Source organism: Gigantopelta aegis, chromosome 12, assembly GCF_016097555.1.
Source record: "Gigantopelta aegis isolate Gae_Host chromosome 12, Gae_host_genome, whole genome shotgun sequence".
NCBI lineage: Eukaryota > Metazoa > Mollusca > Gastropoda > Neomphalida > Peltospiridae > Gigantopelta > Gigantopelta aegis.
In genome coordinates, this window is record NC_054710.1 from 27,358,437 (window position 1) to 27,481,891 (window position 123,455).

Below are 123,455 nucleotides of genomic sequence, written 5' to 3' on the forward strand. Positions count from 1 at the left end.
CCCGCTGTCGCCACTTCATGGGCTACTCTTTTTCTATTAGCAGCAAGGGATCTTTTATATGCACCATCCCATAGACAGGATAGTATATACCACGGTCTTTGATGTACCAGTCGTGGTGCACTGGCTGGAGCGAGAAATTGCCCAATGGGCCCACCGATGGGGATCGATCCCAAACCGACCGCGCATCAAGCGAGCGCTGTACCATTGGGCTACGTCTCAGCCTCTTACAGTCAGAGTACTCGGGCTAGTTGTTATCCAGATTCGGGCATTTTCGTTTAATTAGGACAAAAGCCAGCCTGGTCCCCAAACCCCATCCCTTTACAAAAATGGGAACCCGTACGCCTATGCTCAGAATTTCCCGGCAGATGTGTCCCAAGGCAAGGAGTTCCGAAACATTGTTAACATGTAACTTAAATATTGCTGTGGTGTTTGTTAACATGCGTGATAACGGCACCGCGTTGCATACATCAAATGTTTACGCGGAAGAGAAATTGGGGGAAATTAAAGAAGCAGAAGTTGTTGGCATCATCCTCCGTAGTAACCTGATGTAAGAGAGGTATAACCACTGACACATATATCTGTCGTGTTTTATAACCCGTCCCCTTCGTTAGGTGGCAGGGAAGCGCTCGCGGGTCTGATTACACGCTGGGGAAACAGAGGAAAAAAACAGAAATAAAGAAAACTCGGCAAGGTGCATGAGACTATGCACGTGTCGGTGTTGAAGCCATGACATGCAAATGTCATAGCCTGTATGCCAGTCAGTTGTAGCTAATTCAAGGAAAGAAATATAAATTTTGAGTGGCGATAAAGCAGGAGTGGTTACGTCTGTCCATTTTCAGGATCTATATATATATATATATATAATTTCTGTATATAATATCTATAAAACATTTTTTTAAATAAAAATGTTAATGTAATTTTATTTCATTTCATTTTCCTTTTTTTTTATTTTTTTTTTTTTTTCTTTTTTTTTTTTTTTTTTTTTTTTTTTTTTTTTTTTTTTTTTTTCTTTTTTTAGTTCATTTCATTTTGTTTTGTTTTTAGGGGTGGGGTGAAGGTGGGACAGGTCTGCACTGATGTAAAATGGTTTCTTCTTTATTGCAAAGCTGCAGATCTATATGCGCTTCCTCTGTTTGTCCGTCCGTCAGCATGTACGTGCGTGCGTGTGAGCGTGCGTGCGTGCATACATACATACACACGCACACATAGCTACCTACCGAGATAAGTACATATTTATATACGAACGTACGTACGCACGCATACATACACACATGCATGCATACATAGATAAACAGATAGACAGAAAAAAAATGAAGACCGAGAAACAAGAGAAATATGAACTAAACTATTCGTACTTGTTTGAGTTTTGTTTGGGGTTTTTAATTTTTTTGCCCTCGCTTATCAAAACCAATGACATAGCTAAAAGCGCTGAAGAACACAAACGTTACATATTCTTGGCGAGAATTCCATTGAAGTTTATTTTTAGATAAGCAGAACGGTTTAAAAGCGAAGTTAATCTAAAAACAGGTTTTCGATTAGATAAACGCAGATAGACTTACACAGGAATGTCGAATAGAAGTCGTGTATTATTATTTAACAAACTTCCATATATCTCATTTTTCCTTTCTAAGTCTCTGTCTCTCTGTCTGTCTCTGTCTCTGTCTCCGTCTCTCTAAGTCTCTGTCTCTCTCTGTCTCTCTCTATGTCTGTGTCTCTGACTGTCTGTCTCTCTCTCTGTCTGTCTGTCTCTCTCTCTCTCTCTCTCTCTCTCTCTCTCTCTCTCTCTCTCTCTCTCTCTCTCTCTCTCTCTCTCTCTCTCTAACCATGAATACAAAATATTATTTCATTTTTTGTGTTTGTTTTTTTTTATTTAAAAGGAGGCCGTTCTAAGCGTCCCTGGGGAAACTCTAGACATGCTGCTGATATGTAAGTTCATCAGAGTCTGAGAGAAAACTTGATAACGTTCAGCACTGGCAGTTTAAACCATTTTTACTTTCAGAATGACACAAGCAAAACTAGAATATATGTCTGGTGCAAATTAGCCACGATAATAGACCGGCAGAAAAGTGCTAGGTTTTGTTTTGTTTTGTTTTTGTTGGGATATTAAGTTTTTTAATTGTTGTTTTTATTTAAGGACATATCCCAGAACATATTTCGGGCGGATGACATTCTGTCACCTTTGGGCATTTTGGAATATATTGTTTTAAACCAAGCCCCTGACCCCAATTATTATTTGTTAAACATCAGATAATCTTTTAGCTATTTCATTTCTCTAGCGAAGAATACATGATTCCAGTCATTTGTTTCAGTTCAAATATTATATAACTATTGGAATATTGCTTTGAGTTTAATGATTATCTTTTTTCCAGCCAGTGCACCACGACTGGTATATCAAAGGCCGTGGTATGTGTTATCCTGTCTGTGGGATAGCGCATATAAAAGATCCCTTGCTACTAGTGGAAAAAAATATAGCGGGTTTCCTCTAAGACTATATGTCAAAATTACCAAATGTTTGACATCCAATAGCGGATGATTAATAAATCAATGTGCTCTAGTGGTGTCGTTGAACAAAACAAACTTTTGTGTTTTTATGATCATCGTCTGCTTCGAGCTGTATAATGTTAATCATTACAGCAAAAATTGTGATTTTCTTTCTCTTTTTTTTCTTTTTTGTTCGGCTATGTCCACGAACAAATTACTTAAAATTTGAAAGTAAATATATATAACAAATTATTAATCATCAACGCATCATTATCACATATTGAAAGAAATATTTTATTTAACGACGCACTCAACACATTTTATTTACGGTTATATGGCGTCAGACATATGGTTAAGGACCACACAGATTTTCAGAGGAAACCCGCTGTCGCCACTACATGGGCTACTCTTTCCGTTTAGCAGCAAGGGATCTTTTATTTGCGCTTCCCACAGGCAGGATAGCACAAACCATGGCCTTTGTTGAACCAGTTATGGATCACTGGTCGGTGTAAGTGGGTTACACCTACCCATTGAGCTTTGCGGAGCACTCACTCAGGGTTTGTATTCGGTATTTGGATTAAAAATCCCTTACCTCGACTAGGATCCGAACCCAGTACCTACCAGCCTGTAGACCGATGGCCTAACCACGACGCCACCGAGGCCGTCCTGAAGAGGGATGGTGAAGCAAATTAATATTTAAACAATCTTTTCAAGAGCTTTAGCAACAAGTGGATTATACTACTTAAAGATAAGTACGGTAAAATTGTTAGTGAGTTACCCGAAGCCACTTAAAGTCGGGGCCGGACGTAGCTCAGTGGTACAGCGCTCGCCTGATGCGCGATCGATCTTGGATCGATTCCCGTTCGTGGGCCCATTGGGCTATTTCTCGTTCCGGCCAGTGCACCACAACTGGTGTAACAAAGGCCGTGGTATGTACTATCCTGTCTGTGGGATGGTGCATATAAAAGAACCCTTGCTGCTAATCGAAAAGTGTAGTCCATGAAGTGGCGACAGCGGGTTTCCTCTCTCAATATCTGTGTGTGGTTCTTAACCATATGTCCGCCGCCATATAACCGTAAATAAAATGTGTTGAGTGCGTCGTTAAATAAAACATTTCCTTCTTTCCACTTAAAGTCAAAGAATCGATCCTACTCACCAATACGTTGAAACTTTGCTGGTGCAATTCTGTATCAGCATAAATGTTTTAAGGCACAGTTGATATGCATTTCACATTGTAAATCCAATAACACACATGCCAAAACAAGAACTGTTGTTGAACATCATAACAATAATAATATTATTTACTGCAGTTTACCTTTTAGCCTTTGATCATTCACAAAATATAAATATGAAACAAAATATAATGATATATGAACATAAAAACATAGATTAGTATACTATTCATAAACTATATGTACTAATAATTTTGTTTAAATAGACATCTAAAATATAATCGCCCACAAAATAATCACACAGATAAATACTGGGCTATAGCTCGTTCCAGCAAGTGCATCACGACTGATGCATCAAAGCCTATGGTATATGCTGTCTTGTCTGAGGGAATCTGTATATAAAAGGTCCATGTAGCGTGTTTCCTCTAAGACATTGGGTCAAACATTATCAAATGTCCAACATCCAATAGCTGATGATTAATAAATCGAAGCGCTCTAGTGATGTCGTTAGACAAACCAAACTTTAAATTTTTGCTATCTGTGGGAGCCGGTACCGGCATGCGATCCTAGTACCTTCACGCTTTAAGACTAATGAAATAGCCACTGAAGATAAATACGCTACCACCCACCCAACCCCAACCCACATACATAGGGGTACGGGATCCATTTTTTTGTAGGGGGCAGACTGGTTTTTGCCCGAATTAAACGAAAATGCCCGAATCTGGATATCCTATTAAAGGGACAGTCCTGAGTTTGCTGCACTTTTTAAGATGTTATCGCCTAACAAAGACATTTTAACGATTGTAATTACATATCAAATATATTTTTCTGCATAACATATTAGTGACTGTATATTAAACGTGTTTCTGATCGTTCTAATATTTGTACTAGGTTAAATTTCATTTTATTTCCAAAAATATAATTGTTTCGCACGTACGAAATAATTTGAAGACAAAATCCAATTTGTGCTTCTTACAAATATTAAGACGACCAGAAACACATTGAATATATAGACACTGATATTCTAAACCAGAAAATATATTTAATATGTAAGTTTAATCGTAGAAATATTTTATTAGTCGGAAACATCTTACAATGCAGCAAACTCAGGAATGTCCCTTTAACATTATAGCCAAACAGCTATATAGGGTTGCAAACAAATCACTACGCATTTTTGCATGGATTATAATTAATTTTGCGGGTAGACTGATGGAAATGCATGGTAAAAAGGTCTCAGGTTGGTACATATTGCCCGAAAATTTCTATCGTTTTTGCCCGAATTTGAAGATTTGCACCAGCAGGTCTCATACGAGTATGCACACACACCGTGCGCCTATGATTGGGGACTGTTGTTCCCATTGGCATCACTCCAACCAGGAATACCTCCCAAGAGTTCTTCAGACAATGTCATGATGTGTTTTGTCCCCTTGCCACATTTTTACTAATGAGCTGTCTCATACAGTAGGCTGGTAATATATTACTTACAGTTATAACACGGAAAGGAAGGCAGTGTGTCTTTAACGACATCCCTGTCGGTGGGCTATTTGTCGTTCCAGCCAATGCACCACGACTGGCATATCAAAAGCCGTGGTATGTGCCATCCTGTCTGTAGGATTCTGCATATATCGGTCTAGGATCGATCGTCATCGGTGAGCCCAATTGGGCTATTTCTCGTTCTAGCCATTACGCCCGAGTGGTATATCAAAAGCCGTGGTATGTGCCATCCTGTCTGTAGGATTCTGCATATATCGGTCTAGGATCGATCGTCATCGGTGAGCCCAATTGGGCTATTTCTCGTTCTAGCCAATACGCCCGAGTGGTATATCAAAAGCCGTGGTATGTGCCATCCTGTCTGTAGGATTCTGCATATATCGGTCTAGGATCGATCGTCATCGGTGGACCCAATGGGCTATATACTAGTAGCTTGTTCCCGTCAGTGAACCATGACTGGTATATCAAAGACTGTGGTATGTTTTATCTTGTATGTTGGATGGGGCATATATAAAAAAAATCCCATGGTACAAATGTCTGACATCCAATAGCGCATGATAAATAAATCAGTGTGCTCTAGTGGTGTCGTTAAACAAAACAAAACATTAACGGCATGTGGGGCAAGTTTAGTCCGTCGTTTATTGCTAACGTTTGCGTTAATGGCCAATAGTAGAGGCAAAATAATACATCCAATTTACGGGGACAAAGGTTTGAGGGTGGGTTTTTTATATCTTCAAAGCATGCTGAATAAAAGTAGCGTGGGTGATCCTCTCAAAAGTGTGGGCTAACTCCGCCAGGTGGCGAAATCCAAGATGGACACCAAAATGATCAAGACATATTTTTAGCTTCTGCTTGTCGTATGAAGATGATTTCGATGTCTTAATATATGAGTTGGGGGTCACAGAATTCAACTGTACACACTAGAACAGTGTTAGATAACATATGAAATTATTTCACACGATAATCTAAAGTAATTGTCAAAATTCATAATTTGCTTTCTTTTTCACAAAACTCATCTAGGAGAATCACACAGACAGTTGCTGTATTATTCTTATTTGCTTTCAAACTGATTTGGATACAAAGAAAAGAAACCTGTTTTAATGATAATGTATGTCCATTATGGTATGTCCTTCTCAGACTCCAGATCAGTTGTTAATCGAACAAGTTGTAGGTCCTACTCGTCTACCTTGCTTGACATTGATACCGGAAGGAAGAAAATGGTTTATTTAACGATGCACTCAACACATTTTATTTACGGTTATATGGCGTCAGACATATAGTTAAGGACCACACAGATATTGAGAGAATGAACACGCTGTCGGCACTTCATGGGCTACTCTTTTCGATTAGCAGCAAGGGATCTTTTATATGCACTATCCAATAGACAGGATAGCACTAACCACGGCCTTTGATGTACCAGTCGTGGTGCACTGGCTGGAACGAGAAATAGCCCAATGAGGCCGTTGATACCGTGTTTTGATATGAGACTACCTAATGTCTTGGTTAAAATAGGTTTTGTGTTCTTGCACTTTCAGCAGGTGCCATTCACGATCAAGTACAAAAAGGTGGCCATGGGACATATGGTTTGTAATAATTGAACAGCAGTAGTGAGAGTCTTGAGCTGGTGTTGACTTCCTCTCCATTATTCTCTATAGTTTTTAACTATGTTTTAACTAGACAGGTAAATTAAAACAAAATAATCTTTTAAAAAAAGGGTTTAGTTTCACTACCCGCTATAATGTCGATTTTATATTATTCAATCAAAGTTAGCGGGATGAAAATATTAACTCCTACTGCTTTGCCCACCAGTTAGACATAAGACATTAAATGCATATTGTCACAGACTACTGACCTATTTAATGGTCTAACAAAGTATTACCTCAACAAAAATAATTCGATTTGTCCCTAAATGTACTTTATTCAACCATCTTCATAACCACCATACTCCATTTATTAATGAGATTTTGTAAAAATAATTGAATTATGGCAATGGTCCATAATTCAAAAACTAAACTGCCGAGAAGTGATGACATGAATTTCACTCCATCATGGTTCAGTTAAGGTGATGCGATAGCTAGATTTGGTTTCCAAAAATTAATGTAATTTTTATTTTTTTTGTTTCCAAATATTAATGGGTTTTTTTGTGTTTTTATAAAGAAATAAGATCCTTAAATCCGTGACAGTATGCCTTTAACTACTGACTATACCAAGCCAGTTTCATACTCAGTCTGTATATAGAGATTAAAAGCAACACTGAACTAAGCTGTGTGCCAAAAGAGATTATTTCACCTTTTTCAATAGTCAATGTTCCTTTACGTCGAGAAGCATTTTGTATAACCGGCTTTTAGTGTTTACATATTAACTACTGAGAAAGAAAGAAAGCATTCAACACATTTTATTTACGGTTATATGGCGTCAGACATATGGTTAAGGCTGGGTTTTTTGCCCGATTTAAACGAAAATGCACGAATCTGGATAACAACATTTATTCATATTAGCATTGCTACCAAATAGCTATATAGGGTTGCAAACGAATCATTACGCATTTTTACATGGATTACAGCTAATTTTGAGTGTAGTATGATAGAAATACATGATAATAAGGCCTTAGGTCAGCACATTTTGCCATAATATCTCTGTCATTTTTGCCCGAATTTGAGGTTTTGCTCCAGCACTAGGGGTCAATAGCCCCCCCCCCCCCCCACCCACGCCCCTGTCTCGTACGCTTATGGTTATGGTCTAGTTGAATCTCAATGTCAATAAGAAAAAATATTAATTTTATACATCTATTCCCAACAACATTGTCTAGTATAACTGATGTTGTTATTATTAATGATAGAGACACGGATGTTGTTATTTTCATATGTGGCACACAATGTAGACGTTGATCCTGGGATAACAAGAAAACGGTAAAAACAAACGTTTACCGTAAGGATGGTTACCAGATTGATATACCTCTGAATATATCACTGGATATGATGTAGTCTTTAAGAGGTTAATAACACCTGAGGATCTCCACAGGTTTTGAAACAATTTTCATCACTCTTCATGTTAAAATGACGACAGACTCAAGTATATAGTATATAGAGTGATAAGGCCCATACATGTCTAGCTGAAGCCTGGCTTTGCAAGTGAGCAGTGAGGAAAAGAAAGGCAGCAATTGGCATTCATCTAAACCAGGACACTTATAACACCAAGGTTGAATTGGCAAGCCATCAAGTGTACTTTCTGCTCAGTTATGTCACACTAGATACCCCACCTTCCTCAGTTGATGGTGGCTGGTACCTCAATACTACAAGTAAACAAAGCCTCTGCTTCCGAATATTATAGGTACTTCGACCTCAAATTAATTTGATCAATATTTCTGTAAGATACTTACAATTCAACTCATCAAACATTATTCAATCCACATCCGTGTGCTCATTCAGACGTGTCTGTTTACGGAAGCTCTCGTAGGTGTCTGGCGCCTGTATTGGCATATACTCTAGTCCCATTGTGGGCCAGACCTACCACAAATTGTAACAAAATTTATTTCTTCACAGTGCATTTTGCAGAGGTCTCTAGAACAGCATATTAAAAATGCACCCGAATACACCTTGGGGAAATATGACTAATTTACATAAATTCAGTATGGCTGCCACATTTCCCGAAGACAACCTTTTAGGCCATATAGGAAGTACTATTTAAGGTATTTTAGTAATTTTAAAGTTTAAAATGTATTTCGTGAGCACGTGGAACCCTTTAAAAGACCTACAACGTTACATGGGCACGTTTTTAATTTGCATAAATCCAATATGGCTGTCCAAATCTAATGAAATCGTTTATTTTACATGTCCATATACAACATCCAATGAGAACATTTTATTTGGGATTAAGGTCAATATTAGGCTTTGGAGGCAATACCTCTCACAAAATGTTTAGCATTGATCATTACTGTGGTCACAAATATTTGACCAATTCACATCTAATGAAGGTCATTGACCAATAACTAACCAGAGAGACTTAGCCATTTTATCATATTTTCAATGCATTGCATCTGTCTGTGTATAATAAATATGCTACCAAACTCTTAGCATAAGATTTGTAATCTTCTTCTGCTTCTTCTTCTGCGTTCAGTTTCTTTATGCTCCTTGAATTCAAATCGTGAGTTTTATCGCCTCCATGAACTCCACAGTCAGCAGCAGCTCGTCTCTTTTGCCCCAAAGTTTTTCTCTGATTGTTCTGGGTTGCGGCCAGATGTTTTCTCTGATACTGTCATATGTTGGACAGGTAAGCAAAGTATATTTATCCTCTGTGGGTTACCTAAAGAGCAATCCGATTAAAATTATCTCTACTGGTCTCACCAGTAGATCTAACAGTATTGCGTGAACTCCCATGTCTAGGTGACATTTCATCTATAAATAACAATTTAAATATCGACCAATTACACTTCGCCTTTTACAACGTTATTCGGGAGCATACAAATTCTAAAAATATCCGTCGAGACTATTTATACAATAGGCGAACTTGTTGGTCTATTTCAACATTGAAAAAACAGGGGGGAAAGTGCAGTAATAAACTCTGGATTGTATACTAGCATAAACAGATTTTATGGCTATAAAATCACGGGGTTTTTTTTCGTCTTGAAACGAATTTTATATAAATTTTATATTGAAATTAGTTTCCGGCATACTTCGTAATTCACCCGAATCATTTCGTATACCCTCGGCATAATCCCGAATGTTTTCAAATTCTTTTCAAATCACTGGCATGATTTTGCAAGTAAGGTTTTGATTGGTCGAATGAAAGGTCAGCTGGACATGAGCTCCAACGGGCTGCTGTTAGGTCCACGTGTAATAGTGGAGCTAATTTTAATTAGATTGCCTAAAGAGAATCATACTTTCTTGATCAACAGCTAACATACTGGTTTACACACCCCACGTTCTCCACATGCAGGAGATATCTGCCTTGCGACAGGACCATCTCATCATTGTGCAGCCTGTCGTCTTGCATGAGCATCTGAAGACTTCAAACAAGGACTATGGTGCTATATGTCTGTCAGTACTGGAATGAGGTTTTTCCAACCCCAGTCAGAGGGTACCAGTCCTCGTCCTCTCCACGTCTGCATGTGGTGGTAGACTCTGAAGCTGTGGTACCAAGTTGCTGCAGATGTTTGAGGCAATGTCTGACGCTGAACACTGGAAGTGCTGGAACCAACTTTCTAGTACAATTATTGCAGCTTCAAATTGGACCAAGGGGTGTCCGTTTTGGCTTCCACTATTCAGACTAACCAGTGCAGTTTCCCCAGCTGTAGCAGACTCCAGCAGTAGCAGACTCCTATATGTAGCCAGTCTGTCGCTGAACACTTCTGCCTGGAAATGTCTCCAGCTGTAGCAGACTCCTATTTATAGCCAGTATGTCGCTGAACACTTCTGTCTGGACATGGACAAAGAGGATGGGTTTTTTTTTACGGTCATTTGTACCTAGCATTTGCATTGTGGGCTTTGCGTTCCAGCATCGAGTAGCTTATATGTCCTTGCTTTGGCTTCAAGCCTGAAGTAAACTTCCTGGCGAATTAACAAGTCAGTGTTATTACCCACAAACACGGTCTTGGAAGTCGAAGCACGCTGATCTGTTGTCAAGTAAAGCAGGAGAGTAGCCTGACAGTTCATACTGAAATATTTTAGGTAGCTGTTCATTCCTCATGCCTGCTTAATCTAGTCGATCTATGGGATTTGAGAGCCTAACCCACCATAGATTGTTCAGCCACAGATATTTTGCCTCCAACATGTGGTACCACAACATGTGGTACCACAAGCCGCAAGTGGAAATATTTTCGTCGGAAAGATGCGAGGAGTTCCGATGTTGTAATTTCTGCACTTATCGTGAAAGAGTTCCAAAATTCAACACTTTTAATTGACGACAGGTCTTGGATGATACAAAAGTGAGGTTTGGTATTTCAAATACATGTACGTTTCATTAATAACCTATATTTAGAGAAACAAAAATAAAATAAGGATATTAAATCCGTGACTGAGTGCCTTTAAACTGAGTGACCACTTCGGGAACCAGGCAAAATAGTTTGCGTTTAGTGAAAAACGGATGGCTGTTACTATTTAATAGAAAAATGAAGCAGGTTTCCTCTCTAAGACTATATGACAATATTACCAAACATTAATTTTGATTCAATAGCCGATGATTAATAAATCAATGTGCTCTAGTGGTGTCATTAAACAAAACAAACTTTTGCTCTTTGACTACTTGGGCTACAAAACGTTTGTTTTGTTTAACGACACCACTAGAGCACATTGATTTATTAATCATCGGCTATTAGGTATCAAACATAATATGGTCATTTTGACAGTCTTAAAGATGAAGTCCGCTACATGTTTCCATTAGGAAGGAAGGAATGAAATGTTTTATTTAACGACGCACTCAACACATTTTAATTACGGTTATATGCCGTCGGACCACACCGATATAGAGAGAGGAAACCCGCTGTCGCCACTTTATGGGCTACTCTTTTCGATTAGCAGCAAGGGATTTTTTATATGCACCATCCCACAGACAAGATAGCACATACCACGACATTTGATAAACCAGTCGTAGTGCATTGGCTAGAACGAGAAATAGCACAATGGGCCCACCGACGGGGATCGATCCTAGACCGACTGCGCATCAGGCGAGCGCTTTACCACTGAGCTACGTACCGCCCTACTTGGGCTACAACCCCCCCCCCCCCCCCCCGTAGACTACACAAAATTCGAACACACGTATGTGTGTACTTTAGGTGAGTCCCCCCCCCCTCTCTCTCTCTCTCTCTCTCTCTTTCTCTCTCAATCTTTATCTTTTTCGACATGTGGCAAGATGATTCAAACCGCAAAACATTTCTCCTCTAATTACTGAAGCCCCGAAAATAGCGCGATTCCAAATATAACTCGCCTGTCCCGCGCGCGCCATGCACCCACAGTGCAGCGAAATCTACAAGAATTCTGACGCATTCGTTGCCACGGAGACGGTTTGTAGGAAATACCTGTGCGATGAAAACAAAAGCAGCTCGAACATTGGTCTTTATATTTATCGTGTGTGTGTGTGTGTTTATCACTGGGAGGACGAAGACGTTTCTCGCATGAATCATGGCAGATTCCTGGGACCAGTCATTTCGTAATGACGGCGAAGAAAGGAAAGTAGTAATGCGAAAATATATTAGCAGTATAGTTTGGGGGGAGAGGGGTGGACATTCAGTAATTACAAAACGCCTTACAAAGTGACTTAACTAACAGGGAGGGCGGGACGTAGCCCAGTGGTAGAGCGCTCGCCTGATGCGCGGTTGGTCTAGGATCGATCCCCGTCGATGGGGGCGGGACGTAGCCCAGTGGTAGAGCGCTCGCCTGATGCGCGGTTGGTCTAGGATCGATCCCCGTCGATGGGGGCGGGACGTAGCCCAGTGGTAAAGCGCTCGCCTGATGCGCGGTTGGTCTAGGATCAATCCCCGTCGGTGGGCCCATTGGACTATTTCTCGTTCTCGCCAGTGCACCACGACTGGTATATCAAAGGCCGTGGTATGTGCTATCCTGTCTGTGGGATAGTGCATATAAAATATCTCTTGCTACTAATGGACAAGTGTAGCGGGTTTCCTCTCAAGACTATATGTCAGAATTGCCAAATGTTTGACATCCAATGGCCGATGATCAATAAGATCAATGTGCTCTAGTAGTGTCGTTATACAAAACAGACTTGTTTTAACTAACGGGGATGCAGTCGCATGTATTGCGTGTATTGTTTTTTCCATATATTTTATGGGAGAGTATGAAACTTCGCTCACCACAGTCTAGACCCTCCTCCCTACACCCCGCGTAAATTCCTGAGAACGCTCCTGGGGTGGGGGTGTGGATGGGAAATTAAAAAAAAAAATCAAAGGTACAGAAATGAATTGCCGCATTGAGCCGCTAAAATCTGGTCTGGGTGGGGGAGGGGTGGACGTAATCTAGCACAGTCGGTAGAGCGCTTGCCTGAGATACTTGCGTCGTAGGATCAAACCACGTCAGTGGAGCCAATTCTTTAACTGGGTATTTCGCATTCCAAACAGTGCCCCAAGACTGGTATATCAAAGGATGTGGTATGTGCTGACCTGTCTGTAGGAACGTGCATACAAAGGATCCCTTGATGCTAGTGGAAAATGTATTGGGTTTTCCATAAGCGTACGGGACGGGAGTTCAGTGGAGTCAACTTCTCTCCTCCCCTCCCCCCTCCCCCCCAATCCTGGAGCAAATCTTCGCATTCGGGCACAGACGGTGAATACGTTCAAGCAAAATGAACTGCTCTAAAAACCGTTCACGGTGTATTTCCATCATTCTACTCAAAATATTAGTTGTAATCCACGTCAAAATGGTCATGATTCGTTTGAAGCCTAATATAGGTGTTTGCTAGTAATCCAGATATGATGGATGGATAGATGAATGATTAACGACATCCCATCACAGAAAAAAAAAACCCACATCGGCTATTGGATGTCAAAGTAAATTGTTTGATGATCAACAGTTACATCAATGTAAAATTATAAAATTATTAATAAAAATATTGTAGACATCAATGGAAGAGTCACATCAATTTTGTGAACGGCTCAATAATGAAGCATATTAACATTAAATACCAAAAAATAAATATTCAAAAAACAAATGTTCGCCGACTGAAGGTAGCCTTGGTTTATCCTAGTAGCACATGTAGCACGTGCCACGTGTACCCGCGCTTCAGGGCCTTCGCAGTGATGTGTACATTTATTAGCCCCGGTTTATTCTTGTAGCACACGTAGCACGTGCTACCACCCCGCGTTTCAGATGGCCCCACAGTGATGTGTACGTTTATTAGCCCCGGTTTATCCTTGTAGCACACGTAGCACGTGCTACCTTCCCGCGTTTCAGGTAGCCCCTCAGTGATGTGTACATTTATTAGCCCCGGTTTATCCCAGTAGTACATGTAGCACATGCTACCGTCCCAGCGTTTCAGGGGGCCCCGCGGTGATGTGTACATTTATTTTCCACGAGGGGGTTGCAAAATATATATATCCTGGGAAGCGGAACCCGCTGTTATTTGTGCTACAGGCCCCGGAATCTGATTAAAATTAGCTCTACTGGCTCTACCAGTAGATCTAACAGCATTGCGTGGAATGCCATGTCCAGGTGACATTTCATCTATAAATAACAATTTCAATATCGACCAATTACACTTCGCCTTTTATAGCGTTATTCGGGAGCTTACAAATTCTTTAAATATCGGGCGAGACTATTTATGCAATAGGCGAACTTGTTGGTCTATTTCAACATTGAAAAAAACAGGGGGGGGGGGAGGGGGAATGCAGTAATAAACTCTGGAAACTCTGGATTGTATACTAGTATAAACAGATTATATGGCTATACCATCACGATATTTTGTTCGTCTTGGAACGAATTTTATATAAAATTTTATATTGCAATTAGCTTCCGGCATACTTTGTAATTCACCCGAATCATTTCGCATACCCTCGACATAATCCCGAATGTTTTCAAATTCTTTTCAAATCACTGGCATGGTAAGGTTTTGATTGGTCGAATGAAAGGTCAGCTGGACATGAGCTTCAACGGGCTGCTGTTAGATCCACATGTAATAATGGAGCTAATTTTAATTAGATTGCAGGCCCCGCGGATCCTTAAACCGGCCCTGTTAATACTACACGGACGAGTGAATGGCTAATAGCCTACCTCTTACCAGTAATAATGATGCGCGGTCGGTTTGGGATCGATCCCCGTCGGTGGGCCCATTGGGCTATTTCTTGTTCCAGCCAGTGCACCACGACTGGTGTATCAAAGGCCGTGGTATGTGCTATCATGTCTGTGGGATGGTGCATATAAAAATTCCCTTGCTACTAATCGAAAAGAGTAGCCCATGAAGTGGCGACAGTGAGTTTCCTCTCTCGATGTATGTGTGGTCCTTAACCATATGTCCAACGCCGTAAAACCGTAAATAAAATGTGTTGTGCGTCGTTAAATAAAACATTTCTTTCCTTACCAGTAATAATGGGAAACAGAGGCCTTCTGAAAGTTGAAACTTTTGAAACTTTATTTCGGTACACTCAGAACTTAAAACGACAGCATATGAGGAATTAGTGTACAATAGTTATTTACAGCGACAAGATGACAACATGAGATCTTCGTAGAATATATACAAACATAATTCAAAATAGCTATACATGTATACACATTTTATACAGGTGTAATAAAGTGACACACAGTAAGATCAGGTTTGTATTGTTTAACGACACCACTAGAGCACATTGATTAATTGACCATCGGCTATTGGGTGTCAATCATTTTTCAAATCTGACAGTCTTCAACCCACTGCGTTATTTTTCCACTAGCAGCAAATGATCTTTAATATGCAGTTTCCCACAGACAGGACAGTACATACCACATATTTTCATATATAAGTCGTAGGACTATGGTTGTCACGGGGAAAATAGCAACTATGGTTCCACCGAAGTGATTCGATCATATGACCCAAGGATCTCAGACGAGTGTTCTACCCACTGAGCAAGATCCCATCTCCCGCAGCACACCTTTCAAAATCTAAAACAAAGAAAAAACAGTTAAGATTTGTTCTGTTTCACTACACCACTAGAGCACATTGATTTATTAATCATCGGCTATTGGATGTCAAACATTTGGTAATTCTGATATATAGTCTTAAGCTAGCGATTATTTTAGAAATCATTTATTTCAATTGCCGCATCCTAACCGCACGCGTGCGACGCGACATAATTATTCGTCGCACTGTAGGCCTATCATTGATTTCAATTGCCATATCCTAAAGCTGTATCCTAACCGGCCGAGAGCGACGCGAGTGATGCGAGCGATTATTTTAGAAATCATTAATTTCAATTGCAGTATCCTAACCGGACGCGTGCGACTTATTTATCTGTCGCGTCGCACGCGTGCGGTTAGGATGCAGCAATTGAAATCAATGATTTCTAAAAATAATCGCTCGCGTCGCTCGCGGCCGGTTAGGATACAGCTTTAGAGAGGAAACCTGCTACATTTTTCCATTAGTAGCAATGGTAATGGATCTTTTACATGCACTATGTCACAGACAGCATATCACATAGCACAGAATTTAATATACCAGTCGTGGTGCCCTAGCTGGAAAGCGAACTAACCCAGTGAAATGAGGTACACCACACGGTATTGCGTTACGGAAAAACACGGAAAAACACTTAAGCTCATCACGAAGTAAAACGGAATTTAACGACCCGTGCTACAAGTCGGAGAAGTGTGCCAAACTTCGCTAATGTATTATTATTTCCACGTGTGAACAAGCGCCTCATAATTAGGTTGATAAAGAAGATAACTAAGAGACGAAATGGGGAGGTGGGGGGGGGGGGGGGGGGATGTCAGTGGCGGATCCAGAAAATCCATTTTGGAGGACCCCAATGACATGAGGCGGAATGCGGAAGGGAACTTTGGGGGAGGTTTTGAGGGGGATGAAAATTATTATATAATAAAATTATAACTGTCGCAAAATATCCCTACCCCCCCCCCCCCCCCACCCCCCAGATCCGCCTCTGGTACTAAAGAGTGAACCAGTACTAGTTGGTGGAAATGTGTTTCGTCATGAGTGCCAAGCGGTAACCTGAACCTTAAGTTATTTGTAGTCTTGCCACAAATTCGTAAAACATCACAGCGAAAGAAAAAAGTCTTCTGGTTTATTTAAGCTGTAATTTCAAACCACTTAACGTTACCGTTAAAGTAGATGATTCCTAAGTTTGCTGCAATGTTTAAAATGTTATCGACTAACAGAGACTTTTTCTGCATGAATTATAAGTGGCTATAAACGTGTTTCTGATCGTTCTAATATTTGCACTAGGTTAAATTCATTTTGTTTCCTAAAATATTGGGGGGGGGGGGGGGGGGGGGGGGGGGGGGGGAATTCGTACGTATGGAATTATTTGAAGACAAAATCCAGTTTGGGCTTCTTACAGATATTAAGACGACCAGAAACACATTGAATATACAGACACTGATAAACAAGAAAATATATTTAATATGTAAGTTTAATCGTAGAAATATTTTATTAGTCAGAAACATCTTACAATGTAGAAAACTCAGGAATATCCCTTTAAACCACAATGGTCAATTAATCATTAGTTATTGGAAGACAAAGGTAAGCCATTGATATTGCAGTCGTGGTGTCCTGGTTGGAACGGGAAAACCCAATCAGAAACTAGATCCTCAGTTGACCGCTCCACCAACTGATCTAGATCCCGACTACTCAAAGGTTCAATATTTCTTGTTTAACGACACCACTAGAGCACATTGATTAATTAATAATCGGCCATTGGATGTCAAACATTTGGCAATTCTGACACATCATCTTTAGAGTAAACCTGTGACATTTTTTTCCCATTCGTAACAAGGAATCTTTTGTAATTACTTTCACTCAGACAGGACAGCACATGACATAGCCTTTGATATTGCAGTCGTGGCGTACTGGTTGGAACGGGAACAACTTGATACATGCAAGCACCTAAGTCGACCGCTCTACTGACTGAGCTAGATCCCGCCCACTTAAAGTTAAAGATAAAGGGTTTTTTGTTGTTGTTTAACGACACCACTAGAGCACACTGACTAGTTGGTCATCTGTCAAGCATTTAGTAATTCTGACACGTAGTCTTCAGAGGAAACCTGCTACATATTTCCATTAGCAAGTAGCAAGGGATCTTTTGTATGCATTTTCGTTCGGACAGGACAGCACATACCACGACCTTTGATATAGCAGTCGTGGTCTACTGGTTTGGCACGGAGAAAACCATTCCAGAGACTGCAAGCACTGCAGGCAAGCGCTCTACCACCTGAGCTAGATACCGCCCACTTAACTCAAAGTTAATGGGGTTTTGTGTTTAACGACACCACTAGAGGTAGTACTAAACCAAATAACTTCCGTCTGGGTCAAAGTTCGAGGTGCACCCAACATTTGATGGAGAAGTGAACATCACAAGTCCTGTGATTGGTGATAAATATGTGTTTGTGAAAGAAAAAAATAAATAGTTTCATCTTGGGCAAAAATGTATGCAATTTTATTTCATCTAGTATCACTGAATTAAGTAGCCGTGTGCTGGAAACATGTATTGGGTACCTGTAACATAAAGTACTCGAATTTTGTGCGCAACTAGGGTAGTCATAAACGCTACCCGTTATCTCAGAAATGAGCAGCTTGACCCCAATTTTTGTCTGATTCACTTTAAAGGGTGAGGGGTGGTAGTATTTATATCCGTGGCGTTTATGTCGATTGATACGCTGCATACCTTTTAGCCACATATGTTACTATTGTCGTCTATGAGATTTGATTTGGTGGTATACACCCTAGAGGACACTGAGTAGTTAATCATCTGTCAAACATTTCGTAATTCTGACACATCATTTTCAGAGTAAACCTGTTACATTTCATTCCTTTCTACTTATTCTTGTGCTTATATCAAATTAAGGTTCAAGCACGCTGTCCTGGGCACATACCTCAGCTATCTGGACTGTTTGTCCAGGACAGTGGGTTAGCTGGTTAGTGAGAGAGAAGAGGGTGTTGTGGCCTTACACCTTGCCACTGAGTCGTTAAGGTAGTACTCCACCAAACAGCATCTTGGCTGGGTCAAAGTTCGAAGTGACCGGAACTTTTAATGGAGGAGTTAAAGCCGTGGGTCCTGCCATTGGTGATAAATGTGACAGTGGTTGCTTGCATCAAGTACAGTTTTATGTAGGTAATAAATGCATGCAATTTTATTTGATGCAGTACCAGTGTGTCAGGTACACTAAGTGTGCCTGAAACATACACGGGGTGCCAGTAAAACTAAGCACTACCATTTTGTGCGGAATTGACGGGGCTTGTAACAACATCCATTTATCTCGAAAATGAGCCATGAAATGTGCCATTTAACTCAGTCACTACTTTGGGTGAGGTGTTGTAGTATTCATATCTATGGTTCATATTTTAACACTGTCACCAATGGAATTTTAATTGGTATAGTCCAACCTTAAGAACTCGCTCTGGGTTGGAGCCGGTACCGAGCTGCGAACCCTGTACCTACCAGCCACTGCGCCACCGAGGCCAGTGGAAACATGTTACATATTTCTATTAGTAAGCAGCAAGGGATCTTTCATACGCTCTTTCCCTCTGACATGACGTGATCCGCAGGCCGCTTCTATCACCAACAACTACCTGATTATTTATTATCTGCCCTCTTGACGCGGGAATGTGATGTATATAAACATGACATTTAAACAACAGACTTCTGGTTTCCAAATGTTTCCTTCCTTATTCCTCGTCGGCTGCGATAATGCCAAGGTGACTGGAACGTCCACACCTTTCCCGCTACATACTACACAGGTGCTGTTTCTGATGCGCACTAACTTGTCTAGCGTAGTAATTTGCTGGTGCGCAGTACTACTACCTCCGCCTGCTACCGATCACGGTCGGACTGCAGGTGCTCCTGACAGTGCAAGCGCCCCCCCCCCCCCCCTTCACCTTCCCCACCCCTTTCCTGTCCTGGACGGAGGAACCGGCTGAGGCCGACACCTGCGCCCAGGACAGGCGTGCGCTACAACAGCTTGCTCTGAATATGCACGTTAAACTCTCTGACCTGATCAGTACTGCAAACATTTCTTATGGTCATCCTCGGCGATGTAGTGGATAAACCATCGGACGCAAGGCTGGTAGCTACGGGTTCGCACCCTGGCACCTGCTTCCAAGCAGATCGACATTTTACGACTCGGGGGCGGGACGTAGCCCAGTGGTAAAGCGCTCGCTCGATGCGCGGTCGGTCTGGGATCGATTTCCATCGGTGGGCCCATTGAGCTATTTCTCGTTCCAGCCAGTGCACCACGACTGGTATATCAAATGCCGTGGTATGTACTACCCTGTCTGTGGTATGGTGCGTATAAAAGATCCCTTGCTGCTAATTGAAAAGAGTAGCCCATGAAGTGGCGACAGCGGGTTTCCTCTCTCAATATCTGTGTGGTCCATAACCATATGTCTAACGCCATACAACCGTAAATATATATATATATATATATATATATATATATATATATATATATATATATTTATTTATTTATAACACAATCCATGATACCGACTTAATTGCTGAACCGCCCTTAAATAATAATCAACCGTGGTGCCAGACCTTCGCGAACAGTTATTTATGAAGAGCCTGCGAACTGCTTGCCAGGACTTAGTTTTAATTATAGGTACTCTTAAGTGCATTCTGGGATATCTAATTTCAGTTTTCTGTAATGGTATGTAACATTGATATACATGTTTGTGTTAAGCCGTCGACCTTAACCGTTAAACGTTGGTAGGTATTGGGTTCGCACCCCAGTAACGGCATCTACCCAGAGCACGTTTTATCTACTCATCGGGGCTGGGTGTGTAGAAATTTATTCGTGGAGGGGGGGGGGGGGGGGGGGGGGGGGGGGGGGTATAGACTATTACGAACAACGTTTATGAGAGGAGGTGTCATACTCCCCCGGAAAATATATGGGGAGAAAAATGTACCCTGAACCCCTCCCCTTCATCCGCGCCTGCAATACCCGTTTCTATATCACTAATCTCTAACAGACAGCCCAGGTAGCTGAGGTGTGTGCCCAGGACAGCGTGCTTGAACATTAATTGACGTACGCTTGAAAATTAATATATATATATATATATGTATATATATATATATATATATATGCGTAGTATTTATTTGTTTGCTTGTTGGTCTATTTATTTCACTCTTTCTTTCATTCTTTCTTCCTTCCTATATTCTTTTAATTAATATTATTTTTAAAGGGATATTCCTGAGTTTGTTGCAATTTTAAAGATTGTAATTACATATCAAATATACTCAAAAGAATTTAAGGGTCAAAAATTTATAACCAAATAAGTTTCAGAGTGTATTAGATTGATGATGTAAACTACACCAAAAATTTAATTTAGTGTTCCATATTTACAAAAAACCACAAATAAACGTCACTGTATACAAGAAAGTCACATGACATGCTGTCAAAGTTGAAGGTTGTCAAACATGGATTTTACACATTAGAACATTCGTTTAATAGTGTGTGAATCCACCCCTGGCGCGAATACACTCGACACATCGTTGCCTCATGCTGTTGATCAGACGTCTGGAGAACTCTTGGGGAATGGCCTGCCACTCTGCCATAACAAGTTGACCCAGATCATGAAGGTTGGCCGGAGGGACATGGTTATCCCGAACTCTCCTGCCTAATTTGTCCCAGGCGTGTTCTATTGGGGCCAAGTCAGGCGAATATGCTGGCCAATCCATCCTGGCGATACCTTGTTGTCAGAAAGTCCGTTACCACCCTGGCGCGGTGGGGTCTGGCATTGTCATCCTGCAGAACTGCCCCGCCGCCAATCTGCTGAAGGCCTGGGAGAACCAACGGCCGGATAATCTCATTCAGATAGCGGATTCCATTCAGATTGCCATCCACCACATAGAGGGGGCTCCTGTGGTGGATAGAGATGCCGCCCCACAACATGACGCTGCCACCACCGAACCGGTGACGTTGTCTAACGTTAACGTCAGCGAAGCGCTCCCCAGGACGTCTGTAGACACGAACCCGACCGTCGTTGAACTGGAGACTAAACCTGGACTCATCAGTGAACATCACTCGACCCCACTGAACACGTTGCCACCGCAGATGAAGCGTGCACCAGTGACGTCTGGCCGTTCTGTGACGTGGTAGGAGTGGTGGTCGAACAGCCTGGCGACGGCAGCGTAGATTATTGGCTCTCAGACGATTGCGTATGGCTTGATCAGACACTCGAGTTCCAGTCGCAGTCCGCATATTGTCACGTAATCGGCGTGCAGTGGTTGTGCGTTGACGTAGAGCCATATTGGTGATGTAGCGGTCCTCTCTATCTGTAGTGCTTCGGGGTCTTCCCGAACGTGGACGATTTCGAACAGAATTCGTTGCTTGGTACCGTTGCCACAGTCGGCCAACGACACTCTGACTGACACAAAGTCTCAGAGCAACATTTCTTTGCGTATTGTCATCCTGAAGCCAAGCAATAGCCCTTCCTCGTCGTACCATTGTCGAATTTGGAGTGTGCACCGTACACGAACGCAAGCTCCAATTATACGGAAATTCAGCATTGGGAACATGGAATACACGTGCAAAGCGTGCAAATGAAGCGCTTTGTGAAAAAGCAAGTTATGGGCACTTAGCAGACCTTTCGCTTTCGCCCTAATTTACGTGCAAATGTAAGCATGTTTTCGCCATTAGAACTAGTCGACAGTGTCAATGACAGTGGATTTTAATTCATTTATGGGTTGCTTAGACCCACTTTCGTCAAAATGGAACAATACCATGCGTGACATTATGGTCTAGCTAATATAATTGACATTCAGAAAATAATGTCGAAAATATCGTCTGACCCTTAAATTCTTTTGAGTAGTATATATTTTTCTGCATAAAATATTAGTGGCTGTATATTAAACGTATTTCTGATCGTTTTAATGTTTGTACTAGGTTAAACTCAAGTTTATTTCCTACATTTTGAAGACAAAATCCAGTTTGGACAGATATTAAGACGACCAGAAACACATTAATATACAGACACTGATATTCTAAATAAGAAACTATATTTAATATGCAAGTTTAATCGTAGAAATATTTTATTAGTCGTAAACATCTTACAATGCCGCAAACTCAGGAATGTCCCTTTAATGGTCTTTGTGGACATTTTGCTACCCGGAGCGAGTTCTTGAGGTCTTAATGGGTAGGTGCAAGGCTACTACACCTTCTTCTGTCATTAACCAACTAACAACTAACCCACTGTCCTGAACAGACAGCCCAGATAACTGAGGTGTGTGCCCAGGACAGCGTGCTGAACCCTTAATTGGATATATAAGCATGAAAAAAAAAGTTGAAATGAAATGTGGGGCCCGGAATGGGACATGTATTGCTTTAGCAACTCTCAGAATGCACGAGCGTGCGTGCATGCGCGCGCGTGTATGTGTTATGCTGAATATACTAGTACACGCATACACCACACACAAACATACACACACTGTAACACACACGACAATTTATGTAGTGTCAATATGGTTATATGTTGTCCGTGGACGTAGTAAGTGTGGTTCTTCCTACATCCGGACCTTCGTACATACACTATATATAGCCTGTATTCAAAACTTGTGGCACCATGTTTCAATAGTTTCTCAACCGAAATAGTGCAACAAATGGACACACAAACTAAAAATATATAACCTACCGCACTCGCTAAACCTCGATTGAAATACTAACAAAACAAATCTTGCAACAACAACATAAATCATTTCCGCGCCATTTTAAATTTGCTAACTAGAGGGAAGCAACTCGCCGTGCACGGTAAGAAAAGTATTGACTTCATGTGCGCCCTGCACTAGGTAATATGTTAAATGGCTTCCATAATAAAAGTTAGGGGAGCAATTAATTACTCCCCTCGATTATTTTCACGCCAAGGTCAGTAATAAAAAAAGGAAATGTTGTTTTTTAACGACGCACTCAACACATTTTATTTACTGTTATATGGCGACAGACATATGGTTAAGGACCACACAAATATTGAGAGTAAACCCGCTGTCACCACTTCATGGGCTACTCTTTTCGATTAGCGGCAAGGGATCTTTTATATGCACCATTCCACAGACAGGGTAGTGCATACCACGGCCTTTGATATGCCAGTCGTAGTGTACTGGCTGGAACGAGAAATAGTCCAATGGGTCCACCGACGAGGATCGATCCCAGACCGACCGCGCATCGAGCGATCGCTTTACCACTGGACTACATAGTGTGGAATGTGATAAAATATCAACTAAAATATTAAGAAGAGAATGTTTAGCAATATTTTGGTTGGAAATTGCCGTAATAGTCGCTCCATTGTGGAGATATAGTGAATGCTGGACGTAATAGAAACCGATTAGTCAGTGCTGAACTATCCACTACCACACGTTATCATATTTCGCAAACAAACGCGCGCACATACAAACACACACACACACAGAGACGCACGCACGCACACACACACTCGGACACACACTCAAACATCCACAGAGAGAGACACGCACACACACGAGGGCGCGCACGCACGCACGCATACACACACACAAAACATACACATACATGCATACACAAAAACATGCATACACACACATACATACATACACACAAACATGCATACACACACATACACGCACGCACACATGCACATAAACATGCATACGCTTTCATTGATTTCAACTTATTTTCGTGCTTATATCCAATTAAGGTTCACGCACGCTGTCCTGGGCACACACCGCAGCTATCTGGGCTGTCTGTCCAAGACAGTGGGTTAGCTGTTAATTGTTAGTGGTTAGTGAGAGAGAAGAGGGTGTAGTGGTCTTATTCCTACCCAATGAGTCGTTTAAACGTGCTCTGGGTGAGAGCAGGTACCGGGATTCGAACCCTGTACCTACCAGCCTTATATTCGATGAGTTATTCACGACGCCATCGAAAGAAAGAAAGAAATGTTTTATTTTACGACGATCTCAACACATTTTATTTACGGTTATATGGCGTCAGACATATGGTTTCGGACCACACAGATATTGAGAGAACAAACCCGCTGTTGTCACTTCATGAGCTACTCTTTTTGATTAGCAGCAAGGGATCTTTTATATGCACCATCCCACAAACAGGGTAGTACATACCACGGCCTTTTATATACCAGTCGTGGTGCACTGGCTGGAACGAGAAATAGCCCAATGGACCCACCGACGGGGATCGATCCGAGACCGATCGCGCATCGAGCGAGCGTTGTACCACTGGGCTACGTCTCGCTCACGACGCCATCGAGATCGGTCATGCACACACACAGCCACACACACACACAGCCACACACACACAGCCACACACACAGCCACACACAAACAGCCACACACACAGCCACACACACGCGCATACACAGCCACACACACACACATCCACACACACACGCAGCCACACACATACAGCCACACACTGTCACACACAATCACACACACCACACACAGTCTCTCTCTCTCTCTCTCTCTCTCTCTCTCTCTCTCTCTCTCTCTCTCTCTCTCTCTCTCTCTCACACACACACACACACACACACACACGCACATTCAAACATACACACACATACACATATAAATACGCACACTTATTCATTAACAACGCGTAAATACACACAAACACACAAAGCCACACACACACACACACTCGTACACAAACAAACACGAAACACATTAGTTTAACAGTAAAAAAAATTGCTGAATATGCCGTGCCCAAATTTAAATTACGTTTCTTGACAGTATACATTAGCTGAATGTACCGGCATGCGTGTTACATTGTGAATCAACAAGCTGTTACGAAAAGTGTTATTATCTACCCTGTGACCTATTGTAGACGTTTTATTTGCTCTCGTCACAAAGCACACAAAAGATTGTTGTAATTCTCAGAAAGCGGACACCAGCGATATATATTTGCAACATTCCCAATAGCCCGAGTACTCTGCCGTTCGAGAGCTAGACGGAGATTTGGACGGTTGTAATCACTCTCGAACGTAAGAAAGAAAGAAATGTTTTATTTAACGACGCGCTCAACACATTTTATTTATGATTATATGGCGTTGGACATATGGTTAAGGACCACACAGATATATAGAGAGAGGGAACCCGCTGTCGCCACTTCATGGGCTACTCTTTTCAATTAGCAGCAAGGGATCTTTTATATGCACCATCCCCATGGGCGTATGGGGACTCTTTGATTTAGGGGGGCTGGAGGGGTTGATTTGCCCGAAATTTTACCCAGATAAAATTTGCCCGAATTTTCCCACTGTTTTGCCCGAATTTGGGGGGGGGGGGGTGGTAATTGCCCCCGCCCCCCCCCGCCCCCCCCCCCCCGCCCCGGGTCGTACGCCCATGACCATCCCTCAGACAGAATAACACATACTACCGCCTTTGATATACCAGTCGTGGTGCACTGGCTGGAGCGAGATATAGTTCAATGGGCCCACTGACGGGGATCGATCCCAAACCGACCGCGCATCAAGTGTATCTGTATGTAAATGTGTGTATCTGTATGTGTATATGCGTGTATCTGTATGTAAATGTATGTATCTGTATGTAAATGCGTATATCTGTATGTATATGCGTGTATCTGTATGTAAATGTGTGTATTTGTATGTAAATGTGTGTATCTGTATGCAAATTTGTGTATCTATATGTTAATGTGTGTATCTGTATGTAAATGTATGTATCTGTATGTAAATGCATGTATCTGTATGTATATGCGTGTATCTGTATGTAAATGTGTGTATTTGTATGTAAATGTGTGTATCTGTATGCAAATATGTGTATCTATATGTTAATGTGTGTATCTGTATGTAAATGTGGTATAACAAAGGCGTGTTATGTACTATCCTGTCTTTGGGATGGTGCATATAAAAGATCCCTTGCTGCTAAACAAAAAGAGTAGCCCATGAAAATTATGGCGACAGCGGGTTTCTTCCCTCAATATTTGTGTGGTCCTTAATCTTATGTCCGACGCCATATAAGCGTAAATAAAATGTGTTGAGTGCGTCGTTAAATAAACTATTTCCTTCCTGTATATATGTAAATGTGTGTATCTGTATGTAAATGTGTGTATCTGTATGTAAATGTGTGTATAACCGGCCTCGGTGGCGCAGTGGTTAAGATATCGCACTACAGGCTGGTAGGTATAGGGTTCGCAGCCCGGTACCAGCTCCAACCCAGAGCGAGTTCTTAAGGGCTCAATGGGTAGGTGTAAGAACACTACACCCTCTTCTCTCTCACTAACCACTAACCAACTGACAACTAACCCACTGTCCTGGACAGACAGCCCAGATAGCTGCGGTGTGTGCCCAGGACAGCGTGCTTGAACCTTAATTGGATATAAGCACGAAAATAAGTTGAAATGAAAATGTATCTGTATACGTTCATGTTTATATATACATGTCTATGTGGCCTTACATCTATGTATGTGTGTAAATGTGTGTGTATGTGTTGTCTGCGTGCATGTACAGATATGCAGACTGACGGATAGACGGGCGGTCAGTCTGAAAGGGTCGTAGGAAGAATCAAGAATACCTACTCAAGACAAAATAAAAAATAAAATGTCAAACTGAAGCGATGTTGTTGTTTTGGGTTTTTTTTATTTTATTATTCTCTTCTTTTTTTTACAATAATTACGGTAAATTCTCTGAGGGTGTATTGAATATATATGTCTATAAACAACCGAAAGTACGTCACGTGACGTCGTCCTTTGAAGTGGGTCAATAATCGAGAGTTCCTCACATGCGAGATATTTATCAAGATATTTATCCCAGGAAAATGAGACTATCTGTCACGTATTGGAGTAGTCGGTAAATAAGGTGCGGCTACAAGATTGTTTTAGGGAGGGGCTGGTTTCAACCTCAAAAAGTGCGTTATAACAGGAGCGGATCAGGGAGGGGGTCACGATGAAAAAAAAAATCCACTTATTTTAATGTGCGTACAACGCTAATATACAACTTCCATTTCAGTAGTTGCCTGGATCCGCACCTGTATAATTATAAAATATATCTAAAAAAAAAAAACGCACAACCTAGGGGCGGATGCAGGATTTCTTTTGAAAATAGGGCTTAGAGTATTCATGCAGGGGTTTCAAAGTGCTCGTACAATATTCAAACGTTCACTAGCACAGGGCCGTACCCTGACCAAAATCCATGGGGGGGCACTAAATTTTATAAATAATTTTTAACATACTATAAAGATTAAACATTTCTATGCTATTACTGGAGATATATATAAAAAAAAAAAAAGGACAAGATTCTCAGGGGGGGGCAGCTGCCCCCCTGCCCCCCCCCCCCGGAGGGTACGGCCCTGCTAGCATGCATTATCTATATGGCAATTCCCCCCGAAAAAATTATTGCATGCCCTCCACTAAAAATTAAGGGCACATCAAAATTCGGGCAGAGAAGTAGAGGTGCACCCCCTCCCCACCCGCAATACCACCCGAAGATCCGCGCTTGTCTTCCACGATAATGCATGTTTCCCTCTAAAAAGAAAGAAATATTTTGCATTCATGCAATAAATATAGTATTTGCGGAGTGGTGGTGGAGACTTTGAAGATGGGGGAGGAATGCGCTCCCCCTGGATCCGCGCCTGTAGAAATAGAATGACGAATTCGTTCACACACAAGTGACATAAAATCTGAAAGTTAATAATCTGTGTGCAGATTGTCGCCACACGACGTGTCCGACTACGATTATTGTGAAGAAAACGAATCGGTACAAAAGACTTCTTATTACTAACTGTAATGAAATCGCCTATTTGGCTGTGTCTCTTTATTTTTTCGCGCAGGGGAGGGACGTAGTCCAGTGGTAAAGCGCTCGCTTGATGCGCGGTCGGTCTGAGTTCGATCCCCGTTGGTGGACCCATTGATCTATTTCTCGTTCCAGCCAGTGCACCACAACTTGTGTAACAAAGGCCCTGGTATGTACTATCATGTCTATGGGATGGTGCATATAAAAGATCCCTTGTTACTAATGGAAAAATACCAGCCTCGGTGGCGCAGTGGTTAAGCCATCGGACTACCGTGTATAGGGTTCGCAGCCCGGTACCGGCTCCAACCAAGAGTGAGTTCTTAAGGGCTCATTAGGTAGGTGTAAAACCACTACACCCTCTTCTCTCTCACTAACCACTAACCAATTAACAACTAACCCACTGTCCCGGACCGACAGCCCAGATAGCTGAGATGTGTGTCCAGGACAGCGTATTTGAACCTTAATTGGATATAAACACAAAAATAACTTGAAATGAAAATTAAATGGAAAAATATAGCGGGTTTCCTCTCTAAGACTATATGTCAAATATACCAAATGTTTGACATCCAATAGCCGATGATTAGTAAATCAATGTGCTCTAGTGATGTCGTTAAAAAAATAAAAAATAAAAATTACTTTTCGGGCAGTCTACGTTTCTTTCTTTCTTCTTCTTCTTCTTCTTCTTCTTCTTCTTCTTCTTCTTCTTCTTCTTCTTCTTCTTCTCCTTCTTCTTCTTCTTTTTCTTCTTCTTCTTCTTCTTCTCTAACGCTCAATAAGATAAAGCACCAATATAAAATGTGATGAATGTAACGGAAATTTAATTATTTCAGGTTTCACTGTACATATTAATTCTCATTTGCAATAATGTTGACATTTTGCAAAACGTTTAAAAGCAATGAAGCAACTTAACTAGACATTACACAAATAAAAATTGTGGCTTTTTTCTCGTCCCTACCAACGTCCTATAACTGGTATATCAAACACCATGGTATGTGCTGACCTGTCTGTTGGAAAGTGTATATAAAAGATCATTTGCTGATAATGGGGAAACGTAACTGGTGTTCTCTGAAGGCTACATGTACGTTTGACATGCAGCAGCCGACGATTAATTAATCAATGTGCTCTAGAGGTGTCGTTAAGCAAAACAAAATTTAACAGGGTTTTCTTTTCAGAATCGATCATCCAACAAGGACTCATGTGTCTATGGAAAGGTGGATTTGACAGGGCTCGAACTTAAGAATTTGTGTCCCACGGCAATTTTTAAAAGAATTGCCATGGGTGAAACGTCCTACCAACGGCTATTGTGAGCCTGCCTATGGCAAAAAAAATTAAAAGTGACAAATAAACATGACTGAAAGGCTATTTTGCTCTATCTAGACACATTTCAAATATGCAAATGTTAAATATTGGCAGACAATGTACACCAGGTGTATATATTTTTCATTGTTGGGGAGCTTTACCGATGGTAGAAAAGTGCCATCGGTGATGCTCTCTACCTACAGCAATTGCCGTCGTTGCCGTCGTTAAGTTCGAGCCCTGATGTGAGATTAACGGTTCTTTTAGCCAGACCAAGTATCATACATTAAACAAACATTACTTTCCTTTCCATTAGCCAACAGTAAAATAATATTTGTTGTGTTTAACGACACCACTAGAGCACATTGATTTATTAATCATCGGCTATATGGTAATTTTGACACAGTCGTAGAAAGGAAACCCGCTAAATTTTTCCATTAGTAGCAACGAATATTTTTTACGCACCTTCCCACAGACATGATAGTACATAACACGGCCTTTGATATACCAATCGTGATGCATTGGCTGGAACGAAAAATAGCCCAATGGACCCACCGACGGGGACGGATCCTAGACCGACCGCGCATCAGGCGTGCGCTTTACCACTGGGCTACGTCTCAGCCCATTAGTAATAAACATATGCTAGAGTTTGATCCTTTTTTTTTCAAATTGGAGACGCGGATGAATTTTTTTTCAGTCCGGAATTTTGCTAATTATACATGTTTATGGCATATATTTCACCAGAAGGATGACGTCATGTCATCTTAGGGTATTTTAAGATTTTAAAGTTTATTTATTTAGCCATTTCATTGTCAATAACTAGTAATAACGTGTCAGCAGTAGGCACAATTATGAAGGATTCGTGACAAAAGTATGGGGACTTAAGTTTTAAACAAGTTTTTTTTTTTTTTTAGATCACTGAGACCTGCTGGCTAACCCTTGTGAAAACACGCCCTTTTTCAAAATGGCCGCCATCGTTATATATAGCTAACTATTTAAAGCGACATCCAATATGTGTTGCTTCAAACTTAGCAGAGTTAGAAAAATCCATTTGGAACCATGTACTGTAATGAAGTGTGATATTCAGAAATGTGGGCGTGGCCAGCACCGTGCTTTCTTTTCAAAATGGCCTCCTTCGTCAGTATCCTGCATATTCTTCCAAGCGTTGTATACTAAATCAAAATATGTATATACAGTGTTTTGTGATTCACCCAGCCTGGGGTTTTTTTCTTGTAGCCTACATAGCCTACATATATAAAACTATTTTGGCCCAGTGGTAAAGCGCTCGCTCGATGCGCGGTCGGTCTAGGATCGATCCCCATCGGTGGGCCCATTGGGCTATTTCTCGTTTCACCCAGTGTACCACGACTGGTATATCAAAGGCCGTGCTATGTACTAACCTGTCTGTGAGATAGTGCATATAAAAGATCCCTTGCTGCTAATCGAAAAGAGTAGCCCATGAAGCGGCGACAGTGGGTTTCCTCTCTCAATATCTGTGTGGTCCTTAACCATATGTCCGACGCCATATAACCGTAAATAAAATGTGTTGAGTGCGTCGTTAAATAAAACATTTCTTTTTTTTTCTATTTTGATCAATAAAAAGGGGCGTGCCTTTATCCTACTAGCGAGTACAAATTAAAATGTAATTATTTATTTTTGTATGGCCTCGAGTTATTTCTTAATACGTGTAAATGTACATAACAACGCAATATTAAATTTTATTCATAAGAGTTGTTATTTAAGATGTTTACGGTAACACATGCAGTAATAAACCATTGAGCAAAAGACACCAGGTAAATAGACTCGGAAATCACAGTTTGTACCGTCAGTCTTTGATAACGTCGTGTCACATACACTTTTTTTTATTCATTTTTTTAATCAGGATACCTTTTTGGATTGACAATAAGTTAATCTTTTCAAGGACAAATAACTCAGTTGTACACTTGGTGTCAACAGGGTATTAAGACATACCAAATCTTTACGTCGTAAAAATATTATGTCACAAAACGTCGCGGAGATATTGACTATAACGAAGACATAGAGTGCTCTGTTATCAATGGTGGAAAACAAGATATAACTGTGCAATATGTCACCTAGAAGAGGATACTGTGCATACCATCATGGATGCTCCATCTTTTCCCTAATGCTTTTCGTTTTGGTGGAGTTTCACTGTGTAAATGGTAAGTAAAACCACAAATCTCGGAATGTTGCGCGGTGCGATCGACCTCAAGGGACATATTGGATGTTTATCCCATTCCAACTACTACACGACTGGTATATCAAAGGCTTATGGGTTTGCTCTCGAACTGTATACGACAGGCCAAGTTTCGAAATGACCATATAATGTTAAGCACTAAATAACCGTGGTGGTTTCATAAAAAAAAACATTCCAATTTTATTGATTTATTTATTTTAAAATTAGATAACGGGGAAAATATGAAACAAAGAACAATGGAAGTTATTACAAAACCAGTGAATTGTTTGAGAGGTATGAGTTTGTTAGTTTCTTTCATTGCTTTATTGTGGTTTCTTTGTTGTTGTTTTCTTCTTTGTTTTTCGTTATCTTTTGTTTTGTTTTGTGATGTTTTTTTGTTTGTTTTTTGTTTGTTTATTTTGTTTTGTTTTGTTTTGGGGGTTTTTGTTGTTGTTATTTTTGGGGGGGGGTTTTGTTGTTGGGTTTGTTTTTTGTTGTTGTTGTTGTTGGGGTTTTTTGGGGGTTTTTTTGGGGGGGGGATTGGCGGGAGGGTGTATTTTCTGTTGTTGCTGTTGTTGTTGGGGGGGGGGTTGTTGGGGGGATTTTTTTTAACTGGTCTTTTCTTAAACGTAATTGTCTCTCTCGTTTGTCATTTTGAATAAAGTTCTATTCTCTCTCGCACTTACAGTCTGTGATAATACAGTTTTAAGAGCAGGGTCAGTGGCAACTAATTTGGTGTAATGGAAATGTTTAATATATTCTTTCAGGAGCATTTCTCGCTTCAGCTTGTGCACCACGACTGGTACATCAAAGGCCATGGTATGTGCTACTCTGTCTATGGGATGATTGCTGCTAATCGAACAGAGTAGCACATGAAGTGGCGACAGCGGGTTTCCTCTCTCAATATCTGTGTGGTTCTTAACCATATATCCGACGCCATATAACTGTAAATAAAATGTGTTGAGTGCGGTGTTAAATAAAGCATTTCCTTCCTTCCTTCTTTCAGGAGCAGACGACATCCGGTGTTACTCGTGCAGTGCGGCGTGGACCATCAAGCGCTGTCTCGAGTTGAACGATCCACTGACGTGCGGGTTTGGTGAAGTGTGCTACACGACAGTCACACGGGGAGGATTCCAGTCAGTCAAATATGACAAGGTACACGTACACCATGCCACACACAGTCATATGATTTTATACACAGTCACATATTCCAGTCAAATATGGCAAGGTACACGTACACAAAACTATACACAATTACACGAGGATTCAAATCCGTTAAATAAATAAATAAATAAATAAACATATATATATATATATATATATATATATATATATATATATATATATATATATATATATATATATATGTATAATATTACATGTATTATTATATATTTTATCATTATTATTATTATTATTATTATTATTATTATTATTATTATTGCTATTATTATTATTATTATTATTATTATTGCTATTATTGTTGTTATTATATTAATTTCGTTGCAGGGTTGTATGGAGAAATACCACTGCTTGGACTTACAAAGTCTAAACGACAGAAAGAACTGTAAAATAGACCCGTCCGTTTGTGTGTATTGTTGTGGAAACAGTTTGTGTAATTCGGCCTTTAGATTATTTCAAACAAGTGAATGGATAACACTTCTATTCTTAGGGTTGCTCTGTTTGTTGCTATGTGGACATTTTGTGTAATTCTACATCTAGATTCTTAATAGGGTTGCTATGTGTATTGTTATGTAAGCAGTTTGTGTACTTCTGCCTCTAGATTCGTTCTGTTTTGTAAACAGTGTGTGTGTCATTCTGCCTTTAGATTATCTCAAACCAGTGAATGAATATCACCTTTATTCTTAGGGCTGCTATGTTTATTGTTGTGTGAATAGTTTGTGTTATTCTGCCTTTAGATTATTTTAAACCATTGAATGGCTAACACCTTTATTCTTAGGATTCAGGGGGCGTAGGCTGGGGGGGGGGGGGGGGTTCGGGTGGTGCAAAAACAAAATAGAAAAAGGTCCACTTGGTTCATATTCGAACGCCCCCAGATCCAGATCACGCTACACCCCTGGGATTGCTATGTGTATTGTTGTGTGAACAGTTTATGTAAGGGCATTTAGATTATTTCGAATATTATATTCTTACGGTTGTTATGTGTATTGTTGTGTGAATAGTTTGTGTAATTATGTCTCTAGATGATTACTTCAAACCAGTTAATAGACAACACTTTTATTCTTAGGGTTGCTAGGGGCGGTGCGTAGCCCAGAGATAAAGGCAACACACCACCATTTGTCGTGTCGTTATTTGCTGTAGCAGCTTAATATAGTCCGGTTTAGGAAATAGTTCCTTATAAAAAAAAAAATCTTTTTGAAATCTTTCTTTGATGATTACAGGTAGGCTGACCTCTGTAGTATTTAAATAACCCACTGGTTTGAAGTAACTTGTTCTATGTAGCACTAACTGATAACAACTGTGCAAGTTGTATGGTGTTTAACAGCAACACGAGGCGGTGGTCGGGCATAGGGGCCATTAATTGAAAAATTTCTTAGTCGTCCTATGTTGATTGTTTTTATCCGGTACTTGTCAGTTGAGAGCACTCCCTAAAATGAGTAGTCACATGACCCTCTCGACAGAGTTGTATTTTTCACAGAATTTATTCTGACATAGAAATTGTATTGAACTGCATGGAGTAATTAATGGTGGTGTGTAACCTAAGGCGTTCGCCTGATGCACAATGATTTATTTAATGTTTGTTTAACGACACCCCAGCACAAAAATACATATCGGCTATTGGGTGAATGATTTATTTATCACTGGGGGTGGGACGTAGCCCAGTGGTAAAGCGCCCGCTCGATGCGCGGTCGGTCTGGGATCGATCCCCGTCGGTGGGCCCATTGGGCTATTTCTCGTTCCAGCCAGTGCACCACGACTGGCATATCAAAGGCCGTGGTATGTACTACCCTGTCTGCGGGATGGTGCATATAAAAGATCCCTTGCTACTAATGGGAAAATGTAGCGGGTTTCCTCTCAATGACTGTCAAAAATGACCATATGTTTGACATCCAGTAGCCGATGATTAATAAATCAATGTGCTCTAGTGGTTTCGTTAAACAAAACAAACCTTTTTTTTAAATTTATCACTGGTTATTGGATGTCAAACATTTGGTAAGTCTGACATAGTCTTAGAGAGGAAACCCGTTACATTTTTTTTCCATTAGTAGCAACAGATCTTTTATATGCATCATTTCCCAGACAGGATACCACATGTCACAGCCTTAGATATGTCAGGCGTGGTGCACTGATTGAAGCGAGAAAGATCCCAATGGGATTCCAACGGGAACCGATCCCAGACCGACCGCGCATCAAGCGAATGTTTTACCTCTGTGCTACGTCACGCTCCTAGATTCATTCAAATCCGTGAATGGACAAAACCTATTGATTTCAACAGTGTCAATTCATCATAACGTTGCTTTGCAACTAGTATTCATCATTTTAGAATATTGTGTAACGATCTGCATACCGGTCTGCGACGTGAATAAAATGAATCCTGAATGATAGTTTTGGCTTGGCTCGACGTATTCACAAATGGCAATAGTTTTGGAAATTTTGTTCTATGAATTTACTTTCAAAATAAAATGTCGAACACAAAAGTGTTTCGTTGTTGTTTCTTGCGTATCTCTGTGTGTGTGTGTGTGTGTGTGTGTGTGTGCGCGCGCGCGTGCGTGTACGTGTGACTGTCTGTGTGTGTCGGTCTGCCTGTGTATGTGTGTGTAGTGTGCATGCGTTTGTGTGTGCGTGCGTGCGTGCGTGCGCGTACGTGTGTGTGTGTGTGTGTTTTCAGAGTAGGGGAGGGATGGCCCCTGCTTCCCATGCATATGGTCCTTTGATAGCAAGTCCGTTTACACGGAGATTGATTGTTTTTTAGTGAATCTAATTCCCACTTCCACCACTGTCTTCACGCCTGCTAAGCATTTCACCCTAATTTCCTCTTTTCATCCAAATTTGACCATTTCCCCGTCATCACCTTTTCCTCGTGAGGAATAGCCTGGATGCTCCCCTACCAAAAAGTGGCATTAAATAAAAACGGTTTAAAATACACTATATACACATAAGCTAGGGTTTTTTTAATTTATTTAACGACACCACTAAAATACATTGACTTATTTATCGTCGGTTAGTGGATGTCAAACATTTGATAATCATTGACATATAGTCTTAAAGAGGAGACCAGCTACATATTTCCATTAGTAGCAAGGGGTATTTTACATGCGCCATCAAACAGATAACATACCACGCATTAGCACAGCCAGGATTTTATATTGAGGGAGTGGGTGGGGCAACCAACACTATGTATGTGTGTGTGTGTGTGTGTGTGTGTGTGTGTGTGTGTGCGTGCGCGCGCGTGCGTGGGTGTGTGAGTGTGTGTGTGTGCGCGCGTACTGGATGATTTTTATAAAATTTAATAGTTTCAAACACACACACATACACACACAGCACACACACACATACACATACACACCCTCTCACACATACATACACACCATCTCTCTCTCTCATACACACACACACACACACACATTCACACACACACACACACATACACACACACACACACGGCTACGTCACTAATACCACGGCCGTTGATATACCAGTTGTGGTGTACTGGCTGAAACAGAAAATTGCCCAATCGGCCCACCGACGGTGAATCAATGTGCTCCAGTGGTGTCGTTAAACAAAACAAACTTTAACGTTATTGCTGGGGGTTTCCAAATTATTAGTGGTATAAGGGGAATAACTCCTATATAAAAAAAGAAATTGATTTGGCTTCCCATTCCTCTAGAAATTGCCTCACCCACCGTCTCACCCACACTCCAGATATCGAAGGCGTTAGAGTCATACCTAGTGGAAAATAGGGACCAGACAACTCGGCCTGTGGGACAACTCGGCCCAGACAACTCTGGGCCGAGTTATTAGACTGATAGACGGGGCATGCTGTGACACATTATATGCGTGTTAAGTATGATAGTTGGCCATGTCGTAGTATTGTACTATAGTAATAATAATGCATTATACTGATAGATACCGCTAAATATATGGTCACCATTAAGAATGACAATTGTGCATGTCGTACACGCATATCGTAGTTTTTAGAAGTATTGTACTATAGAAATAACGCAAAAGACATCATTTGCCAATTTCTCACATTTATTACATTAAACACACATATGTACACATATACATAAATAGTTATAATAATGAAATAAAACACCAATCACCAAAAGAACATAGAAATAACGCAAAAGACATCATTTGCCAATTTCTCACATTTATTACATTAAACACACATATGTACACATATACATAAATAGTTATAATAATGAAATAAAACACCAATCACCAAAAGAACATAGAAATAATGCAAAAGACATCATTTGCCAATTTCTCACATTTATTACATTAAACACACATATGTACACATATACATAAATAGTTATAATAATGAAATAAAACACCAATCACCAAAAGAACATTATACAAAATGACCGTAGGAGTGGGGGTGGTAAAGAAATAATCAGAACACAATGAAATTGTCTTCTCCAGTTATACCAAAAAAAAAAGAGAAAAGAAGTAAACAAGAAAAGAAGAAAAGAAAAAATCCACTTTTAAGCAACAACAACAAAACAAAAATTTAATTTTTTTTTTTATTTATTAAAAAACCCCCCAATAAATCTATGCCCTTGTCATCCTGGATACGCTTATGCCCCTCAAAACCGATATTCTGTTCGTATTTTATATTTAAATAAATAATTTATAATTTACTTTTGAAAATCATTTAAATCAAACAAGACTTAGTATGCTAAACCCCTGCGCGTGCTGTAACCTTACCGTGGTGCAGGGGTGTAACATTCTCTTTGAGAATGGCCAATACAGCACAAACTGAAATTTTGAATAAAAGTCAGTATCTATCTGTGATATTTGTATTTTTGCACAATTCTTTAAATCTTGAATTTTTATATTGATGTTGATCATCACCTTATTTGTTTGCATTACCATAGTTTGACACCCAAAAGCCGATGTATTTTTCGTGCTGGGGTGTCGTTAAACATTTATTCATTCATAGTACCGGCATCGGTGGCGTCGTGGTTAGGCCATCGGTCTACAGGCTGGTAGGTACTGGGTTCGGATCCCAGTCGAGGCATGGGATTTTTAATCCAGATACCGACTCCAAACCCTGAGTGAGTGCTCCGCAAGGCTCAATGGGTAGGTGTAAACCACTTGCACCGACCAAGTGATCCATAACTGGTTCAACAAAGGCCATGGTTTGTGCTATCCTGCCTGTGGGAAGCGCAAATAAAAGATCCCTTGCTGCTAATCGGAAAGAGTAGCCCATGTAGTGGCGACAGCGGGTTTCCTCTCCAAATCTGTGTGGTCCTTAACCATACGTCTGATGCCATATAACCGTGAATAAAATGTGTTGAGTGCGTCGTTAAATAAAACATTTCTTTTTTTTTCTTTCCTTTCATTCATAGTATGCTAAACAGAGTAGATGCTCTAATATCAATGGAGGAGATCACACCAAATACAAAAATGTAATGAGGTTGGAAGGTTCGTGTAGGATTTTTGTCAATTTTTGGCGTGACCCATTCTCGGGTAAGACATCACATTTTTTATTGTGTTGCAGATTGAAAGACAAAGCATCGCTTGATATATTTACTTATTCGTGGTATAGTAAAATGTTGCGGATCGCCGAACAAAGGAGTAAAATTGCCTGTGTCATAGCTAATTGTTGGACAATACCTGGTCACCGGACCAGACCAGTGGTGAAAAATACGGATTTTCCATTTCCTGTATCAGCTTTTCTGGGCTCGAACTTAACGACGGCACCGATGGCAATAGGCGTCATTGAGATAAAAATTGCCATGGGTCATGAGCATTACCAACAGCACTTTTGTGCCACTGGATAAAAATTACTGACATGGCTTAACATTTGTACATCTGAAATATGTCCACATGCAACAGAATAACCTTTTAGTCATATTTATTTGCTGCAAAGATTACTCTTTTTATTAATGCTAAATAGGCCATTTCATTTCGTTTCGTACACCGGTAAGGTCATATCACCCTTTATGTGTGTCATTTTGCCCCTGGTGTATTTTGTTGGGGTTGCAGTGGTGGGGAAAAGCCCTTTTTCCCAGTCTGGGACTGATTCTCTATCTCTGAGACTGAATTTTTTTTTTTTAAATGTGTGTTTGTCAGTCCCACTTTTGTCATTCTTGTTGGTCCGAAGCACCCATCCATTTCTATTATGGTAACAAATTCCTATCCCTTGAAGTGGACTGGCCTGCCCAGACATCGGTATCTCGTGCATGATTTAAAATAATAAATAAATAGTGGTCAATATGGCTGGTGTTTCAGACGTCTGTGATTTTAAAGTCTGCCTAAGTATATATATATGGCCAGTCACTGAAGTCGGACCTACAGTAGTGTCAATCCACTGCCACTAGGCTAGACATTTGTCAAAGTCGCTGAGGCGGTCAAGAGATTAAACAGACGTAGGCCTAAACAAAAACATCATTCTTGGTGAGAGAGCCATCAGGGTATTACACTCCAATTAAAACAAAGGACCCAGAGTTTGCAACTGGTTACAATCAACACCTGTCAACAAGTGTGTATGGAGCTCTGTCGGGTTGAGTGTCCTAGTCCAAAGCAACAGGTTTTTGTGCAATACAAATGCAGGGCCCGTTGTCCCATTTTTGACATTTGCGACTGTGTCATGTGATTTCGGGCACCTTTTGATTGCGAATAACTTAATTCATTATATAGGGAATAACTGGTTACTGTCTTAAGATAGCGGCTTTATCCTGCGAAGGTTAGAATAGCGAATGCAGCGAGGCTCTGCCGAGCTGCATTCGCCATTTGACCTGAGCAGGATAAAGCCGCTATCTTAAGACAGTAACCAGTTATTTCTTTTATCCTGCAATCCCACAAGAATAGTCGGAGAATCATTATTTAATCCAATTTTGTGTCCGCAAATCGAGTATCGTCAACCTAGCAAGGCTTTTGCCGTATGACGTCATACAAGATACATGACGTCATTCTTTGTAAGACACTGGATACATTTGTCACATTGGAAAAGCATTTCTAAACTGTAATTCATAAATTTATACATATACAAGTTTGGTATTGTTGTCTCAAAACGTAAAGTTATTTGTATTTACTGTACTAAAACAAATGATTTAAATAGTATGTTTATTGAAAATCTAGTCTGAAATACTTGAGTCGAGTCGGGGTTATGTCACGTGACTTATATTTTTAGTCAGTGACCAAAAATATAGCGATTTATCTAGTCATCATATCTTGCCAATGAAGATTGTGGGATAAAAAGATATCAAGCTGCAATTTGCTATATTAGCTAATTCATACCTGGAGAATCTATAATTGTACTCATTTTGTACATATCTGTCATAGTTTCTGACCTGGAGACCCCTAAAGATTTTTATCATTCAGAAATGATATTTGTTATATTTTGGGGGACTATTACTCCTTGATTAGTTATCACAGATACAAACTGTTATTTGATTTGAAGTATATACCTATAGATGTTTCTTAATGAGAAAGCTTATCTGAATCAAATGTTTTATTAATGTGTAGTTAGGGTCCAAAGTTGAGAAGAAAAAATAAATTGTGAAAAATATACCTGCATACCAGGGGTGGTTTGACCATGTGGGCTATTACCCAGCATCATGTGCTTTTAACATGAGCAACTCCTGTGCATATGCTATATATGTACCAAGTTTTGACTTTGTGGCTCAACTCCTTGATAGTTAAATGAACTTACATTTATAACCCCCGTACAGGAGCTCGTGAAATTGTCAAGTGATTTCGGAGGCTTTTTGGATGCTAGTAACTTTTTTAATTATAAAGATATCAAACTGCAATTTGCTGTATTAGAATCTATAATTGTACTCATTTTGTACATATCTGTCATAGTTTCTGACCAGGGGACCCTAAAGTTTTATTTTTTTTCATTGGAAATGATATTTTTTATATTTTGGGGGACTATTACTCCCTGATTATTTATCACAGATACAAACTGTTATTTGATTTGAAGTATATACCTATAGATGTTTCTTTATGACAAAGCTTATCTCAATCAAATGAAATATTAATGTGTAGTTAGGGTCCAAAGTTGAGAAAACAATAATAAAATGTGGAAAATATACCTGCATACCAGGGGTGGTTTGACAAATGGGGCTGCCAAACGTCGAAAGCAAGGAGGCAAAATGCAGTGAAAACGTATATTATACAACAATACATGGTACGCACATGACTAAATATGGTTCCATCACGTGGTACCAACTAAACGCCAAATAAGTCCAACCAGGACCCAAACATCCGTGTTAAATACTCACAGATAATGTTTATACACATTTATACATTTTGCCGTTGGTCGGGAGCTTTTTATCCGACGGCACAAAAGTGCCATTGGTGACACCCCCACCCCCAGTTTTTATGTCACCGACGGCAATTGCTGTTATTGCCGTTGTTAAGTTCGAGCCCTGGAGTGGGAATCGGTGCCTACCCAGTGGTAGGCAGCCATTCCATGTTTTCAGTATACAGTGTTCAAGATTAATGGTATCCCGATATCCCGGGGAATACCAGAATTTAATTTTGGATACCAGACTTCAAGAACCCAGTATCCCACCGGGATACCATATAATACTAAATTCTCAGGTGGGATACCAGATTTTGAAATGTTAGTATCCAACTGGGATACTGGCCCAAATTTTTAATCTCAAACACTGGTATAACACCTGGAAAGCTAATGGCATCATTAGAAAGTGACATCATTGTGATGCCCGCAAATGTTTAATTTTTCACCTCGGGCTACTGCCTTCGGTCCAAAATGACATTTGCGGGACCAAATAGACAATAACACCCACAAATCTTAAAAGGCCACATGGTTATCTCCTAAATAATACATGTATACATACAGTTGGATCCTGTTGGCTCAAACCCTGTCTGTGCTCAAGAAAATGTTTGACCTATCGGATAGTTCATTCGGTCAACAATGTGCAAGTGTAAGTCGGGACTTCGTTGTTGGTTCGAGGGGTGGGACGTAGCCCAGTGGTACAGCGCTCACTCGATGCGAGGTCAGTGTGGCATCGATCCCCGTTGGTGGGCCCATCGGGTTATTTCTCGTTCCAGCCAGTGCACCACGACTGGTATATCAAAGGCCGTGGTATGTGCTATTTTGTCTGTGGCATGATGCATATAAAAGATCCCTTGTTGCTAATCGAAAAGAGTAGCCCATGAAGTGGCAACAGCGGGTTTCCTCTCTCAGTATCTGTGTGGTCCTTGACCATATGTCATGACGCCATATAACCGTAAATAAAATGTGTTCAGTGTGTCGTTAAATAAAACATTTCCTTCCTTCCTTCATTGTTGGTTCGAGAGTTGGGTGTATTTGACCCTTCCGAGTTCGACCCAATGAGATTCTACTGTATTTTAATCAGCAATATTCGTACTGGAAACCTAAACAATGACATTCCTTCTTTTTGTTGGTTTTGGTTTTACATTACAACTTTGTACATAATTCTACAACCACATTCTCAGTGATTTTCACAGAGCCATATATGCTGATACCAAAGATTGGTTTGGTTAATGACACCACTCAGAGATTTATCCAGATGTTCTGTGGGTCTGAACATAGGCCCCTTCCCAAAAGAATGTGGCACTGAAAATTCCCATTTCTGTCCTACAAATTCTCAATATATATATGAAGAGTTTAGGTGCAAAACGCAATATATCAATTTTTTTCATCTTCAGTAAAAGTGATTTTTTTTAATTGGCATATATCGCGTATAAGGATCAGTCGTGTTTTGCGGCAAATCAGCGGGCCTACGATTAGCCCTTACTGACATACAGTAATAGCTTGAACTAAAAAAAGAAAGAAAATGGTTTATATCGCATTTTGTGCCTGAACTCTTCATATATTTAATTATGTATGTTCCAATAAATTAATTTATCAGTTTCTACTGTATCATTCAGTGGTCTAAAACAAATATCCCAAGTATGGTTTATTCATGCTAATTTTCCCAATCCCATCAGGCATTGGGATCCTGTGAAAATATCCCGGCAAAATCCCTGCCACTAGAGCACATTAATTTATTAATCATCGGCTATTGGATGTCAAACATTTGGTAATTTTAACATATAGTCTTAGTGAGAAAACCTGCTACATTTATACACTGGGAAGAAAGGAAGGAAGGAAGGATTGTTTAACGTGTACATTCAGAGCAAGCTGTTGTAGCACCCCCCTATCTTGGGCACAGGCACCGACCTCAACCGGTTTCTCTGTCCAGGACAGGAAAGGTGGTGGGGCGGGGGGGGTTAGGAGGGAGGACCGCTTTACACTAGTAGCAAGGGATCTTTTATATGCACCATCCCACAGTCAAGATGGCACAAACCACTGCCTTTGTTAAATACCAGTCGTGGTGCACTGGCTGGAACAAGAAATAGCCCAACAGTGTTCGAGATTGAAAATGTTTGATCAGTATCCCAGTTGGATACTAACAGTTCAAAATCTGGTATCCCACCTGAGAATTTAGTATCCCACTTTTGGATATGTTTACCTGGCGGTAGCGTCGTGGTTAGCCCATCGGTCTACAGGCTGGTAGGTACTGGGTTCGGATCCCAGTCGAGGCATGGGATTTTTAATCCAGGTACCGACTCCAGACCCCGAGTAAGTGCTCCACAAGGCTCAATGGTAGGTGTAAACCACTTGCACCGACCAGTGATCCATAACTGGTTCAACAAAGGCCATGGTTTGTGCTATCCTGCCTGTGGGAAGTGCAAATAAAAGATCCCTTGCTGCCTGTCGTAAAAGAGTTGCCAATGTGGCGACAGCGGGTTTCCTCAAAAAAAACCCTGTCAGAATGACCATATGTTTGACGTCCAATAGCCTTTGATAAGAAAAAAAAATCAATGTGCTCTAGTGGTGTGGTTAAATAGAACAAACTTTACTTTTGTTTACCTGACATTCAAATATCAAGCAAGCCAATTTTAATTTTAATAAATGAAAAAGGCTGTGTTGGTAGAAAACATTTCATAATGGGTCCTTTTTTTCAGTGATTTTATCGACTTTGGAATTACTAGGCCTAATTAAGGAACACTTAGACTGGAAGAAAACATCCCAACAAAAACAATATCGACCTAGCAGTTCCCATTTTATTTTTTACTGTGCCGCTATTGCTCCAGTGTAGCATTAGACTGGGTACGAGTTGGGAGAAATATTGTTACGGCGTAGCATTGGCCATGGTACGAGCTTGAAAATAAGTACTGTTACTTAACTACGTCCCTAAATGACGACGTTCATTGTTAGAACGAAAAATAAAAACTCAGGATTGAAAAAAAACAAACATTATGTGGTATCCTGGTGGGATACTGGGCTCTTGAAGTCAGGTATGCAAAATTAAAATCTGGTATCCCCGGGATATCGGGATACCATTAATCTCGAACACTGCCCAATGGGCCCACCGACAGGAATTGATCCCAGAACCGACCACGCATCAAGCGAGTGCTACATCCTGCTCCATGCTAATACCAGGGCTCGAACTTAAGAATTTGTTGCCCACAGCAATATTTGGTTTTAATTGCTATGGGTGAAACCGCCCACCTATGGTAATTTTGAACCTGCTTATGGCAGTTTAATTTTTTTTTAATTTTTGCAACATAATTATATAAATACAATGTATATCTGAAAGGTTATTTTGTTTCTATATGTAGGTATATTTGAAATGTTGAAAGTGTTAAATACACATGAACTGGCACATAATGTATCCCAGGTGTATATATTTTGGCGTCGTTGATGAGCTTTGCCGATGCAACCCCTGCAATTACTCGCGGCAGTCGGCAATGCTGTGGAGTTTTTCATTTTCCACGGCACATTTCTATATGTAGGTATATTTGAAATGTTGAAAGTGTTAAATACACATGAATTGACACATAATGTATCCCAGGTGTATATATTTTGGCGTCGTTGATGAGCTTTGCGGATGCAACCCCTGCAATTACTCGCGGCAGAATTGTTTTTCAAAGCATGTAATTCTTTGCCGTGGACATTTTCTTAATTGTAAGGGATGCGGACGGCAGTAGTTTTTATCTAGCGGCAAAGAAGTGCAGTCAGTGAAAGAAAGAAATGTTTTATTTAAGGACACACTCAACACATTTTATTTATGGATATAAGGCGTCAGACATATGGTTAAGGACCACACAGATTTTGAGAGGAAACCCGCTGTCGCCACTACATGGGTTACTCATTCCGATTAGCAGCAAGGGATCTTTTATTTGCGCTTCCCACAGGCAGGATAGCACAAACCATGGCCTTTGTTGAACCACAACGCCACCGAGGCCGGTGCTTGCAGTCAGTGATGGTTGCGACCTATGACAATTTATATTAAGTGCCTTAATTGTAGGATAGGGGCAGGACGTAGCCCAATGGTAAAGCACTTGCTTGATGCGCAGTCGGTCTGGGATCGATTCTCGTCGGTGGGCCCATTGGACTATTTTTCGTTCCAGCCAGTGCACCACGACTGGTATATCAAAGGCTGTGGTACATGTATGTGCTACATTGTCTGTGGGATGGTGTATATAAAAGAACCCTTGCTGCTAATCGAAAAGAGTAGCCCATGAAGTGGTGACAACAGGTTTCCACTCAATATATGTGGTCCTTAACCATATGTCTGACTACATATGACTGTAAATAAAATGTGTTGAGTGCATCGCTAAATAAAACATTTCTTTTCTTTTTTTTAATTGTAGGATATTAAACAGTTCCATTTCTTATCGTGTTTCGTACCGAAAAATGTTATGGTAGGCAACCTACCTTAAGTTGAAATGAAATGAAATAAGGTAGGCAGGACATTTAATTCTGCAGATTTTGTGTTATCTCTATCAGGTACATGTACATGTATTTACTTTGTTATTATATTGTATTAGCTTGCCATTGCAGAATGATGTGAATGTCGAAGTTTAAAGTTTGTTTCGTTTAACAACACTACTAGATAGCTCTCTACATTAACTTTTCATCTACAGGGATTCTAGATTATGGTAGCCCCACTCCCATGGCTAGTGATTATTCAATGTTGGGCTAGTAAATAACTACTATTGCCATGCCAGACAGGGCTTCTAGATTATGGTAGTACAAATGGATTAATTAATCATCGGCTATATGATGTCAAATATCTGGTCATTCTGACACAGTCATCTGAGGAAACCAACTAAATGTTTCTATTAGCAGCAAGGGATCTTTTATATGCACTTTCCCACAGACAGGAAATCCCATACTGGTAACAGCTTTTGACCAGTTGTGATGTAATGGTTGGAATTGATCCACCGAGGTGGTTGGATCCTGTGACACGAGCACTCAACAAACTGAGGTAAAACCTGACCCAAACTTCGAGGGCTGCATTCAGAGAATTCAGATTCAGATTAGGGTTTCATTAAATTCACATATTTTTTCTTCTTTTCTCATTTTAGAAAGATGACTTCTACAAATCCACCTGTCCTCCCACAACATGTCTACAGGAACATCAGTATGAGAGACTTTGATGACTCGACCCATGACAACGATAGAAAAGATCCTCATGTGTTGGAACAGGACACCCTGGAGCAAGCAGAAGAAACTGCAAATCGGGACCATCCAAAGGTTAAGGTGGAACAAGTGGATGATGACAATGATTCTGACTGCAGTAGGATGGAAGATCTGTCAAAGAAAAACCTTCACCAGAAAGAAGAACGTTTTCGTGGAAATCATGACCTTTTACACCATGACCCACATACATGTTCATCTTCTGTGGAAATGAGTCATGATACAGACTCCAGTATGACAAAGGATGGCAAAAATAGCTTAATGCATGACAATGGCAAACCATTTGTGGAGAAGCAATTCAGTTTATGTGATGATCAGGGTGATTCTCCTACAGCGAACAGCCATGTGTTGCACCATTGTAGTAAAAAGAAAGACAGTCATGCTTTGTTTCATCATGGTCAGCCGGAAAGGCCAGTAAAGTACAGTAATATGTACTTACAAGAGAAGATGGTGAAAAATAAAAATGAAGATTCGCATTGTGTCAAAAAGAAAAACGATGTAGAGGATGGCCACGGGGTGTTTGACCATGACCAGCAAGACATTCCAGTACTTTACAGCAATAAATGTCTTAATGATGGTGCGGGAAGTGATAACAATGAGAATATTTCCAGTGACACCGACCAGCAAAAACCACCGGTTGAGAAATGTGATAAAGGTTCTTGTGATGAGGAAATGCCTATAAACTACAGCCAAAAACATTCACCTATCAAAGAGGAACCTTGCTGTAAGAGTCCTAAAATGGACACTAACTGTAGAACTTCAGTACAGAGAAAACGGGGAATTTCCAGTCATAATAGTGAAAAAGCTTTAAACCCACCTCAAAAAGTGTTTTCTGGCCAAAACAGTGGTAACAATTTACGTCAGGGTGGTGATGACCCAAAAGCAAATGCTTTACACCAGAGTAAGTCTTCTGTAAAAGGTTGTGGGGAGATGTTGAGTGATGGTGATGATGATGATGATGATCCTCTAGACGATGTTTTACACCAGAGCAAGTCTTCTGTAAACCATTGTAACATGTTGTGTGATGACCCACAAGATGTTACTACAGCTGTTGATCAAAATCAACAGATAATGTCTGTGAACGGTGACAAGGCAAACCCTGGAGACTTCCCAGATGACAATTTAACCATATCCTTTTACAATACTAAACTCCCAGCAGAGGACTGTCCAATGTTGCTAAATGAAGACAGGGGCAATTGTATTTTTGAAGATGAGGACAAGGACAAGGACAAGAGTTATCCTGTTAAGGAGGAATCAGCTGATGGTCAGGTTCTGGATGCACCAAGCCAGAAGGTTCTAGATGCTTTGGTTCCTGGTCGTATTCCTCCCATACCTTCTGAGCATCATCAAAAAGTGTGTCCACCAGCTCCTTCAGAATGTCAGCAAGATGTATTTCCACCAACACCTTCAGAGCAGCAGAAAGATACGTTTCCACTATCATCTTCAGAGGACCAGCAAGATTCGTGTCCATCATCACCTTCAGAGCACCAGCGAGATTCGTTTCCACCATCACCGTCAGAGCACCAGCCAGAAACGTTCGAAAGTAAAAACTCGACAGACGGCAAAGCCATCCCACTTCATCCCGAGAAGGAGGAGAGTGTGTATATGTGCGGAGAGTGTCTGCAGTGCTTCACCAGCAGCACGCTCCTCCGAAGTCACATGGTCGTGCACACGACCGAGCGTCCATACGTGTGCGAAGTCTGCACCAAGTCGTTCGCTCGGCGGGAGTGTCTGAAACGTCACATGTTGATTCACTCGGGCGAGAAACCGTACAAATGCGAGGAGTGTGAGCTGACGTTCCGGGAGAGCGGCCACCTGAAGCGGCACATGATCCAGCACACGGGCGACCAGACCTACAGCTGTCCCGTCTGCTCGTACTGTTTCGCAGACAGCGGCCGCCTGAAAACCCACATGTTGACGCACACGGGAGAAAAACCCTTTGAGTGTAACGTGTGTCTGAAGAGGTTCTCGCAGCGCGGGAATCTGAAGATCCACATGACCATCCACACAGGCGAACGACCATACCAGTGCGGAATCTGCTCCAAGTCGTTCTCCGAGAACAGGACCCTCAAGAGACACCTGTTAGTCCACACGGGGGAAAAGCCTTTCGTGTGTAACGTGTGTATGAAGACTTTCTCCCAGAGCGGGCATCTCAGGACCCATTTGACCACGCACACTGGGGAGAGACCGTACCGCTGCGATCAGTGCTCGAAATCATTCTCGGACAGTGGAAATTTGAAGAGACACATGCTGGTGCATACGGGACAGAAGCCATTCCAGTGTGAGATCTGTGCTAAAAGGTTTTCCCAGAAGTGCAGTCTGGACGCCGACATGTTGGTTCACGCTGGTCAGAAGCCGTACAAATGTCAGATCTGTTCGAAATCGTTCACCCAGAACAGCACCCTGAAAAGACACATGCTCGTCCACGGCAAAGGCAAACCTTACAAGTGCGACGAATGTGGTAAGACTTTCTCTCAGAGTGGATACCTAAAGACACACCTGCTGCTTCATTCGGGCAACAAGCCCTTCAAGTGCGACATATGTTCCAGAGAGTTCACCAACTACAGCAGCCTGAAGAAGCACTGGCTGGTACACACTGGGGAGAAACCTTTCGAGTGCCGCGTATGCCACAAGGGATTCTCCCAGAGTGGACAGCTCAACCGGCACATGTCTGTGCACACGGGGGACAAGCCGTACCAGTGTGACGAGTGCCTCAAGTGTTTCACGGAGCGCGGGTCCCTTAAGAAGCACATGCTCGTGCACACGGGAGAAAGACCGTTTGAGTGTGACGTGTGCGGGAAGACTTTCTCTCAGCGTGGAAATCTCAAGACTCACCTGGCCATACACGCAGCGGACGGCAGTGGCGGGGATAGCGGCGGTGATGGTGTAATGAGTTCAGAGAACGTGCAGAGTCTTCTGAAGACGATAGGTTTCTAAAGAAAACGTCCAGTCTTGTAAAACCAAAAGAATTAAGTCTTCTCAAAACAATAGGATTCTGAAGAAAAAGTCCAAAGTATTCTCAAAACAACAGGGTTCCAAAGAAAACGCCCAGTCTTGTAAAACCAATAGAATTCCAAAGAGATCATTCAGTCTTCTTAAAAGAATGAAATTCTCAAGGAAATATCCAGTCTTTTACTTCTAAAAACAATGGGATAATATTCTGTAATCGAACCTGGAATGAACAATTGAAAAATGTTCTGTCATGTGCACCATGTACATGTAGATTATTTCCATGCATACAGTGAGCAATTACCATTCGCTTCCCATTTAGCCTTAGAGAGGAAACCCGCAACATGTTTCCATTAGTAGCTAGGGATCTTTTATATGGGGGCGGGACGTAGCCCAGTGGTAAAGCGAGGGCTCACTCTATGCGCGGTCGGACTGGGATCGATCCCCGTCGGTGAGCCCATTGGGCTATTTCTCGTTCCAGCCAGTGCACCACGACTGGTATATCAAAGGCCGTGGTATATACTATCCTGTCTGTGGGATGGTGCATATAAAAGATCCCTTGCTGCTAATCGAAAAGAGTAGCCCATGAAGTGGCGACAGCGGGTTTCCTTTCTCAATATCTGTGTGGTTCTTAACCACGTCTGACGCCATATAACCGTAATACAATGTGTTGAGTGCGTTGTTAAATAAAACATATCTTGTTTTCTTTTATATGTACCATACGACAGACAGGATAGCACATACCACGGTCTTTGATATACCAGTCGTGGTGCTCTTGTTGGGACGGGGGAAACTCCAATCAGATAATGGGTCCACTGCGGTGATTCGATCCTATGACCTAACCACGCCAGGCTAGCTTTCGTCCGACTGAGCTACCGGCCTCGGTGGCGTCGTGACAGGTCATCGGTCTACAGGCTGGTAGGTACTGGGTTCGGATCCCAGTCGAGGCATGGGATTTTTTAATCCAGATACCGACTCCAAACCCTGAGTGAGTGCTTCGCAAGGCTCAATGGGTAGGTGTAAACCACTTGCACCGACCAGTGATCCATAACTGGTTCAACAAAGGCCATGGTTTGTGCTATCATGACTGTGGGAAGCGCAAATAAAAGATTGCTGCTAATCGGAAAGAGTAGCCCATATAGTGGCGACAGCGGGTTTCCTCTCAAAATCTGTGTGGTCCTTAACCATATGTCTGACGCCATATAACCGTAAATAAAATGTGTTGAGTGCGTCGTTAAATAAAACACTTCTTTCTTCCGACTGAGCTGGAGCTCGTTTTCGTATTGGTGTGAAGCGTGTTTATGTAGTCGGTCGTTATATTCTAAAAAAGAGTAAAGTTTGTTTTATTTAACGACGCCACTAGAGCACATTGATTTTTTTTTTATCTCATCATCGGCTATTGGACATCAAACATATGGTCATTCTGACACTGTTTTTGTTTAGAGGAAACCCGCTGTCGCCACATAGGCTACTCTTTTACGACAGGCAGCAAGGGATCTTTTATTTGCGCTTCCCACCGGCAGGATAGCACAAACCATAGTCTTCGTTGAACCAGTTATGGATCACTGGTCGGTGCAAGTGGTTTACACCTACCCATTGAGCCTTGCGGAGCACTCGCTCAGGGTTGCCCTGCAGAGCACTCGCTCGGGGTTTGGAGTCTGTATTTGGAATAAAAAATCTCAAGCCTCGACTGGGATCCGAACCCAGTACCTACCAGCCTGTAGACCGATGGCCTAACCACGACGCCGTTTTATATTCTAAAATTGCATGCAAGTTTTAACTTGAGGACTTTATTCCTGTATTCTGAAAACACGTGTGTTCTATACTGTGCTGAGGGTGGGATGTAACCTAGTAGTAAAGTGCTCCCGGTCAGTTTGGGATCGATCCCCGTCGGTGGGCAATTTGGGATATTTCTCGTTCCAGCCAGTGCACCACGACTGGTATATCAAAGGCCGTGGTATTTACTATCCTGTCTGTGGGATGGTGTATATAAAAGAACCCTTGCCCCTATTGGAAAAATATAGCGGGTTTCCTCTTTAAGACTATATGTCAAAATTACCAAATGTTTAATATTCAGTAGCCGATGATTAATAAATCGATGTGTTGTAGTGGTGTCGTTAAACGAAACAAACAAATCTATACTGTTCTAGACTGATTTCTGGACATTGATTCACAGCACATCAGTAGTCGAATTGTAACGTATTTGTTAACTTAAATACAAATCACTTAACCTAATAACCGGTTATAATCTAGGTAAAGATCACGTTAACCGATTTCTCGTTATTGAAGTGGACATTTTTATTGTATTATTTACGAACAATACCACATGTGTTGTTAATGTGCCGCTTATAAGTTGTTTTCGTCATGTGTAGACACATGCATGCAGGGCTTGTCTGTGTTTTTGTAAGTGTAATGTCCAGTCTTTCTGTATGTCGCTCCTACCGATTCCTCTGTATCTACATGTATGTATCTACCCTATACAACAATGTATCTGTCTATGTGTCTATCTATATCAGACCCGTAGGAATGATATCTGAAGTGTGTGTGCGGGGGGGGGGGGGGGGGGGGGGGGGGGGGGGGGGGGGGGGGGGGGGGGGGCACATTACTGATGAGGTGTGGCAGGATGCATATTATAAGCAAACTTCTTCTTGTTGTTTTTCTCTGTGAATCGCTACAACTGTGACTTCCTGTCATCTGGATCACGAACAAAAATGGCAGTCGATGTTTTGAATAATGGGTTTTGGGCTATTTTAAGATGGTTTTATTTTAGTTTGTTTGGTGACTTTTGTGCTTGGGGTTTTTGGGGCACTTCTTCTTTTTTTATTATTACTATTTATTTTTTTAGCGGATACAAGAATTTCAAAACGAGGTGTGTTTGAAAAATAGTCTATTATAATAACTGGATGAAAAACATAAATGTTTGCAGGTTGCAAACTCCATCGTCCCACTTCCATCCTCAGTTCCCCCCCCCCCCCCCCCCCCCCCCCCCCCCATTATGCCATACATACAGTGTCTGTAATTTGGACACAGCTGTGATAACGGGTTCGTTCCTTCTCAGCAAGTGAAACTTATCGGAAGCAGACAAGCATAGATTCTCTATCATCACATAGTAAATAGATAATTCGTAATAAATAAATGTGAATATATGTTCCATTCTTGTGTCTTAATTGCGAATAGAAGGCGAGTCCATTATTGCATATAGGTAGAAGGCATAGGATTATCAGTTCAGTCAACCATGACCTATGTTGTTATAAGGTGTGTCACAAATGGAGCGGAGCGGATAATTGGGTCATGCTCACACACCACGAAGGTTTCGAGCATGTCCGTCTCGGGTCCCGCCGTTCAATTGCCCGCCCCCCCCCCCCCCCCCCAATCTGTCCCGCATCTGCATAGCCAGAGACCAGATCTGGGACAGATTAACAAATGGGAGGAGGATACCCATTTGACAGTGGATGTCTATATAAAAACGGGGGTTGTGGGTGGGGGCGTATCTGGATAATGAATGTATTCAATTTTATTTCATCTTAGATCTAGTACCACTGATTAAAATAGCCTTGTCTTGAAATGTATGTAGGTACTTGTAACACTACTACAATTTTTTTTTTAAAGTGGGAGGGTTGTAACAACATCCTGTTATGTGAAAAATTAGCCATGAAAAGTTCCACTTTCTTCAGTTAATATCTAAGGGGGGGGGGAGTTGTAGTATTCATAATATTTATTGGTCATAGTTTGGTTGGTGTATAGCATGTAGTGTTTTCAACCGCATACGTTAACATTGTCGCCTACAGGAATTTACATGGTATAGTACAACCTAAAGTAGCAGACCTACATATACAGGACCGATATCTGGATTAAGGGGGAAGAGTCGCTAGTGGGGGGGAGGGGGGTGCACAACTCTTATTTTTAACTTTTACATAGAGTTGGACCCAAAAACATCCCATACATGTTAGACACGTGGGAAGCACTGGAGTCCCCCCCCCCCCCCCCCCCCCCCCCCCCATTTCTCTCCTCCGGACCTGAAGATCAAAAGGTAAATGTTTGGAGCTCCACACCATCCCGGTTCCTACGAGCTTATGAAAACCTTTTTTTTTTTTTTTTTAGCGTGGGCTAAATTTGTTCTTTGGAAGAATAGTTGTAACTTGTTACATTTGATAGTATTTCATTTGTTTTAATATGTTTACATGCTTTAATCAAGAGGGCTTGCGTATATATGTTTATGTATGCATTTTACATTACCGTTTATTTACATGTGGATATGCCAGTATTTATTGTGATGAAATATTACTCTATTAAATGTATTTATAACGTTTTTGGTTGTTTGGTCTTTCTTTTCTTTTTTTTTGTCTTTTCTTTTGTGGGGTGAGGTTGTCATTCTGGCGATATTACAGATACGTTTTACGGGCGTTAGGGTCCAGGGCCCGGTAACACAAAGCACTCGTAACACTTACGTCAGACGTACGCCACACATTATGTATGGTGTACGTCTGACGTAAGTGTTACGTGTGTTTTTATGTTACCGGGCCCTGGTTGGAATTTCTAGGTGTTTGATTAGTACCAGTCGATGCAACACGTGCGCGATACGCTAAAAAAGTTCTGTTACACGTAACTTGGACATTTATTTTAGTTAAATATTACATTTCTTTATGAAGTGACATTATATGATTACTAAATTATTTAACAGTAGGCGACACTATTCTGGATTTGCAGTGTTAACGCTGAAGTGTGTCACGTGATGTGAATCAATCGTGGCTTTTTTAAATGTTCAGTATCGGTTATGTACTCGTGCTGCAATCGCAGCTGCACAACGACGACGCATGAAGGCAACAATATTTTGAATGATACGTTCGGGATGTTTTGCCATTCATTCTGTAACGCCAAGTACAGTTCCTGTAGTGTTTGTGGCGGAGGGTTCCTTTGGCGCACTCTGCGATCCAGGACGTCCCAAGAGGTGTTCAATAATTTGGGATAAATCTGGCCATGGCAGGACACGAACGTTGTTTTGCTGAAGAAAGTCTTGGTAGACACGTGCAATATGTGGCCTGGCATTATCATGCTGAAAGATACCACGAGTGACGTTAATCCGTGGAACAACGTAATGTTGCAGTATCTCGTTTCGGTAGAGCTAGCCATTGAGCGCTCCATTAACTCGCAACCAAAGCAGTACGACCATCATGGTGAATCCCTGTCCACACCATGACACAACCATCACCGAAACGATCGTGTTGTAGAACACAGCTGGTGGCGTAACGTTCATTATGACGTCGATAGATTCAGGAACATCCATCTGCTATGAATAACATGAATCGAGATTCATAAAAAAAGAGAACTGTCCTCAACTGTGCACGTCTCCATCAAAAATGTTGACACCACCGAAGTTGTTCAGCGAGATGAAGTGCCGTGAGAACGTTGTGTCGCACAGGTCTCTTTGCTCGAAGACCAGCTTGACTTAGACGACTGATAACGGTTTAGGGGAAAATTCTTCTTGGTCCAGGAATTTGGCTACCTGTGGAGGTCGCCGTCTTAAATCTATCCGGAAGGTGTATCAACCGGATGTGTCGACTTTGGGCTGGGGTGGTCAATCTCGGTCGGTCTGACCTTGGTCTATCACGAGTGCTTCTCGTGTTGTTGTAACGCACCCAAAGTCTGCTTATAGTGGCTCTGCAAACCCCCGTATGTCTGGCAACATCACCCTGGTTCGCCGCTGCTTGAAGGCGGCCAAAAGCGTTATGGCGTTGTTCTTCTCCAAGTTTCGGCATTGTAATGTCAACCTCTGTGGAAAAACTGTGAATCGATGGGATTTGACAATGGTGTCCTTTTATAGCTCTGTGTAACGATGTCACAGCGTGCAAATTGTGACTGCATTTGGCTACACGTGTCACAACGTGTGATTTGTCAGTTTAACGTAAAGTTGGACTAAAGGCTGCGTTTTGACATCAAGGTCAAACTTTGGTAGCGATTTCATTGCAGGGTATGAATATTGTTGTTGTGTGATTCATGAGATTTTACATTCATATTGGTCATACATATATTCAAGTAGTTGATGGTTTAACAGAACTTTTTTCTGAGAGTATATATTTAAGGATTGTCAGTTATTTCTTTTACGTTCATCGGGGTGTGAACGTAAAAGAAATAGCAGACAATACTTATAATTAAATTTGGATCATACAGGCTAATAGTAACACTAAACGTCATACTTTATTGTGAATTATTTTTTTATCCATAAACAACAACGCTTAGTCCGAGTGCTAGGTGGATTTTATTTTACCTAGAAGCTACAACAGCCATATTACACAGGCGTGATACGGGTAGCTTCCCCAGACCGCAGAAACCCAATTCTTAAGTACGGCTAGTGGTGGGATGTGGTTGGGAAGCCCACTAAAAAACACCCCCAAATCGGTGTTATTTGACACATACTTTTATCAACTCGTGTAAATAAATTATATCACAAGACACTCGGGGAGTATCCTCTATATTTTTAAATACTACCGCATATAACTGGAGACTGATTATAAATGTTAAAGAGAGGAATTATCTATAAATAATATATTAATATTACAATGGCCTTCCACAATTCGACTGACCAAACTGCATCGCTTTGGCCCGGACCGTGTCTAGAGGGATTACCTGGTGGTGGTGGTGTGTGTGCGTGCGTTTGGTGGTGGTGTGTGTGCGTGTGTGCGTGTGCGTGTGTTATGTTGCAATACCAGAAAAAAGGTGCCCGTTTATAATGGCGGCTGTCTAGCACCCCTATAGTCAATGCTCCAAATTTCTCGGAGGACCATGTGTGACAGCCCACGCCTTTTCAAAATCACGGATCCATCCCTAACAGTCGTTAAAGCTCTCGTCATGCCCGCGAGTCGTTAAATGTTTACCCGCCTGGCCATCGCATTGACAGTGCCCCCCCCCCCCCCCCCTTCAATTGTCAATAATCGCCAATGGCCCAGTTTTATTTTTAAAATGCCTTTTCTGGATAACATCCGACTCTATGACTGCCCTCATTCTTTTTGCAGGCCCATAGCAGGGAGGGGGCCCCCCCCCCTCCCCCAACAATTTTTCCTTTTTATATATATATATATAACCTTTATATCTCGACTGAATTAAAAGTTGTAGCGAGACTAAATGTTCGCGATTAACGGCGAGAGTTACAGTAACGGGCAAATAACCTTTGAATGATGCCTCCGGACCCCCCAAATAACTCGCTCGTTCAATTGCCCCCCCCCCCCCCCCCCCCCCACTAATATCCACCATGCTACGGGCCTGCTTTGTAATGCAACTACACTTATTACCAAGACGGCCCAAAATGCCCCAACTTCTGAATAGTGTCTGTGGGATGGTGCATATAAAATATCCCTTGCTGCTAATCGAACAGATTAGCCCATGAAGTGGCGACAGCGGGTTTCCTCTCTCAATATGTGTGTGGTCCTCAACCATATAACCGTAAATAAAATGGGTTGAAGGCGTCGTTAAATAAAACATTTCCCGTTTCAAAATTTACGAGGAGCATATACCCCCAGCCACCCACCCCGATCTCACTCTCTTTGGGAGTTCGGATCATTTGCCTTAGACAAACTGAAATATTTCCAATTTATAATTGTGTGACAGCCCCCTCACTTTACAAAATAATGGAACCGCCCGTGCTGTACTCTTCGAATTCTCAACCAGGTCACTTCAAAGATGCAAAATCATACAAATCAGAATCTTGGGTAGCAAAACTGCAAGGTTTGGTTTAAAAAAAAAGGGTTCGGCAAACGGAAAATATTACATACACTGACATCCAAAATAAAATTTACAAGACTTGAAATTGTATTATATAAAACCAACAAACGGTATGTTGGGATATGACATTATCATGTTCTTAAACATCTAAATGTCACAATGCATGATACATGCAAAGTGTTTGTAGGTGGTTTCTAAATTAGTTCTTTTCGAAAAAAAAAAAAAAGAAGATTATCCAAATTTTATGTATGTAAAGTTTCTTTTGGATATCAGTATATATTTGAAATGCAACAGTAACCAGTCAGTGACAAAACAAAATTCCTTCATTAATAACCAACACGACGACAATTGTTTTTTTCTTCTTTATTTAATATTAAAATCATGCTATAATACATTTTGATGAGATAAAAACCCAGTAAAATGACGGCTATATATACGTATTTACAGTGTGTAGGTCCCACAAAGGATGTAACACGTCACCGACCGCCACAAGGCACGTGTGTGTTCGTGGACGATTCATTACTGGCATGGAATAACTTTAATATGACACGTACACGTATTACCTACGGCTATAGGTGTACGACAGGACGTTATATATTCACAAACATATTACAGAAAAAAATATATACTTACGAGTTTTATGACTGGCAAGTGTATTTCTGCACAATTTGTTTTTATAAGAGAAAAAAATAATCTAGACCATGGACGGAGATTGGATCCTGGACCCATATTCACAAACAGGTGTAAATTTACGTCTACGACTAGCACTTACGTCTGCCGTAGATTTACGTTTACGTGCAAGAAGCACCTTATTCTCAAAGACGGTCGTAAATGTAAACGTAACTTAGTTGGACGTAAATCTACGATTTAACACGCTCACCGGAGAAATTGAAAAAAACCCCATTCGAAACGATGGCTACCGGGTAAATAACAAATGCGCAAAACTCAATTTCGTTTGTCGTCTGCTAACAATAACATCGCGAACGGCGAACCATGACATTTTGGTATTGGTGAGGATCCGCGTTTTGGTGCGAACTTGAGGACATTTCTTAAAAAGGAAAAGATAACTCAGGAGAAATTGGCCGAGTTGAAAACATCCGTTCGATCATGAACAAAAATATGTTCAATCCGTGGGCGTTCGCCATCGCAAACTGCTTCATTTATTGGAAATACTGCTAGTTTCCGTTAATAATAGTATATAACGGCGATCGTGCTTGATTTATTATATGTACACAACTTACGTGCAGCGTCAGTTGCAACCTGAGGCACTCTTATATTTACGTCCAACTTTACACGTAACTTAAGTTTTCGTAGTTTCGTGAATAGCTCTTCAGTCGTAGATTTACGTTTACGTGTAAAACTAGGCTTACGATATTTTGTGAATATGGGTCCCTGGTGTACATTAAAAAAAAAATGTCCAGGACTCTCAATCCATTTCCCTTCCACTTCAACCAGTGGGGCATTTTGTTTTCTCTATCAACAATCAAGAAAAAGCACGCTGATATATAGACCTCCTTTTTCAATGTCCCATACCCCCCCCCCCCCCCCCCAGTTTATTTTAATTCAATTCATTGTGGATTTTTATAAAACATTTAACAGAATAAAAAAAAACCCAAGAACTTTGTTTTTGAAAACTGTCTTTGAACGTGGTTACAATATAAAGTTATAGAAATACTCAGAACAAAGTGTTTTAGAGAAACAAATTGCTAACAAAATAGAACAAACTCGGTACCGGTTATTAACAATTTGTCACTCGTGAAATAATTTTCACTTGTCACAAGCTTCACTCAGAACATAAATGTTGATCATAATTGGTAACCACAGCCGGCTTAAGGATCCGCGGGGCCTGTGGCACAAACAACAGCGGGGGCCCTTTCCCAGGACATATATTTTGCAACTCCCTTGGGGAGAGACGAAAGATGGCCTAGGGAAAATAAATGTACACATCACCGCGGAGCCTCTTGAAGCGCGGGGTCCGTAGCACGTGCTACGTGTGCCACTGGGATAAACCGGCTCTGCTGGCAACTCGTTTATTATCTAAATATCAAGCGAGCAGGGGCCTAATTCACAAAGGTCTCTTAGGCTCTGCTAAACAACAAAACATCTTCTTTGTAAGTCTTTTAGCAATGCACTGCGAGATCGCAAAGTTGCGAGAGTTTAGTGAATTAGGCCCCAGGCATCTTAGGTTGCTTGTGTTATATTACATATTCAAAGAACAGTGGTATTGGCAGGTTGTAGCTATTACGATACGACTGTTTCACAGACTCCTTCCCTTATTACTATTACCTTTGTATCCAAAACAAATGTGAACATGGTGTAAACCCCAACACTAGGCAAACTTATATTTCACAGACTCGTACACCACGGCCACTCGGATGACTAATTATTAATCCCCTTCACAGAAAAGAATTCCTTCACCACCCTTGCAAGTGAGTCACTAAGAGGTTATATGTCCAAATGAAGACGAGAAACCGTAAATATTTAATTAGAAGATTTGGGGGGGGGGGGGGGGGGGGGGGGGGGGGGGCAGAAGGGAGAGGTTCTAATGTTACATATGCACAGTTGACCTACAATTCAATACCCGGATAATCTTTGAGAACCGGCTCAAAAAAAGGTCATTTATCTGCATTTACAGCGATGAAAGTGAGTAAGTGGGACACGATGCCCATTAGAAAACAAAAGCTGAAATACCGTAATTACTCTATTACAAGCCAGATACAATCTGAGGTCTCACTTCTGTTATTTGGGTCATAATGTTACCATGTACGAACAGTTTAAAGGTTGTTTTGTTTGACGACACCACTAGGGCACATTGATTTATTAATCATCGGCTGTTGGATATCAAACATTTGGTCATCCAGACATAGTCTTATAGACGAAACCCACTACATTTTCCCATTGGTAGCAGGAGATCTTTTATATGCACCATCCCACAGACAGGATAGCACATATTGTGACCGTATGATATACCAGTCGTGGTGCACTGGATGGAACGAGAAATAGCCCAATGGGCTCACCGACTGGGATCGATCCCAGACCGACTGCGCATCAAGGGAGTGTTTTACCACTGGGCTACATTCTGCCACCTGTGGTGTGTGAAGGGATACTGATGTACGAAGAAATGCTTAAAATACACATGTAAACACTCGTATTCAAGATCCTATCTTCTATTCAAGATCTCGGTCGGTGTATGTATATATATATATATATATATATATACATATATATACACACATATATATATATATACATATTATATATATATATATATATATATATATATATATATATATATATATATATATATACACACACACACACACACACACACACACATTTTTGTATATATAATTATATATAAATAAATAATTGTTTTGATATATAAGACTCAACTACTAAAACCAACGCAGCCATCAAGTATTTATGGTAAAAGTCAAACACTAGAGTAATACACTTAATTAATTGTCACATACATGTATCAGCATTTCTTGATCAACTTCAGTCTATTTTGTGAAAACGATTTCAAGTACAAAAAAGGAGGTGGGGGAGGAAGAATAAACGGATAGAAACTCACAACCCTGGAGACTGTCGTGAACAGAACTCTCTGACGACGTCAGAGGTTGTGCCCACGACAGTCATGCTTGAACAGTTCTCAGATGGAAGCATGCCGACAATTACCCACACCCACAAAACCCTGGAGTCTGTCCCTAGATTCATTCAGTGAAAGGTGGTAAAGAAAAGTCTGGTCATAAATTCCACACTGAATAGGGTTAAAATTATGCTGAACATGATAACACAGGTTAACTAATCAGTATGATATATACATGCATCTTTTTTTGTTTTTAAATCCCCCATTCTTTGGTGTAGCCTCTTTACTGTCTTTCAAAACTATACAAGTCTATTTACAAGCTTGTTACAAAAAGCAAAACTATTTGAATAAAATGTTACATAGGTATTCTTCAAACTGAATCATATACAAAGCAAAATTGCTAATACAGAAAACAAAAAATGTCTGTAGGTACAACAAAAATCAAACATAAAATATTTTGTAGTTATTTTGTTTTACAAATATAACATTGTACAAAAAAATTAAAATATACCAGGCATATTCAAACAGTAAAAACATCAAATTTTAAATATTTTCATAAATTATACTGAGGAGATAAAAACCTTAACTAAAATATTTAAGTTTTATTAAAAGTTAACACCAAAAATATTTGATGACAAAGAAGTATAAAATATTTTTCAGTTTCTTTAAAAAGATAAATTTTCATGAAGTTTATCTTAAAATCGTAAAATATGCATTAAGTTTGAAATACAAACAATATGGAAAAAGTAAAATCTCGATCCAGTAAAATATTTCTTGTTTGTAAAATTAACAATAAAAATAGTGTGAGCCAAGTTGAGTTTTTTCTTTTTATTTGCAGTGGCGTATCTAAGGGGGTGGAGTGGGGAGAGACCAGGGGGCCAGACACCCCCTAAATGTTGTAACATTATATTTTTATTTTATTTTTCACACAGGAGAATCCGAGGAATCCCTTCGGGAACGTTTGAGACCTTTGGTCACATGTCATTACCCTCCCCCACCCCCAATAGATTTTCTGGATCCACCACTGATTTGTGAGCACTTCCCAGAAGTCACATATACTTGGTAACTATTCAAAGCTTGTCCATAAAATATGTAAGCCATACATGACAAAATTAATTGAGGGCCAGTGGACATTTTGGTCTTTTCTTGTTTCCTTTTGAAAGTGTTATATTTTGTTAAAAATATTTAATCACAGATGATTTATAAACATCATTTCAGTCAAATTTGTCCTTAGATGCCCTCACAAATGCTGAAAATTTATACTGGTCTTAATTATTTTGTTGAGCATAAAAGGTAATTCCTTTTATAAAATATATCTAAAGTACCCAATACGGATCTAGACTGTTTTTAATAGTGAGGGGTAGGGTGAAACCTATAATGTACCTTGATGCCGTTGATAAACAAAAATCTTCACCTTATACAAACAATTTTTTTTTTTTTAATTAGAAAAAATAAATTTAAATTTAACAACACTCACCACATTTTAATTATGGTTCTATGGCAACAGACATACAGTTAAGGACCGCACCGTTAATATGAGCTACTCTTTTTGATTAGCAGCAAGGAACACTTTATATAAAGGTAAAATTAATTACTTCACCCAAAGTGGTGTCTCTTGGGCCTAAAAAGAAAGATTGTAACAATAAGTTCCATAAATGTTTATGATGTAAATGAGGGGATAACTCTATTCTGTTTTCCAATTTGCTAATGCAGATCGGTGGTTTTACTTCCTCAAATTCAGTTTTATTGGCAACACAATCATAATTAAAAACCACATATTTTAGTCACCCCAAAATATTATACAAAGGCAAATATCTATGTCGCAAAATTCAAACATTATGTACAATGGTGTAATAAAACTAATATATATCAGATATAGAATATTGATATTAGCATAGTGGCGCAACTCGCATATGAATGCAATAACGTGTATATACATGTGTGTATATTATATCTGTGGCTATTATAAGCTATATGATAACTTGATATAGAAAAGCAAAAACCATTGTAAATATAATTGATCAACACATTTATATATAACACTGAAAAATGGTCCAGATATAGGGTGTATTCACAGAAAACACTCCACTGATACTCTCCGATATTAAATGAAGAAATCGATGAAGAGTCAGACTATACAACAACCAAATTATAACTTCACAAACATTATAATTTATTTTTTCAAGTTCAGATATACATTACAGTAAAAACCATCTAAACTGGACACCCATAGGACCAAATAAAAAGTTTGGCTTTAAGATATGTCCAGTTTACTGAGGTACTGTTATGTACTGATATTTGAAAAGGGAATGTGAAAAAAACGTCCAGTTTTGAGAGAATTCTGGTTTATAGGGAGGTTTTACTATACACCGATGTTCAGTAATGAAATCTTTGGTCACATACAAATTAGTTACATAAAATGGAAAAAAGAGAATTTAAGATTTTTGTAGTGAATAAAAATATGGTCTTATCAGCATTATAAATCAATTTAGAAAAAATCTCTCTATTTTAATTGTAAATGCTGGATGGAGGAAAACAACACCAAAGCAAAAACTGTTGTTAAAATGGAATTCGGAAGACCTCGTTTTATTTTGATTTTCGTTTATGATTTATGTAGCACAATAAAATTATTTGTTGTTTCCCTCCATTCAGCAAAACTAAACAGTACAGTTTATGTATAATTAGCAATTAAAGTTTTAAGACAAATTTAACTATTGCTGCCTTTGCAGTAAACTGGAATCGGTTAACTGAGATCGTTTCTGACACTACAATCTATAGTCCGTCTCATCCTCCTACAAAAATGATTTTTGTAAATAATTTCAGTTTAGTTTGAATAAAAGGAAAAGTGTTTTGGACATGACAAAACAAAATAAAATAAATGTGTGTGTGCAATTTACAAAAACAATCGGCTCATAAATAAACAACTTGTAGTTAATTCCATAGTATAAAAAAACGTGTTCACTGTGGGAAGAACTATAGCTAATATTTATCTTCTTTGTTATGTGCGTTACCTAAAAATAATCATCAGGTGTGATCCAAAGGGAGATTTGCACAGGGTGCACACATCTGCTCAAAGTTTTAAATGCCCTGAAAATGCAGGGCCAAATTTACACACCCTAATTTCCTTAAACTCACTTGTTTAAGCATTGTAAATATATGTAGTTGCATGTGTACAAGACAAAAATATGGTTTTGTAAATTCGGCCGCCAATGTTTAACAGGCGAATGCAATAATTTATTTTCTTTCAAAATCATTAAATATGCACTCCCTCTGTGAATAAAAAACCAGGAAGGTTGTTTTGTTTAATAACATCATACTAAATAGATTTTGTTTGTGTTACCGGGAATATTTTTGTCTTGCTGTGTGTATCGGCTATATGCAGGGACCCAGGGTTTCTGCCAGAGGGTAAGATGGGTATGGCACCATACCCAAATGTATTTGCAGATTTTTTTTTTTTTTTTTACTTTTTGACGAAATTAATTACTCTTATAATTACTGTATGATTTCCTTAACCCTAACCCAAAAGGTAACCCATTTTCTTTCTGGGGGTGGACTCCCATACACACTGTTGACTGTCGTTGCATTCAATTCCATAGTACTATACCCAAAAAGTTCTTTCTGGCAGAAACACTGGGGACTTGTATTCCAAATCATTGAAAGCAATAAACCCCAATATAGTATACAACCCATTCTCAATGTAGAAGGAAATGTTTTATTTAACGACACTCAAAATGTTTGTATTTTCAGTTTCAACCGGAACAGAGTTGAGCCGTCTGATCAACAGAATTAAGAAAAGTTATGACAGGCAGTGACGCACACAATTTTTAATTTATTTCAGTCAAAGGGAAATTTGCTTGAAACGGAGAAAAAAAACATCTCCCTCATAGAAGTCTAGAACCCCCTGCTAAAATTCCTACACACAAGCCTGAATAAAAAAATTATAAGCTATATGAACGTTTTTAAAAAACAATCAGTATGTTGAATTGCTATACATATATATTTCAATAAATAGGTTAAATTGTATGACAATTCCAAAAATATCAGATTAGACCAAAATGTATGAGATTAGGATTCTAGATATCCAGATAGAGTATGCTATGAGCAAGTACTTCCTGAATCAAAAAATGTTTAACACATCCTCCTGGAATTAATTTTCTATTTCTTCTTTCTTCCTTCCTTCCTTTTCTCTTATAGCATTTCATTTCTCCATCAATAACTGGCAACTTGAACTCTACTAACAGAGTTTGAACCACAGACCCTCTATGTTGTCTGACAATTTTCACACAGCAAAACTGTAGTTGTCCTTTTTCAACACAAGTTGCTTCCCTTTAAAACAAGTTGTCTCCCTTCAATAGTGTTCTTCACAACCATATGAACTGATCTTCAAACATTCTCCATCTCCTTCCAATAATAAAGGTTGCACCACAAGCTGAAACCTATTACAGCCTAAAACTCGAATGTTCGGTACACCTTTGATCTACATTCTAATCCATATTAATCCACTGTCATCCTTAATTCATTGTAATCCATATTAATCCACATGCAAAAACTGTCTATATCAGATGTCCACAGTGTAATTTTATGGTATTATTGAATCAATTCCATCTCTTTTGCTTTCAAAGACAAACATCGTGTGTCCAGGTTAATTAACACATCATCAATCTAGAATCACTCTGGTGTTTGTATGACTTGATGTGGTTACACTAAAATGATATGTAATCCCTGGAATATCTTGTAAAAGCATTTAAAAAGCTTTCTTTTTTTATAGATTTTTAATTTGGATTAAAATATATATTAAAATATCTCATTTGCATTTCAAATTTAAAAATTGGCAGTGGCATTCACCAATGTTGACAAAAAGACCAGATGAAAAAAACTGGTTGCCAAAAACATTAGTTCTGGAATTAAAACAATCACAAACATTTCTCAAATTTGAAGGACTATTCTGATAATTAAAAAAACAAAACAATTAAATTAAAACTGAGACCACAAGAAATAAAGATCATAAATCAACATGGTAATCAAACAATTCTTAAATATAATTGGACATGGTGGTCTGTTTTTGTAATCAAAAACTTATTAAAATTCATGATACATTACCGAAAATGGAATGACATTCGGTTCATCAAGCACTCTGCAATGGAATATATTATCATAAACTGACCAGAGAGACCAAACCAAACAATAACAAACAATCAAACACCAAGAGTACGACAACATTCAAACATTTGTGTGTGTGATTAAGTGATTGAAATTGTTATGTAGCACTTTGTATTATGAAAACTGTCGCGACAGCATCGCACAGTCGACCCACAGCGTCGCGCGGCACCCCAACAACATTACACTGCCGGCATCTGGACGTGAGCGTAGTCTGTGGACTCCCGGAAGGCGACAGGTTTTCGACTTCTCGGAGTGGGATCAAACTTCAGGTCCGAATACGCCAGGTCTTGATCCGTCTTGAAATCAAAACTCTGAAAAGAGGAAAAACAGACATGGAGAGAGAGAGAAATGTTTTATTTGACGACGCACTCAACACATTTTATTTGCGGTTACATGGCATCGGACATATGGTTAAGGACCATAAAGGAAGGAAGGAAATGTTTTAACAACGCAATCAACACATTGTATTTACAGTTATATGGCATCAGGCATATGGTTAAGGACCACACATACTGAGAGGAAACCCACTGTCGTCACTTCATGGGCTACTCTTTTCGATTAGTAGCAAGGCTTCTTCATGGCTGTTAACAAAAGTAAAATGTTGTGACTGAAATTTCAAGGTACAGGGCATTGCCCTGGTTGGGGGTTTAGATGGCGGATGTCAGTGCCATGATTATATCACCATTCAAAATGGTAGTGTTTTACATGACAACTGTAGTCCACTTTAAACATGTATTTCTCCCAACCCAAACCCTGTTTTTGTTTTTTTATTGCACAAAAACATTAATTTCATGGGTCCTGCAGTGAACCTATATTAATAAAAATAGTCCTATTAGGCTGACATTTGCTGGGGTGTTCTTTCACAAGCTACGGACATTTTTTTTAAAGTTTGCATTATTATTTAGGCTTGACCGCCAGCTAATGGACGGCAAATGAAATATTCAAATACATTTACATCGGGTAGCCGTAGTCTTATTGCAAATTCATTATGGTCGTGTAAAATTGGGGTAAAGCCAATGTCTGATACTGCATTACGCTAACATTGAATAGTCCTTTGTTGATCTTTGTGTCCATTTAACAATACGTAACGGAAAATCTTGCAGTTTTAATACCCCTCTCGCTCGTGTAACGTTTTGTGATCATGTCATATTTTACTTTGGGGTCTTTAGTAATACATATATGTTAAAATAAAACGGCAATGACTGGTTGCATACTTTATTAATTAACATTACGTTGCACAATAACCCCCCCCCCCCTGCAATTACATTTTGTCACACATCCCATAATTCCTACTCTCCTTAGTGCACGTTGAGTAGCTCTCGAATGATCCCATTATTCAATCGTAAATAATAAAGAAGTAGTATTGCTGGTCGGTAAATGTTAATTTTTCACCAGATCAATTTTATTAAGTCTCAATATCTATAATACGCAATCTAATAATCTCCCAGTAGAACTATTACATTGTAACAGTGTTCAAAGTCGCACGTGCTGTTCATCACATGGTGTGACATCGGGTACGGCCATTACTTCAAAGGGAGTGAGTAGCACATTTAAATTAGAGGCTTTTTTTCCACTTAATTTACAACTACTGCAGTAACTGGTTTTTTTAGGGGGGTTTAATTACAAAAACCGTACCAAACATGATTTTAATTTTTTTTTAAATAATAATAATAAAATATCTGGGGAAAAAAGTACGAAACATATGTACACACCTTTTAACAAAATAAGATCGTCTGCTTAAAATAGCACAGCAAATGGTAGTGCAGGATGCACATTAAGTCAATACTTTTACTTTCTACATCCGTAAATAGTGGATTGGATAGATAGATAGATAACAATTTAACTTGTCCATATACCACTAGGGTTGGAGTGTCCATATACCACTAGGGTTGGACGTGTTGTGATAGATCCCAAATATGTGTTAACGCAAATGGATGGGTTAAAACAAAAAGTTATATTCTTCTACCAAAAATATATTAATCAGACAATGTAGGCATTATTACTAAAAACTACGATACAACAGACTGTATCAAAACAGGATACACCTAATTTGCATATCCAGGTCAGAGTTGTTCGACACGTGTTCATAATCAATCGGAATACCAAAACGAAACTTTTTAGATGTCATTTTTTTTTTAAATATACAATTAGCTAAATTTGTAAACATTTTTATGAGTTCAAGTGTCCATGATAAGAGCAACTTTGGGAATCTTTATTGGGAAACTGTTGGGTTGAAGGGTCTAATTGGGGAAAAGTTTGATATTGGATTGGGAATTTACGTTAGGGGAATGGAGCCGTTCACCGGCCCCAAAATGTATATAAGTTTGTACCCTGGGATGGGTCCCTAAAGGGGGTCAGTGGGGCAAAGAAAACATCCGAAGCGATTGGGTTGACATTACGGAAACCGAAAACGGCCGAAGTGATTCTCATTTAAAAAAACAAAACAAAAAAAAACACCGGACTGAAAAAATGATTTCCACAATTTCTGACGACAGAAATCCGTCTCACGACGGACAGTTAACAGCCATGAACTTCTTTTATATGCACCATCCCACAGACAGTATAGCACATGTATACCATGGCCTTTGATATACCAGTCGTGGTGCACTGGCTGTAACGAGAAATAGTCCAATGGGCCCACCGAAGGGGATCGATCCCAGACTGACTGCTCATCAATCGAGCACTTTTACCACTGGGCTACGTCCCACCCATTGAATGAATGAATAAAGTTAGTTTGTTTTGTTTAACACCACTAGAGCACATTGATTTATTAATCATCAGTTATTGGATGTCAAATATTTGGTAATTTTGACATATAGTCTTAGAGGAAACCCGCTACATTTTCCCATTAGTAGCAAGGGATCTTTTATATGCACTATTCTACAGACAGGATAACACATACCACGGCCTTTGATAAACCGGTCATGGAATGAATGAATAAATATTTTACAACATCCCAGCATGAAACAAAAGGCCCATGGAAATTGTTTTTTTAAACTGGTTTAATTTTCCCCTTCTGATGCTTGGCATTTTATCCTTACATTATTTTGTGCAAATTTCTTCTCATCAGAAACGAGGTCAGGCTGTGTCTTGTACATGCTCAGGTTGCTATGGTTACTAAAATAGAAATAAAAGTATGGGTTAGTTGTACATGTATTAAGTATGGTATATTGAAATAAAACCTCCTAAAACACATTTGATAGAAAAAATTACATTAATATATTAGTTAAAGCATTTCTAGTTTAACAACACAACTAGAGCACACTGATTTATTATTCACTGGCTAATGGATGTCAAACATTTGGTAATTTTTACATAATTATTAGTCTTAGAGAGGACACCCACTACATTTTTCCATTAGTAGCAAGGGATCTTTTATAGGCATCATCCCAGTAAGAATAATACATACCACAGCCTTTAATATACGAGTCAAGGTGTATGTGAAATAGCCCAATGGGCCCACCAATGGGGATTGATCCCAGACTGACGGTGCATCAGGTGAGAGTTTTACCACTGGGCTACATTCAGGAAGCACAAGGCTGGTAGGTACAGGGTTTGCAGCCCGGTACCGGCTCCCACCCAGAATGAGTTTTAACAACACAATTGGTAGATGCAAGACCACTACACCCTCTTCTTTCTCACTAACCACTAACAACTAACCTACTGCCCTGGACAGTCAGCCCAGATAGCTGATGTGTGTTCCCAGGACAGCGTGCTTGAACCTTAATGGGATAAAAGCATGGAAATAAGTTGGAATGAATTCAGGGAGCTACCTCTTAATTAACTAAGTTAATTTAACCAAATATCTCCATTTTCAATTTTGATGAACCGTTCTAAATTAAGCGTCGAAATTACCTTCAAGAAATTACGCAACATTTTTTATTTGGCTTTAATCCTACGGGATATTTGCAAATTCAATAGCACCAAAACCAACCCTCGCCCACTACCGACCCTGGTCGGGCTGCTTGTGCTCCCCCTCTCCCACCCCACTCCCTCCCAAACCTTTTTTCTGTCCTAGACGGAGGAGCCTGCGAAAATCAACAACTCTGCCCATGACAGGTGTGTGCTACAACAGCTTGTTCTGAATGTGCACATTAAACTCTATGACCTGACCTGACCTGACCTAATTAACATTCACAGGAAGTAAAAACTAAAATATGATACTTACTTGAATGGTTTCTCTGGAGGTTCTAAAAACATAATAAAAATAACGAAACTGATTAAAACTGAATAAACATGTGTATCTGAAGTAACTAAGCACTGAAAAGAACATCAAAACATACACAATACATCTATTTACTGTATTTTCATTTTTTTTTTTTTGTATCACTATATTTATCACCTTCAAAATGCCCTTGAAAAATAATGTCTAGAAAAAATAAATAGGCAGCAAGTTATCTTAAATTAGCATTGTTCATTTGTTAGTCTTCTACCAGTCCAATGGAAGTGGACTATATACAGGATATTTCATGGTTTTTTGTCAAATATGATATATATCTCATCGAATAAAGTTTTCAATTTTATCTCATGAGTCGCACTTGCACGAGTGCATTATCAGTGAAAACTTCACTTGATGAGATATAAATCATATTTGACAAAAAACCATGAAATATTTATTATATAACTTTTGGCAATTTACCTTTGTTTTTAAAATGCCAGCAGCAAAATAGTTCCGGCTTTCTTACAGTGAAGATAACGCTTTCTACAGTGACGATAACACATTTTAGAGTTAAATAGTGAAATTTTCACTCTAACATGTGTTATCGTCACTGAGTGACTGACAACACTTTTATTTCACTGATATTTTAAGATATTTCACTAAATGTTATATAATAAAGGTTTTGTCTTCATTAGTCTGTCTGTCTGTCATTCTGTCCCATGTATATACTACTCAAATTGTGCTAGGGATATTTGGAAAAACATATTTTTAGTAAAGCAATTGCATTTTTATTGTGTTTGATGGATGACATATCTAACTGTAGTTATGCCTTACAGTGGTGATGTATTGAACATCGAAATTACATATTGTCATTGGTCCCTTGATGTACACAAATTGTGTAGAATTTAACATGTGTTTGGTGTACACATATGATATATCCCTAGTCAGGGCTTCTAGAATTTTTTATAAAATCCACTAGCCATGGGATCAGTGATTTAAAAACTTTACTAGCCATGATTAAAAATTCACTAGCCCTACTTTACTTTAACTTAATACAATTTTACTAAATAATAGTAATAATCAGATATGTCACCTAAAGAGGGAGACAGAGCTTTAAAAAACACTTAACATTGGGGGGTTAGGGTGGGGGCAAGCTATTCATATTTACAAAATAGACTTAACTGCAACATTTGACTTTTTTTCACTAGCCGTTGGGCATGGCAATTGTAGTTATTTACTAATCCAACATTGAATATTACTAGCCATGGGAGTGGGGCTACCATAATCTAGAAGCTTTGCCCATGTGAAACTTTAGTATATAGTTTTACTCTTTTTTTCGCAAGAAACAAACTAACATTTTCCATAAGTAGGAAGTGATCTTTTATATGCACCATCCCAGACAGGACAGCACATACCACAACCTTTGATATACCAGCTGTGGTGCACTGGCTGGAATGAAAAATAGCTCCAGATATCAGGTGAGCACTTTACCTATATAAAAGCTATTATTTCTGTTATTTGAGCCACATTGTACAATGACCTGTGTTTTCACAAAAACCTTTATGATCAGCATTAATGTCCTAACAATGCCAGAAGTACTGAAGACTCTCTGAAGTTGTTAGACTAAGCCCACACCTTAAGCTGATGGGAAATGACAGGTGTGTGGCACAGATAGCCACAAGAGACAAGCACTTGTCGCGTTTGGAGAGACAAGGACTGGGATGTGGAGTTGAAAGATAGGAGGAGATGCCAGATCAGGAAGAAATGAGATGGAATTCAAAGAGGAGAAAGGAAAGGGGACATTGAAGGAAAAAATTAAAATAAATTAAATACTACTAATAAAACAAATAAAAATTAATGTCCTACCTTCAACTTGTGTCTTCTTTTTGCGTCTGCGTATAATGATAAACACCACCACAGCTACAATGATGAGGATGATGCCCACCACGACACAGACGATGATAATAATCATCGTTGTTTTACCATCATCTGAAACAAACACAAACAAAGAATTTACCAAAATAAATATCACAGAGCTAGCTTCAGATCCACGAAGACACTTGGGGGTGCACTTCCATCCATATATTTACAAAACAATTTTTTTTTGTTTAACGACACCACTAGAGCAGACTGATTTATTAATCATCGGCTACTGGATGTCAAACATTTGGTAATTTTGACAAATAGTCTTAAAGAGGAAACCCACTACGTTTTTCCATTAGTAGCAAAGGATGTTTTATATGCACCATCCCAGAGAGAGGATACCTCATTTGATGATTTTTTCGTATACCAGTCGTGGTGCACTGGCTGGAAAGAGAAATTAGATAGAAGAGGAAGAAAGGAAATGTTTTATTTAACAACGCACTCAACACATTTTATTTATCGTTATATAACGTCAAACATATGGTTAAGGACCACACAGATACTGAGAGAGGAAACCCACTGTCGCCATTTCATGGGCTACTCTTTTTGATTAGCAGCAAGGAATCTTTATATGCATCATCCCATAGACAGGATAGCACATACCACAGAGATAGAAGAGAGTCGTATCATTGATACCATGCAAAATCACATGCTAAAGGGGAGATAAAAATTACTGTCTTCGAAGTAATCTCAACGGAGTGATAGTTCCCCATAAAAAAGTTTGTTTTGTTTAATGACACCACTAGAGCACATAGGTCTATTAATCATCGGGTATTGGATGTCAAACATTTGGTAATTCTAATATATAGTCTATATTTTTTTTCATTTGTAGCAAGGGATCTTTTATAAGCACTTTCCCCACATACAGGAAAAAAGTTTGTTTTGTTTAATGACACCACTAAAGCACATTGATTTATTAATCATTGGCTACTGGATGTCAAACATTTGGTATTTCTAACAGGTGAAACCCACTACATTTTGCCATTAGCAGCAAGGGATCTTTTATAAGCACTTTCCCACAATAGAAAAAAAAAAGTGTTTTATTTAACGATACTACTAGAGCATATTAATTACTTAATCATCAGGTATTGGATGTCAAACATTTAATAATTCTGACAGCCTTAGAGAGGAAACCCACTACATTTTTTATTAGGAGCAAGGGATCTTTTATAAGCACTTTTCCACAGACAGCAAAAAACAGTGTTTTATTTAATGACACCACTTGAGCACACTTATTAATTAGTCATTGGATATTGAATATCAAACATTTGGTAATTTTGACATAGTCTTAGAAGAAACCCACTACATTTTTTTAGTAGTAACAAGGACTTTCTCACAGACAGGGGAAAACAAGTTTATTTTGTTTAACGACACTACCAGAACACATTGATTAATTAATTAATCATTGACTATTGAATGTCAAACATTTGGTAATTTTGACATATAGTGTTAGAAAGGAAACCTGCTACATGTTTTCATTAGTAGTAAGGGATCTTTTATAAGCACTTTCCCACAGACAGGAATGCACATACCATGGCCTTTGACCAGTTGTTACGGTGACCTGGTTGGAACAAGGAAAAAAAACAATCAGTTGAATGGATCCACCGACGTGGTTTGATCCTGCAACGCTAGCACCTCAGCTGATGGAGCTAAATGTTGCCACCATTCCCTGTATAATTGGCGAGATCCTATGCTCAATATAATATCTTAAAACGATCCCCATCTAAGTAACAGGATCAATTAAAGGAGCAGATCCTAGTTTCAGCCCGTGAAAATTAACACTAAGTTTAGTTAATCTACAAACGGGCAACACACATTTAGATATGGTTATAACAGAGAAAAACTAAAATATGTGATGTTTAACCAGGGAAATTCCGTAAAAAAACAAATAGATTAGAGCTTAACTCAACAATCATCAGGTACTTCTCAGACGTACCTGTTTTTTTAGAATGATGAAAAATGCATTTAGGGGTATTACAAAAACCTGCATGAAAATTAATATCATAAATAATAAAATGGTCATACTTCTAATTTAAATTATAATAAAGGGCCTTTAATGGTTGTCATAGCATCTGTCACTTTAATCACTCCCCTCAATTTCGTTTTCACAGCCAGATGTAACGGCCCAAAATATGCCCGATGTTAAAGTGGGCTAGCCTGTTTTATACTCCTGACCCTCATTTTTTATTACTGAACTGTATACAAAATAAATAAATAAATAGTAATAAACGCTTTAAAAGAAAAGCAACTAATGCTTTCATAAAAATAAAACTATCACAGATTAGTCATTTTAGAAGATATTTCGATATTCTCTAACCCAAAATATATAAATTATGATGGGAAAAAAAAGCCTCTGGACATTGAAATACAGACTAGCGAGGTATATTCTGGGCTAGTCCAGTGTATACCCCGGGTATAGTTTGGTGGGGGGTATATTTTGGGCTATTACACCTGTAAAGAGGTATATTCTGGGCTAGCCTGTTTCATACCCCACTTTATATTCTGGGCTAGTCCAGTGTATACCCCGGGTATAGTTTGGCGAGGAGTATATTTTGAGCTGTTACACCAGCACATAGTCATGTGGTCGCTCTCCGATATTACACAGAAGCCAGTTTAGACAAGTGTCTACCACACATTAGGGGCTGGATGTAGCCAAGTAGTAAAGTGCTGGCTTGATGTGCGATCGGTCTAGGATCGATCTCCGTCGGTGAGCCCATTTGGCTATTTCTCATTCCAGTCAGTGCACCACGACTGGTATATCAAAGGCCTGTGGTATGTGCATATGTATGTATATATAAATATATGTATTTGTTTATTTATTTATTTACTTATTTATTTATTTATGTGAAATACTTATACATTTGCCATCTTGTCAAAATATATGTATAATTGTATTATGTACCTCATATGCTGTGGTTTACGGCCTGAGTGAAAATAAAGTTCTGTTCTGTTCTGCTATCCTGTCTATGGGATGGTGTATATAAAAGATCTCTAGCTACTAATGGAAAAATGTAGCAGGTTTCTTCCCTAAGACTATATGTCAAAATGACCAAATGTTTGACATCCAATAGTCGATGTGCTCTAGTGGTGTCGTTAAACAAAACAAACTTTAACTATGCACTAAGAAGATGGAAGATGTAAGAACATGAGAGACGGAAGAATGCAACCATTTACCTGGTTCCACGATGGTTTTGTCGGTGCGTCCACCGAATGGCGCTGTGGTTGATCTGGTGGTTGGTGTGGTGGTGGGTGGCGTGGTCGTCTCCACTGGGGAAGAAAGATCATGCAGATAAAGACTTAGAGACAGATTCACATGCTAAAGCCATGCAGGCAAAACATAGATTAAAACAGGAATTCCAAGAAATTAAATTTTAGTAACTGTAGGCTCCATTATTCATAAACGTACTTAAGTCAATGTATGTGACTTATATATGTACTTTTAAGTATGTATTTAGGTATCATACATTGACTTTTATGAATATGGAGCCAGATCCCTAAATTAATTTGAGTGACAGTGGGCAGACTAAAATGTGACATGAAATTAATGTGAGTGGCCTTCCTTTGAAATATTACTTTCCTAATAACAGATGTCTATGTCCTTTTCGGTAACGTGTATAGTTACCTAAACATTAGCATACATATACCATTACGACTGTATCCTACTAGGATATGCCGACAAAAGCTGCAGCAAACTTGAACAGTAAAAACAGTCAACCTCAGGATTTGTGCCCTTTAAACCCATTCACGTGCGATGGATCATGTCGGCTTTTGCTGGACTATTGGACAATTACATGTAGTCTGTCTTGCCTATGTTGAATTGTACTCCAGTTGTTTTATAAATGTATTAGAATTTTAATCTTTTTTGTTTTAATAGCGTGTGACACATAGCCTACATATTGGTAGTTTGTTCATTTCTCGATGAACGCAACAATAACATTGTCAGAGAATGTCATATCTGATGATGTCACTTAATGTTATTGTTCAAAAGCAAAAATATAATTCAAAATAAAACAAACTTTTAGTATCATTATAAGTAAGTATGTTAGAAATATAATTATAAGTACTGTCTGTTATTTCTTTTGAACGTTCACATGGGTATGAAAAAACAAATCATCCGCAAACTTCTGTGAGAACGGCTTCGCCGCTTAACAGTTTACAGACAAAATGTTTTGTTCATACCATGATGAACGTAAAAGAAATAACAAGACAATCCTTAAATAAAAAGTTGATGAAATTTTAAAGTGATTTTATAGTTCCAGTTAGTGACAACAAAGAACATGAGAGCAAAATTTACTTGTTTTACGAAGCACTTTTGTTTATTTTTATTCTATTGTGATAGGATTAGAAAGAACAGTTTATGACAGGAAACAAAAAACAAAAGACTCCAAGATGCATATGAATGAATGAATGAATGAATGAATGTTAACAGCACTTATGCATGAAAAATTCATTGTCTATGGCTGTAAAACTAAGGTAAATATCTAAATAAAATGAATATAAAAATTCAAAAGTTAAATTAAAGCACAGTATAAGCATATTATATATACATACATATACAACTGATTTCATATGATATACTAATCCCAGAACATCTTCATATCTTTAAGTAATACAATTACACATGCAGCAAAATGATCACAATTATTATGAAGTGAATGAACTAATGAAATCAGAACGGACGGGTGAATGGGTGGATTAAGGGATGGTTTGATGGGTGGGTGGGCAGATTAAGGGATGGTTTGATGGGTGGATGGGTAGATTAAGGGATGGTTTGATGGGTGGGTGGATTAAGGGATGGTTTGATGGGTGGATTAAGGGATGGTTTGATGGGTGGATTAAGGGATGGTTTGATGGATGGGTGGGTGGATTAAGGGATGGTTTGATGGGTGGATTAAGCGATGGTTTGGTGGATGGGTGGATTAAGGGATGGTTTTGTGGATGGGTGGATTAAGGGATGGTTTTGTGGATGGGTGGATTAAGGGATGGTTTTGTGGATGGGTGGATTAAGGGATGGTTTGATGGGTGGATTAAGGGATGGTTTGACAGGTGGATTAAGGGATGGTTTTGTGGATGGGTGGATTAAGGGATGGTTTGATGGGTGGATTAAGGGATGGTTTGACGGGTGGATTCAGGGATGGTTTGATGGGTGGATGGATTAACAGATGAATGGGTGGCAGGAAGTGCAGGTGGATTAATTGATAGATGAGTGGGTAGATGGAGGGAGTGGTGAATGGAAGGATGGATGGATAAATAGATGGATGGATGGATGGATGGATGGATGGATAGATGGGTGGATGGATGGATGGATGGATGGATGGATGGATGGATAAATGGATGGATGGATGGATGGATGGATGAATGGATGGATGAATGGGTGAGTGGGAGGGTGGATGTATGGATGGATGGATGGGTGGATGGATGGATGGATATGTGTGTGTTTTGGGTGGACATCATTTGAGTGGGTTCATGAATGGATGGATGGGTGGGAAATGGATGAATGGACAGACAGATGGATGAATGGATATGTTTGGATGGGTTGATGTCCTGACAGATGGAAGGATGGACTGACAGAAAGGACAGGTGGATGGATGGATGGATGAATAGATGGACGGATGGGTGGATGTGTTTGGGTGGGTGTTATTTCAGTGAGTAAATGAATGGAAGGATGCATGAGTAAATGAATGGATGGAAGGATGGACTGACAGAAAGGATGGGTGGATGGACAAATGGACAGAAGGACAAATGAACAGATGTAGATGGGTTTTAATGGATGGACTCATTACCTAACGACACACGCACACGCACACACACACACACACACAAATTATTCTCCCACTCACCAACATTAACATTGACTGAAGCTGACACATTGTACATGACGTCAGACACGTTGTTTTTCGCCGTGCACACGTAAACACCTCGGTCGAGCAGCGACAGTCGGTTCAGCGTCCACACATTTCCCCTGAAGGTGGCGTTACTGTCGGAATTCTCCCACGTAAACACTGCCGGAGGGTTCGACGTGACGCTACATTTCAGGGTTACCATGGAGTCGACGAGGAAGTTGGGTCCTTTAGGTTCGGTGAACGCAGTTATGTCCCCTTCACGAACTGGGTCTGAATAAAAAAAAAATAATAATAAGCTTAAACATTGAAGTCTGTTTAACGACACCACTAGAGGACATTGATTTAGTAATCATTGGTTATAGGATGTCAAACATTTGTTAATTTGACAGATAGCTTTGTGAGGAAACTAGCTACCGTTTTTCCATTAGTAACAAGGGATCTTTAATATGCACCATCCCACTGACAGGGTAGCACGTACCAAGACCGTAGCAATATGCAGTTATGTCCACTTTAAAAATTGGATTTTAATGAAAACCAAAAAAATGAAAAAACTAGCTTAGTAATAGAAGTGCAGTGCAATATGGAATTCTATCCCCTTTACGAACTGGGTCTAAATTTGAAGAAAACAATAGAGCAAATTTTAATATTTAAGGTACAATATAATATACATTTATGTCAACATCACAAATTTAACTGAATGTACGTCTAAATGTAAAAACAAAAAACTTTTATTATTATATTCCGCAGCTGTCATCACCATCTCAAGCCAGCACTCTACCACCCCCCACCCCGGAATCTGCACCTTACTACTGAATGACCACTTACAATGAACAGACTGAAGATAAAGTCCAGCAAACACTTCTGTCTATCTGCAGCTGTCATCGGCACCATCTACATCAAGCGATCACCCTCCCCAACCACCACCACCCCATATCTGCACCTTACCACTGAACAATCACTTACAATGAATAACCAGCCTCTTTGAACGCAGACAAAAATCGGAGTCCAGAGAACACCTCTGGCTATTCATGACCGTCGTCAGAATAATCTGCGTCAAGCGACCCCTCCCTCCCCATCCACTACCACCCCAAATCTGCACCTTACCAGTGAACGATCACTTACAATGAATGACCAGCCTCTTTGACTGCAGACAGAGATCGGAGTCCAGCAAACACCTCTGACTATTTGTCCAGCGAACACCTATCTATTCACACCTTACCATTGAGCGACCAGTTACAATGAACGACCAGCCTCTTTGACTGCAGACAAAGATCAGAATCCAGCGAACACCTATCTATTCACACCGTACCACTGAACGATCACTTACAATGAACGACCAGCCTCTTTGACTGCAGACAAAGATCGGAGTCCAGCGAACACCTATCTATTCACACCGTACCACTGAACGATCACTTACAATGAACGACCAGCCTCTTTGACTGCAGACAAAGATCAGAATCCAGCGAACACCTATCTATTAACACCTTACCACTAAACAATTACTTACAATGAACGACCAACCTCTTTGACTGCAGACAAAGATCGGAGTCCAGCGAACACCTATCTATTAACACCGTACCACTAAACAATTACTTACAATGAACGACCAGCCTCTTTGACTGCAGACAAAGATCAGAATCCAGCGAACACCTATCTATTCACACTGTACCACTGAACGATCACTTACAATGAACGACCAGCCTCTTTGACTGCAGACAAAGATCAGAATCCAGCGAACACCTATCTATTCACACCGTACCACTGAACGATCACTTACAATGAACGAGCCTCTTTGACTGCAGATAAAGATCGGAGTCCAGCGAACACCTATCTATTAACACCTTACCACTGAACGATCACTTACAATGAACGACCAGCCTCTTTGACTGCAGACAAAGATCGGAGTCCAGCGAACACCTATCTATTAACACCTTACCACTGAACGATCACTTACAATGAACGACCAGCCTCTTTGACTGCAGACAAAGATCGGAGTCCAGCGAACACCTATCTATTAACACCTTACCACTGAACAATTACTTACAATGAACGACCAGCCTCTTTGACTGCAGACAAAGATCAGAGTCCAGCGAACACCTATCTATTCACACCGTACCACTGAACGATCACTTACAATGAACGACCAGCCTCTTTGACTGCAGACAAAGATCAGAATCCAGCGGACACCTATCTATTCACACCGTACCACTGAACGATCACTTACAATGAACGAGCCTCTTTGACTGCAGACAAAGATCGGAGTCCAGCGAACACCTATCTATTAACACCTTACCACTGAACGATCACTTACAATGAACGACCAGCCTCTTTGACTGCAGACAAAGATCGGAGTCCAGCGAACACCTCTGACTATTCCCGGCTGTCGTTGGAGCCATCTGCGTCGGATGGTAGACGTGACACCGGACCACGAGACCATCGTCAGCACGTGTCAAGTTGAGCGTCAGTTTGCTGGTCCGTACGAACGTGCACGTGTTGGGTCCGGACGAAGAAAACGGCGGATTGACCACCGCCTCGCTCGTTTTGTTCACCTCCTGGTTGCCATGGTAAACAAACCACCAGAAGGAGCCGGCCGGTTTGCCGACGTTACCGCTGCACGTGAACTCCACCACTTGGTTCTCAGTGAAGATGTCAGGGTCAGGGGTCAAGTTCAGAGATGATGGTTTCAGGGGAGCCGCTGAAAAAATATTGCAACATATGTACAGTGAAACCCATCTAAACCGGACACCCTCGGGACCAAGTAAAATGTCCAGTTTTAAGAGGTGTTCAGTTTAGAGAGGTTAAGTTCTGTACTGATTATTTAAAGGGACCGAGGAAAAAGAAAGAAAGAAGTGTTTTATTTAACGACGCACTCAACACATTTTATTTACGGTTATATGGCGTCAGACATATGGTTAAGGACCACACAGATTTTGAGAGGAAACCCGCTGTTGCCACTACATGGGCTACTCTTCCAATTAGCAGCAAGGGATCTTTTATTTGCGCTTCCCACAGGCAGGATAGCACAAACCATGGCCTTTGTTGAACCAGTTATGGATCACTGGTCGGTGCAAGTGGTTTACACCTACCCATTGAGCCTTGCGGAGCACTCACTCAGGGTTTGGAGTCAGTATCTGGATTAAAAATCCCATGCCTCGACTGGGATCCGAACCCAGTACCTACCAGCCTGTAGACCACCGAGGCCGGCAAAGGGACCGAGGAAGACATCCAGTTAAATTGAGGAAATTTGGGTTTACAGAGGTTGTACTGGATATATTATTTTACAAGTTCTACAGAGACAGGGAAATATAAACAAGAGACCTATTGGCATACAGGCCCTAATTTTGCTGGTGAAATGAGTGGGGTTTTTTGCCGAAAGTTGGTTCAAATCGCCGAGTTATTAGCAGTAGTGAGAAGACGAAGTCGCTGTAATATTCTGGACCTAATCCAATTTCAAAAACGAAATCACACAACAGACATCAAAACCCTGACTTATTTATTGTTACAGCTTACTTGGCACCGTGTCGCTATATGTCGGACAGTGTTTTATGTTTTACCGCAAGGCTGTATCCTCAGTAATCGATAACCGGTCTATAAACGGGAAATGTATGATTGATTCGATGAAATAATGTTTTACCTTGTTAAATTTATTATCAAAATTAACCAACAAATGTTAATACTCATACCATTTTGTTGTGAAGAGATTAAATACATGTTGTAGTCTAATGTTGACATTCTTCAGATACACCCATAGACCAAGCTATTGTTTCTCAAAGTGACACGTGTTGTGCCATGTACTGTGTGCGACCAGTTAATCAAACGTTGCTAATCCTCGGCCACATGCATTCATTTCAGTAATGCCAGAAAATACTAATTAATACTTAAATTTTAACATAACCGCACATATTCAACTACTTTATAATATCACTTTTTTTAATAAAACTTATAACTGTTTTTAAATTTTACTTTATATCAAAGTATTACGATTAGAACCGAGTGTAAAACTCAGAATTTTTCCAATTGAAAGCGGAAACTGGCGAAACATTACGAAATGTACCCATAAATGTGCACTTCGCCTATTTTTATCAAACTTCTCCCATTTCTCCTGGGAAGGGAGAACTCACTTCTCCTACTTTTTCAATTCTAGATTAGGCCTAGCCTGAGCCTATAGAGCTCTGCGATTTAATAATTTTCAATTTTGTCAGGAGAACTATTTTAATAAAATTAGTTTGTGGAGTGCCCCAGAAGATCATTGTACCAAGTTTGAAACAGATTCAATAGAAACTCTGTCACAAGATACATGTAGACCTCAAGATAAAGTTGAGAGATGGACAGGGCTAGCTCTGCCACTCGACAATCGTGAATTTTAAGACCTATTGGTGAATTTTATTTTAAATTGGTGAAAAAGAACTATGGTGTAGTAACTGGTATTTTGCTTTTTCATTTTTTAGATAGTTTGGCGACATTTTTTAGTCACCCAGAGCTAGCCCTGGACAGCTGCCGTCATTGCTGTGGTAAATTCCGAGCCCTGAGTACATGTATTTCAATACGTACACCTTCTAGTTGATAATAAATCCCACCATACCCACCCTGCCACCATTAATAAATCACACCGTACCCACCCTGCCACCATTAGATTGATTTCAATTTATCCTATAGCTTACCCATAATACCCATGTCATAAACCCATGTGATAAATATACAGAACTTCACATAGATTGTTTTCACTTCCTATTTATTGCACAAGTTTATTTTGCGCAAGAATATATACCAAAAGACCGAGCAGCGGTCAAGTAGTATGTTCTTTTGCAAACTAAACGAGTGCTATACATAGGAAGCGAAAACAACATATGTGAGGTTCTGTATTTATAACATACCTTCTTTTATCTTTTACAGAAACGGTTTTTAATTTAACGTCATAACAACACTTTGTTAAATCTATGATCAAAACTCCTTTCATGGATTTACTTAATTAACGTTAAGAATCATATTCTGCGACAGCCTTGTTTAATGTTTCATATAAGATGTGACGTCATTTGTAAATCATATATGATGTTGGTAAATAAAAGGCACTATAACTGCAATAAAAAGAAAAAGGGAATTTCCCATTTAAAAGTTCCGTTCCATATCACACATATGTGCGATACAAAATACATTTATCACACAGTTTCAAAATGTCTTTATCACTATAGTAAAATTGAACAGGTATGTAATATTTTATTTTCTTACATACCCATTGGTGAGAACACCATGCGTTAGTTTTGATAACACATAGTTGTTTACACTTGTACATGTACGTGTGTTAAGAATTTCAAGACATATGAGTGGCTGCTCCTAGGTGATGAAGGTCATCAATGCCATACGTCCAATTAAAAAAACAGCACGGTGGAAATAGATTACGGTACTCTAACATATAGTTAACCTTACAATCATGGATCTGTGACGAGTAAGTCAGCTACAAGTGCAATGGCTGTAAATAACTTTTAGTCGAAAAAAATATTAAAATTTGCTTAAAATCAGTTTTTTTGAGGATATGTAAGAAATAGAATAATACATTTGTGTCCGTTAGATACCATTTATCTCACAACTCGTTGTGTAAAAACTTATCAAACTCGCTTTCGCTCATTAGATGCATTTTAAAACAACCCGTTGTGAGATAAATAGTATCTAACGGACACGAACGTATTATTCTCTATTTATTAACCAGATTAATAATGGTATGCAAATTTGTAAGGTCTCTAGTTGCTGTCAACGGGTCATTTGTTTACAAGCCAACAAGACGTGTATACCTGAGCATAATGTTTTCATAAGATTTAGTTCAAACATGTGACATCAAACTAATTTGTGCTAATCGTGGTGACGTCTATTGTCAATGGAGATTGATTTTAGTACTGTTATTTACTAAATATTGAATGAAAATGTTGTTTTAGAAGTGTTATAGGATAAATAGAATTTGCTACTCGTGTTTTTTAATATGTAAAATATCAACCTCGTCTAATTAATTGGTACAAATATCGACTAACGTAGACTCGGTTGATATTTTCCATATTAGAAAACACTCGTGACGAATCCTCATTCAGGGCTAGCTCTGGGTAAGCAAAACAATTCGCCAAATTATCTTCAAATATGCAAAATCCACTGTTATTTTTCAACAAAATACCAATTATTACATGAAATGTTTTTGCCAAATCAAAATAAAATTTGCCAGATGTTCCTGAAATTTGCAATTGGCGAATTTGTCAAGTGGCAGAGCTAGCCCTGTTCTATATACACACCTTCTAGACTAAAATCCATTTCTCCATTCGCAGTTAATCTGCTGCTGTCCCTGAAGTATGTCACAGTACACCTGTATTTAGCTTCATCTGTGCACTGTACATCACTGTATCTGATAGTGTACATGCCCAGAGTGTAATTTAAATTTGTTCTCGTCTTAATATCTTCACCAGCCTGGGAATACCCCGAGTTGCCGGCCCCATCTGCTTCTGCAATGTCCGAAAAACCTGATTCACTGTGTCGCTTCCTTGACCATGTCACTGAACTGAAGCTCTCTCCATTTGCGAGCGTATACCTACATTCTAGAGTCACAGTATTGTTTCCGACAACTCCCAACCTCGGGGGTAGGTCAATGGCAATACTGTCAATCACATGAATGTCTGAAAGAAAAAGAAAAAAATTAACAAGTTATATAATGAGCATTTTTCAAAACATCAAAAATCTATAAGAAAATATGGGTCCTGAAAACTATTAAACAGGGGTTGAAATAATCTGTTACCCGGTCACCAATGACAACATTTTTAGTACCGTAGGTGCCTACAAAAAATAGTGTTAATTGCTTATGGATCCTTACTGGCCCTTAATTCAACTCATCCTGGTGAGCCAACTGGTTCCTAAAATTCAGGTTTCTTCTCTCTATGGCAGCAGGAAATGCATAGCCCAGTGGTTAAGTGCTCTCCTGATATGTGATTCGGTCTAGTGCCCTACATATTATAGTAAAACAGTTGAAAATGTTCACTAGCCCAAAACTAAAAATTCACTAGCCGGAACCGAGAGCTAGTGGATTTGTCGATCCCCTATATTTTTCATTCCAGCCAGTGCTCCACAACTGCTATATGTGTATATCAAATGTCATGGACGTAACCCAGTGGTACAGCGCTCGCTCGATGCGCTGTCTGTGTGGGATCGATCCCCATCAGTGGGCCCATTGGACTATTTCTCGTTCCAGCCAATGCACCACAACTGGTATATCAAAGGCTGGGGTATGCACTACCCTGTCTGTGGGATGATGCATACAAAAGATCCCTTGCCGCTAATTGAAAAGAGTAGCCCATGAAGTGGCGACAGCTGGTTTCCTCTCTCAATATCTATGTGGTCCTTAATCATATGTCCGATGCCATATAACCGTAAATAAAATGTGTTGAGTGTGTCGTTAAATAAAACATTTCTTTCTTTCTTTGATATGTGCTGTCCTGTCTGTGTTGGAAAGTGCATATATAAAAGATCTCTTGCTGCTAATGGAAAAATGTTACAGGTTTCCTCTCAGACTATACTAGTCAAAATTACTAAATAGCTAATGATTAAAAAAAGTAAAGTTTGTTTTGTTTAACGACACCACTAGAGCACATTGATTTATTAATCATCATCTATTGGATATCAAACATTTGGTAATTCTGACATAGTCTTACAGAGGAAACGGTACCCGCTATATTTTTCCATTAGTATAGCAAGAGATCTTTTATATGCACCATCCCACAAACAGGATAGCACATACCATGGTCTTTGATATACCAGTTGTGGTGTACTGGCTGGAACGAGAAATAAGCCAATGATTAAGAAATCAATGTGCTTTATAGGTGCCACTAAAAAATTCCACAAAAAAACCCTTTAACCTCCATCCATGTTCAGTTGTAAAATTGTGATATTTTCTCAATTTGTCTAAACATTTGTAAAAACAAAAGAAATCAGAGAATAACCTCTGCTAGCTTTTCACTGTGAAGCCAAACATGGCTGTATTTGTTCAGCAGACCGGTCACCGCTGACCTGCTCCCCTGACAAACACCACGACTCAATGAGCCAGGATGACATGCACCCCACACCAGTCTAGCCTAGCTGCAGTGGATTGAACGCCGTCCAAGAATTGTGTTTGACATGGCACGCAAATACGATGAGCCACGAACACCCGCTGGTTAAACAAAAGTCGTGTCGATCCGACGACGCTAGAACTGTGCCATTATCGACTGGCGTCAAACGTGGCAGCGTCACGTCATCAGGTAAACCCCGACAGTTGTGCATGTATCCAGCATCTCCAAACTACACGGGGCAGGACGTAGTCCAGTGGTAAAGCGCTCGCTTGATGCATAGTCGGTCTGGGATTGATCCCCGTCGGTATAGGCCCCATTAAGCTATTTCTCGTCACAGCCAGTGCACCATGACTGGTATATCAAAAACCATGGTATGTGTTATCCTGTCTGTGGGATGGTGCATATAAAAGATCCCTTGCTACTAATGGAAAAATGTAGTATGTTTTTATGTACCAGTCGTGGTGCACTGGCCCCAATGGGGCCACTAAAGAGGATCGATCCCAAACCGACCACGCATCAAGCGAGCGCTGTACCACTGGGCTACGTCTCACCCCTCCTCCTGGGGAGTACATGTAGATATATCTAGACAGAACCACATGCCAGTTCAGGGCTTCTAGATTATGGTAGCTCCAATCCCATAGCTAGTGATATTCAATGTTGGGCTAGTAAATAACTACTATTGCCATGCCCGACGGCTAGTGAAATTTTGTTTGTCAAATGTTGCAGTTAAGCCTATTTTATAGATATGAATATCCTGCCCCCACCCCACCACTCAATGTTAGTGTTAGTGTTTTTGATCTCTATCTATCTCTATCTATCTATCTATCTATCTATCTATCTATCTATCTATCTATCTATCTATCTATCTCTCTCTCTCTCTCTCTCTCTCTCTCTCTCTCTCTCTCTCTCTCTCTCTCTCTCTCTCTCTCTCTCTCTCTCTCTCTCTCTCTCTCTCTCTCTCTCTCTCTCTCTCTCTCTCTCTCTCTCTCTCTCTCTCTCTCGGTGACATATATCCAATTACTAGTATTACTATTATTTAATAAAATTGTATTAACTTATGTAGGGCTGGTGAATTTTAATCATGGCTAGTAATGTTTTTACTACCGCAGTTGTTAAGCTATGTCAGGGGCGGCGCAGATGGTACAGCCAGTACAGCCATGACCGTACCACTCTTTAAAGAGGCACAGCATGGCCGTACCACTTTTTGTGTGTGTATGTGTATATGTGTGTGTGTGTGTGTGTGTGTGGGGGGGGGGGGGGGGGGGGTATTTGTTGTATCTGTGATACAAGTAATTTGAAATTAGAGTCTGGCAACCACGAACCGTACCACTATTTTTTACACTGTGCCGCCCCTGTATGTTACTTATTGCACAAGTTTATAGTGTGCAAAAATATCATACCATGAGATCATGTAGCGGTCTAGTGGAAGAAATCTTGCACATTATAAACTTGTGCAATAAATAAAATGGCAAAACGACTATTATGTAGTTCTGTATTTATTAGATACCACCTTTCTATATATTATATACTGTATATTCTGTATATATATTATGATCAACACAAGTTTAATTAAATAACACAAGTTACTTTGTCTGGAAAGGTCGTTGAATTTTATGAACATGTTAAAGGTGCAGACCCTAGTTTCAACCCATAAAAATGGACCCTAAGTTTGGTTAAGTTACAAACCTGTAACATATTTTGATAATATTACAAGAGAGAGAGAGAAACAAGAGTCTGTGAAAGATCATTAAATAAGAACTAGTTTATAAATGTTAAAGGTGCTGACTCTAGTTTCAACCCGTAAAAATGAACACTAAGTTTGGTGAAGTTAAAAACCTGAAACTCATTTGGATCACATTATACAACAGAGTCAAACAAGAGTTTGTGACGTCGAAATACCCTTAACTATAGCTGTTACTTCTCAGACGAGAACTCGAATCAATAACCGCTACTTCTCAAAAGCACGTGCTTTTTAAAAATATAAAAAATGCATTTTGTGGTATTAGAATCACCAGGATGACCAGAAAAACTTTGGTTGTATGGAAATGGATAAACTAAACAAACATATAAGCAATTGTTTGATTTCAGTGATCATAAACGGATCTAATAGTGAACAATATGCCTTAGTGTTTAAAAACTAGGTCTGTCCTTTTAAGCAGCTACCAAAGACAGTATCAAAAGTGGTCTTTATAGACAGGTGACTGCATAATAAAGGTCAGTTTAAACATTAGAAAGGCATGTTTTATTTAACGACGCACTCAACACATTTTATTTACGGTTATATGACATTAGACATATGGTTAAGGACCACACAGATATTGAGAGAGGAAACCTGCTGTCGCCACTTCATGGGCTACTCTTTCCAATTAGCAGCAAGGGATCTTTTATATGCACCATCCCACAGACAGAGTAGTACATACCACGGCCTTTGATATACCAGTCATGGTGCACTGGCTGGAATGAGAAATAGCCCAATGGGCCCACCGACTGGGATCGATCCCACACTGACCGCGCATCGAGCAAACGCTGTACCACTGGACTACATCCCACCCAGTTTAAACAGATGATTTGGAAGAATAAAAATATAGTCTCCTAATAACACAGGCAGCTGTACATGCATGTTCGGTAATATGTCCCCTGGTCTATTAGCCATGGTTTAGGGGGATTTGACTGCACATGTATAGTATTATATTAGCCATGGTTTTTCGGGTTGGACTGTACATGTACTGTAATGTCCCATGGTCTATTAGCCATGGTTTGACTGTACATGTACCCTAATGTCCCATGGTCTATTAGCCATGGTCTGACTGTACATGTACCCTAATGTCCCATGGTCTATTAGCTGTGGTTTGTAATAAACTTGTGCCTAGGTCACGGGTATGACTAATACGTGAATCTTTTATGGCTCTCTATATACTTCCCTGTCAATGCATGTAGGTAAACACGTTTAAAAACTCACCTGGTCTATTCATGGCCTCAGCTTTAGTCTCGGTGCCTTTCATTGGCAGAGATGAAAAGAAAGCCATAAAATACATGCTCATGTTTAACTGCATAGATTGCTTAACAACCAACGATATGATACGGAGACACGGTATGTTATATACACGGTATGTTATATACACGGTATGTTATATATACATGAATATATAACCTGGGATTGATCCAAGCGTTCTGTGGGTCCAAACATGAACCCCCTTCCCAAAAGAAAGTGGCACTGAACCATAACAATTCCTATGCCAAAAATGCACATTTTCATTTCAACATATTTCCGTGCTTAAATCCAATTAAGGTTCAAGCATGCTGTCCTGGGCACACACCTCAGCTATCTGGGCTGTCTGTCCAGGACAGTGGGTTAGTTGGTTAGTGGTTAATGAGTGAGCTAAGAGGGTGTAGTGGCCTTACACCTACCCATCGAGTTGTTAAAACTCGCTCTGGGTGGGAGCAGGTACCGGGCTGCGAACCCTGTACCTACCAGACTTATGCCCGATGGCTTAACCACGATAATTCACAATACACTGTATATATGTACATGTATAAGATTATGTCTGCTGTAATAAATTAATTTAACGCTGGTGTACTGCAGCATTCAGTGGCCTGAAAAAAAAGTCCTAAGTATGATTTACTTGCATTATTAATTTTCCCACCGGCCTCGGTGGCATCGTGGTTAGGCCATCGGTCTACAGGCTGGTAGGTACTGGTTTCAGATCCCAGTTGAGGCATGGGATTTTTAATCCAGATACCGACTCCAAACCCTGAGTGAGTGCTCTGCAAGGCTCACTGGGTAGGTGTAAACCACTTGCACCGACCAGTGATCCATAACTGGTTTAACAAAGGCCATGGTTTGCGCTATACTACCTGTGGGAAGCGCTAATAAAAGATCCCTTGCTGCCTGTCATAAAAGAGTAGCCTATGTGGTGACAGTGGGTTTCCTCTCAAAAACAGTGTCAGAATGACCATATGTTTGATGTCCAATAGCCGATAAGATAAAAAATCAATGTGCTCTAGTGGTGTCATTAAATAAAACAAATTTTACTTTACTTATTATTTTCCCAATCCCATCAGACATTTATAGGACCCTAGCGAAAAAACTTGAATAAATCCTGGTAAATATACATGTAATATATAGAGATTATTATAAGAGCGCGTGTGTCATACTGATTTTACGAAACGAGTGTCAGGATTATTTTATTACCCGAGCAATAGCGAGGGTAATACATGAATCCTGACACGAGTTTCGTAAAATCAGTATGACACACAAGCTCGTATATATCTCTCTATATGTATATAATACATAAATCCTGACACGCGAGTGTAATCATTTCTTTATTATTCATATTATTATTGTTGTTTTCTTTATGTTTTTCTTTACCTAACTTAAAATGTTTCAACACAGCTAGAAGGAGACGACACAATGACATCATATTTCACATGCACAGTTTGAGCTAGGACTGGAGAAACGTCATGTAATGACGTCGCTTCCAAAATTACATCATTACACTTGTTATTACACGTGTGCTTCGTCTGATTATTATTAACTTGGTAATGTTGAACCATGTGAATAATAAAAATATGTGTATAACAGGATTTATCCAGTATTTCTGACAGGATTGGAAACATTAGCATGATTTAAGCATAATTGGGATGTTCGAACCACCTCAGTGGATCATTGCAACTGATTGATGTTTTTCTCATTCCAGCCAGGCAGTGCACCACAACCCTGCATAGTATGTGCTTTTCTGTCTGTGGGAAAGTGCATAAAAGATTCCATGCTGCATTAGAAAAAATGTAGTGGGTTTCCTCTGATGACTATGAATAGTCAGAATTACCAAATGTTTGACATCCAATAGCCAATGATTAATTAATTAGTCAATGTGCTCTAGTTGTGTCGTTAAACAAAAGAAACTTTAATTGATATTGATTTTTATACCACTGAATGAAGGAAGGAAATGGTTTATTTAACAACGAACTCATGAAGTGGCGACAGCTGTTTTCCTCCCTCAATATCTGTTTGGTCCTTAACCATATGTGCGATGCCATATAACCGTAAATAAACGAGAAATAGCCCAATGAGCTGTGAATTTAAGCACTAGCTGGAGCAAGATCGAAATAGCTTAATGGTGCACCAACAGAGATTGGAGATTCATTAAGCAAGTTCTTTGCCATTGGGCTATATATATATGTCATACCCCTAGCTGGAATGAAAGGATGAAGAAAATGTTTTATTTAACGACGCACTCAACACATTTTATTAAGGTTATATGGTGTCGGACATATGATTAAGAACCACACAGTTATTGAGGGAGGAAACCCACTGTCGCCACTTTTCGATTAGCAGCAAGGGATCTTTTATATGCACCATCCCATCGATAGGATAGCACATACCACACCCTTTGATGTACCAGTCATGGTGCACTGGCTGGAGCGAGAAATAGCAAAATGGGCCCACTGACAGGAAGCAATCCAAAACCAACTGCACATCAAGCGAGCGCTTTATCGCTGGGCTACGTCCTAGCTGGAATGAATAACAGTCTAATCATTTTAGGAAAGCATCAAATTTGAATGCTATACGGTAATAGTATAAGAATTAACAACAGTCCAGGATAACGTTTACAATCACAGGGCTTCCCAGCTCACCTAAAAATAGTTTGTATGCATTGTTTAACAACTCCACTAGAGAACACTGATTAGTTAATCATAAGACTATCAAACATTGTATGTTTTATACATGTCCACAGACAGACTGTCAGAACAAATGTCGGAAATTAATGTACATCAAATCAAATACATGTTCAAGCATGCATCAGACGCTTGATAATTCTGACAGGCAGTCCTAAAAATTGTGTGCTGCAGATCATTACCGGCCTCGGTGGTGCAGTGGTTAAGCCATCGGACTACAGGCTGGTAGGTACAGGGTTCGCAGCCCGGTACCGGCTCCACCCCAGAGCGAGTTTTTAAGGGTTCAGTGGGTAGGTGTAATTAAGGCTGCTACACCCTCGTCTCTCACTAACCAGTAAACAACTAACAACTAACCCACTGTCCTGGACAGACAGCCCAGATAGCCGAGGTGTGTGTGCCCAGGACAGAGTACTTAAACCATAATTGGATATAAGCAGGAAAATAAGTTGAAATGAAATGCAGATCATTGGGCTTAGTATGGCTGGAATTAATTACATAATTATTAAATCAGTATAGGAAACCATCAAATTTAAAAAAAGTAAAGTAAAGTGTGTTTTATTTAACTACACAGCACATTGATTTTTTCATCTTATCATCGGCTATTGGATGTCAAACATATGGTCATTCTGACACTGTTTTTTAGAGGAAACCCACTGTCGCCACATAGGCTACTCTTTTATGACAGGCAGCAAGGGATCTTTTATTTGCGCTTCCCACAGGCAGGATAGCACAAACCATGGAATTTGTTGAACCAGTTATGGATCACTGGTCGGTGCAAGTGGTTTACACCTACCCATTGAGCCTTATGGAGCACTCACTCAGGGTTTGGAGTCACTATCTGGATTAAAAATCCCATGCCTCGACTGGGATCAGAACCCAGTACCTACCATCAAATTTAAATGCTGTATGTATAATTAAAAGAGTTAAAAGAGTTATCTCTATAGCATCATTTTAAACCAGGCTTCCCAGCTGATCTAAAAAGTGCGTGCTGCAATTCAAATAAACTCACTCAGAAACAAACATCTCACGCTTGGCTGCACACTGACAGAAACCAAGAAACAGTATTTGAAATCTACATGGCATGCTTCACTGAACATTAGCAGAAGAGGGACAAAACCTTCTTGAAATCAACATGTCATGCCCTATTGGACTAACCATTTGCAGAAAGGTGGAGAACAAACATTTGAAATGAACAATGGGGTAAACTGAATAAACGGAGTTATTTATATCACTTCACAACCATTATACACACAAAGGGAACTGCAGTGTCACTGGTGGGGGTCATCGTGAACTTCATTCGCTGGTAAATACAACTCTGTTTACAATGTGTGTACAGGTACAGGTACAGGTACACTAAAGCTAAAGCTAAATGTACACACATGAGCTAGCCTGTGCTTGCTACATGGATATGTAGGTATAGGAATATATATTCCTATCAGCTTATATATATAAAAGCTGATTTTACTTCAAATTAATGTTTGTTTCTTTTAAAAGTTAAAGTCTGTTTAATGACACCACTAGTGCACACTGATTTATTAATCATCGGCTATTGGATGTCAAACATAAAATTTGGTAATTTTGACATAGTCTTGGAGAAGAAACCGGCAACATTTTTCAATTGGTAGCAAGGGATCCCACAGACATATACAGGACTAAATGTACACAAATCAACCAGCTTATATATAGAAAGAACGAAGTGCTTTATTTAACGACGCACCCAACACATTTTATTTACAGTTATATGGTTAAGGACCACACAGATATTGAGAGAGGAAACCTGCTGTCGCCACTTCATGGGCTACTCTTTTCGATTAGCAGCAAGGGATCTTTTATATGCACTATCCCACAGACAGGATAGCACATACCACAGCCTTTGATATACCAGTAGTGGTGCACTGGCTGGAACGAGAAATAGCCCAATGGGCCCACTGACGGGGTTCGATCCCACACCGACCACGCATCAAGCGCAGCTTATATATAGATGCTTCCTACATGTACTATAAGATGATTTAAGAGTAAAGTTAAATTTGTTTAACAATGATTTATTAATCATTGGCTATATTGGATGTAAAAAATCTGATAATTCTTACATAAAGGTTTTGAGTGACTGAGAGAGAGAGAGAGAGTGAGAGTGAGAGAGAGAGAGAGAGAGAGAGAGAGAGAGAGAGAGAGAGAGAGAGAGAGAGATGGAGAGAATAGATACACAAGAGAAATAAATATCTATGGATAGTAATCGTACAACCGCTGTCCTGGAAGTCAGAGACGGAGACGGAGACGGAGACGGACGGACGGAGGGAGGGAGGGAGGGAGGGAGAGAGGGAGAGAGAGAGAGAGAGAGAGAGAGAGAGAGAGAGAGAGAGAGAGAGAGAGAGAGAGAGAGAGAGAGAGAGAGAGAGAGAGAGAGAGAGAAGAGACAGGACAGACAGAGAGAGAAAGAGACCAAGTCAAACTTGCATGCAGACAGAAATAAAGAGGGGTGGATCGAGACTGACAGAGAAAGAGAGAGAGAAGAGACCAATATAGAGAAGAGACCAATATAGACGAGAGCCGGCAGAGACAAAGAAACAGTGAAAACCTGTTGTATACAGTGACATACATGTACATGACCAATGAAGTGTTGGTGTTTGCCAGGAATACAATTACATACATGTACATGCATGCCCCACCTGACTAACAGCCTTCAGGCTAACGCTGTCATTAATAAAGGTATCAGCCAAGCAGAAAGTTGTCTGTCACAAGTGCTTACAATAATAATCAGTCATGCACTGCCCTAAGACAAAAGACAGGCTGGAGAAATATCTATATATAGCACCATGTCTATATAGGGGTTATTACCAGAGTACTTTTTGGTATCGTCAGTATCACATATTAGGAATAAAAATTGTATTATGCGAGAATAATACATTATTTTTATTCCTAATATAGGATAATGAAGATACCAAAACACACGAGGGTAATGATCTCTTTATCATATAATCTCAAGCTTAATACAACATGTTTTTGTAAACTGTACACGCAACTTTAATTCCAGTCCGCCATTACTAGACATTCAAATGACGTAAACATATGTGGTGCAAATATGTGGTGCGGTGTCTTTTTAGATATATACTGGCCTCGGTGGTGTCGTGATTAAGCCTGTAAGCATAAGTACAAGGTCCGCAGGTCCGCAGCCAGTACCGGCTCCACACAAAGTGAGTTTCAACGACTCAGTGGGCATGGGTAAGACCACTACACCCTCTCTTGTCACACTAACCATTAACAATTAACAACAAACCCACTGTCCTGGACAGACAGCTCAGATAACTGAGGTGTGCACCCAGTACAGGATTCTTGAACCGTAACTGGATATATGCATGAAAATAAGTTGAAATGAACATAAGTTAAAGTCTGTTTCATTTAACAACACCATTATAGAGCGCATTGATTATATTAATCATTGGCTATTGGGTGTCAAACATTTGGTAATATGACACATGTAGTCTTAGAGAAGAAACCAGCCTGCTACATTTTACCATTAATTAGTAGCAATTAAGGGATCTTTTAAATGTACTATCACACAGACAGGATAGCACATACCATGGCCTTTAGATATACCAGTCATGGTGGACTGGCTGAAATGAGAAATAGCCCAATGGGCCAACAGACAGGGATCAATCCTAGACTGACTGCGCATCAGGTAAACTTGTGCTTTACCACTGGGCTACATCCCGACCCCAACCGACATTTAACCAGCAACAAAAACAACAGCAAAGCATCAACATCATCGAGATCAAACAGCATCATGAATCTATGTTTTATTGACCAGGCAGGCATGCACCTTGGGACAGAAGGTAAACACTCAATCATTTGACCATCTGACCACCAAAGAATGTGGGTAGGTCGTTATTCACATATATCTGAAGACAGAAGGTAAACACTCAATAATTTGAACCAATATATATATATATACTCTTCAAAAAAAGAAACGCAAAAGGGTACAAATGGGTTATAACTCCGATTTTATGTTTCCTACCGGTTCATGCTTTGTGAATATAAGGTCATTGCATGTCCCAAACACATTCCCACGGTTACATTCGATAAAACGCAGCTACTGTAAAATAAAGTTTCAAAATGTGAATATTCGCAAAAACGCAGCTACGTGCAAACCATGTCACCACTGCACGTGCGTTGTCTGCACGTGCAACATGAACACCGACAGTATAAAAGTGCAGGGTGTTCGCTTGACTGGCCTCTGTATCTGGCCGACAGTTGACAATCCAGGACATGCCACGTCTCAGTGAACCGCAGAGAAACAATGCCATCGGCCGGCGAATCCAGAACGGCCGTTGCCAGGGCATTCCATGTGTCCCCAAGCACCATCTCCAGACTGTGGGACCGTTACCAGCAACATGGATCAACACGTGACCTCCCTAGATCCGGTCGACCACGGGTCACTACCCCTGGGCAGGACTGCTACATCCGGGTACGCCACCTTCGGGAACGATTGACTACTGCCACCTCCACAGCCGCAGCAATACCAGGTTTGCGCAGGATATCCGACCAGACCGTACGGAACCGCATACGTGAGGTAGGAATTCGTGCCAGACGTCCAGTTCGAGGTGTCATCTTAACACCACAACACCGTCGACTCCGACTGCAGTGGTGCCAGATTCATCGACAATGGCCTCAACTGCGATGGAGACAGGTGTGGTTCAGTGACGAGTCCCGATTTCTGCTCCGACGTCATGATGGAAGATGTCGCGTGTATAGGCGTCGTGGTGAACGTTATGCGTCAAACTGTGTGCAGGAAGTGGACAGATTCGGCGGGGGTAGTGTCATGGTGTGGGCAGCCATCTCACACACTGGCAGAACTGACCTGGTCCACGTGCAGGGCAACCTGAATGCACAGGGCTACATTGACCAGATCCTCCGGCCACACATCGTTCCAGTTATGGCCAACGCCAACGCAGTGTTCCAACATGACAATGCCAGGCCTCACACAGCACGTCTCACAACGGCTTTCCTACAGAACAACAACATTAATGTCCTTCCTTGGCCATCGATATCTCCGGATTTGAACCCAATTGAGCATCTATGGGACGAGTTGGACCGACGCCTCCGACAGCGACAACCACAGCCCCAGACCCTGCCCGAGCTGGCAGCAGCCTTGCAGGCCGAGTGGGCCACCATCCCCTGGGACGTCATCCATACTCTGGTTGCTTCAATGGGCAGGCGGTGCCAGGCAGTTGTCAACACACGCGGAGGCCACACCCGGTATTGACTCCAGATGACCTTGACCTTGGTGGTGTGTCCTATCACTTACTCACAATGGACTAGAGTGAATTGTGAACAATCCTGCAACATTTGGTAATTATCGGACTCACCATTCAATAATTAAATCAATTCTCCAAATGTTACGACAATGTGGTTTTGCGTTTCTTCTTTTGAAGCGTATATATATATATATATATATAAAAGATCCCTTGCTACGTATACTACTGGAATAATGAAGCATGTTTTCCTCTAAAACTATATGTCAAAATTACCAGATGTTTGAATTTCAACATCCAGTAACCGATGATTAAAACATCAATGTGCTCTAGTGGTGTTGTTAAACAAAAACAAACTTTAACTTTAACTAAATATCATTGACCATGCATGTATGCATCTAAAGACAGAAAGTAAACACTCAATCATTTGAACCAACTGACCACCAAAGAATGTGGGTACAGGGTGTTATTCAACATTACGTGGAGTAATCAACAAAACCAACAGGAAATGTCCCATAATTCACTGCACACCCCAAGCTGATTGATCAGTGTATAACATGCTTCAGTGGAGGGCATCAGGAGACTGGAGGGCAACACTTCCTAGGAATGTGACACCTTGTTTGTGATGGTCAGACCCAAACCATCTGTCAATCAAAGCACTGTCATTAGGAATCAATTAACCCATGGTGGAAAGGAAGGAAAGGTACTGGCCTTGGTGGTGTGGGGGACAGGACGTAGCTCAGTGGTACAGCGCTCGCTTGGTGGTGTGGGGGACAGGACGTAGCTCAGTGGTACAGCGCTCGCTTGGTGGTGTGGGGGACAGGACGTAGCTCAGTGGTACAGCGCTCGCTTGGTGGTGTGGGGGACAGGACGTAGCTCAGTGGTACAGCGCTCGCTTGGTGGTGTGGGGGACAGGACGTAGCTCAGTGGTACAGCGCTCGCTTGGTGGTGTGGGGGACAGGACGTAGCTCAGTGGTACAGCGCTCGCTTGGTGGTGTGGGGGACAGGACGTAGCTCAGTGGTACAGCGCTCGCTTGGTGGTGTGGGGGACAGGACGTAGCTCAGTGGTACAGCGCTCGCTTGGTGGTGTGGGGGACAGGACGTAGCTCAGTGGTACAGCGCTCGCTTGGTGGTGTGGGGGACAGGACGTAGCTCAGTGGTACAGCGCTCGCTTGGTGGTGTGGGGGACAGGACGTAGCTCAGTGGTACAGCGCTCGCTTGGTGGTGTGGGGGACAGGACATAGCTCAGTGGTACAGCGCTCGCTTGATGTGCTGTTGGTCTGGGATCGATGAGTTGTCGGTCTGAGATCAATGTGCTGTTCGTCTGGGATCAATGTGCTGTCAGTCTGGGATTGATCCCTGTCAGTGGGCCCATTGGGCTATTTCTCGTTCCAGCCAGTGCACCACGACTGATATGACAAAGGCCATGGTATGTGCTATCCTGTCTGTGGAATGGTGCATATAAAAGATCCCTTGCTGCTAATCGAAAAAGAGTAGCCCAAGAAGTGGCAACAGCGTGTTTTCTCTCTCAATATCTGCGTGGTCCTTAACCATATGTCTTAACCATAAAACATTTCCTTCTTTGGTGGTGTTTTGGTTAAGACTTAAGGCTGGTAGGCAATGAGATTGCATCCTGGTACTGGCTCCCCACCCAGAGCGAGTTTAATGTCCTGAACAGATAGTCAATGTATATGTGCCCAGGACAGCATGCTTGAACCGTAATTGGATATAAACATACACAACACCATGTTTGTGATAGTCAGACCCAAACAATCTGTCAATCAAAGCCCAGCCATTAGGAATCAATTAGTCAGTGGTGTCTATAGGTGCTGGTAAAGGTTGGAAAGGTACCAGCCTCGGTGGTGTCGTGGTTATGCCATCAGATTTAAGGCTGGTAGGTATTGGGTTCATATCCCGGTACCGGCTCCCACCCAGAGTGAGTTTAATGACTACACACACTGACTTCTTTCTCACTAACCACCAACATCTGACCAGTAACCCACAGTTCTGGGCAGAGAGTCCAGGTACTAAGGTAATGTGCCCAGGTATATCAAAATATGCTGGCAATATTTTGTTATGTAGCCAATTCAATAACAAGCAAGTTGTAAACAATTAAAACACTGATTAGCAAGTACATTCTTTCAAATTGTTCTGTTCAAAACAATTTAATAGTCAACAATTTGTCTAATAATGTATGAAATTATATATTTTGTTGTTGTTTAACGATGCCACTGGAGCACATTGATTGATTAATTAATCATCATCTATTGGATGTCAAACATTTGGTAATTCTGACACGAAGTCATCAGAGGAAACCCGCTATATTTTTCCTAATGCAGCAAGGGATCTTTTATATACATACTTGGGATCTTTTATATACATACTTTCCAACAAACATCTTTCCTAATGTAGCAAGGGATCTTTTATATACATACTTTCCAACAAACATCTTTCCTAATGTAGCAAGTGATCTTTTAATAAATATGCACTTTCCCACAGACAGGAAAGCACATATCATGACCTTTGACCAGTTGTGATGCACTGGTTGGAATAAGAAAAACCCCAATCAGTTGAATCGATCCACAGAGGTGATTCGATCCTGCAACACAAGCACCTCAGGCGAGTGCTGAACTTACTGAGTTAAATCCCGCCCCCTTTGTTTGAATTATCAAAGATGAAAGAGAATAATACCAGGTAATGAATTAATGAATATTTAATGACACCCCAACATGAACAATAAATCAGCTACCGAGTGTTCAACATATATGTATGAATTGAAATACCAAATAATGAGTGAATGTTTATTTAATGAGTGGAAAATGTCAGGATCTGTATTTAATGTAGAACAAATAATAGTAAGATTTAAATATTTAAATAATTTTTAAAATCTGACATTTAACGGGTTTAGAAGTTTTCTACTTAATAATGTGACAATGTTTTCCATAGAACTCTTCAAATTCATTGGATAATTTATTTATTAGAAACTATCAGAATACCGTATATACACACACAATGAATGTTGTGGGGGGGTTTTAAGTTACAATATCTCCAGGCCTTTCCCCAGGATTTTTTAAAGGTGCTTACATATATAGCATCATTATAACACAAAAATCAAGCCAAAAGAAGTGGGGTAGTGGGTTGAAAACAGTTAAGTGTTTGCCTTCAATCCATCAAATCATGTTGGGGTTGTTGTGGGTTTTTTTTGTATTTTTTTTGGGGGGGGGGGGGGGGGGGTTAAAACTTAAAAAAAAAAATAACCCATCAATTCCCCACCCCCAACAATTTCATAATTTGCAATATGTTGTTGCTGTTGTTTTCAGCATCGTGTTAAATGCTTGTCACCTCACAGTTTAACAAATACATATCTAGCATTATCTAACAAATATGATTATTGAAAACTAATTCAGTGTACGTTTAACTGCAATTTGTATAAATACTGCATGTTCATTTCCGGCGATCGCGATCTCAGTGCCTGCTCTCGACCATAGGTACAAAATTATCAAAGACAAAGGAAATAATGAAACTACAGTTAGGTATTCATTGATGCAAACAACTATTGTTTTTCTACACATTTACATCAAGATTTACTTCCGTGTAATCGTATTGTTCATGTCCGCAACGATGTCTCTTGACACGTGGGTGTCAGCTGTCTCTGAAGCGTGACGTATATTACGCCGAGAGCTTTCCTCAATTCAGCCAACGAACGTTCTTCCTAACGTTCGCGAACTATTTGATTGGTGTCCGTCGTGTCCATTTGGTTTAACGTGAAGCGCACAAACCAGTGTAGCGAACGTTTTGTTTTCGCTCGGTCTGGCTGAACTCAGCCCTTGGGATAGCCGACATGTCTTTCGGCCCTGAACTGGCATGTGTATTCAAATTGACATGCACTGTCGGTTTGTTTTTATTACTTTGGTTCAAAGACTTTACAAAATTAAAATAATGGTGACATGTTTTACTCAAGAATTTCACCTTCAAAGATGTTTATTCAATTAATAGGTATTTTCTTTGATTTGTCTTGATGCGTAATTCCCAAGCATACAGACATTATTACAACAAGCAGTTATCTGGCGGATTAGTAGTAGCCGATCACCTGTACCACGTGACCAGCACAAGCCCGCCGACAATTAAAATGGTGCGATCACTGGACCTCAAAGTGAACATTTAAAGAATTGCAGAGATACCAAATGGAAGTGTAATAATGTGTGGTGAATGACGTTACGGATCACAGCTCCATTGTTTTGTATACATGTTACAAGTTAAGCCGACATGGTCCTGCAGTTAAGGCGCTTACCAGACATGAAGGCGCTTACTTGGCTGGCTAAGGGAGCACGGGCCGTGTCGGCTTATCGCTCTAGGGAAACCCCTGATTTCCTACTGACTATATATATATATACATGTATCTCTTACTAATTCAAATTTTTAAAACATTTGATAATTTTGAAATATAGTCTTCATCAAAAACTGGGGCGGGACGTAGTCCAGTGGTACAGCGCTCGCTCAATGCACGGTTGGTAAAGAAAGAAAGAAAGAAATGTTTTATTTAACGACGCACTCAACACATTTTATTTACGGTTATATGGCGTCGACATATGGTTAAGGACCACACAGATTTTGAGAGGAAACCCGCTGTCGCCACTACATGGGCAACTCTTCCGATTAGCAGCAAGGGATCTTTTATTTGCGCTTCCCACAGGCAGGATAGCACAAACCATGGCCTTTGTTGAACCAGTTATGGATCACTGGTCGGTGCAAGTGGTTTACACCTACCCATTCACTCAGGGTTTGGAGTCGGTATCTGGATTAAAAATCCCATGCCTCGACTGGGATCCGAACCCAGTACCTACCAGCCTGTAGACCGATGGCCTGCCACGACGCCACCGAGGCTGGTGCACGGTTGGTATGAGATCGATCCCATTAGTGGGGCGGGACGTAGTCCAGTGGTACAGCGCTCGCTCAATGCACGGTTGGTATGAGATCGATCCCATTAGTGGGCCCATTGGGCTATTTCTCGTTCCAGCCAGTGCACCACGACTAGTATATCAAAGACCATGGTATGTACTATCCTGTCTGTGGGATGGTGCATATAAAAGATCACTTGCTATAATGGAAAAAGAGTAGCCCATGAAGTGGCGACAGCGGGTTTCCTCTCTCAATATCTGTGTGGTCCGTAACCATATGTCTGACGCCATATAACAGTAAATAAAATGTGTTGAGTGCGTCGTTAAATAAAACATTCCTTCCTTACTAATGCAAAGTTTTAAAACATTTCATAATTTTGAAATATAGACTTCATAGAAAACCTCATATATTTTTCCATTATCAGCAATGGATATTTATAAACACTCTCCAGCAGACAGCACGGCACATACCGCAGCCTTTGCCTTTAATTTTCCAGTTGTCGAGCACTGGCTGGGATAGTCCACTGAGGGGTTAATTCGATCCTATGACATATAAGCACCTCAGATAAGTGTGAACATACACATGTAGTATATAGATGTACACAATAAATGACATATAAGCACCTCAGGTAAGTGTGAACATACACATGTAGTATATAGATGTACACAATAAATGACATATAAGCACCTCAGGTAAGTGTGAACATACACATGTAGTATATAGATGTACACAATAAATGACATATAAGCACCTCAGGTAAGTGTGAACATACACATGTAGTATATAGATGTACACAATAAATGACATATAAGCACCTCAGGTAAGTGTGAACATACACATGTAGTATATAGATGTACACAATAAATGACATATAAGCACCTCAGGTAAGTGTGAACATACACATGTAGTATATAGATGTACACAATAAATGACATATAAGCACCTCAGGTAAGTGTGAACATACACATGTAGTATATAGATGTACACAATAAATGACATATAAGCACCTCAGGTAAGTGTGAACATACACATGTAGTATATAGATGTACACAATAAATGACATATAAGCACCTCAGATAAGTGTGAACATACACATGTAGTATATAGATGTACACAATAAATGACATATAAGCACCTCAGATAAGTGTGAACATACACATGTAGTATATAGATGTACACAATAAATGACATATAAGCACCTCAGGTAAGTGTGAACATACACATGTAGTATATAGATGTACACAATAAATGACATATAAGCACCTCAGGTAAGTGTGAACATACACATGTAGTATATAGATGTACACAATAAATGACATATAAGCACCTCAGGTAAGTGTGAACATATACATGTAGTATATAGATGTACACAATAAATGACATATAAGCACCTCAGGTAAGTGTGAACATACACATGTAGTATATAGATGTACACAATCAATGTGCGCCCTAATCCTAAACATAAAAGCAAGGGATTTTTTATCCCCACTTTTCCAGAAAGGAGAGCACATACCACAGCCTTTGATATACCAGTCGTGGGGCACTGGGTGGGATGGGAGGAAAAACCCTAAAAATATCCCCACTTTTCCAGACAGGAGAGCATATACCAAAGCCTTTGATATACCAGTCGTGGGGCACTGGGTGGGATGGGAGGAAAAACCCTAATAATATCCCCACTTTTCCAGACAGGAGAGCATATACCACAGCCTTTGATATACCAGTCGTGGGGCACTGGGTGGGATGGGAGGAAAAACCCTAATAATATCCCCACTTTTCCAGACAGGAGAGCATATACCAAAGCCTTTGATATACCAGTCGTGGGGCACTGGGTGGGATGGGAGGAAAAACCCTAATAATATCCCCACTTTTCCAGACAGGAGAGCACATACCAAAGCCTTTGATATACCAGTCGTGGGGCACTGGGTGGGATGAGGAAAAACCCTAATCAAAGACTGGGTCGTCCACTGACGGAAATGTTTGGAATTTGACCATCGATCATAACCAGTTTGCACCAACCAATCAACTGCCATTGAAAGTTCTGAATGATAATTTGCATTGTAAAAATAGATAAAAAAAGGGGAGAAAGAGAAAGAAAATAGTCTGTATTTGCCATAAAAAAAAGAGAAAAAGAAAGAGAGAAGACAATTGCACTTTTACACTTATAGTAACATTCCCTACCCTATGTTTCATGTCTATTGGACTATTTCTTGTTCTAGCCAGTGCACTACAATTGGTATATCAAAAGGCCATGGTATGTAGTATCCTGTTTATGGAATCATGCATATAAAAGATCCCTTGCTACTAATGGAAAAATGTAACGGGTTCCTTTCCAAGACTATGTGTCAGAATGACCATATGTTTGACATCCAACAGACAATATGATTAATAAACCAATGTGCTCTAGTGGTGTCGATAAACAAAGAGTAAAAATTACCAAAGGTTTGACATGCAATAGCTAATTGTTAATAAATCAATGTGCTCTAGAGGTGTCATTAACAACACATACTTACTCTTTTAACTGTTTTTAAAAAGATAATAAAAAGAACAAGTGGTTCCTACATGCGAGGTTTGATGGTCCTGTATGCATCCCAGTACCAGCTCCTACCCAGAGCAAGTTTAAAGACTCAGTGACCACCACACTGACTTCTTTCTGGCATAGGAAGAAGTCAGGTGGGGAGGCAAGGTCCCCCCCCCCCCAACACACACACACACACACTTTTGGTACCTTCCTACGCCACTGCTTAACCATCATTTATTTTTTTGTTAAAACAGAATAATGTTTGTATGCACGAATAGTATAGAATAAATGTTTAATGACACCCAGGCACAAAAAAAATACATTGGCTATTAGGTTGTATATGTACGTCATTTTTGTTCAAATATGTTCCACATGGAAGAAAAAGATAGAAAGAAGTGTTTTATTTAACGACGCACTCAACACATTTTATTTACGGTTATATGGCGTCAGACATATGGTTAAGGACCACACAGATTTTTTTTAGAGGAAACCCGCTGTCGCCACATAGGCTACTCTTTTATGACAGGCAGCAAGGGATCTTTTATTTGCGCTTCCCACAGGCAGGAAAGCACAAACCATGGCCTTTGTTGAACCAGTTATGGATCACTGGTCGGTGCAAGTGGTTTACACCTACCCATTGAGCCTTGCGGAGCACTCACTCAGGGTTTGGAGTCGATATCTGGATTAAAAATCCCATACCTCAACCGGGATCCGAACCCAGTACCTACCAGCCTGTAGACCGATGGCCTAACCACGACGCCCCCGAGGCCGGTCGCATGGAAGAAGGCAGACTGGACACTCTGTAAAGCGGAATTCCCTCAACAACAGACGTTTTACCGAGTTCCTTTATAAAAACCAGTACAGAACTGTCCCCCTCTAAAGCGGATCCCTCTTAATACAGGACATTTTTATTGGTCACAAGGGTTGTCTGGTTTAAGAGGAGTTTCACTGTACACTGGCTATTGGGTTGTATATATGTGTCTTGTTTGTTCAAATATGTTCCGTGTGTGTAATATTTATATATATACAATGGAGTTTTATCTGTAGCTGCAGAGTTCTTTATGAAGTGGCAGTGCTAGTTCTAGTACTCGCCGAATTCGCCAATTGCGAATTTTAAAAACCATTGGCAAATTTTATTTTAATTTGGCGAAATAATTTCATGTAATAATTGATATTTTACTAGTAAATAACTGTTTCAGCAATTTTTTTTAAGTTTAATAGATAATTTGGCAAACGTTTCTGGTCACCCACAGCTAGCCCTGAGGCCTGCATGCTGCACCATGTGGTACATACCACCGGTATATGTCCTCTCCTCATTGTTTGTACAGCAGGGAGTGTGTGCCAGTGTACAATGTGCACATCAAAGACGGCCCACTTATTGTTCCCCTCTTTGAGGGACACACTGTCACAGCCAGTATGTGACCTTGACATTTCACACAGCGACCTGACATTTCAACACAAAAGTGGTTCAGGTCTCTCTGTAACAGAATAGGTGTGAGATAAAGATTGTGTGGTTTTCAAGTTTCAACTTTCGGCTCACTGCTGGACACTGTTTATAAATACTGCCCACTGAGTCAATGCTGTTAAGATATTTGCTGCCCATGTGGAAGGAATTATAAGCCCTTTATTTTCATTGGCAATGGGTAGGAAGTGGGGGCAAGGGGGGCAGATATTTTGCTTTATATTTGCTTTATAATAGTGTAAAAGTGTGTGTGCCCCCCTCCCCCCTCTGGCACCTTCCTACACCATTGATAGGAGATGTGGTACCCATTTAAAAATAAAAGCAGAAATGATATAGTGAAACCTCCAAAAACCAGACCCTCTGTAATATCTTACACGTTTAAGGGCCATAACTCTGTGAAAAATAGGTCAGTCACCATGAAAGTTAAATCTGATCTGTAACACAGTACATGATAAAGCTGTACACAAAATTTGCAGCTGAATATCTTCAGGTATTTAAAAAAAAGTCTTTAAACTAATTTTCATATCTCCTATACACATGCATAGACATTTAAGTTCAAGGGCCATAACTGTGAAAAATGGGTAAATTGCCACAAAAGACAAACAAGATCTGTAACAGAAGGAAGGAAAATCTTTTATTTAACGACGTACTCAACACATTTTATTTACGGTTATATGGCATCGGAAATATGGTTTAGGACCATACAGATATCGCGAGAGGAAACCCGCTGTCACCACTTCATGGGCTACTCTTTTTGATTAGTAGCAAGGGATCGTTTATATGCACCATCCCACAGACAGGATAGTACACACCACAGCCTTTGTTACACCAGTTGTGGAGCACTGGCTGGAACGACAAATAGCCCAATAGGTCCACAGATGGGGATTGATCCTAGATCGACCGCGCATCGAGCAAACGCTTTACTTCTGGGCAATCTGTAACAGAACATTCTTCTTCAAACGCTCATACTAAAGCATAATAAAGCTATACACAAAAATTACAGCTCAATATCTCCAGGCATTATTAAATGTTTTGAAAAAAAACCCATCAGAAAAACAATATAAGATCAAAGATAAAGATAAAAACTTTATTGCATACAAACAGTGAGATAGTGGGACAGTTCATGGATGGAGATGAAACCTATACACCGGTATAGGACTAATAACAATACGTTTCGAAGTCTAATTAGACTGAAACAACATTTCCACATTATTCGCAATGCACTCCGATTATCACAGTAACACAAAAGAGCCGAGATCCATTTTTGTTACCTTTGTCGAACTGTGAACACCTAACTTGAGGATACCTGCGAAACTGGCAAGTTAATTAGAACTATTGAACCTGGTCAAACGGCAGACTTGACATGTTTACTCTGGGCACACCTGAGGAATTTGGAGTTAGAATTTACACTTGTTGACAGAGTAAACAAACAAGTTTGGGACAAAACAAAAACAGAACTTGACCAAATAAATTAAATTCCAATTTCGACCTGGCTGTGGACACAGGCCATGTTGCCTTGTGAACCCCCAAGTCTTATTTATTTACTGGAAATGGTCAGATGCCACGTGTTTATAGAAAAACCTTTATGATCTGGCAGTCTTTGAATACAGGTACAGTGTTTGTGGTGAATTTACATGTGCAGACATTTCCGAATGCACAGTGCAGGAGTCTTTTAATTTACAATCACACTGACGTACCTTTCCCAGAGTTTCTGCCAGAAGGTAAAATGGGTATGATGCCATACCCATTTTTTTTGCAGATTAAATTTTTTAAGTTAACATTTTAAGACAATTGTTGTTTTTTTAACATTAACCCTAAACCTAACCCATTTTCTTTCTGAGATAGGCCCTCCATACCCTCTGTCGACTGCAGTTGCATTTAAATTAGCACACACATTGTAAATATTCAATTCCATGGCGCTATACCCAAATATATTTCTTTCTGGAAGAAACCCTGCAGTTTTCTGATACCCAATAACCAATCTTAGGCCTCTCAGGATTGAATATGAAATAGATTCAGGTAACCCATTATCTTGTTGCGTAACCCATTATGTCCATGTAAATAATGTGCTAAATTTGATGCTTGAAACCCTAGTGGTATATGAGCATGTTAAACTATATTGGACTTGGCTAAATTTAATGCGTGAACAGAAAATAGGTTACGCTAAATTAGATTTGTGTGAACGACGTGTGAACTAAATCATCATTGTGGCAATTGTCTCAGAGGTCTGGATCTCTATTTTTGTGCAAAGGGTGTCATTAAGCATTCATCCATCCACCCACCCAACCCAACCCACCCACCCAACCCAACCCACCCAACCCACCCACCCACCCATCCTTCCTTTCTTTCTTTCTTTCATTAATTCATTTTATTAACCAAATAATCAACAGTTCCGCAATATAAAAGGACACCACTAGAGCACATTGTTTAATTAATCATTGGCTATTAGATGTCAAACATTTGGTAACTGACAGTCTTGGAGAAGAAACCTGCTACATTTTTCCATTACCTGTCGTAGCAAGAGGTCTTTTCATGCACTTTACCACAGACAGGAAAGCACATATCACAGCTTTTGACCAGTTTACCACCGACAGGAAAGCACACTGGCACAGAAATAGAAAATATTTCACTAGCCTGTTGGATCAGAACCAACTAAAATTTACTAGCCTGCCAGAATTTCTACTAGTTCGCCAGCCTATAGAACAATATTACTGTTTAACAATATTATAATATACACTGTATCCACTTCAAATTATATATTATTAAGCACCCTTGGTAAACAAAATCAAACCCCATACCGTGATTGACAAATCAATACAAAAATTATATATTCTGATATTTTAAAAAATCACATTTCTTTCATATACATGTAGATTTACAAAATTCAAGTGACACCCCGCAAGTATTTAACAGAACAATCTATTCAAAACACATTGGCAACATACTTTCCACCCAAACAAGCCATTTCTAGGAAGTATTGACCTTTGACCTGCTCTGTTGGGTGAGTTTGAAAAAAGGAGAAATCGCCCATTGGACTGGTAGACACTCTCTCTCTCTCTCTCTCACTCACTCACTCACTCACTCACTCACTCACTCACTCTCTCTCTCTCACTCTCCTCACTCTCTCTCTCTCTCTCTCTCTCTCTCTCTCTCTCTCTCTCTCTCTCTCTCTCTCTCTCTCTCTCTCTCTCTCTCTCTCTCTCTCTCTCTCTCTCTCTCTCTCTCTCTCCCTAACCCACTGCCCTCCAGGGTTACACTTTGATAACAGTTTAAGGACCGTCAGTTTGAAAAAAAGAAAAATCGCCCATTGGACTGGTAGATTTTCTCCCTCTCTCTCTCACTCACTCACTTTCTCTCTCTCTCTCTCTCTCTCTCTCTCTCTCTCTCTCTCTCTCTAACCCACTCCCCTCCAGGGTTACACTTGATAACAGTTTCAGGACCGTCAGTTTGAAAAAAAGAAAAATCGCCCATTGGACTGGTAGATTTTTTCTCTCTCTCTCTCCTCTCTCTCTCTCTCTCTCTCTCTCTCTCTCTCTCTCTCTCATCTCTCTCTCTCTCTCTCTAACCCACTGCCCTCCAGGGTTACACTTTGATAACAGTTTCAGGACCGTCTCCCTGACTACAAAGTCATGACCAAACTGAATCCCAGATGACGGGATGTTGTGTTATCATTACCTGTTGCTATCTCTGTTAATTATCTTCTCGGGCTGAATTCACCGGCCTTAACGTTGATGCCCAAAACCGTAGTGGTATAGGGGCATGTGCAAATACTCTCTCTAAGTCTTAAGGTTGGTAGGGTTCGTCTCCATGTACCAGCTCCTACCCATAGCAAGTTTAATGATTCAGTGGGTACTACCCACTGGGTAGGTGTAGGACACTTGACTTCTGTCTCACTAACCACTAAACCACTGTCCTGGACAGGCAGTCCAGATAGCTGAGGTGTGTGGCCAGAACACTGTGCTTGAACCGTAACTGGATATGGATAGAGATAGAGAGAGAGACAGAGAGAGAAAGAGAGAGAAGAGAGATATATATAAAAGCAGGAAAATAAGAATAAATCAACAAACACCTACACTCTGATAACAGTTTCAGGATGTCTCCCTGACTATAAGAGGGGCGTGACGTAGTCTAGTGGTAAAGTGTTCACTTTTATGCGTGGTCAGTCTAGGATCGATTCCTGTCGGTGGACCCATTGGTCTGTGGGATGGGGCATATAAAAGATCCCTTGCTGGTAATAAAAAAAAAAAAAAGTAGCCCATGAAGTGGCAACAGCGGGTTTCTCTCTCAATATCTGTGTGGTTTTTAACCATATGTCTGATGCCATATAACCATAAATAAAATCTGTTGAGTGCATCATTAAATAAAATATTTCTTTCCTTCCCCGACTACCACGGTATACATGACCAAACCGAGTCCCAGATGAGGGGATGTTGTGTTGTGATTACCTGTTGCAAGGTCTGTTATCGCCTCCGTATATACCCAGGCCGAACTATCCACCTGTCACTTCACTAATGTAGGTCAGCTAATGTACACACTTATGCAGTTACCTGTACATGTGCCTAGCAAATGACGGGTACTTAGAGTAACGCCAAAAGGAGGAAAGAAAAAGAAAGAAATGTTTTATTTTACGGCACACTCCACACAATGTATTTTACGGTTGTATGGCATCAGACAGATGGTGAAGGACCACACAGATACTAGAGCACATTGATTAATTAATCATCTGCTATTGGATATCAAGCATTTGGTCATTCTGACAGTCATCAGAGAAAACCCACTACATTTTTCCTAATGCAACAAGAGATTTTTATATGCACTTTCCCACAGACAGGAAAGCACATACCACAGCCTTTGACCAGTTGTGGTGCACTGGTTGGAATGAGAAAAACCCAATCAGTTGAATGGATCCACTGAAGTGGTTGCCACCAGGAAAGGCGAGACACAAGTGGACTGGTGTTTAATGGCCGCTGCTATTTGGAGCCCTGACACATGTCACATTATTAACATTTATAAGATTTGACTGGCGAGTAATGTCAAAATGTGCATCAACAACGGAATAGCTGTCATGCCAGTAACTAAACACAACAATGGTGTTAATGTCAGCCTATAATCATCAACACATGTAGAAGGTCACAGGAATCAGATATAATTTGGTAGTCCATCCAGAGTCAAACCTGCTTAAATGAAGCTTTCACTGTAGACATGCTACATACCTCACAGGCCCATAGCCAATGGGTGTGGGTGTGTGTGTGTCGGTCGATCCCTCTACGGGTGGCTTTGTTTTTTTCAATATGCCTCACCATAAGCCTAAACGACACCCCCCACCCCCCACCTCAAAATCCTGGCTACGGGCCTGCCTCCTATATTTGATGTGTGTGATTAATTACTTCCTTGACCGAGAATATGGGGAGCCATTTAAAATTAAAATATTTCTATATAGATAACTTTAGTCTAGAATTGTTAGACCAATTCCTAGAACTGTTAACTTTCTAGCATTTAACCGATTTCATCTTGAAATTGGAGATGCAAAGATTTCTTCCTACAGAGCCTAAAGATACAAAGTTTTTTTTTTTAATAACACCACTAGAGCACAATGATTTTTGTTAATCATCGGCTATAGGATGTCAAACATATGGTCATTTTAACACGGTCATGAGAGGAAACCTGCTATATTTTTCCATTAGTAGCAAGGTATCTTTTATATGCACCATCCAACACAGGACAGCACATACCATGGCCTTCGATATACCAGTCGTAGTGCACTGGCTGGAACGAGAAATAGCATAAAGGGCCCACCGATGGGGATCGATCCCAAACCAACCATGCATCAAGCGAGAGCTGTACCAATGGGCTACATCCCGCCAGTCTATAGATAGAATAAAATTACAAATAAATCCTCATAGAAACACTGTCCAGATATCTAATGAACTTAATGGTGGTTTAATTTACTTCATTTACAAGCTTAGTTCAAACAAAGACACTGGGCGTGTCACGTGTGAGTGAATTAAATGTCATTATTGCTATGAGTCATATCCTACCACTCTACTCTAAATTAATAATTTTCAAATTATCCCCATCAAAGCAAATTAAGAGACAAGCTTCCTTCCTAAATGAATGAATGTTTAACAACACGTACCCCAGCACGAAATATACATCGGCTATTGGGTGTCAAAGTGATATAAATTCAAACACTGGCGTAGGAAGTGTGTGTGTGTGTGTTGGGGGGGGGGGGGTAAAGTGGGCATGTGCCCCCAACCTTTCAGATATTTTGCTTTATATTTGCTTTATAATAGTGTAAAAATGTGTAAATATAAAAGTGTGCCCCCCCCCCCCACCCACACACACACACACACACTTTTTGGCACCTTTCTATGCTACTGTCAAACAGTGTAAAGAACTGTGCTTAAACTACAAATAACACAGATATAGGTAACCTTTCAAATTGAGGAATTTTCAAATCATCCTTCAGCCAAAGCAATCTTTTGTCACTGTGAGTACAACAGCAAGTAAAGATGGCAACCAAAGCATTTGCCATTGTTGCTGTGGTAAAATTCAACTATTGACAAAATCATATCCGAGTCTGTAACTTAATACTGGACAATTAATGACTTGTAGCTGTGTGTTCACAACAACAAGTTCAGTTATCATATACACTTACATATATATGCACTGGTCTAACTTGTAAGCATATACATATAGAGTAACAGTTTATCTACATTTACATATGATGGACCATACATCACTGCGTGCTTGAGAAAGTCATCAGTCCTCACAAAAGCCTTGACAGGGCTAGCTCTGAGTATGCAAAACATTTCACCAAATTGTCTATTACACTTCAAAAATAGAAGAAATCAACCAGTATTTTCTAAAAAAAAAATTATTACCTGAAATTATTTCGCTAAATTAAAATAAAATTCGCCAACTGCTTTTAAAATTCTCAACTGGCGAAGATGGCGAGTGCCAGAGCTAGCCCTGCTTGGCTGGTGCACAGACCAAACATTCACTGGCACGGACCGAACATTCACTGGCACGGACCGAACATTCACTGGCACAGACCGAACATTCACTGGCACGGACCGAACATTCACTGGCACGGACCGAACATTCACTGGCACGGACCGAACATTCACTGGCACGGACCGAACATTCACTGGCACGGACCGAACATTCACCGGCACGGACCGAACATTCACCGGCACAGACCGAACATTCACCGGCACAGACCGAACATTCACTGGCACAGACCAAACATTCACTAGCCAGGACCGAAAGAAAGAAAGGAAATCTTTTATTTAACGACGCACTCAACAATCTTTATTTACGGTTATATGGCGTCAGACATATGGTTAAGAACCACACAGATATTGAGAGAGAAGCTACTGTGAGTGAAATAAAGAAATGTTTTATTTAACGACACACTCAAAAATCTTTATTTACGGTTATATGACATCAGACATATTGTTAAGAACCACACAGATATTGAGAGAGAAGCTACTGTGAGTGAAATAAAGAAATGTTTTATTTAACGACGCACTCAACACATTTTATTTACGGTTATATGGCATCAGACATACGGTTAAGAATTACACAGATATTGACAGAGAAGCTACTGTGAGTGAAATAAAGAAATGTTTTATTTAACGATGCACTCAACAATTTTTATTCACGGTTATATGGCATCAAACATATGGTTAAAAACCACAGATATAGAGAGAGGAAACCCGGTCACCACTTCATGAGCTACATTTTTCAATTAGCAGCAAGGGATCTTTTATATGCAGCATCCCACAGACAGGATAGTACATGCCACGGACTTTGTAACACCAGTTGTGGAGCACTGGCTGGAACGAGAAATAGCCCAATGGGGCCACAGATGGTAGCCAGGACCGAGTGCATTTGTTCATCCCTGTATATTTTTTATGATACATTGATAGAGAGTAACATTTTATTTACATTTTCATATACATGTATCTATCATACATCACCCTGTGTTTGACAAATGTTTGATAAAGTCACTTACAGTAAAGTGGTAAAGTGCTTGCTTGATGCGCAGTCGTTTTTGGGATCAATCCCTGTCAGTGGGCCCATTGGGCTATTTCTCACTCTAGCCAGAGTGCCACAACTGGTACATCAAAGGCTGTGGTATGTGCTATCCTGTCTCTGGGATGGTGCAAACAAAAGGTCCCTGGCTGCTAATTGAAAAGAGTAGCTCATGAAGTGGCAACAGCAGGTTTCCTCTCTCAATATCTGTGTGGTCCGTAACCATATCTCCGACACCATATAACCGTAAATAAAATGTGTTGAGTGCGTCGTTAAATAAAACATTTCTTTCTTTGACTCACAGCGAGTAGCTCTGACTAATGCCCTATATGTATTATACTATTTATAGTAATACAGCTGATAATTTGCACTATAGCCAGGACAGATAGCTAGTTGATTTTTCCAACCCTGCATATTTCTGGCTTACAATTTGGACGACATTGCATACAGTACTTCAGTCACATACATGTATGTTAACATTGTCTCCTGCAGAATCCTAGTTGGTATAGATCACCATTACATGCCCGTAGCATAGGACAGGGCACCAAATAGGAAGTAAAATACTGCATGTATGGCCAGAAGGAATACCGGTACATGTATGTATGTTGATCCTGCTAAGACAAAATACGACCTGATAGAAATAGATCAGTAACATTTACATATATATTCAGGTTGAACGGATGAAAAAATTAGGACTTCTGAGTGATAGGTCTATATATATACAGTGATAGAAATAAGCAGAATTTTTCAGTAGTCCACCGGACAAGTATATATAGAAATCTACTTACAAGTACACATATTTGCACTTGTCCAAACAAGTGGTTTGTTTTATTCAACTACAAGGACAATGTTTTTGATTGTTCAAAATTAAACTGCATTGTACATTTTTACTTGTCCACTGGACAACCACTAAGGTACATTTTGCTTGTCCCAGTAGATTGTCACTTGTCAGGACAAATAGATAAGTGTTTATTATACATGTTTACTTGTCCACTGGACAACCACTAAGGTACATTTTGCTTGTCCCAGTAGATTGTCACTTGTCAGGACAAATAGATAAGTGTTTATTATACATGTTTACTTGTCCACTGGACAACCACTAAGGTACATTTTGCTTGTCCCAGTAGATTGTCACTTGTCAGGACAAATAGATAAGTGTTTATTATACATGTTTACTTGTCCACTGGACAACCACTAAGGTACATTTTGCTTGTCCCAGTAGATTGTCACTTGCCAGGACAAATGGATAAGTGTTTATTATACATGTTTACTTGTCCACTGGACAACCACTAAGGTACATTTTGCTTGTCCCAGCAGATTGTCACTTGTCAGGACAAATAGATAAGTGTTTATTATACATGTTTACTTGTCCACTGGACAACCACTAAGGTACATTTTGCTTGTCCCAGCAGATTGTCACTTGCCAGGACAAATGGATAAGTGTTTATTATACATGTTTACTTGTCCACTGGACAACCACTAAGGTACATTTTGCTTGTCCCAGCAGATTGTCACTTGTCAGGACAAATAGATAAGTGTTTATTATACATGTTTACTTGTCCACTGGACAACCACTAAGGTACATTTTGCTTGTCCCAGCAGATTGTCACTTGCCAGGACAAATGGATAAGTGTTTATTATACATGTTTACTTGTCCACTGGACAACCACTAAGGTACATTTTGCTTGTCCGAGCGGATTTTCACTTGTTATGACAAACAGACAAGTACTTATTTCGAACACTGCTATATATCTTAGAGTATTATGGAATTATAATATAATTATGAGCAATTACAACAAATGAGATAATTGCACAAACATCTCATGAAAAATTAACTGTGATTTAAAAAAAAAAAAAAAAATGGGGGGGGGGGGGGGGGGGGGGGGGGGGGGGGGGGGGGGTAGCAGGTGAATTTCTATTTTGCAGGCTGCTAATATGATGAGCCGTGTAGACATCACCAAGTAGAAGACTGTCATGCCCAGAATGCATTAAGTATGCAGCCACCTGTCATAAAAAGTTAAAGTCTGTTTTGTTTAATGACATCACTAGAGCACATTGATTTATTAATCATCGGCTATTGGATGTCAAACATTTCATAAGGGATCTTTTAAATATATATGCACAGTTTCCCATAGACAGGAAAGCACATACCACTGCCTTTGTCCAGTTGTGGTGCACTAGTTGGAACGAGAAAAAAACTACAATCAGTTAAATGGATCCACTGAGGTGGTTCGATCCTGTGGTGAAAATACCTCAAGCGAGCACTCAACCAACTGAGCTAAATCCTGCCCCTTTTGGACTGATTGATGCATGCATAGTCATTAAAGGGACACACCCTAGTTACGGCTATTTGTTAACCATTACGGCGTTGTTTTGGACTGATTGATGCATGCATAGTCAATTGAGGATTAATGCTTATTAATGGGGCCATGCATTGAGCTACTACTCATTCTAGCCAGTGCTCCACAACTGATGTAACAACGACCATGATATGTACAATCCTGTCTTTAGGATAGCAGTGTAATGTTGCATATATATAAAACATATTCCTTGCTGCTAATCAGAAAAACTAGCAGATTTCCTCTCTTGTTACCTGTGTGGTCCTTAGCCATATGTCCAATGCAGCAATTTAACCTTAATTAAAATGTGTGGAGTGCATCATTAAATAAAACATTCCTTCCTTTCTTCATAATGAGTTGTGACAAATCTATTACATTCATTTAACCATCAAGTGTGATTCAATTTGGGGAGAGCCTGCAGACCATTAACCCCAATCTGTACACCATCTGATAAGATACAGACATGACAGGGTTAGGTAACAGGTTATCAGACTGTCCACTGTGAGATACAGACTATATCAGCCACCTAACACCACCAGGCCATGTGTTACCACAAGCTAGGTTCTGCTTCACAAAGCATGCAGTTTCAAACAGCTCACAGATTCCTTACTCTTTGTTTTAACAGTCCTCTCTTGTTCTGGTTCACACACTGTCTCTTTCCTCTCCCTGACCCCTCTCTTTCTTACTTCATGTCTCTGACTCGCTCATATATATATTGGCAAATTTTATTTTAATTTGGCGAAATAATCTCATGTAATAATTGATATTATATATATATATACACATACACACACACACACAGTGAAACCCCTCTAAACCGGACACCCTCATGACCAAACAAAAATTCGGTCCAGTTTTGACAGGATTCTGGTTGGATCAGGGTCCGGATTAGACAGGTTTCTTTACATATAAACATTTTTGACAAATAAAACTATTGTTATTGTTAATAAAAACGTGTTTCTTTAGTTGTTTGGAGGAAGGAGGTTGCTCAGTGGTAGTAAAGAACTCACTTCATGCGGTCGATCCCCACCGCTGCGCCCACTGGACTATTTCCCGTTCCAGCCAGTGCACCATGATCGAATCACCATTTTCTTTGTTGTTTTTTCCCCTTTCATCCCAATTACTAGTAGTACCCCATGACTGGTACATGCATATCAATGGCTGTGGTATGTGCTATCCTGTCTGTGGGATGGTGTATTATAATATATATATATATATATATAATATAGTGGTGTTGTTAAACTTTAACTTCTGTTGTTTAGTAATAGTATATAATCAGGATTTTGACTTTATCAACAGTTTTCATGTATTTGAAACCCCTCTAAACCAGACACCAAGTAAAATGTCTGCTTTTAAGAGGTATCCAGTTTAGAGAGGTCAAGTTATGTACTGTTTCTTTTAAAAAAGACTGTGAAAATGTCTGGTTTTGGAGGAATTCCGGTTTACAGAGGGTCCAGTTTACCGAGGGTCTGGTTTTGAGAGGTCTCACTGTGTTTGAAACCCATACTCCAGGAGGTTGTAAGGACATCTACCCCTCCCCAGTGAAAAATGTCTGAAATGTTGGTTCAAATGAGTGGGTTCAAATGAAGGTATTACTGAACATTAGTTTATAACCAACAGTGTGATATCACAGGACATGTATGTCAGCAATACACGAAATATCTTACAGAGAAGGACACTCCCTATGTATTTACAAGATCGCTTACAAACTGTACATTTTATACCTGTGTGTGTGTGTGTGTATGTATATATGTGTATGTCTATATATATATATATATATATATATATATATATATATATATATGTATTACATACATGTATAACAGTATATGTATGTATCTGTACAGCGAGGGGCAGGATGTATCCCAGTGGTAAAGCACTAGCTTGATCTTAAGTTGGTCTGGGATCGATCTCTGTTGGTGGGCCCATTGGGCTATTTCTTGTTCCAGCCAGTGAACCACGACTGGTATATCAAAGGCTGTGGTATGTGCTATCCTGTCTGTGGAATGGTGCATATAACAGATCCCTTGCAACTAATGGAAAAATGTAGCAGGATTTTTTTGGTAAGATCATATGTTAAAATATACAAAAAGGGACATTTTTGTTTACTAAAAACAGCACACTTTCATATTTTTCTGGGACCTGTGCAACAGCCCCCTTGCATCCACATTCAGACATAATAGGATTTTGTATAATATTATTTTATATTTGATCATTAAAACTAAGGAAGTAAAAAAATATATAAATACAGTAAAACCCCTCAAAACTGGTTCTTCCAGTCTCTTTTTAAATATAAACTTACAGCTCAAAACCTCTATATAAAACAAAATTCATGTGAAAATTTTATTTATTTTTATTTTTACCTGTCCAGTTTAGAATGGTTTCACTGTATCATCACCAGTCTTATGACATCACATGAAAAATGTATAAGGATAATGTTTTTTTAATTAAAATTACTGTGAATGGCCGAGTGATAAACAGGATAAAAGTGCAGGAAGGGACAAAAATTCACAAAAGAAAACAATGAAAAGAAACCTGTTAAAAAATAATAAATAAATAATAATAAAACAATTTTACGAGGAAATTTCATCTAGGTCTAAATAATAAGTAAATGACTAAAAGTACTTGTCTGCACTCCCTTATCTTGAACACCCATGATAGCGATTTGATGCCCTGACCCCAATGTCCTCTGCTATTAGTTTAATTTTGTAGGCCTAATATTTTATTGGGTTTAGTTTCTGGGACCGAGAGTTCTGAATTCTTTTAATACTTGCCACAGGTTAAGCAGCAGCCGAAACAAAGCTTTAAAATAAGTGCACTCCGATCGTCTGGTGTCATGAATTTTGACAGCCAACCCGACTCGTTTTGGCAAACGTCCAGACGCATAGTGGAAACCCTACCTTACATTACAGGTAGGTTGACAAACAAAAGGCACTGTACCGTAGCGAACGTGGTAAAATATAAACGTTAATAAAAACACAATCTCTGATGATATAAAACCGATATGTCTTTAGACATAATCCAACCATGTTTCTACACGAAATAAATCGCGAAACCGAATTCCACGCCGCGCCCGTATAAAAATTCTACCTGTCGTCTGTCCTACCTTTAGCGTTACTACTACTTGGTTGTCCCAAGATTCAAACTAGCTTGGCTTGACAAGTGACGAAGAGTCGCAGAAATAAATACGTTTTTCTCCACTTACCTATTGAAAAAATAATCCAGAAGCATATCCAAACAGTGGGAAAACGTATTCCTTCCATTGTGTGTGATGCAAAAGTTTTCGCGTCAATAAGAGTGCGTGAATCAGGACGTAGTATTTCGATTCGTCACAACGACTGGGGCTTCACTACCGGCCATTATGAGTCAGGTTACTTCCCATGGTGCATTGCGCGCTGACCTACTTGGACAGCACGCACCTGTAAATCGACGGAGATCAAAGTGACCGACAGGTGTAGTGTTTGCTTGCGAAATTAACAGCTTCGTGCCACGGTTTTGTAATCGAGTTTTTGTTAGATATGAGGATCGTAGATCAGAGATGCAGTTTATCAGCTTGTGAAGTAATAGATTTAAAAAAAAAAGAAAAGAAAAGAAAAAAATATTTAGCGTGTTTGAAGGAAATCGATTCAACTATTTTTATTTTATTTCTTTTAACGTGAATCGTGATCACGCTTGGCTCTCTTTTAGCCTTTAAAAATTAAATTGAATATAATTTATGAAGCTTGTTTGGCTATTTTGGTTTGCGATTTAACATACTCCGCCTGCCCCCCACCCCACCCCACCCCACCCCAAGTGCAATGGCGTAGGCAGGATTTTGTATTGGGTGGGTGGGGTGGGGTGGGGGGCACCTGTGTAGTGGGATATGACACAGGAACCTTTTTAATGTTATTAATAAGCAAAAAGGTAAACATTTCCCGGGATTGGGCCCCCTGCCCCTCGCCCCCGGCTACGCCACTGCCCAAGTGCTAAAGCATATCTTCAGACAAAAACGAATGAAATATTTTGACAAAAGTCTGAAGTTTTTTTTTATTGCATGTATTTTTCATGATAATGCTCACACTATTAGTGATTCGTTTGCCACCCTTTAAAGCTGTTTGGAAGTAATGCTAATATGAATTAACATTGTCCAAATTCATGCAAAAATCAACCTACTGGAAATAGTAGTCTTTGCATAGCGTTAGCGGGTTTCCTCTCTATTTACATCTGTTGATCTTAACCATGTCCGACGTCATATATCACCGTAATTAAAATGTAATTAAAATGTGAGAGGATAATTTTGTTTTAACGACACCAGTAAAGCACATTAATTTATTAATCATCGGCTACTGCATGTCTAATACTTGGTCTTAAGAAACCACCTAATTTTTTTTTTACATTTGTTGCAAGGAATCAGACAGGATAGTACATACCACGGCATGTGATAAACCAATCGTGGTGCACTGGCTGGAACGAGAAATAACACCACATCACATTTTGAACTATAACAATTTGCCATTATTTGATGTCTAAACTGGATTTTTAGACAAATAGTCGAAAGGGAGAGAGAGGGTTGAGTTGGGGGGGGGGGGAGAAAGACTAAAGTTACTGACAGAAACACAGAGCCAGACGCAGCAGAGAGAGAGAGAGAGAGAGAAGTCAGGAGACGGTCCTGAAACTGTTATCAAAAGTGGGAGAGAGAGGAGGCGGGGGAGAGAGAGAGAGAGAGAGAGAGAGAGAGAGAGATGGAGGGAGGGAGAGATCCACAGAGAGGGGGGAGTAAGAGAGATGGAGGGAGAGATCCACTCACACACACAGAGACAGAGAGAGACAGACAGAGATAGGCAGACAGATGGAGAGGGAGAGATCCACAGAGAGAGAGAGAGAGAGAGAGAGAGAGAGAGAGAGAGAGAGAGAGAGAGAGAGAGAGAGAGAGAGAGACAGACAGACAGAGACAGAGGCAGGGAGGGAGAGATCCAGAGGGGGGGGGGGGGAGGGGGCTGCTCACAGACTACTCACGCCGAACAGCAACTGATATTTTAGCAATACATTTTCCCACAGACAGGACAGCACTATTGAAAGGCGCACTTTGTACGTCTGGGGTTGAACATCCCCTGCTGAAGGACTTTTTTGTTATATACAATGTATTTTCAAAGGTAGCATGACTTGACCCTACCCCTTATAAACTTCGCTCGCCATAGTGTAGAACCCACCCCACCCCACTTAGCTCGAACCACCTCTAGGCTCCAGCCCTCCTCTTACTGATATTCCTATATATCAATATCAATAAACGGGAGGGCTGGTGGTGACCGAGCAGCGCCCCACACCGCATACATTCCTGCACATGCGCCTGGATCGATTCCCGTCCCCTGCGTAGTTGAATGCAGTACGTGCCGCCCTGTGTTTAGAATACTTCGAATGGGTGTGACCCAACTGCAACGAAGGGACGTGCGTTTGACGCATGTCGTAGCGTCCCAGAAACTCTTTCTTACGACACGTTCGCACGCCATCTTTTGTCAACGATGTTTGCGTGTTTTGTTTACTCTTTCATTATCCGGGTAATTGGGTTACCTAAAACACGGACGTATCGAGTGACACGCGACTATCGGTTATTGTCGGGTACCAGTGGATGATAATCTACTGTCAACATGGCCGACCCGGAAATGATAAGACGTTTACGTAGCGAAGTCGACGAGATCGCTGCGCTGATCATGTACACACGATAAATGAATCTGTCACGCATGTCTGCACTGGGCTCTGTATAGGAAATACGGGCCTCGGTGGTGTCGTGGTTAAGCCATCGGACACAAGGCTGGTTGGTACAGGGTTCGCAGCCCGGTACCGGCTCCCACCCAGAGCGAGTTTTAACGACTCAGTGGGTAGGTGTAAGACCACTACACCCTCTTTTTTTTCCACTAAAAACTAACAACTAACAACTAACCCACTGTCCAGGACAGGCAGCCCAGATAACAGAGGTGTGTGCCCAGGACAGCGTGCTTGAACCTTAATTGGATATAAGCACGAAAATAGCCTAAGATGAAATGAAATTGGGCTCTATATAGAAAATAAGCTAACGGTGGACGTGGGGACGGGCGGGGGAGGGGGGGGGGGATAACCTTCAACAAATAGTATAGCTTGCGTCCACACTTACAGTTCGTCCCACGGACGGGGATCGCATTTTATTTTCGTACTATGTAATTTACTACTAATTGTTATTTCCAAGCCGATTGAGTTGTATAGGCTATTGCACACACAAGTTGTATTTCTTTGTTATTTATAAAACACTTTATCATTTCTTCTTACGTCAAACCAAACTGAAAATATAAAAAAAAACCCACCCCAAAAACAACATTTTAATAGAATAAGTAAAGTAAAGTTTGTTTTATTTAACGACGCCACTAGAGCACATTGATTTTTTATCTTATCATCGGCTATTAGACGTCAAACATATGGTCATTTTTAGAGGAAACCCGCTGTCGCCACATAGGCTACACTTTTTACGACAGGCAGCAAGGGATCTTTTATTTGCGCTTTCCACAGGACAGGATAGCACAAACCATGGCCTTTGTTGAACCAGTTATGGATCACTGGTCGGTGCAAGTGGTTTACACCTACCCATTGAGCCTTGCGGAGCACTCACTCAGGGTTTGGAGTCGGTATCTGGTTTAAAAATCCCATGCCTCGACTGGGATCCGAACCCAGTACCTACCAGCCTATAGTCCGATGGCCGAACCACGATGCCACCAAGGCCGGTTTGCATAGAAAGTGATTGCTATATGTAGCACTAAACCAATTAATTTTCGGCTGGGTCGAAGTTCGAGGTGCACCGAACTTTTGATAAAGAAGTTAACACCACAAGTCCTGTGATTGGTTATAAATGTGAGTGTGTTAGTTGTAAAAAAAATTAGTTTCATCTGGGCAAAAAATGTATGCAATTTTATTTGATGCAGTACCACTGTGTCAAGTAGCCTTGTGCTTGGAACATGTATGGTTACCTGTAAAACAAAGTACTCAAATTTTTTGCGAAACTAGGGGTGCTGTAGAAACATCTGGTTATACCGGAAATGAGCCATGAACGGTACCATTTTCTGCAGTTAATACTTTAAGGTAGGAGATGTAGTACTGATATTTATAGGTCATAGTTTGGTTGATATATTGCATATAGTGTTTTCAAACACAAACGTTAACATGGTCGCCTATGGGATTTTAATTG

At 40.1% G+C, this 123,455-nt stretch overlaps 3 protein-coding genes across 3 annotated transcripts; 2 read left to right on the plus strand and 1 right to left on the minus strand.

The window, feature by feature from the left end:
• The first annotated feature begins 31,831 nt into the window (after positions 1-31,831).
• LOC121386370 lies at positions 31,832-33,960 on the plus strand. The gene is made up of 3 exons (XM_041517255.1): positions 31,832-31,993; positions 33,014-33,162; positions 33,517-33,960. Exons 1-3 carry the CDS (start codon positions 31,900-31,902, stop codon positions 33,715-33,717), a joined length of 444 nt encoding a protein of 147 aa, XP_041373189.1. The 5' UTR covers positions 31,832-31,899; the 3' UTR covers positions 33,718-33,960.
• A 4,654-nt stretch (positions 33,961-38,614) lies between these two features.
• LOC121386354 (zinc finger protein 12-like) lies at positions 38,615-50,160 on the plus strand. The gene is made up of 2 exons (XM_041517234.1): positions 38,615-38,667; positions 46,558-50,160. Exon 2 carries the CDS (start codon positions 46,562-46,564, stop codon positions 49,604-49,606), a length of 3,045 nt encoding a protein of 1,014 aa, XP_041373168.1. The 5' UTR covers positions 38,615-38,667; positions 46,558-46,561; the 3' UTR covers positions 49,607-50,160.
• A 10,581-nt stretch (positions 50,161-60,741) lies between these two features.
• Positions 60,742-119,635, minus strand: LOC121386355 (cell adhesion molecule 2-like). Its single transcript, XM_041517235.1, has 9 exons — positions 119,472-119,635; positions 84,281-84,658; positions 80,320-80,703; positions 78,006-78,278; positions 75,340-75,432; positions 72,109-72,231; positions 70,252-70,273; positions 69,125-69,200; positions 60,742-66,394 (listed from the first exon to the last, which is right to left on the minus strand). The coding sequence occupies exons 1-9, from the start codon at positions 119,527-119,529 to the stop codon at positions 66,263-66,265; spliced, it is 1,539 nt and encodes a 512-aa protein (XP_041373169.1). The 5' UTR covers positions 119,530-119,635; the 3' UTR covers positions 60,742-66,262.
• Between the last annotated feature and the right edge of the window lie 3,820 nt (positions 119,636-123,455).

Coding starts and splice junctions, on each gene's coding strand:
- LOC121386370 (XM_041517255.1), top strand. CDS start 31,900: ATGTCACCTAGAAGAGGATACTGTGCATACCATCATGGATGCTCCATC. Junction 31,994..33,013: donor GGAGTTTCACTGTGTAAATG/GTAAGTAAAACC, acceptor TCCTTCTTTCAG/GAGCAGACGACATCCGGTGT. Junction 33,163..33,516: donor AGTCAGTCAAATATGACAAG/GTACACGTACAC, acceptor ATTTCGTTGCAG/GGTTGTATGGAGAAATACCA.
- LOC121386354 (XM_041517234.1), top strand. CDS start 46,562: ATGACTTCTACAAATCCACCTGTCCTCCCACAACATGTCTACAGGAAC.
- LOC121386355 (XM_041517235.1), bottom strand. CDS start 119,529: ATGGAAGGAATACGTTTTCCCACTGTTTGGATATGCTTCTGGATTATT. Junction 80,704..84,280: donor AATGGATTTTAGTCTAGAAG/GTGTGTATATAG, acceptor ATATTTTTTCAG/CGGCTCCCCTGAAACCATCA. Junction 78,279..80,319: donor AAAGAGGCTGGTCGTTCATT/GTAAGTGATCGT, acceptor TTTTTTATTCAG/ACCCAGTTCGTGAAGGGGAC.